Source organism: Helianthus annuus, chromosome 7 (genome assembly GCF_002127325.2).
Source record: "Helianthus annuus cultivar XRQ/B chromosome 7, HanXRQr2.0-SUNRISE, whole genome shotgun sequence".
Classification (NCBI taxonomy): Eukaryota; Viridiplantae; Streptophyta; class Magnoliopsida; order Asterales; family Asteraceae; genus Helianthus; species Helianthus annuus.
This window is the reverse complement of record NC_035439.2, coordinates 68,653,160-68,797,338: the sequence shown is the minus strand read 5'-3', so window position 1 is coordinate 68,797,338 and position 144,179 is coordinate 68,653,160. Positions and strand designations below refer to the sequence as shown.

Sequence of the window (144,179 nt, the reverse complement as noted above, 5' to 3'; positions counted from 1 at the left end):
TGGGTTTTCCTTGAGCATCGAAATACGTTACCCTCTGCCAAACTAAGTTATCTTTATTCAGAAATTTTGAAACATTTTTGTTGGCGACCTTTTGATGATATGATTTCATTGGATTGGATTGCATGCCATTGACTTTAGGTTTCCAAAACTGTCTTGACCAGTTAGAATTAAAACTTTCAAATACGTTACCAAAAGAATTACTTCGATTACGCCAAAAATTTGTTTGTCTATTCTGATATTGATTATGGCGTTTGGCTGCATTCCAATCCTGATCAGAAGGTCTAGACCTATGATAATCGTTGTTCTTCATCGTCTTAGTCCTTGCAGACTTCATGGACTCCGAACAGTGATATCGATTAGACGTGACCTTCTGATTTCGCCCTGATGTTTTCTTGTTCGGTGTCCTTGGGAGTTTACCACAATTTCTGGCAATGTGACCGGCAATGCCACAGTTAAAACATGTCTGACGTTTCACATTTTGAATATTTTTGACATTTTGACTCTGTTTGGTTGATTTCGTGTGATTCAACGTTTTAGTTTTCTGAACATGTTTGACTTGTGGTTTTTCTTTTAACAGATTTTCTTCTGATGATTTCTCTTTTTGACCAACATCCTTTTCATTTTCACTTAATCTTGATTCCGAATTTGAACATGTATGAGTTTCATCCAAATGCGTTTTATCAACACATTTATCATCTGAAGCTGATTCAGGTTCACTTCCCGAACAAGAAGAAGTCTCGACAATATGCTCTTCCTCAATGCATTTATCATGTGAAACGATTCAGGTTTCTTTTCTGATCCTGAAAAATTTTCATCAATATGCATTTCCTCAGAGCATTTATCTTGTGACACAGATTCAGATTCATTGTTTAACATAGTTTCCAATGGGGTCCCACTAGATTCAACATTAGGGACGCCCACTGAGACAGATTCAGAAGAAGAATCAGGATACACTTGATTTTCTTGAGAAGGCGTTTCAGTGGTTTCACTGAATGCATCCTGAGGGACCTCACCTGTAACATTTTCACAAGCTGAAACATTTGGTATGTCAGTATCACAAGCATTTGAAGAAAAACAGTCATCACCACACTTATTGTTCAAATCATCCACACAAACATTATCAGTTTTGCCCAAAACAACAGGCTCACAAGACGAAACAAAAGCAGAAAACGACGCAAACAAAGAATCAGTAAAAGCAATGTCAGACTCAGTAGGTTCAGAATAATGTTCAAAATAAGGTTCAGACACATTTGAAATAACGACTGGTTCACTCCCATGAACATCACCACATTTTACTTCAGAGCTATCATCTGCACATGACAAGGAAACGTTAGGATCAATTGTGCCTTTAGGAACAAAATTCAATGGTGAGGACTTTTGTGGCTCAACGTGTTTGTTATGAACAGACGATTTGTAGTTATTTGAACCATATGTCATTTTACTTTCGTTCAGCATCTCCTCCTCTGTCATTGGTAAATAAGTGTAATTATCATTGTACGGAGGAGGAGTCTGATTATAGCCCAAACCTGACCCTTTCTTTTTGGAATATGCCAATTGTTGATCGCACAGATTTTTGACTAATTTACTGGAGGAATCGAATTTCTTAATGTTCAATTGATTTATTTGGTATTTATCCCTAACATTCTCCAGTTCTTTAGTCACCTCACACAATTTTTCTTTGACTATCATGAGTTGGGCTTCGGCTACACTGACATCGTCCTTGAGTTGAACGATGTCCTTACGCTGAGCTTCGATTTTCTCTTTGAAAAGTTTTTCGTTTTTCGTTAAAGTAAAATTTTTACGTTTAATTTCATTATAGTCTTCGATTAGCTCAGCGTTGTGAATTCGATAAGACTCAACTCGTTCTCTACATTCAGGAGTGCAGAAAACAGAAATTACCTCTTCTTTTGTGAGACCTTTGACAGGTGCTGACAGGATTTGAGTCATGAATGCAAAATCATCAGCTGCACTCTCTTCCTCTGGCTTAGAGCTATGTTCGCTTGAGGTCATGAAAGCAATGTTGGATGTAGCAGTTTGATTCTCTGGAGCTGATATGTTCAAACGCTCAATTTCTGAAGACCAATCAAAGTGAATGTTGGGCTGTACCACCAGTGCTTGTGCTAATCCTTGCGGCTGTGGACTTCCAGAAGTTTCAGCATCTGCTATACTGGTAGTGGTCACAAGAGCCCTTTCTCGATTAGGAGTTGCAGGTTGACCAGGTGTTGCTGGTTGTGCTAATTCTGCAGAAGCTTGATCTCTGTTTACAAGTGGCTTTGGGCAGTTACGAGCATAGTGTCCTTCCTCATGACAGTTGAAACAACGAAGATTAAAGGGCACTTTAGCAGCTCCATTCCATGCATTTCCCCACCTGTTTTTACCTGTTTTTCTCACAAACTATTGCCATCTGCCAAGTGATATCCATTTCTTCAACATCATCTGGATGAATCTGAGACAGATCATTAGGACTCCACTTTGGTGGATCAAGCTTTCCTGCAATGAAAGCATTCAAACAGTTGATCACTGAAGCTGCTATTTCCAGTTTTTCTTTTGATTGACTGGCGAAGAAGGCTATCATTTCGTTGTTTGCAGCGAAGGCAGAAGTAGGAGCGACAGTAGAGACATTTCCAGCATTTTGAATTGAAGGAGAAGTAACAGTAGACGCTGAAGAAACAACTTGATTTGAGGATCCAGGTGAGTGCACCTTTGCTGAAATTTGAGAAGTGGATGAATTATTGCGAAACATCTGAAAACCTCCTTGAGACAGTAAGGCTGTGTTGTTGTTGTTGGAAGAGGCGGGAGCAATGGAGAAACCGGCAGCTAGCATACTGTTCTTGTAATTCGTTTCTCTTTGCTTATCATCCAGTTCGCATGCCTTGATGTGAGAGATCATCTCAGACAGAGTACATCTAGCTAAGTCTTTTGTCTTCTTGATCATTGCAACATGATGATCCCAACTCTTAGGCAGTGCATTGAGAAGTTGTCGATTAGAGGATGCATTAGTTGTATGAATCTCTTCCATTTGCATTTGAGTGACTAGCTTCACGAATCTCTGAATCTGATTATCTATTGTTTCACCATAAATATGGTTGAAATTGTTGAAGTTTTGTTGCAGCAAGTTTCTTCGGCTCTCTTTCATGTCTTCGTTTCCTTCATACACTTCAATCAGAGAATCCCACAATTCTTTGGCAGATTTGCAGGAGCGAAAGCCAATAGCAATATCAGGACCTAAACCCATAGTTAAGTAGGAAAGAGCACGATCATCTTCTTCAACAATGAGCAAATCATCTTCAGTGTATTTATCTCGAGGCTTTTTAATTTTGACATCTGGTTCTGTAGGACTTTCCATCATAATCTCCCTAGGTCCTCTCAAGATACTGCGCCATAGCTTGTAATCTTTAACCTTCAGATGCTGTTCAAAGCGCCACTTCCACTCGGGAAAGTCATTAGCATCAGTTAATCTCGGAATACGTGTTGTAGTTCCAAGCTTTGAGTCCAGTTCTTGTTGTTGAGTTAGGGCAGACAGTTCACTGTTGTTCGATGACATGGTTAATTAATCAGTTAATTAATTAATTGATTTTATTAAGTCCAAAGTCAACAGTCCAAATGTCCGTAACACAATGTCGTTGCGAGTCGAAACAAACGGGTTGCGAGTCAATTTCCTGAGGTTGCGAGTCGAAACTGATAAGGTTGCGAGTCAAAACTTCAGTGATTACGAGTTGTAACTGGAATGGTTGCGAGTCGTAACAAAAACAGAATGAGCCGAAACCAAGGTTGCGAGTCGTAATGTCTTTGATTGCGAGTGGAGACCAATCTTCTGGTTGCGAGTCGTAACTGAGGCAGGATGAACCGAAACCAGCAATGGTTGCGAGTCGTAACTGGAACGTGATGAGCCGCAACTGAGTGATTGCGAGTCGTAACCTGCAAAACAATAAGTGATAAGAACTGTTTACTCGCAATCCCGACTTTTCAGCAATTTCCAAAATTCAAAGATATTGTAATCTTTGAATCTGTTGACCACCGATATCCCGAAAATTCAGCAAACACCAAAGACTGAAATCAACAAACCAAAATCAGTGTTTTTTCGATGATTCTGTCAAGAACAGTTGATGAATATTTCTGCAAAACACTCAACAAAAACGGATCAGTAGCATATGAAAATTCCTGAATCCGAATGATATCAAAAACTGAGCCCTTGAATGGCTTCAATGGCTCTGATACCAATTGTAAAACCCGTGAGGATCTCTCAATGATATCAATCTTAACTTGTGAAAGCGCGGAAATCAAACACAAGTTGATTGAAGAATAATATAAAGATCAAACTAAAAACAATAAACAATAAACAAACTGAAAACTTGCATTCAAAGTTTACCAATGACTGATACAAGTATTCAAGAGGAACTCGGTTCCTTTGCTTGTGTCGCCTCCAACTTGTAACCATAATCAACAACCTTTAATCTAGTGATTAAGGTTGTTTATATACTAAACATATAGGGCCGAAATCCTTAGGCCCATGCGACATCTCTAACTAGCCCAAACCACATTAGTTAACCCAAAACATAAAGAACTAGATAATTACAAGACCAACCCCTAAACATTAATAACCTACATGAATAAACCTTCGGGTTCCAACAGATAGCTTTGTCTCGCCATCCATTTTATGCTTCTCATGCTCTGTTTTGCAGAAAATATAACATCAAGTACCCCCATGATTTACAACCCATTGATTTTGACAGTTAGAAAACCGTTCTTCAACTTGTGAGTAATCATGTTTGTTCCGCCGTGAGGGTTTCGGCATAGTCCATCACCACTTATACAAAGGAAACTAACATCAAACATCACAATCATCAACCAAACAAACAAACAACCAACAAACAAACAACAATCATCAAACACAATTCAAATTTATACAAAACAACAAATAAACTCCCTGTCTGACCAAACCAGGGATCTTCAACCTCTTCCCGTGCAACACTCTCACAATCTTTATCAGCACTTAGCACCTGCACATTCAAACTTTATCAAATACACAACCAATTTGACATAAAAATTTCAATCAATAAAGATAGATGCCGATTCATGCTTCGCGATAAAGGAAGCTCCGGCAATTTCAACCACTTAATCAAACATGGTGTCTACCCAGGCCTCAGCAGCCTTAGGTGTAACCTTGATTCTAGCAACCTGAATTTTAAAATTTTCAGCTTTGATTAGTGGAAAATTTGCATCATAGGCAACCAAAACTGAATCCTCAGACGTTTTCACCCCAGAAGTTGAACTTATTGTTTTAGTTTTTGGTTTCCAAATTTGTTTTTGTTTCTCAGTTTTCATACCAACATTCTCATCTTTCATTAAATCAATACTTTTCTTAACAGACCACACTTGACCTTCCGGAGTACCTCTTTTGTAAAAATTTGTTTCTTTCTGAACCTTTTGAGTTTGAACAACATTTTTAGGTTTCCAAATCTTTTGAGGTTTTGTTACACCAACCGATGTTTTCTGACTCTGTGTTGTTCTCAATCTGGGTGTGTGAAAATTCCAGGTCTGTCGATTCGGGTTTGATTTCCAATTTTGATTTGAAGCAAACTTGTTTGTGTCAAACCTCCAAGTTTGTTTCGAATCAAATCTGGTTAACCTTGGTTTCCCACTTTCAGATTTTTGGTCTTTAACATCAACAGACTTTGGATTTGGACACTTTCGCGCAACATGTCCAATTTGATCACATTTAAAACAAACTTTCTTAGACACATCTTTTGGCTGTTGTTGTTTCGTTTTCATGGCCTCAAACGCAGCATTAGATTGTTTTCCAATTTTGAATTTTTCTTCTTCGGTGAAACTTTTTCCTTGAACAAAACTTGTTGTTGTCTGGAAATTTTGCTTGTTACTTCTATTCCGATTTTGTTCCTTCTTATAACCCAAACCAGCTTTCATGTTTTTCTTTTTAGAACCCGAATTGTTATAAGAACCTCTGTAACCTTTACCAGCAAACTTCGACATTTCAGATTTCTGAATTTCAACCATCTTGAAAACTTTGTCAATTCTCTCTGAAATCACATTCTGAATCGGGAAAACAACGTCTAAGAATAATTTGTCTGATCCAATCATGGTATAAACCAATCCCTTTGAATCATCATTCAAATTTTTCTCGGATGTTGTGTTTTTCAGATATTCATCATGAAAATTTCCTTCATTTTCAACTTGTGATTCAGTTTTACCTGCATCAACTGACTCTTCTTTGAAAACACTTTCAACAACTTTATTAACCACCCCTGAATCATTTAGATCATCAGATTTGGTATAAATCACATCGATGTTGTCGGGTAACTGATCAACCATGTTGATTACTTTTTCCACTTTTTCGCCATCATAGAATGTATAATTATTCTCCAACGGTGGTGGAACTTGATGGTATTCAGACCCTATTCCCTTTTTGTTTTCAGACTCTTTCTCATCAGGTGTGATGTTGAAAATACGTTCCAGAATATATGAAGATGAATGATAACTTTGCAGTTTATTGACCAACTTTTCTTTGTCTGCCAATTCTTGTTTAAGCTTAGCAACATCATCAATATATTGGTTTACCACTCGTTGTTTATCTTCATATCTAGCTTCAAGAAATTTAGTGTTTCTTTGACAAGCACACAATCTATCATCTAGACTTTTGACTTTACTCTTTAAAGTTTCATACGCTTCTTTTACAGTTTCATATGACAGTTTCATTACATCATATTCTTTTTGCAACTCTTGAATTTTGATGTCTTTTGGAACACATTCGTTGCAAACAGTTGAACATTTTTCTTTTAAAGCCTTGTTTTCTATTTCAAAATCATCACATTTTTGTTTCAATTTTTCATTTTCTTGTTTCAAAAACTTTTCAATTTCACTTATCTCATGACATTTTTCGTTGAAAATTTTATTTATTTTAGTAAATTCAATGTCTCTGTTATTGAGTTTTTCATCTTTCTCAATACAAGCACTGCACGTTTCCATGCATTTCTTGCATTGCTGTTCAGCTTCATTATCAATTTTATCAGAAGTATCAGTTTGAATTATTACCTCAATGACTGGCACTTTAGCTTCCTCAATCTTCTGAATCTGATCTTCCTCAGCCACTTGCGTTTTCTCTTCAACAACTTCCCCAGCTTTCTCTTCAACCTTCTTTACTTCATTCACCATCTTCTCACTTTCAGTCACAATCTCTTCGACTGTCTTCTTCTTTTTCTCCTCCAGACTAGCAAAGATTACTTTCCGAATGCCTTCTTCAACCTGTTGTTTGTATCTTGGATTCTCCCTAATGCCTTTGCACCAAATATCCACAGTAGGAATAGCAGCAACTAGTGCATCAAGGTCAACTGTCTTTGGATCAACAGTTGGATTTCCTTGAGGATCAACATAGCATCCTTTATCTTTGCTCCACCTACCTGCCCATGTTGCTTCTCTGTAAGCATTATACACATCATCCAATCTCATACGAGCATGTCTTTCTTCTCGAGTCAGTGTTACTTCAGCAGTCATTGCCTTAACTTCTACTTCAGCAACCTCTTCGTCATGTTGACTCCAATCATAGCCCTCATCATCGTAGATGATTAAACCAGGTGATTTTGCCTCTATCAACCCCACTTTCCAATCAAGAGTTTGAACCATAGATTTATAATCATCATCTATACTATCCACATTTTGATCACAATATGACAAAGCAGCTCTCTTTTCTTTGGATGATACTCCATCAATTTGCTTTCTGATTGGCTGATCCGTGTTCTTGTGATATATTGCCTTTTTGTAATAATCTTCACGAAACGGATTTACACTTTCATCAGCTCTGTTGTTTGGACATTCTCTTTTGAAGTGACCTTTTTCCTTACATTTGAAGCAAGTTACTTTGTTCTTGTCAAAACCCATCTTCGTTTCAGGTCCTTCCAAACATTTTCTGCCAGTGATCTCCATGAATCGTTGTGCTCTTCGAATGACACTTGCCATGCACCAACGAATATCCATGAGTTCCATTTCTTCTGGATCCACCTGATCGTAATCCTCTTTTGTCATGTTAGGATTTCCGATCTTTCCTGCAATTAACCCTTCGTAAGATACCAGAATGGAAGCTAAGAAACTCATATGCTGTTGAGCAAATTCATTGTTTAGCAATGGAGAGTTCTTCCAATCAGAGTTGGAATTTGCAGTTGACGATCCAGATGCAGATGATGCATGATATCCTGGATCATAACTTGAAGAGGTATTCTTTGATGTGTTACTGGTCTTTTCTGCCGTAAAGCCCGTTTTGATTCTTGGAGACTCATTGATTCTTGAAGACTCATTATTTTGTAACAACCCTCTTCGATAATACAAACCAACATTTTGTTGATAATTGGAACTTGACATCTTGTTTTGTTTTTGAATCAACAAATCATGCCCCTCAATCTTTTCTATCAATTGATCTAATGTCAGTCTCTCAAAATTAACATCATTTTTCAGCACAATCACATATGTTTTCCAATCATCTTCAGGAGGCAAAGCTTCAACCAGTTTATCTACCATCTCTTCTCTATCTTTATTAATTTCGAATCTCTCCAGCTCAATCTTTAAATGACAAAAAACGTTCAATCATTTGACGAACTGTTTCATTCTCCATGCAGCTAAACATGTCAAACTCTTTTTTCAACAACGAAATTTTGTTCTTCTTGATATCTTTCCCTCCTTCAGCTTTCACTTTTAATGCTTCCCAAATTGACTTAGAAGTTTCACCATACTGAAGTAGTGAAAAAATATCCTCTCTGATGGATTGTTGAAGTAAAGTCTTCATTCTCAATTCTGCTGAATGTTCCTTTTTATTATCTGCTGTGAAATCTTTTAGTGTGATCAATTCACGTCTATCATTTCTTGGTTTATTATATCCCAAAGTTAAACAAATCCAGCTATCATACGCATAAGCTTGCACCCAGTTTTCAAATCTTTCATACCACCAGTGATAATCTTCGATATTCATGAGCTTTGGTGGTCTTTGATGATTTCCGTACACATTGTCGTAACTCAAACTTTCTGATATCACTTTAGTAGCATTCTTTGGAGTAATTGGTACATCTTCTGAAGTAAATGCATTGTAAAACGTTTTGTAAAACTCTTCACCAAAATCCGACATCTTTAATCACCTAAAAGTAATGACCTGGAAGCAAACAAACAAACTTAATCAGTTCAAACAATATCAAGTAATTTGAAATATACTAATACTCGAATGTCGTGAGATAATCTTGACACTTGGACGAAAAACCAGATTGAACGAATGAGCGAAATCAAAATGGCCAAATAAGCGGACCAAAAACTTTGACAAATGAGCGAATCTGGATTGGACCAAATAAGCGAACCAGGACTTGTCACTCGAGCGGACCAGAACTAGTTTTGGAGCGGTTCAGATAAACTGATGTACGAATGAGCGATCCAGGCTATGATCGTTCGAGCGGTCCAAGAATGTACACTCGAGCGGTTCAAGACAGTTTAGGAGCGGTCCAGATGCAAAACTGTACAAATAAGCGGTCCTAAATTGTTCGGATGAGCGGTCCTAAACCTATTTTGGAGCGGTTCAAACAAATCCTTTTCGAGCGGTCCTGAAAGTTCGAAAAAGCGAACCTTAGTTTTTAGCCTGTTTCACCCATTTTTAGTCCGAATTTCACTCTAAAACTTTCTAGGGTTTGTAATTATCCAATAACACACGTCCTGTGAAAAATTCGTCCGATTTTAACCGTGGAAACTTGTCTAAATCGAAAAAGAAGGTGTAGAAGACAGAAAACGGATCAAATTTGAGCTGAACTCTTCTTCCTTAGCTCTGATACCACTTGTTAGATCGTCGTTGACCCTGAATGAGTCGATCAGAAGAGTCGTTTTCCAATTCAAAGGCGGAATCAGTGAATTAGATGCTCAAACTAAATATAATGCTTCACTTTATTGATTCTAACAACGTTTACAACCTGGAAGCAATTCGGCAGCACTTCGTTACAAGTTCCAAGCCGTTACAAATGAAACAACCAGTGCCCTATATATAGAGTTTCTGGATCGTCTATGTGTACCTGCCCTATGAGCGATCCAGACAAGTTAGCTTGGATCGCTTTTATGAACATTGTTCATATAAGCGGTCCAACATGATAATTCATCACATTTCGTTTATCGAACCTCGTGCACTGGTTATTCTAACCTATCTTATCCTATTACATGATACAAGACGAAGTCAATAGACGTAGTGCACCAACATCACCTTTAGAAATGGGTAAATTCAATGAGTTCTTGGGGTATAATAGTAATTCAATAAGTGTAATTTTAATGAAATGGGTTAATATGTAATATATATGGTTTAGGAGGGAGAAATATGTAATTGATTTTTAAGGTTGAGGAAACATGTAATAAATGAGGTTAGGAGGGGGATATATGTAAATGACCCATATAACAATAGTAAAACGCCAAAATGTTTACAAAAAAATAATTGAACAATGGGCCATCTTGTTTAAAACGCCTTGGAAAACTCCATTCAAATAGATAATGGCATACGAATTTGAATAAACTCCATAAACCCCATAAACGCCATAAACGCCAAAATGTTAATACAATGAAACCATTAAACGCCATTAAATATTGAATTTGGTTAACGCCAAAAATCTCAAAAACCAACAATATTGGGAAAAGCGGAACTAGAAAAGAAAAAGGTGAAAGGACAAAAAAGTCCCTCCGCCCTTTTCTAAGCGGCGGGACACGTATTAGGGCAGGAAGCGTTCTCACTGTTCTCACACTTTTGAGCGTTTTCTCCTGATCCCGTATATATATATATATATATATATATATATATATATATATATATATATATATATATATATATATATATATATATATATATATATATATATATATATATATATATATATATATATATATATATATATATATATATATATATATATTCACTGTTCGTTTCATGTGTGTTTACCGATTTGTTGCATTACTTTAGAACTTGTGTGTTTGGATACAGTTTGAGACCTTGGGCTAGGGGTGTTCAGAATTCGTTTCGAATTCGAAAAATTCGAAATTCGATTAGATTATCAGGAATTCGTTTCGGTTATAAGAATTCGAATTCGATTCAATTCGAGTCAAGTAAATCGAATACGAATTTATAATTTCAAATTCAATTCGATTCGATTCGAAATTCGAATAAAAATTATACATTTTATTTATTATTTTATATATAATACATATATAACTTTTATTGGGCTATACTATAAATTATTTTCAAAACTTATTCCAAGTATTAAAATTACCCATTACCAAACCAACTACATGGCCCATAACTAAAACCGAAGTAGCAAATCTATCAGTAGATTTCTAACCCTAAAAATATTAAGAGTAAATTACAAGTTTTGTCCTTTATCTATGTATCAAATTGCAGGCGCTGTCCTTTACCTTTAAAATTGATGACTTTTGTACTTAATGTTTGAAAATGTTGCACGTTATGTCCTTTAGGCCTAACTTAGTTAATTTCTTTTGTTAAGTGTGATCATGTGCCTTGCACATGAGGGTATTTTAGTCATTTCATATTTTAGGGGGTATTGTGTAAATAACTTATATGAAGGGAATATTGTGTAAATATATATAACTTATATAAGTTTATATTATTACATTTATTTATCACCCCTTTTTCCAAACTTCAACCGGCCATCTACACCCAGCTCCGGCTACCCACCCATCCACCCCAACCTGCAAAACCCCACTGAGCTATCATCCACCACCGTTATATCATCCGTTCACAATTTTAAATCACACCAGTACATTAAGAATCAAAACTCCTAAATATTATTCAATTGTTTCTAAATCAAATCTTCATAACATATTTGAAAACCCCACTGAGCTATATCCACCACCGTAATATCATCTAGCACCACTTTATCAACATGGTATTAAATTGTTCCTAAATCAAATCTCCATCACAAATCATCACCAGAAATCCACTTTATAATCACACACAAATCAAATATCCATCAAAAACTTATTACACAATTCTAATTTTCTATCCCCATCTACGATTTCAATTTTTTGTAGGCTACAAATCAATGTTGCAAAAATAAAAATTAATCGCCGGTTACCCTTATAGTTTCAACTTAAGGACGGTTGAGAGTGGTGATTTCAATCAGATTCACGTCGCCGGAGAGTAGATCTGAACCCTGCGACTTTTCAATTTTTTGTCGGCTAAACCCGTTACTTCAATCAGATTCGCCGGAGTGATGGTGAAACCTGCGACTTTTCTTGTTTTGGTAACAGTGGTGACATGGTGGTGATGTTGAGCTTGGTGGCGTGGTGGGTATGTTGAGAGTGTGGTGGTTGTTGATGGTGGCGGTGAAGGTTCAGTGAGAGATGGTGATGGAGGTTTGGTGAGACTGTAGTGATGTTGAGAGTGGTGTAGGGTAATGGCTAATGGTGGTTGGTGGCGGTGGAGAGAAGTAGAAAGAAAGAGAGAGAATGGAAGGGGAGAGAGACCTGGAATCTGTACATATATTGACTTTTTAATTTTATTTTTGTTTTATTTTGTTAAATAAAAGAGTAAAATGACCAAATTACCCTTATGTGATATGATTTAACAAAAGAAATTAACTAAGTTAGGCCTAAAGGACATAACGTGCAACATTTTCAAACATTAAGTACAAAAGTCATCAATTTTAAAGGTAAAGGACAGCGCCTGCAATTTGATACATAGATAAAGGACAAAACTTGTAATTTACTCAAATATTAACTTGTAGTGGTTATTTCTGAATTCTCATTTTGAATGTTAGACTTATGGTACTTTATTTGGAATGTTTTATGGTTGTTTTAAAACTTATGTTTCATTTTAATAGTTATTTACATGTTTTAAAAGAAACTGAATCAAATCGAATTCATTCGAATTCGAATAGAATTCGAATTTTTAATCGAATACGAATCGAATACGAATTGGGCTTTTTATTCGAATACGAATTCGAATCGAATTGGGTAGGTTTTAATCGAATACGAATCGAATTCGAATTCAAGGAAAAATAAAAATCATTCGAGTAATTCGAAAATTCGATATTCGATTCGATGAACACCCCTACCTTGGGCTGGGTTTAGACACAAATATGATAGAGGCATTAGGATCACCCAAGTTTGTTGGCCTTTTTGTTTATTTTTGTGTTATTTGACCCGTTTCACCATTACTCTTAGACACCACTTTGAACCTAAAACCTTTCGTTTGTCACCCATTTTCTGTTCTTGATAGTGTAATTGTTTTGCTTTGAAGTTGAAAAATATATATGAAAAAAAAAGAAAAAGAAAAAAATAGAATAAAAGTTGTGGGTCGAAAAGACCAAATTGTTTGTCTGTTTAGTGTTCATCTGGCTGATAGTTTATTTTTCTTTTAGCCGTTTATTCCCGAATAAAATAACCTACCCTTAACCATTACCTACCCGTTAAAGCCCTCTTGATCTATGTTTGAATTATAACCAATTAGGTGTAGGACTGACGTACAAGCTTATGATAGTCATGATTCGTAGTTCGATATATATATATATATATATATATATATATATATAGCCGAGAGAGGAGTGAAATTGTAAGGGGTGTTCACATTACATAGTTGGTTGCTTGAAGGTAAGAGAAGCTTGACTAGTTAGGCCCAACTTTTAAAAGTATAACATCTTGATTGGCCAGTCTTTTGAAGGTGGTAAGTCTTGTGAAACCGTTGTGTCTGATAACTTTGTAGTCTGCTCTTGACTTTGTTGGAAATTTGCATTCTTGTTAAGCATTTAAGTTGGACATGTTGCCTGGGATTTTGCTTAGGAACAAGCAAAAGGTTAAGTGTGGGGATGTTTGATATTCTTAGAATTATACATATTTTTCGTATCAAATCTCTTACATTTTTAGTTGTTTGTGTAAGGTTTTTTCCGCATTTTCGATACCGATTTGGTTAATACGTGCATTTGTAGGAAACGATGAAAAATCGGTCGAGTTCGCAGCAAAAACGAAAGAAAATGAACGAGGCAGAGAGAGAACGGAAAAAGGCAATGATATAGTGTTGTTTGAAAAGGAAAAAGTGTTGTTGAAGCCCCTTACGAAACGTAAGGGGTATGGATACAGTCCGTAAGGGACCCGAGTGCACTTTCTGATTAAAATAACCTTATAGACCATAAGGGTATAGATACGGTCCGTAAGTGGTGCAGGTTGCGAAAAAATATATAAATAGAACCCATTCGTTTAGGGTTTGATATAACTCACACATTAGATGACTCAAGGCGATTTTAGAAACATCCTGTAACGCCCCAAAATTTGAAGTTACCTTAACTTCAGATGTAAAAAAAAGTTTTTGATTGGTAAGGTACAATGGGCATCTAATATGGTGTGAAAGAATATTTATATTGGTCGGAAAACCTTTAAAGGCTAGTTTGAAACATTAAAATGTCAATGAGGTGAAATGAGAGTTTATGTATAAGACCTCAAAAATCAAACAATAAGGGTTAAGTATGTAATTTACCCTATTTTGCCTATAAAGTTACCTAATAATGAAAGTAAATAAGTTAGTAGCATTAGAAAAGTTGTAAGGAAGTGAAAGTTTGGGCAAAAAGGCAAAGAATACCAAACTAGAAGGACTGTTTATGTAAATTAACAAAGTTAGGTTATAAACCTGCATAATTATGTAGGTTAATATATTATACAATATATTAACCGAAGTTGCACTTGAAATGTTATAAAGTGTGTGTAACATCCCATTTTAGGATTTACATGAGACGGGAAAATGGAAGTTATAGCTTAGGTACTAGATGTCAAAAACCAAACTACAACGATCCTAAAATCTGGGACTTACGTTAACTTAAATATTAAGCATTTAATTGAGTGGAGTAAAGCTCAAGGAACATTTAAAGTAAGATTGGAAGTAACATCGTTAATTTAGTAGAAATGCCCTTTTTGGTTTTAATTGGAAAACTAGATGTGCTTTTAAAATAAAAGTTGAAGTTTGGGTTTAGGGTGTCAAAAACCAAACTACAAGGGCTATCTATATAATTTAAACCATTTGGTTATAAACCCGACTAGATATGAAGGCAAACTCATCATGTAAGTTAATAAAAAGAAGTACACTAGTTAAATTGTAAGAAAAACGAAATTTGGGTCAAAAGTGGAAATTAGCAAACTATAAGGGTAAAAACCATAAATTAGCCAAACTTAATTAATTTCCAGTAAGTCTTTTGTAGGAAGGGATTTATTTGGCATATGGTATGTTTATGGGAACTAAATATGAAGGTAAATGAAAGTTTTGACAAAAATAGACCCAAAACCCAAACTAGAGGGGCTTAAATTGCCAAATTGGAAAATTAAACTTAAAATCTGGTTTATCTAAAGGAGGAGAACGAAAATAGAAGCCCCAAATCAGGTTGAACTCTCCACTTTTGGCTAGGGTTCTTATACACCCACAACTAACACAAGATCAAAGATGAAATCCAAAAAGATTTGATGATTCATGGTGGATTTTAGCTAGAATCTAGAATGAATTAGTATCCTCAAGCAAGGTATGATTATACAACCCCATAAAGATGAATGTGGATGTTATTATGTGTCTAGACATGTAATTTGTTGATGAAGACATAAATTATGCAAGCTTTTGCTTATTGAGTTACTTTTATTTCTATGTTAATGTGTTGAATAAAGATTAATTAGTTACTAATATGAAAGAATCATTGTTCATGAATGCTAATGATGGAATCAAGTAGTCTATATAGATTTGACATGGATCCTTTACTAAGACGCACACCAAGTGTTTGTGGAAATGCCTTAAAGAAAGTGAAAGTTAGAGTTTAAAAGGTTCTATGTTGAAGTTGAATTAGTTGCGGACATGTTTTATAAAATCCGTGAAAAATCATAGAAAATTCATGTGTTTATGAGCCTTATATGCTTAGAAAGCATTCTGAGTTTATTCTATTTCATGTTTGAACATACAGTCTTGGTTTGAATGTTAAACGGGTCAAAATAGATTTTTTTAGCAGCAACTCAGAACTTTCAGCAATGCCGATTGAAAGAAATTATGCTGCTGATAGTTTATAAAAAAAATCGTATATAATCAACCGTAGCTCCGTTTAAGGTGTATGATATATGATTGGAAAGCCATCAGAATGCGTGACGTTTTATATTTGAACAAGTTGAACTAATGTCACACCCCGTCCACATAAAATAATAAATCGTGGCGGAAACGTCGGGGAGTGTTGTAACAGAATCATTGTTTCACAACCATGGATCAAATAGTTTTGTTTATTGAATTATTAAACTCAATGATTTATTACAATTCAGATAAATACAAATATTGTCTTTCCAGTTTTAAAGTCACTAAGGCACGAGTCCATCCTATGTATATCATGTATCAACAATCGTCTCATAGCATCACCTGAAACATATATGAAAATAGGTATGTCAGCATAAAAATGCCTGTGAGTAACATAGGTTTTGTGGATTTAGATTCATGGCTTTAGTTAATATAAGAAAAAGGTTTTATGTTTTACAAAAATAGCCATGAATCCTTGTAAAAGTTTTGTTTCTAAAAATGCATTTGTTTTGATAAAAGGTTTGTAGTATATACAAAATATACTTTGGTTTTGGAAATAGTTAAACGTATAGTATATCAAAATATACTTTTGTTACTAAAATAATAGATTTGATAGTATATCACAAATATACTTTGGTTTTGAAAAATAGCATATCAATTATGCTTCGGTTTTGAGAATACCATATCAACTATGTTTTGGTTTTGAAAATAGCATATCAACTATGCTTTGGTTTTGATAATAGCATATCAACTATGCTTTGGTTTTGATAATAGCATATCAACTATGCTTTGGTTTTGATAATATCATATCAACTATGCTTTGGTAAATAACAAAGTAGCATGATAAAACATATGTTGGATTTTGTACATAGTATATCAAAATATACTTTGGTAGATCACATTTGTGAGCACATCAAACTGTACTTTGGTAGTATATCAAAATATACAAAAGAGACTATGATTTGGTATTCATTCAAACCTTAGTGTATCAAGCTACACTTTGGAGACTATAGAAATACCACAAAGGCAATTTCTATTTGGTTAAAATTTGGTTTCTGACATTCCATACAACAGGAATGGGGTGTCTAGTCCTATAGCGCTATATCGTACTACCAATCGGTTTGGTGAATGTATAAAATAAGTACAACCCAACAATTTGTTTTACAAGTTTTGAAAATCAGTGTTTAAACCATAGATAATCGTTTAATTTGTCAAAAGAATAAGTACTAATCATGTGTAATCATATAGTTTAAAATCATGAAAATAACAAATAGGCACATATGTTTCACCCCAAAACAATTGAAAATAGTAAAATAGGGGACTATGTACTCACTTGAGGTTGCAAGAATCCTTGATTAAGTGTCCTAAAGAAGCTCGGGAAATCAAGGAATCAAGTGGCACTATAAATCAAATGAGTATTTGAACTCGTATGGTATGATTTAATAGAGCTAACATTCTGATTTGGAAGTCTACCTAAGTGCTTTTGACCCGTTTCGACCCATTATGGTAGTATAAGCTACTATAACGCGTCGTTTGCGTAAAACTATGGTCGGATGGTTAACTATGTGCTATGTCAAGTCTTACATGCCCAATTATTCCTAAACATGTTACTAAATCAGATTATATGTCAAAAAGTTGATCACATATGAAAAATACGGATTTATGCTTCAAAAGGGCATTTTGGTCATTTCCTATGGGCATATAAACTAACTAACAAATGACTAACCAATCCTACGTGATCGTAAGGTATAACCTCAGAGGTTATTCCCTATGCAACTATGATCACTAAGCAAGCTTGGTCGGATCCTAATGATCGACCAAACGGGTTGGGTTCGAAAGTCTAAGCGGTTGTTTAGACCGCTTAACTTAGGACCCTAAACAAGCACTAAACTAATAGTGACGAGTTACAAATGTCAAAACATGTTTAACCTACTTAGAAAATTGATTTGGTATCAAAACAAAGTGTTTTGATACCTGAAAGTAGTTCCGGTGCAAAATGCGTGCTAAAACGCATTTTGACCGAAACTTTGACTCGTCACTACACCTAGTTAACGTGGTAATAAGTAGGTATAATTGCTAAGGATTATAACCATCGTGATTACAATCACGTTGCAAAGTTCAACCGAACTTTGCGTTGACCATTGACTGGTCAAACTGAAAGTCAAACACTGTTTGACTTTTTAAGCTAGGAAAGCAATAAAAGAATGAAGGAAGCTTATAAAGGGTCCTTGCTTGAACTTGATCTTATAATTCTCAGGTATGAAGTTATAAAAAACCTACACTTAGAGAATTTAGATCAAGTGTGAGTTGCAACAATGAAATGGCATGCCTATTTATACTTGTTGCAAACTTACAAGATCATGAAACTTGTTTATGTGGTCTCCAAGCAAAAATCCTAGCCATATAAGTGTTAGGAGCAGGTGCAAAGCTTTGGAGAGGTGTTAACTTGGTTAACACACCAAGAAATTTGCATAAACAACCCCTAAACATCAAACAGTTTGCTAAAAATGATTTTGGTCGCTGGGGGGTTTTTAGGCGACCCGCGTAAGGGGAGACACAGGCCTTACGCGGCCGGTATGGTCCCTGCAGATCAGCAATCTTTCAGTATTTACAGCTTTGGTCCCTGCATGTGTTTGAGCCCATTTTTGGCACTTTTAACACCCATTAAGCCATTTTCAAGGCTCTACAAGGTCATTGAAGTTTATAGAACTCAAAATATGCTTGGAAAACTCTCGGATGTCGGCTTGTTTGGTCGTACGGTCGCGTTATTCGTCAAATTACGACGAAACTCAAACGGACGTGAAAACGAACCAAATTAAGCGACGAGCGGTATTTTTGCATGCCGATCACTAAAATAAAAATATTTTAGTGTGTACAAAAATTTTGGATGCCCAGATGTGGTCAGAACGTAAGATATGCGCGAAAATGCAAACTTACGCTGTTTTTGACACTTTTAGTCCCTGTAAGATCATATAAGCATATTTTCGCACACCGAACCACTCAAAGCTTATTTCTAAGCTATGTTTAGGTTATTTATGGTATGTTTAGCTTATGATCAAGTTCCGGACTGTATGTTTCCTTACGAAACGGCAGACTTTTGAAGTTTGACGCAAATAGTCCCTGTGAGCGAATAAACTTGTTTTTGCCATACCAAACCCTTTAAAACTTATTTCTAAGTTATGTAAAGGTTATTTAAGGTATGTTAAGCCTATTTCACTATTCCAGAGTGTTTGTTGTGTTAAGCTGATTACGTTTACGCACCAGTGCGCGTATAACCTTACAGAAAGCGATTTAAAGCTCAAAATTGAACAAGAATTGATATGTGCAAATGATACACATATTTATACAAATCCCAAGTATGAAACACAACATTTCTTTGGTTTTGTATTTGTATGATGGTCGTAGTGACACAGGTGTCACAACTAAATCTGATTATACAGGGGTGAAAATGGGTCGAGAACAGCTGCTACAAAAAAGTGCAGCAGTGAAAAGAATCTGTTTTATAAACTTAACACAAGTGATTGTCTAAATACCCATTGCATAAACACTAAATGTTATTTTGGATGAATCATTACAATTGTTGAGGTATGTTTAAAGTGTTTATATGCATAAAAAATAGATTGTGCAATTGTTCACTTAAATAGGTAAAACGGATTGACTATAAAGTCAATAATCTAGTAGAGAAGTTTTATTATAAATGAATACATGAGATAGTATGTGGAAAATTATCAATCTATTTGAATGTCTTGTACAACCACACGGTGTATTCTAATGATTGAGGGAATGAATTTGTTGCCAAGCTAGGTGCATGAAAGCTTGGAAGACAACATGGCAAACAAGTGGAAATGGTGAGGACTTTCCTACGGGCGAAGGTGAGTGGTTTACATCCACTTTGGTATGAGTTGTTAGTCTCGTTTTCATAAAGGTTTTTGTTGGTGCACTACATCTGTCGACTTCGTCTTATATCGAGTCTTATATTATATTGTATAGATTAGGGCACGATTTACGAGAAAACAGGAGAGTATATGTATTTTAGGTAGAGGTTTCACTCATATGGTCTTATCCTGATAGTTTCGCTTATATGTACATGATAGGTTTCGCTTATATGGACATGTGTCCATTGGAGCAAAACTACCATGCTTATATATAGTCGTTCATTTGAGCGAAACTAGATCGATTGTCTTGTATTCCATGCCGAAGTGCTGCCGGTGTGAAGAACTGCGTGTAATCAAGTGTTAATCAATACACTCAGCAGTTTTAGTGAAGAATCAGCTATTTCTAACTCCGTTTCTTGTAATTCCGCACTTGAAACGTAGTTGAACACCTCTGAACGACTCAATTGGGTCAGAACACGATCCTACAAGTGGTATCAGAGCACAGGAGGAGGAGTTCTGCAGAGATTAGCTAGATTTTATCATCATTTCTTGCTTCTACACCTTCTTTCTTAAATTCAGAAAGTTTTAACGGTCAAAATTGGATCAAAATTTCACAGACTGTGCGTAATTGGACATAAACAAATCCTGGAAAGTTTCGGACCAAAATACAGATTAAAAATGGGTCAAATTACATACGGGCTAGGTTTCGCTTATACGGACTTTGTATAGTTTCGCGTATTTGAACATCTAGTTTCGCTCTTGTGTCACCATTATCTGAGGTTTCGCTCCAAAGAACATAAGTGGTTTCGTTCATCTGAACATTAGTTGTTTCGCTTTTAAGAACATCAAGGGTTCGCTTTTGTGATCATTCTAGTTTCGCTCATAAGGACATTCAGACATCTGGTTTCGCTTATTTGTCACTAATCTTGGAAAACGTGCTAAGTCATCATGGATACTGAGTTCTATAACGCGTTTGCAACATCGTCTGGTCCTGCTGCTATTGCCCAAGCTATGAACTTAGAAAATGAAACGGGAACCACCCAAAAGCCCCCAAAATTGATGAGTATCGAAGAATACTACGGGTGGAAAGACAGGTTCGAGAATTGGGTTCAGGCAAATCATCTCAGGTCTTGGGAATGCATACTGAAGAAATATGTGCTGCCTCGAACAGATTTGCAGGTTCTTAAAGAGTTATCAGAGTTTACGGATCAAGAACGGGTTATGTACAAAGCTGAGAAAAGGATGATCAGTCTGCTTCAGCAAGCTATCATGGAAGACATCTTCATTCTGCTACAGCATGACAAAACTGCAAAATCAATCTGGGATGCTCTTCGTGTTAAATTTGAGGGTAGTGAGAATATGATAAAGAGCAAGAAGGCGCTGTTAAAGAAAGAGTTTGATTTGTTCAGTAGCTTACCGGGAGAGGATACGAAGAAGCTGATCGAACGTTACTGTCACTTAGTGCGATCAATGTCGATGTTGAGTATTACCAAAGATCGTGAACAGTGGGTAGCCAAGCTAGCCGATGCATTACCACAGAAAGAATGGGGAACGTATTTCATGATTCTGAAGAATACCGGTGTTTATGATGGGCTAACGATTTCTCAGTTTATCGAAAAGATCGAGAGTCAAGATCTGGAACAGCAGAAGATTGCTCGTATGAACAGTCCGAGTGGTCAACAGGATGTGAAAATGTACTACAAAGGCAGTATTCCAGTTCCAGAATTTGAGAGAAGTCCGAAAATTCAAACTGCATTCAGTGCTGGGGATTCAACAGAAAAAGCTGATCAGAGTTCAAACAAAAGCAGCAGTGGATTCTCATCATTTCCAAGTGTCAATCCTAAAGAGTCAAATACGAGCTTTCAGTCTCAAAGCACCAAGACAGGGAATGGTTACATGATTCAGTGCAACATCGCTCTAAATCTTCCAGAAGGTCAAAGTTTTTATGAGGAAACTGCAAAAGACCACATGGCTCTACTTGGTTCTGTATTGTTATCTTATGAGGGTCTTGTTGCTGGTCGGATCGGAAATCCTATGCTAACAAAGGAGGATTACGATCAAATAGACGCCGAAGAGATGGAACTGATGGATATCAAATGGTGTCTTGCAAGTGTACTCAGGCGTGCTGAAAAGTTCAAGACAATTACCGGGAGAAATGACTTTCTTGATGCTCATGTATCTACTTTAGGTTTTGATAAATCTAAAGTTACTTGTTTTCGATGTAGGGAGAAATGTCATTTCAAGCGAGAGTGCAAGGGTAGAGAAGCTAGTGGTGCTCAGAATCCGTTCGGAAAAGATGACTACTACCGGAAAGCCATTTATCAGCAGGTTGGTCAATCACAAGACTCACAGACGGCTCATGGTAGGAAGATTGAGGATTCGAAGAGAGCATGTTTGGTAGACTTCAACTGGAGCAACTACATATCATCTGATAGCAAAGCCTATTTAGTTGATCAAGATGATGAACATTTACCTGAAGGCTTCAGCTGGGATATGTTTGTTGATGAAAAGGGAGAGTACAAAGCTTTTATCGCTAAGATTGTCCGAGAACCAGACAGGTTTGCTAAATGGATGAAGTCCATAGGTGTGACAGTGAAAAGTGAGGAAGAACAGTCTGTTGCATCTGATGAAAGCTCAGAAAGTGTTGATGAAGGTTCACAAAGTTCAGACGAGAGTGTTCAGAATGATGTTACTTCAGAAAAGGAAGTTGTATTTGATCAAACTCCATCTGATTCTGAAAAATCTGTACAGTTGGTTCAATCACCAGTTGATAGCAGTAGTGATGATGAGGAAGAGAAACATATCAATATTGCTAAAACTCATCTTTCTCTTGAAAGTTTTCATTTCTATTTGCAGATCGCATGGAAAAACTAAAGGAGAAACGAGCTGCTAAAGAACAACAACAAATGAAAACTGAATATGTTGTTCAGAACGTGAGTGTTGAAAGTGTTGCTGAGAGTGTTGAGAATGAGCAGGTGAAAGAAGAAGAAAAAGTGATAGAAGTGGTGAAGACAATCGACATTGAGAAGATTGTTGAAGTTGTAAAGCCTTGCAAGAAGTGTTTGGAAGCTTGCAAGGAATGTGCAGCAAAAGATGACATAATTGCTAAATATGAGAAGAAGAAGGAGCAGTTACTGTTCAACCTTAACTATGTGAAAGAATCTTATGATGTCTTGAACAAAACAGTAACTGGTCTCCAAAAGACAAATTCAGAAAGAGAACAGGCACTGACGACGATGAATGCTGTGATGATGACAAAGCAAAAAGCTATCAACTTCTATATCGAAGAGAGTGCTAAGTGGAAGCAAGAGTTGGAGACAGAGAAAATCGAGAATGAGAGAATTAGACGATTATTACAAAGTTATTCTAGTTCTGATTATCTCATTGATCGTATTTACCCAACTGTTGCAGGTATGGAAGCTTTTCAAGATGAGAAGCCGAAGAGAAAGAAAGATAGTGGTAAGAAACCGACTGTTAGCTATAACAAGTGTCCGCCTCCAATTTGGGAAGGGTATTCTCCTAGAAAACCAAATGAGGAGCAACTTGCAAAAGCTGTCAATATAAAGCTAAAAACCGACACAACTGATGTTTTACCAGACAACATTGATGTCACATTTACCTTGTCTAACACTGATCATGAGTATGAGTTAATAAAAAAGGTGGTCGATCAGGTGTTGGATACTGATGAGGATGAGTCAAAGTCAGAGTCTGGAGGGTCAAATTCGTCAGTCAACAGTCAAAAGTCGTCGGTTAAACGGTCTTAAAAGCAAATTTGGATGATGAAACATTTGAAGTAGCATACACTTTAAATGATTCTGACAAATTATACTCTGACAAAGAGTTTCCAATAAGAAGTATTCGTTTTGATGATCAAAAAGGTTTTCAAAATAACAGAAATTCATATCTCAGAAATAAAAGATTTAAATCTTATTGGAAAACCTAAAAAATACACTTCAAGAGTTCAACAACGTCTTAACAAGAAAAAGGGTTACAATTCTGGTTCGGGTTCTCAAAAGAAATCAAACCAAAATCGTAGCTACAAAAAGAAAGGAATTGGTTTTATTCCACCAGAAAATCATAAAAATATGAAAAATTCTAAAACAAAAACAGAATTTGTGTCAGGTGGAAGCTCAGAAGAGGAACAGAAGAAGCCGTTCTGGACACAGTCAAACCAGGAGTTTCTTGTTGAAAAGAAGAGGAAGAATGGAACTGAAGTGTGGCAACCAAAAGAAACTCGTACATGTTACAGATGCAGTGAAGTTGGTCACATTGCATGGAACTGTAAAAAAAACACCAAAACAAAACAGGGAGTTTCTCAGAAATTGAAAGAAAAAGCTGTTGATGTTGAACCACCAACCGAAAAACTTAAAGTTTTTGAAAATTCAATTTATGAGGTTGGTGAGTGTTCGAAAAAGAATTTTTATAAAAAGAAAGAGAAAGACAACCAAGTGTGGGTTGTTAAAAAGGTTAGTGAGAAAGTCGGCGATGAATCTGGTTCCACAAAGCCAGAAGAGTCACAGGGTGAGGTAAAAATTTCAGTGAATGATGAGGAATTTCCATCACTGAAGTTTGAAGAAGTTAAATAGAAAGTTGGTAAAATTGAAATCTCGAATCAGTTTTACAAAGAGAAAAATGAATTTGATGTCGAGAAAACATTTAATGGAAGTGTAAAGAAAATATTTGGGAAAATGTTGAATGGGAAAGCTAAGGGGTTTAAAGATTTTTATGCTACTAAAAAGGCGACTTACAACCCTACTATGCAAGAATTGAAAGCCATCAAGTCTGAAAAGACTTGGATGGAAGTTTGTTTCCCATGAAGTCTTAGGACTACGCCGGAGATCCCAAGCTTATAATCGTGGATCAGGAATCGACATCATTCATGTTTTTGATGAGTGTGTATGTAAGTTTGTTGAAAATGTTTGGATGTTTACAGGATGAAGGACTACGCCGGAGCTTCCAGGTTGGTAAGTACGAAGCAGGAATCGGCATCCTGATTGGTAAATGTAGACGTAACATTCCTACAGTTGGTATTTGTTAGCCATACCTACAAGTGGTATTGTTTGTGATCTTACAAGTGGTTTAATTTTACAACTTGTACAGAGGTTACTTTACTGCAAACGGTAAATCAGGGACATTAAGTTGTACATGATTTACTAACATGATAATAACTGACAAAATGATGAACCACATCCCCGTACTTTACAAGTGGTAAACCTTCAAGTGGTTAACATAAACTCATTTTCCGGAAAAATCATTTTGATTAAAACAAACTTAAGTGTTTTGAAATCTAAATGAGAAAATGGTTTGTGATAGGGGGAGTTCTGATTGTTTATGCACTAGTGGATGGCATAAAAAAAAATTGATGCAATTCGATGTTAGTTGTCAAGCTTTTGTACAGTTTGGTTTGTGTTCAAGTGGGTCAAGAGTTTAGTTGTTTTTCAAATTTCTTTAATGTGTTTGCATTTTAGGGGGAGTAGAACATATTTTTAGAAAATCCAAAAACATTAGAAAATTTGAAAAATACAAAAACATGATAAAATTAAAAAAAAAACGAGTTTTGTTGTGTAAAGAGGAAATGATAGTACATCAGTGGACTGTCACAACATGCTAAAGATTTGTAAAGATAAAATGTGATAAACAATCTCACTGTGGATGTGCCAGTAGGTTTTTACACATTTAGTAAATTGTGACGAGATATAAATCTAAATTTCAAACTTGCTTGTTCTATGGGTTAACAACTTCTTGGATATATAGGTAACCCCTGAAATCTTGTTTGAAAGGTTCCTTATTCTGAGATACTAGGTCTTTATGCTCAGTGATATCTGGGGTATTATCCCGGGACTTCTGCTGTATGGAAGTACTGACCTAGTCCCCAGATAATGCTTTCCGCAAATGCTTGAAACATAGCATCGCCCTTAGCAAGCTGATGAAACAATAAAATTGATAGTCGCTGCTGTTGTAATCAAAAGATCCTCTAAAGGGGACACACCAAAAGTCGAAGCCGTCATCTCTCTGCGTATACGGAAGTATCGACCTGAGCTCTCACGGCCCTCGCACCTAACCCCTGACAGATATCATCTGTGGTATACTCACTTGTAAGAGTGAATATTGGGATCTGGATACGGGAGTATATTCAAGTAGTAGGACACACGAATAAGTTTAAGTGCTTAAAACATTAACATCGTATCTCGGATCAGTTGAAGTTTGTGTGAAAATTTAAGAGGACAAATATACTGACAATCTAGGTGAATTGTTTAGAACTTAAAATGTAATAAGCTTAACGGTGTTGGTGACATGTCTTAAAACTGATATGATCCTCTTACACAAACTCAGAAAAATATTGTTTGTAAATATTTCAATTGACGTCAGTCTTTGTGTTTACAAGTGATGTCATTTACTTTCTTATAGAAAATCCAAAAAGATTTTGTGTGTGTTTTAGCATAAATTTTTGAAAAAAGTCAAAAAGATTTTCGACAATTGATGTTGGAAAACTGATTTTCGAAATCCCGAGTGCTAAACATGATGACATTGTTGTGAGGGGGAGTATGTCTTAATTGTCAAAATATGTTTTCTTATTCAACAAGTGGTTAATCATGTGTGTGTGATCTGAGAAAGAGTGTCTGTTGGTGCAGATAGTTAGTTTTGAGAGGGAGTCATAGTTAGTGCATTACGTGATGTTGGTACATATAAATTCTTAAATTGTTAAAATCTTATTTCTGGGTTAAGAATGTGCAGGTTTAGCCAAGTTTCGATCCTGGAAGTTGAAGACTCTGCAGATAGAGCTTGAGCCAGGTTTTGATCTTGGAACATGAAGAGCCAGACAATGATCCTGAAGCTGAGTTTGCTGAAGAACAAAGAAATGCCAGCAAATCGAGAGGGGGAGTCTGATGATAGAGAGAGAAAAGCCCAGAGACTGATCAAGACTGAAGATGTGAAGACACAGTATTGTCGTGACTCGATAGTCGACTCGTCAACATCTGAGGGGGAGTCTGTTGGTGCACTACATCTGTCGACTTCGTCTTGTATCGAGTCTTATATTATATTGTATAGATTAGGGCACGATTTACGAGAAAACAAGAGAGTATATGTATTTTAGGTAGAGGTTTCGCTCATATGGTTTTATCCTGATAGTTTCGCTTATATGTACATGATAGGTTTCGCTTATATGGACATGTGTCCATTGGAGCGAAACTACCATGCTTATATATAGTGGTTCATTTGAGCGAAACCAGATCGATTGTCTTGTATTCCATGCCGAAGTGCTGCCGGTATGAAGAACTGCGTGTAATCGAGTGTTAATCAATACAATCAGCAGTTTTAGTGAAGAATCAGCTATTTCTAACTCTGTTTCTTGTAATTCCGCACCTGAAACGTAGTTGAACACCACTGAATGACTCAATTGGGTCAGAACACGATCCTACAGTTTTGAGCACATATTATATGCTTATATGGTTATATTTTATTTAAAGCCTATGTTGATTTCTGATGTTAAGACCATGTAGGTCATTTATTTGATATTGAAGGTGAGTTATTTTCGTGTAATTACTCATTAGCCATAAGGGTCAAATATTCATGAAAAGTGGAAATGCTAGAATGTTGCACCCGTAACTTAAGACCTCGTTAAGGTGTGGATTATATTAGAATGTATAGTACGCAAGGTCTTATATGTGCTAAATCATTGGGTAAGTATAGTTGTCGCATGTGGGATAATTGTGGAATATAACGGGACGTATAGACACTTGTAATCGTGTATGTATGAAATAGGCATGTATGTAAAAGTTGGGTCATGATAATACGATCATGGGATTTGTATATACGTATATATCATAATGTTGTTAACCATATTGTTATGTAAATGGTAATGAAAGTGCACGTATGTTAAGAATGAATGCATGGGAGTTGAATGTTATAATCCGGATATCGGATTCGGGATTTTAACCAGATGAACCCGCACTTCTAGAGGGGATTTGATGTGATCAATTGGTTTTCGTTGAAGGTCATTATAATTTGAATATGTATTGTATGAAATCACTTACTTGACTGTTAATGTGGATGTTTGGTGACTGCAGATTATATGGATCTTTCATATAAAGCGTGGAATGATTGATGATCGAGTTAGAACATGGATTGTACGGGAGTACGGTCACGTAGGCTTTTAAATATGTGATTTAATAAATATTATAAGCAAGATTAAAGGATGTAATACTTTGAAAATAAATGCTAAAATGGGTTCCAAGCATTAAACAATGTTTATAAAGTAAGAAATTTTACAGTTCGTATTTTTCCGCTACGTGTATTTTAGTTAAAAATGGCTTAGGGTCTAACAAGTTGGTATCAGAGCCCTGGTTTGAGTGAAACCTAGTACAAAGTGGTAAGTACCTGAACTCAAACCCGTGTGTTCTTGTGATTAGCGACCCGTACGATCCAAGACTCGACCAAGACCCGAAGGTACAATGAATATAAGCATGTATGTATGATGAAACTTACTGAGATATATATGTAAGGTGAGCCTTGGACAATGAGGATTTCTCGAGGATGCGGTCCCAGATAGAAATCATGTTAGGATACTTTATTTGTAAGTATTGAAGAAAATCAGATTCAACTGGATCTATGAAGAAGATAACAGTCCTGAAGATCACAACAAGAAGAAGAAGATCGGATAGGACAACTGAAATGAACAACATCTACTTCAAAGAATCACAAGTTGATCAAGAGATGAAGAAGATTATCAGAGAAGGTCATTTCTGATGGATCTGATGATATTTCTGATGAAATATCATCAGTCTCTGACGATTCTGATCATCAGATTTTCTGATGATTTGTTCACCAGAATTTCTGATGAAGTGGTTTATCAGAAATTCTGATGAATACCCCACTTGTCTAAAAATCAGCTCTATCCTGCCACAATAACCGAAGCTACTTAAAATTATTGGATATCATGATTACAAAGGCAACTTGACTGTTGAATTCAATGAATATGTCAAATGGCTACTTTATGCAGGACTTATTGCATGAATAAACAAATGTTTATTCATGTACCCAGCCTTCTATAAATAGAAGGATCACCAAGCAGAAGACAATTGAGTTAAGCTTAGCATTCAATACATACTAAAAAACTCCATTGCCTTCTCACCCACAGAATTCAAGATTCATTTGTATTAGATAATAATCTTACAATCACCTTGTAAACTATTTTGTTTCAAAGTGATATAAACTTGATAATTCTGTAGGTCTTGTTTCTTGAAAGTCTGATTTCCATTTACGCACAACTTTTTCACATCTACTGAAATCACTTGCCATATTACGTGAAAAGAAGTTTTTAAGCCCATACTGGGTCCAACAATTGGTATCAGAGCAGATTGAATAAATTATTTTCAAACGATCAATCGCCCATCTTCTTTTCTCTAAATATGGCTAGCTTTCAATCATGGAATATTGCTTTTAACATTGGTTCTATGTCTAAACCTCAGACTCTGGTCAGAGAGGAATACCCCCAATGGAAAATCAGGATGGTCAATTTCCTCAATGGTCATGACCGACCTCTGTTTCAATCCATTGAAAGGGGTCCACATATACCAATGACTGAAATACCAGCTATTCCAGCAACTGACCAATCACCTGCTATCCCTGCCTCCCGAGCTCCCAAAAGTGCAATACTTTGGAGTGAGGAAGACAAGGAAAAGGTGGCTGGGGATGAAAGGGCAAATTCACTTTTAATAATGGCCATCCCCAATGACATATTTTCACAAGTTGATGCATGTGCATCAGCTAAAGAAATATGGGATCAGTTGGAAAATCTTTGTGAAGGAGGAGAAAAGATGAGAAGAAACAAGAGAACAAACAATGTTTCCTCATATGAGAGGTTCAAAAGTTTACCCAATGAAAAATTAAATGATACATATCAAATATTTACAAAACTTTTGAATGAGCTAAAGAAATTTGGTATAACAAAATCAAATTATGAAAGAAACATAAAATTTCTAGATGCTTTACCTAGAGAATGGAGAAGTCTAACCATGACTTTGTCCTCAACCTTAGAACTTGGAAATATGAGTCTTCATGACTTATACAGCATCTTGGTCCCCAGAGAGGAAGAAATATTTGAAGAAACCATTCAAACAGTCAAAATCTTGAAATTTCTGATATATCATCAGATTTTTCAGCTTTTGCTGAAGCAATAGCACTGCTCACCAAAACATTTGAGCAGAGGTTGAGGGGAGGAGGCCAGAGATACCAGAGAAGTGACAGAGGGAGGATGGATGGAAGATCTAAGGAAGAAGGTAGATCTAAGGATAAGGGGAAGGCTGAAGTTGTATGTTACAGGTGCAAGCAGAGAGGCCATTATGCATTAGAATACAAGACCAAGAAGCTGAAAGATGTTGCTTATTATGAGAAGAAGCTGGAAGAAGCTAAGAAGCAACAGCAAGTCAGTTTAATTGCAGGGACAGATACATGGCTATCTGATGATTCTTCTGATGAAGAAGAAGAAGAAATGGCTAATTTCTGCCTCATGGCACTTTCTGATGACATACAAGAAACTTCAGGACAAAAGGTAAATTTAGACAATCTTGATCTTTGTTAGGACCGGTTTTGACTCTGAAACGACTGTGAAACGAACGTGTGACGTGCGGAATCCGTACACAAACGTGACCTAACACATGAGACGTAATATAATCGTGATTCTATTAGAAATCTGAAATTGTACAGCACCTGAATCACGTGAATAATACTTTCTCTCTCTAGATTCTCTCTCTAGATCTAGAGCTCTCCAAATGACAAATGTAGCAAAAGTCTTTAATTCTAATGCTAAAGCTCCTATTTATAGGCCAAGGATATAAAGAGGTTCTCTTTATTTACAATAATGCCACCTTGCCTTTCTATCTAGATATTACAATATAAAGACTTGTTTTCTTCTGTTTCTCGCAATGGCTCGGATTGATGAAGGCGATAGACATAAATGCACTAACAGACTCCCCCTTGGATATTGCCGCAGTCAATCTCGTAGCGTCTTGTCTTTCTCTCTCTCTTTGAGTCTTCTTGAAGTTTTAACACGTTTTCATCAACGTAGACTCCCTCTTGCTTGAACAGAATCCCTGTGGATCTGTCTTCAACTACGGCTCCCCCTATCTGTAGACTCTTTTCTTCATCAGGCTCCCCCTTTCGTCAAGCTTCCGTGCTTGGGATCGACACCTCGCTTTCCGGATACAAGCTCTTCTAGGATAGTTACATGGCTCCTTGAATCCACGCTTTCTTTCGCGTTGAGCTCGTCTTCGTACTCCCCCTTAGACTCGGCTATTGGGATCGTAGTCTGGTACAACATCTGCAAATCTCAAACGTTTATAAGTACAAACATTTTGAACTTCAATTGTCCAGGAATTGTAACGTTGGCTCTATTTATTGTCACACCCCGACCATGTAAAACAACAAAACATGGCGGAAACGTCGGGGAGTGTTGTAACAGAATCAATGTTTCACAACAATGGATTAAACAATTTCGTTTTATTGAATTAAATGTATTACATTACACTGGAATTTGAAACAAAACATAAACAAATAGTCTTTCATTGTTATTAAGTCACTAAGGCCTCGTCTATTCCTATGTGAGCGTACACAAATATCATCATCAATCATCCTCAACTATGGTACCTGAAACACATGTGAAAATACGTCAGCATAAAAATGTCGGCGAGTACATAGGTTTTATGAGAGTGTTAGATTCATGGCTCGTTTTACATGTTGCAATACTTATTTAAAAACCTTTTTTTGAAAAGTATAGCATTGCGACATAATTAACCAACTCAAATCAAGTTGATTATAATTTATAAAATTTCGTAGCCATGATTCTTAACTCCAAAACATTTGTTTAATTAAACCCGGATTGTAAATCGTTTTTGAAATAAAAATCAAAAGGTATATATATTGATAGAAAAACCTTGTATTATAACTTTGTTTTGATAACATTTGCCCAAGTGATCTAGAAAACGCAATGATATATATAATGTGTTAAAAGCACTTATATATAGGAAGTACTAGCGGCGTATCCACCATGCTTTTAACACATTACACCCGCCCCGTTACCTAATCACTTCCCTTAATCCCAATGGTTCAAATAGTTACAAATGGTTCACATAAATCCAACGATTACACATGGTTCACATAAATCAATCAGCTTCACATGGTTCAAAATGTATGAAACAGTGTGCTAAGTATGCCAAGTTAACATACAAAGCATAAAATGTAATGTAAAACAATGTGCTAGCATGCTCAGTCAACATACATAGCAGAAATGTAATGTAAATTAATGTACTAAGTATGCACTGAATGGACATACATAGCATAAAACATAATGAAATCATGTACTAATAGTGTATTAATGAACATAACAAGTATATGATATGAAAACATGGATAACACGAAAGTAACAAGTAGGCACATGTGTTTCACCCCAAAATGTTTGAAAAATAGTAAAAGAGGGGACTATGTAGTCACTTGAGGGTTCTTAGAAGTCTTGAACAACAACCAAGCAAAGCTAGAGGGATCACAGAATCAACCGGTGCCTAATATAGGTAACTATATAAATAACCGGACCTAAATTGGGAGATTGGATGGTATAAGGTTTCGTAAACCAAATGAGTATTGGAACTCACATGATATGGTTTAACAAAGCCTTCATACTAAAATGAAACCTAACCTAAGTGCTTATGACCCATTATGACCCGTTTAGGTAGCTTATGCTACTTTAACGCGTCGTTCGCGTAAAATTCGTTTGGACCGCCTAACTAGCCCTATGAAAAGTATTATATGCCTTAACATGTCTATTAATGTTGCCTAATCAGTTTAGATGTCAAAAATTATGTTACATATGCTTAAAATGAATTTATGCATAAAAAGGGCATTTTGGTAATTTTCCTAAGGCATATAAACTACCTATCATACAACTACTAAAACGAAGTGACCATAGGGTATAGCCTCGGAAGGTTATTCCCTATACAACTATGGTCACCTAATGTGTATGGTCGGATCCTAATGATCGACCAAACGGGTCGGGTTCAAAAGTATAAGCAATTGTTTACATCGCTTACCTTATGACCCTATATAAGCACAAATCTAAAAGTGATGAGTTAAACATGTTAAAAAAATGTTTAATGAGGTTTTAAAACAAGTTTGATATCAAGACAAAGGGTCTTGATACCAAAAGTAGTTTGGTTACAAAATACGCAAGAATACGCATTTTGGCCGAAACTATGACTCGTCACTAAGCCTAGATAACGTGGTAATCAGTAGGTATAGTCACTAGGGACTTTAACCATCAAGATTACGCTCATGTTATGAAGTTTAAACGAACTTCGTGTTGACCATAAACTGGTCAATGCAGAAAGTCAAACAAGGTTTGACTTTCACGCTAATAACGCGTAAAAGAACGAAAGAATACTTACAAAAGGGCCAAGAACGGAAGTTTGACCCGATTATTCTCAGGTATGAAGTGTAAGCACTTCAACTTAGAGAGCAATCAGATCAAGGTGTGGGTTTTGAAGCAAATGGGGCTGGGTATTTATAGGAAAGCAAGAACCGTTAAGATCGTTCATCGTAAAACGAGCTTCGATCTCATCCGTACACATGTGCCCATGGTTTTGTGAAACCATGGGAGCCCCTAGTTTCATTAAAACCATGTGCAAATGAGGGGAATAGCTAGAACAAGCTGGAATTTAGATTTTTCATTTTGGTCCCTTCCTAAGATAACTATGGCAGAATGTCAATTTTGGTCCCTGAATGTGCAATACATGGTTTTTGATGCATTTTTGACACGTTTAAGCCCCGTTAATCCCATTTCAAGGCTCTAAAATGAAGTTAAAGTATAGGGAACATGAAACATGCTCAAAAATATCTCGGATGTTGGTTCGTTTGGTCGTACGGTTATGTTGTTCGGTTAATTACGACGAAACACGAACGAATGCGAAAAACAATCCAAATTACGCTAGGAATGGAATTTTATCATGCCAATCACTAAAATAAAATATTTTAATGATTACATAAAGTTTTGGATGTTCGGATGTATTCAGAACGTAAGATATGCGCGAAAATGCAAACTTATGCACTTTTTGACGCTTCTAGTCCCTAAATGACCAAAAAGTTTATTTTAGCACACCGAACCCCTCAAAACCTATTTCTAAGCTATGTAAAGGATATTTAGGGTATGTTAAACTTATGGTCGTGTTCCAGAATGTTCATTACAGTACAAATCGGCATACTTTTGCAGTTTGTCGAAATTAGTCCCTGTAAGCGAATAAACTTGATTTCGCCACACCAAACCCTCCAAAACTTATTTCTAAGTTATGTAAAGGTTATTTAAGGTATGTTAAGCCTATTTCACTATTCTGGAGTGTTCGTTGCATTAAACTGGTTATATTTGCACATCTGTGCGCGTATAACCTTCCGAAAGCGATTGAAAGCTTGAAATCGAACAAGAATTGATATGTGCAAACGATACACATATTTTTACAAATCCCAGGTATGAAACACAATATTTCATTTATTTGGTATTTGTTTGATGGCCATGGAGGCACAGGTTTCACAGTCTCCCCTACTTCAGGAAATTTCGTCCCGAAATTTATTTAGAGGAAACTTGTGAAAGGCTTAAAACATGAAGTTGAAAGGATAAAACAACACTGGTTAGGGTCCTGAACTTCTAGTAACTTTAAATAACATCATGCTTGCAATGTAAGAGGGACACTTATATTCAAGTATATGAAGTGCCATTGGTGCGTCCACCGTACCTCTATTACATTGTTCACATTTCGTTATGGTTACCACTATCGGTTCTTACACATAATAAATCTTGCTGTGGTTTCCGGGCACTGAATTTCATAATTATGTATGCATCCATATTTACGTAATTCCTCGCACAGTCCACACAGTTGATCTTATACTGTGTAGGGGAAGAATATCAAACGAATAATCCTGTGGTGATTTAACTAGGCTACAATAGAGTCTCTTTAACTAGATCACCAAGGGATCTTTTAACTAGATCAACGAACAATCTCTTGAACTGGACCACCAAAGGGCCTCTTTAACTATATCAACACATGATATCTTTAACTAGGTTGACGAATCAATCTCTTCAACTAGATCAACGAATGATCTCTTTAACTAGACCACCAGAGGGCCTCTTTAACTATATCAACACATGATATCTTTAACTAGATTGACAAATCAATCTCTTCAACTAGATCAACGAATGATCTCTTCAACTAGACCACCAGAGGGCCTCTTTAACTATATCAACACATGATATCTTTAACTTGATTGACAAATCAATCTCCTCAACTAGATCAACGAATGATCTCTTCAACTAGACCACTAGAGGCCTCTTTAACTATATCAACACATGATATCTTTAACTAGATTGACGAATCAATCTCTTTAACTAAACTACCCAAGAGGAATCTTTAACTACATCAACGGAGGATGTCTTTAACTAGATTGACAAATCAATCTCTTTAACTAGACTACCCAAGAGGAATCTTTAACTACATCAACGGAGGATGTCTTTAACTAGATTGACGAATCAATCTCTTTAACTAAACTACCCAAGAGGAATCTTTAACTACATCAACACATGATGTCTTTAAACTTTGGAATAGTACTTAATAATCAAAGGGTTTTAACTATAACGTTGAAGCCCGTTAAGGATTTAAGGTAGTACCTTTGGATATCCTACTATGAATCCCTTATACGAAGATATGGAAGATTCTACGAGGATTTGGATAACATTAATTTGGATTACACAAAAACATAAAAGGGAACACATAAGCACATAAGCACATAATCACATAATTGTTTAATTTGACCTTTAATTTGTTATCTTTGGACGCGGATACTTAAAGAACACCAGGAATCCAATCCGTGGATTTCATTTGGCACTTTAATCATTTTCAAGAATCTATCTATGAAGATAGGATGATCTTCCAAAAATTCGATTTTGTTTTCAAAGAAACATAATATTCGAATTAAGGTACACAACAATTTTCGGATTTACGGAAATACCCTTAGGTACCCTATTATGGATTTATAGTGGTACTTTTGGGTATTTGTCCAGAGTTGTAACTTGCGCCTTGTACTTCGTTTTCTTGGAAGAAACGAGTACTTAGGATTTTCGTGGAAAATGCAAGAGATAATAAAATGGAAGAATTTTGGGGGTAGTATGTTCTTCAAGGAATACGGCTCCTTGATTGTCGGTATTGTAGGGGATACGTTGTTTATACATGCCATCACATTTGTACATTGCAATGTAAAATAAAAAGATTTATTTATAAACAACAACAACTGTTTCATGGACCTTGACAACAAAAGAAAATAATACATAAGGCTTGATTATTTCTAAACAACATTGTCTTCTAGTTGGTCAGATGCTCATCCCTGCGCTGGATTCACATTAGCAATCTTTGGGCAATTTCTTCGGAAATGGCCCATCTCGCCACAGTTGAAACAAGGACCTGGTGGAAAACGAGCTTAAGCAGGATTTACTTGAGGTTGGTTTGGACCACCTTGGTTTGGGGTAAATCGACAAGCATTTGCCAGGTGACCGAGTCGCCCACATGATGCACACAAACGACACTGTAGGTGAGCTAAGTGGTGTGCATTACATTTGTTGCATATCGGTGCAGTACCGGCATAAGGTTTCCTTGCAGGAGGTTGAGCTGGTCAGTTGTGGGTGTTTTGGTTGGGTTGAGCAGCAATCGCACAATTCTGCGATGCCTTACGCTTCTTAGAAGGTTCGGTTTTGCTTTCCTTGGTTTCCTCCTGAACATTAGCTGCTTGTTTCTTGTCGCCTTTCCGAAAAAGTTTGCCCTTTCTGATCTGAGATTCGGTTAGGGTAGCAGATAATTCAATGGCATGTCTAACTGTGGTAGGATTACTACCAGTAACAATGTCCTAAACTGAGTCAGGGAGACCATCAATGTATTTTTCGATCGCCTTATCCAAAGGCGTAACCATGGTAGGACACAACGGCTCAGCTCCTCATATCGATCAGTGTATGCTCGATGTTCACCGCTGTCTTGCTTAAGATCGTCGAATTCCCTTTCCAAGGCCCTGATCTCGTGACGAGGACAGAATTCCTTCATCATCAGAGCTCGAAGCTCTTCCCATGTTTGAGCCAGTGCCACATCAGCACCCCTACCTCTCATCACACCATTCCACCACGTCAAAGCCCGTTTTTCAAAGACACTAGATGCGAAATCTACCTTTCGCTTGTTTGGGCATTGAACATGTCTGAAGGTGCTCTCTAGACTCTCGAACCATTGTAGAAGTGCAGTCGCTCCTTGAGACCCAGAAAACTTTGATGGCTTAGCTGAGTTGAACGTCTTGAAGTTGCAGGGGGCATTATTGTTGTTGAGAGCTTGGTTACATTGAGCAACGATGTTCGGGATTGCAGCAGGCATCTGCTGCGTAATGATAGCTGCCAGTTCTTCATTAGGTACCTGGTTTTCGCGTCGTGGAGGCATTCTAAAAAGGGGAAGTAAGAGAGAAAACAAATGAAATGGCATTGGGTAAGAATAGGATGTTACAATTGCCGACCAAAATCATGGGTGATGGTCATTTGTTTGAACCACAAAGCAAACAAACGACACACAAAGGCTGAATCAAAGTAAATAGATCCTCATAATGTATCACGAAGACATGCTCGCCTATAAGTGGACACTCACCCCAAGAGTTCCCAGGTAAGAGTGATTGGTCCGATACTGCGGATTTGTACGAACACTCTAGCCTTAGACAGAAAACTCAGGGTACAGGCACCCACCCTTCCAGTTTGCACATGTTCACATTATTTAGACCCAAACTCTGACGAGATTTTGAAAACCTTGAAGGTTCGAAACCTTATAATAAATCATCCTAGAACAGATGATTAGTTTTCAAAGCAGATTCAAATTTATGTTCTTATTGTGGTTGTCACCTAAGGACAAGTGACGGTATTGTTTTAAAATCTAAACACAAGATAACTTGTGTTAGGGTCCTAGGAAGGTTATAGTCTAGGTCAAAGCATTACTAATAACCTAATTCCCCATAACCATTGGCTCTGATACCAACTTTTCTATCACACCCCGACCACGTAAAACAATAAAACATGGCGGAAACGTCGGGGAGTGTTGTAACAGAATCATTGTTTCACAACCATGGATTAAACAATTTCGTTTTATTGAATTAAATGTATTACATTACATTGGAATTTGAAACAAAACATAAACAAATAGTCTTTCATTGTTATTAAGTCACGAAGGCCTCGTCCATGCCTATGTGAGCGTACACAAATATCATCATCAATCATCATCAACTATGGTACCTGAAACACATGTGAAAATACGTCAGCATAAAAATGCCGGCGAGTACATAGGTTTTATGTGAGTGTCAGATTCATGGCTCGTTTTACATGTTGCAATACTTATTTAAAAACCTGGTTTTGAAAAGTATAGCATTACGACATAATTAACCAACTCAAATAAAGTTGATTATAATTTATAAAATTTCATAGCCATGATTCATAACTCCAGAACATTTGTTTAATTAAACCTAGATTGTAAATCGTTTTTGAAATAAAACTCAAAAGGTTTATATACTGATAGAAAAACCTTGTATTATAACTTTGTTTTGATAACATTTGCCCAAGTGATCTAGATAACGCAACGATATATGTAATGTGTTAAAAGCACTTATATATAGGAAGTACCAGCGGCGTGTCCACCATGCTTTTAACACATTACACCCGCCCCGTTACCTAATCACTTCCCTTAATCCCAATGGTTCAAATATTTACAAATGGTTCACATAAATCCAACGATTACAAATGGTTCACATAAATCAATCAGCTTCAAATGGTTCAAAATGTATGAAACAGTGTGCTAAGTATGCCAAGTTAACATACAAAGCATAAAATGTAATGTAAAACAATGTGCTAGCATGCTCAGTCAACATACATAGCAGAAATGTAATGTAAATTAAAGTACTAAGTATGCACTGAATGGACAAACATAGCATAAAACATAATGAAATCATGTACTAATAGTGTACTAATGAACATAGCAAGTATATGATATGAAAACATGGAAAACATGAAAGTAACAAGTAGGCACATGTATTTCACCCCAAAATGTTTGAAAAACATTAAAAGAGGGGACTATATACTCACTTGAGGGTGCTTAGAAGTCTTGAACAACAACCAAGCAAATCTAGAGGGATCACAGAATCAACCGGTGCCTAATATAGGTAACTATATAAATAACCGGACCTAAATCGGGAGATTGGATGGTATGAGGTTTCGTAAACCAAATGAGTATTGGAACTCATATGATATGGTTTAACAAAGCCTTCATACTAAAATGAAACCTAACCTAAGTGCTTACGACCCATTATGACCCGTTTAGGTAGCTTATGCTACTTTAACGCATCGTTCGCGTAAAACGCGTTTGGACCGCCTAACTAGCCCTATGACAAGTATTATATGCCTTAACATGTCTATTAATGTTTCCTAATCAGTTTAGATGTCAAAAATTATGTTACATATGCTTAAAATGAATTTATGCATAAAAAGGGCATTTTGGTAGTTTTCCTAAGGCATATAAACTACCTATCATACAGCTATTTAAATGAAGTGACCATAAGGTATAACCTCGGAAGGTTATTCCCTATACAACTATGGTCACCTAATGTGTTTGGTCGGATCCTAATGATCGACCAAACGGGTCGGGTTCGAAAGTATAAGCAATTGTTTAGATCGCTTACCTTATGACCCTATATAAGCACAAATCTAAAAGGGACGAGTTAAACATGTTAAAAACATGTTTAATGAGGTTTTAAAACAAGTTTGATATCAATACAAAGGGTCTTGATACCCAAAAGTAGTTTGGTTACAAAATACGCAAGAATACGCATTTTGGCCGAAACTACGACTCGTCACTAAGCCTAGATAACGTGCTAATCAATAGGTATAGTGACTAGGGACTTTAACCATCGTGATTATGCCTACGTTATGAAGTTCAAACGAACTTCGTCTTGACCATAAACTGGTCAATGCATAAAGTCAAACAAGGTTTGACTTTCACGCTAAAAACGCGTAAAAGAACGAAAGAATACTTACAAAAGGTCCAAGAACGAAAGTTTGACCCGATTATTCTCAGGTATGAAGTGTAAGCACTTCAACTTAGAGATCAATCAGATCAAGGTGTGGGTTTTGAAGCAAATGGGGTTGGGTATTTACAGGAAAGCAAGAACCGTTAAGATCGTTCATCGTAAAACGAGCTTCGATCTCATCCGTACACATGTGCCCATGGTTTTGTGAAACCATGGGAGCCCCTAGTTTCATTAAAACCATGTGCAAATGAGGGGAACAGCTGGAACAAGCTGGAACTTAGATTTTTCATTTTGGTCCCTTCCTAAGATAACTATGGCAGAATGTCAATTTTGGTCCCTGAATGTGCAAAACATGGTTTTTGATGCATTTTTGACACGTTTAAGCCCCGTTAATCACATTTCAAGGCTCTAAAATGAAGTTAAAGTATAGGGAACATGAAACATGCTCAAAAATATTTTAGATGTCGGTTCGTTTGGTCGTACGGTTGCGTTGTTCGGTTAATTACGACGAAACACGAACGAATGCGAAAAACGATCCAAATTACGCGACGAATAGAATCTTATCATGCCAATCACTAAAATAAAATATTTTAATGATTACATAAAGTTTTGGATGTCCGGATGTTTTCAGAACGTAAGATATGCGCGAAAATGCAAACTTATGCACTTTTTGACGCTTTTAGTCCCTGAATGACAAAAAAGTTTATTTTAGCAACCTGAACCCCTCAAAGCCTATTTCTAAGCTATGTAAAGGATATTTAGGGTATGTTTAACTTATGGTCATGTTCCGGAATGTTCGTTACAGTACAAATCGGCATACTTTCGCAGTTTGTCGAAATTAGTCCCTGTAAGCGAATAAACTTGATTTCGCCACACCAAACCCTCCAAAACTTATTCTAAGTTATGTAAAGGTTATTTAAGGTACGTTAAGCCTATTTCACTATTACGGAGTGTTCGTTTCATTAAACTGGTTATATTTGCGCATCGGTGCGCGTATAACCTTCCAGAAAGCGATTTAAAGCTTGAAATCGAAAAAGAATTGATATGTGCAAGCGATACACATTTTGTCACACCCCGGCCGCGTAAAACAACAAACCGCGATGGAAACGCCGGGGAGGTGAGTGGCGACAGAATTATTGTTTCAACAACCATGGCAAATAAAGTTTTGTATTATTAAAATTTAAAGTTACATTGTCTTGAGTTCAAATAAACTACATAATAACTGTCTTTTAAGTCACTAAGGCCCGAGAGATACATAGGTTTTGTTTATGCAGATTCATGACTTATATTTGAAAGAAGTGTTTAAGTAAAATGATGTCATGAATCTTGTAAAATGTTTTCCTTTGTAAAACCATGTGAAAATCAATGAAAATCAAATGATGATGAAATGATAATGCATGGTTAAATGAATAACCAAGTGAAAATGAATTTGGATAAAATATGTAATTTGTAAAACAATGTCATGTTTATGTATAAAATGTTTCATGTCTTGCCCAAGTGGTTTATATAACGCAACGATGTATAATACGATAAAAGCACTTATATATAGGATGTACCAGCGGCGTATCCACCTTGCTTTTATCATATAACACATAGCCCCGTTACATAAGTCACTTATCAATAACCAACCAAAATGTCTTGTTCCATGTCAAAATGTGTAGGTGTAAACCGTGTACAATGTCATGTGTATCATGTATAACCAATGAAATGCATAGCAAGTAGGAAATCATCTACTTAACTATGTAATGATGTCTAATGTGAAAACAAATGTCATGTATGGTGAATAACTAGAAGTTACTCAACCCCATAGAAAATGTATAAAACATGTTTTTGAATAAACCTAAGTTTAAATCAAATGTTATGCTTTGCAGAAAAACAATGCTTTATGATTACAAACATTTATGCAGTAATGTTAATCGCATACATTCAAGCCTTGAGACTGTGGCGACAAACCTTTAAACAAATTAAAGGTTCATCTAAAGTTATGTAGTCGGATTCTGTCATCCCCAACTTCCAAACAAACCCAGGAAGTCGGAAACGGGAGTTGTCAATTCCTATGGTACAATTACATAAGTCCGAGCGGCGTGATCAATGTTAATGAATGTATTATTGTCCCAATTGAACATACCAAATGTCATAACCAATGTAGCATGTGAAAACCATGTACTAGGAATGCTAAGTAAACATGCCTAGTAGAAATGTTCATGTAAAAACAATGTGCTAGCATGCTCAGTAAACATACATAGCAGAAACGTCATGTAAAACAATGTGTTACATATGCTAAGTAAACATATGCAACAAATGTGTAATAAATCAATGTGCTAGCATGCTTGACATACATAGCAAAACATAATGGAAAGCATGTACTATATATGTACTAGGTGAAAGTAGCATGTTTATGTCATAAAAGCATGAAATGCACGAAAGTAACATGTATGTACATGTGTATCACCCCAAAATATTTGAAAACGGTAAAAGAGGGGAACTATGTACTCACTTGGGATTGCTAATTAGTCTTGAGAATAAGACCAATTTAAGCTCCAAGGGTCACGGAATCAACCGGCACCTAGTATAGGTAACTATGTTAATAAACGGCCCTAAATTGGGAGATAGGATAGAATGAGGTTCTATAAATCAAATGAGTAATTGAACTCATATGGTATGATTTGATAGGCCCTACATTCTGATTGAAAAGTTTACCTAAGTGCTTTTGACCCGTTTCGACCCATTACGGTAATATAAGTCACTATAATGCGTCATTAGCGTAAAACTATGTTCGGATGGTAATCTATGTGCTATGCCAAGTCTTACATGCCCAATTATCCCTAAACATGTTACTAAATCAGATTATAAGTCAAAAAATATGTTCACATAGGCAAAATACGGATTTTAGCTTCAAAAGGGCATTTTGGTCATTTCCTATGGGCATACAAGCTAACAAGCATATGACTAACCAATCCTATGTGATCATAAGGTATAATCTCAGTGGTTATTCCCTTTGAAACTATGATCACTAACTAAGCTTGGTCGGATCCTAAAGATCGACCAAACGGGTCGGGTTCGGAAGTATAAGCGGTTGTTTAGACCGCTTATCTTACGACCCTAAACAAGCACAAACTAATAGTGTCGAGTTAGACATGTCAAAACATGTCTAACCTACTGATTTGGTATCAAAACAAAGTGCTTTGATACCCTAAAGTAGTTCCGTTGCAAAATGCGTGCTAAAACGCATTTTGACCGAAACTTTGACTCGACACTACAACTAGCTAACGTGGTAATCAGCGGTTATAATCACGGAGGATTATAACTATCGTGATTACAATCACGTTTCAAAGTTCAATTGAACTTTGACTTGACCAATTGATGGTCAAAACCAAAAGTCAAACTGTTGGCCAAATGTTTGACTTTCTGCACTACATAAGGAAAAAGCCAATAAAAAGAATGAAAGAAGCTCACTTGGGGTCCTTGCTATCTTTTCTACAAAGAAGACAAAGTCCCAATTCAGCTTAGAGAGCTTCCAAGCAGATGAGAAGGAGAGAAATGATGAATGAGCAAAGAATGAAGTGAATGGATGGGCTATTTATAGTTGTGGTGAGGCTCTAGGATCAATCCAAGTGGTTTGATTAGCCATTAAGCAAAGAAATCTGGCCATCCACTTGTTACAAGCTAATTAAAGCCTTGGTGAACAGACAAACTTGCCCACCACACAAAGAATTAACCATAACAGCCCCTAAAGATCAAACAGATTGCTAAAACTCATTTCTGGTCGTTGGGCATGCTTTACGGTCCGCAAGGGGACCCTTACGGTCCGTAAGGACCTTGCTGCAGATCAGCAAGTTTCCCAAAATGACAGATTTGGCCCCTGAGCTTTTTCAACGCGTATTGGCACTTTTGACACCCGTTAAGCCCATTTTAAGCTTCATAATGAAGTTAAAGTATAGGGAACATGAAACATGCCCAAAAATATGCGGATGTCGGTTCGTTTGGTCGTACGGTTGCGTTGTTCGGCTAATTACGACGGAAATCGTAACGAGCGCGAAAATGATCCAAATTGCGAAATGAATGGAATTTTTGCATGCCGATCACTAAAATAAAAATAGTTTAGTGTGTACAAAAATTTTGGATGTCCAGATGTGGCCAGAACGTAAGATATGCGCGAAAATGCAAACTTACGCCGTTTTTGACACTTTTAGTCCCTGTAAGATCATATAAGCATGTTGTCGCACACCGAACCTATCAAAGCTTATTTCTAAGCCATGTTTAGGTTATATATGGTATGTTTAACTTATGATCAAGTTCCGGACTGTACGTTGTCTTACGAAACGGCAGGCTTTTGCAAATTGACGCAAATAGTCCCTGAGAGCGAATAAACTTGTTTTTGCCATACCAAAGCCTTCAAAACTTATTTCTAAGTTATGTAAAGGTCATTTAAGGTATGTTAAGTTTATGATGATGATCCGGAGTGTTTGTCGCGTGTTACTGATCGTGTTAACGCATCAGTTCGCGTATAACTTTCTAGAAAGCGATATAGAGTTCAAAATCGATCAAAAATCAACATGAGCACAAAACCAAACATAAATGACAAACATTGGGATCAAAACACACTGTTTTATTAATATTGTATTGTTCAGAGTTTGTAAAATGATATCACAAGCACAGATGTCACAGTCTCCCCTATTTCAGGAAATTTCATCCCAAAATTTATTTAGAGGAAACTTGTGAGAATAGATGCGGATATTTCGCTTTCATCTGATCTTCACGTTCCCAAGTAAACTCTGGGCCACGTTTAGATTCCCAGCGAACTTTGACCAACTTAATCCGCTTGCCCTTTAACTGTTTAAATGAACGGTCCACTATCTCCACAGGTTTCTCAACAAAGTGCATCGTGTTATCAACATGAATTTCTTCAACTGGTATGTGGAGGTTCTCATCAGCTAAACACTTTCTGAGATTGGACACCTGGAATGTTGGATGAACATTTCCAAGTTCAGGAGGTAGCTCAAGTCTGTAGGCTACTTTTCCGACTCTTTCAATGATCTTAAATGGTCCAACATAACGAGGTGCAAGTTTTCCTTTCTTCCCAAATCTCATCACACCTTTCCAAGGGGATACCTTGAGTAGGACGTGATCACCAACTTGGAATTCCAAGGGCTTGCGTCGTCGATTCGCGTAATACTTTTGACGGTTTCTAGCTGTCTGTAGGTTATCACGAATCTTCTTGACCTTATCTGTAGTCTCTAGAATGAGTTCGGGTCCTGTAAGCTGAGCTTCACCTATCTCATTCCAGCAGACCGGTGAACAACATTTTCGACCGTATAAAGCTTCGAAAGGAGCCATATTGATGCTAGAGTGATAACTGTTGTTGTAGGAGAATTCGATCAAAGGTAGATGCGAATCCCAACTACCACCAAAGCCAATCACACATGCTCTAAGCATATCCTCCAGTGTCTGGATGGTTCTCTCAGATTGACCATCTGCTGTGGATGGTACGCTGAGCTCAAATGAAGTTGAGTACCCATGGCAGATTGCATGGTTCTCCAAAAACGAGACGAGAATCGAGCATCTCTGTCAGATATAATGTTCAAAGGAACACCATGTCGAGATACAATCTCATCAACATAGATTTTGGCAAGCTTGTCAGCAGATAGATCCTCACGGATCGGCAAGAAATGTGCTGACTTTGTTAGACGATCAACAACAACCCAAATGGCGTCATGACCCTTCTTAGTGCGCGACAGCTTGGTAATGAGATCCATAGAAATGTTTTCCCATTTCCAAACTGGTTGCTCCAATAATCCAGAGGGATGTTGATGTTCTGCCTTAACCTTAAGACAAGTAAGGCATTTGGAAACATATAAGGCAATGTCTTTCTTCATACCCGGCCACCAATACTGGGTTCGAAGATCCTTATACATTTTGTCTGCACCAGGATGAATAGAATAACGAGACTTATGAGCTTCATCCATAAGCAAGGTGCGAAGATTGTCTATGCTTGGGACCCACAAACGTCCCATGTAGTAGAATATCCCAAAATCTCTCAGTTCAAGCTCAGGATTGGTATGACACGGTATCTCTTTACCCATCAAGTCTTGTGTAACACAAGTATGTTGAGCCTGAATTATTCGGGATTGAATGTTAGATCGAACCTGAACACAGTGAAGCTTGACACATTCCTTACGACTCAATGCATCAGCTACGACATTCGCCTTACCAGGGTGGTAGCGAATCTCGCAATCGTAGTCGTTTAGGAGTTCAACCCAACGTCGTTGCCTCATGTTTAGTTCTTTCTGATTGAAGATATGCTGGAGACTCTTGTGGTTAGTAAACACTACACACTTTGTACCGTAAAGGTAATGTCTCCAGATTTTGAGAGCAAAGACTACTGCACCTAACTCAAGATCATGAGTGGTGTAGTTTTTCTCGTGCACTTTCAGCTGTCTTGATGCATAGGCTATAACTTTGTTTCTTTGCATAAGAACGCAGCCAAGGCCTAAGTTGGATGCATCACAGTACACAACAAAATCGTCATTACCCTCGGGCAAAGATAGAATAGGTGCATCACAGAGTTTCTGTTTCAAGGTCTGGAAAGCTTCTTCCTGTTTAAGTCCCCACTCAAAAGGTTTGCTTTTCTGAGTTAAAGCAGTGAGAGGAACTGCAATTTTGGAGAAGTTTTCAATGAAACGGCGGTAATAACCCGCTAGACCAAGAAATGAACGAACCTCGGTAGGAGTAGTAGGAGTATCCCAATCCTTAATCGCATTGATTTTGGCGGGATTTACATGTATACCTTGTTCGTTGACGATGTGCCCCAAAAATTGAACTTCTTTAAGCCAGAATTCGCACTTGGAGAATTTGGCGAAAAGCTGTTCTTTCTTTAGAAGCTCCATTGTAAGACGAAGATGTTGCTCGTGATCAGCACGAGTCTTAGAATAGATCAAAATATCATCAATAAAGACGATGATGAACTTGTCCAAATAAGGCTTACAAACCCTATTCATCAAGTCCATGAAAACAGCAGGAGCATTTGTTAAACCGAAAGGCATAACAGTAAACTCATAATGACCATAACGCGTACGAAAAGCTGTCTTGGGAATATCTTCTTTGAGAACTCGAAGTTGATGATACCCAGAACGCAGATCAATCTTTGAAAAGCAAGTAGCACCCTGTAGCTGATCAAAGAGATCATCAATGCGAGGTATCGATTCTTGATGGTAAGCTTGTTAAGCTCACGGTAATCGATACACATCCTGAATGATCCATCTTTCTTTTTCACGAATAGGACAGGAGCGCCCCAAGGGGAAAAGCTTGGACGGATGAATCCTTTGTCAGAAAGCTCCTGAAGCTGTTTAGACAACTCTTGCATCTCAGACGGTGCAAGACGATAAGGTGACTTAGCAATGGGATTTGCACCGGGTACAAGATCAATACGGAACTCAACTTGGCGTACAGGGGGTAAACCAGGTAATTCTTCAGGAAATACCTCTGGATAATCCCGAACAACAGGGATATCTTGGATAGTCTTACCCTTGCCTTTATCTTCTACAACATGTGCTAAGAAAGCAACATATTTCTTGCGTAGATACTTGCGGGCTTGGGTACAAGACATAAGTTTAAGGCTACTAGCAGGTTTCTCCCCATGAATTTCTAAGATCTCACCAGTCGAAAGCGGTACACGAACCAACTTCTCAAAACATACCACCTCAGCATGGTACTTTGATAACCAATCCATTCCTACTATAACATCGAAGCTCCCGAGTTGCATCGGTGTGAGATCGATAGGGAAAAGATGGTTATTGAGATTCAACTGGCAATTTCGAAGAACTGAGTCGAGTACAACAGGTTCACCACTAGCTACTTCTACTGTCAAGGGCTTTCCTAGTTTTGTTCTAGTCATCGCAAGCAAAGGCTCAAATGCTAAGGACACAAAACTCTTATCGGCACCCGAATCAAATAGAACAGAAGCAGGATGGTTGTTAACAAGAAACGTACCGTTCACCACTTCGTTATCTGCACGCGCCTCATTGGCATTCAGATTGAAAGCTCTACCACGAGTCGGTGCTTGGTTCGCATTTGCCAACCTCGGGCAATTGTTCCTGTAGTGGGTCAGATCCCCACAGTTGAAACATGAACCAGGCGGAAAATGAGGTCGTGCAGGATTCTGGGTAGGGTTCTGTGCAGCTGGGTTCAGATTAGGAACAAAACGGCAGGTGTTTGCAAGATGACCAGACTTGCCACAATTCGTGCAGATACGGCATTGTATCTGTGGCTGGTGGTGGCTATTACATCTATTGCACAGGGGTGCATTACCAGCATACTGCCTCTTGGCAGCAAGTTGTGCAACCTGATTCTGCGCTGCCTGATTAGGAGCAGCCTGGTTTGTCTGAGCGGTAACAACAAAGTTCTTGGAAGCCTTACGCTTCCTCGATTTCTTGGAAGACTCAGCAGCCTTCTTGCCTTTGTTATCCTTGGTGCTATCAGACTGTTTCTGCTTCTTGTCACCCTTTCTATGGAGTTTACCCTTCTTGATTTGGGATTCAGTAAGGGTAGCAGCTAGCTCAATGGCCTGTCGGACGGTAGTAGGGTGACTGCCAGTGACAATATCCTAAACAGGATCTGGCAAACCGTCTATGTACTTCTCAATAGCCTTATCCAAAGGCGTGACCATTGTCGGACAGAGCAAGCTTAACTCCTCATATCTGTCTGTGTAAGCCCGGTGTTCACCACTGACTTGCTTCAGATCTTTGAACTCATCTTCGAGTGCCCTCTGCTCGTGTCGAGGACAGAATTCTCTCATCATGAGAGTCCTGAGTTCCTCCCAAGTCTGACCCAAAGCAACATCAGCACATCGGTCTCTCATTACCCCATTCCACCAGGTGAGAGCCCTCTTTTGAAATACACTCGAAGCAAACTCGAGCTTTCGATTGTTCGGACACTGAACATGGCGAAATGTGCTCTCAAGACTCTCAAACCACTGGAGAAGCCCTGTTGCTCCTTCAGTACCACTAAACTTGAGTGGTTTAGCCGAGTTAAACTATTTAAAGTTGCACGGAGCAGGTGCATTAACATTGTTATTGGTGGCTTGGTTTATTTGAGTAATGAGACCAGGTAGCATAGCAGCCATCTGCTGTGCTATAATAACTGCCAGTTCGGCATCAGGTTGAGGAACGTTACGTCGAGGAGGCATTCTAAATGAGGAAACATGAGAGAAAACGAGTGAGATGATGTGATGAAAATGAGATAACGATAAAATCGACAAAAAGCAAGGAAGGTGGTCATTTGCTTGTTACCACAAAGCAAACAAACAACACACGGTGACAAATCAAAGTAAATGAGTCATAATAATGTATTGCGAAGACATGCTCGCCTATAAGTGAACACTCACCCCAAGAGTTCCCAGGTAAGAGTGACTGGTCCGATACTGCGGATTTGTACGAACACTCTAGCCTTAGACAGAAAACTCAGGGTACAGGCATTCACTCTTCCAGTTTGCAGGTGTTCACATTATTTAGACCCAAAACTTTGACTGGATTTTGAAAATTTGGAAGGCACAAGGCCAAAAAGAAATCATCTAAGGATAGATGATTGATTTTCAAAGTGGTTTTGTTATTGTGTTCTCGTTGTGGTTATCACCTAAGGATAGGTGACTGGTATTGTTTTAAGATCTAAACACAAGTAAACTTGTGTTAGGGTCCAAGAAAGTTATACTCTAGGTCAAAGCATTTCTAATAACCTAATTCCCTATAACCATTGGCTCTGATACCAACTCTTCTGTCACACTCCGGCCGCGTAAAACAACAAACCACGGCGGAAACGCCGGGGAGGTGAGTGGCGACAGAATTATTGTTTCAACAACCATGGCAAATAAAGTTTTGTATTATTAAAATTTAAAGTTACATTGTCTTGAGTTCAAATAAACTACATAATAACTGTCTTTTAAGTCACTAAGGCCCGAGTCCGCCTAAGTGTAGCACAAACACCCTTATGCATTAGCACATGAAACACATATAAAAATAGGTGCGTCAGCATAAAAATGCCTGTGAGATACATAGGTTTTGTTTATGCAGATTCATGACTTGTATTTGAAAGAAATGTTTAAGTAAAATGATGTCATGAATCTTGTAAAATGTTTTCCTTTGTAAAACCATGTGAAAATCAATGAAAATCAAATGATGATGAAATGATAATGCATGGTTAAATGAATAACCAAGTGAAAATGAATTTGGATAAAATATGTAATTTGTAAAACAATGTCATGTTATGTATAAAATGTTTCATGTCTTGCCCAAGTGGTTTATATAACGCAACGATGTATAATACGATAAAAGCACTTATATATAGGATGTACCAGCGGCGTATCCACCATGCTTTTATCATATAACACATAGCCCCGTTACATAAGTCACTTATCAATAACCAACCAAAATGTCTTGTTCCATGTCAAAATGTGTAGGTGTAAACCGTGTACAATGTCATTTGTATCATGTATAACCAATGAAATGCATAGCAAGTAGGAAATCATCTACTTAACTATGTAATGATGTCTAATGTGAAAACAAATGTCATGTATGGTGAATAACTAGAAGTTACTCAACCCCATAGAAAATGTACAAAACATGTTTTTGAATAAACCTAAGTTTAAATCAAATGTTATGCTTTGCAGAAAAACAATGCTTTATGATTACAAACATTTATGCAGTAATGTTAATCGCATACATTCAAGCCTTGAGACTGTGGCGACAAACCCTTAAACAAATTAAAGGTTCATCTAAAGTTATGTAGTCGGATTCTGTCATCCCCAACTTCCAAACAAACCCAGGAAGTCGGAAACGGGAGTTGTCAATTCATATGGTACCATTACATAAGTCCGAGCGGCGTGATCAATGTTAATGAATGTATTATTGTCCCGATTGAACATACCAAATGTCATAACCAATGTAGCATGTGAAAACCATGTACTAGGAATGCTAAGTAAACATGCCTAGTAGAAATGTTCATGTAAAAACAATGTGCTAGCATGCTCAGTAAACATACATAGCAGAAACGTCATGTAAAACAATGTGTTACATATGCTAAGTAACCATATGCAACAAATGTGTAATAAATCAATGTGCTAGCATGCTTGACATACATAGCAAAACATAATGGAAAGCATGTACTATATATGTACTAGGTGAAAGTAGCATGTTTATGTCATAAAAGCATGAAATGCACGAAAGTAACATGTATGTACATGTGTATCACCCCAAAATATTTGAAAACGGTAAAAGAGGGGAACTATGTACTCACTTGGGATTGCTAATTAGTCTTGAGAATAAGACCAATTTAAGCTCCAAGGGTCACGGAATCAACCGGCACCTAGTATAGGTAACTATGTTAATAAACGGCCCTAAATTGGGAGATAGGATAGAATGAGGTTCTATAAATCAAATGAGTAACTGAACTCATATGGTATGATTTGATAGGCCCTACATTCTGATTGAAAAGTTTACCTAAGTGCTTTTGACCCGTTTCGACCCATTACGGTAATATAAGTCACTATAATGCGTCATTAGCGTAAAACTATGTTCGGATGGTAATCTATGTGCTATGCCCAGTCTTACATGCCCAATTATCCCTAAACATGTTACTAAATCAGATTATAAGTCAAAAAATATGTTCACATAGGCAAAATACGGATTTTAGCTTCAAAAGGGCATTTTGGTCATTTCCTATGGGCATACAAGCTAACAAGCATATGACTAACCAATCCTATGTGATCATAAGGTATAATCTCAGTGGTTATTCCCTATGAAACTATGATCACTAACTAAGCTTGGTCGGATCCTAAAGATCGACCAAACGGGTCGGGTTCGGAAGTATAAGCGGTTGTTTAGACCGCTTACCTTACGACCCTAAACAAGCACAAACTAATAGTGTCGAGTTAGACATGTCAAAACATGTCTAACCTACTGATTTGGTATCAAAACAAAGTGCTTTGATACCCTAAAGTAGTTCCGTTGCAAAATGCGTGCTAAAACGCATTTTGACCGAAACTTTTACTCGACACTACAACTAGCTAACGTGGTAATCAGCGGTTATAATCACGAAGGATTATAATTATCGTGATTACAATCACGTTTCAAAGTTCAATTGAACTTTGACTTGACCAATTGATGGTCAAAACCGAAAGTCAAACTGTTGGCCAAATGTTTGACTTTCTGCACTACATAAGGAAAAAGCCAATAAAAAGAATGAAAGAAGCTCACTTAGGGTCCTTGATATCTTTTCTACAAAGAAGACAAAGTCCCAATTCAGCTTAGAGAGCTTCCAAGCAGATGAGAAGGAGAGAAATGATGAATGAGCAAAGAATGAAGTGAATGGATGGGCTATTTATAGTTGTGGTGAGGCTCTAGGATCAATCCAAGTGGTTTGATTAGCCATTAAGCAAAGAAATCTGGCCATCCACTTGTTACAAGCTAATTAGAGCCTTGGTGAACAGACAAACTTGCCCACCACACAAAGAATTAACCATAACAGCCCCTAAAGATCAAACAGATTGCTAAAACTCATTTCTGGTCACTAGGCATGCTTTACGGTCCGCAAGGGGACCCTTACGGTCCGTAAGGACCTTGCTGCTGATCAGCAAGTTTCCCAAAATGACAGATTTGGCCCCTGAGCTTGTTTCAACGCGTATTGGCACTTTTGACACCCGTTAAGCCCATTTTAAGCTTCATAATGAAGTTAAAGTATAGGGAACATGAAACATGCCCAAAAATATGTCGGATGTCGGTTCGTTTGGCCGTACGGTTGCGTTGTTCGGCTAATTACGACGGAAATCGTAACGAGCGCGAAAATGATCCAAATTGCGAAATGAATGGAATTTTTGCATGCCGATCACTAAAATAAAAATATTTTAGTGTGTACAAAAATTTTGGATGTCCAGATGTGGCCAGAACGTAAGATATGCGCGAAAATGCAAACTTACGCCGTTTTTGACACTTTTAGTCCCTGTAAGATCATATAAGCATGTTTTCGCACACCGAACCTATCAAAGCTTATTTCTAAGCCATGTTTAGGTTATATATGGTATGTTTAACTTATGATCAAGTTCCGGACTGTACGTTGTCTTACGAAACGGCAGGCTTTTGCAAATTGACGCAAATAATCCCTGAGTGCGAATAAACTTGTTTTTGCCATACCAAAGCCTTTAAAACTTATTTCTAAGTTATGTAAAGGTCATTGAAGGTATGTTAAGTTTATGATGATGATCCGGAGTGTTTGTCGCGTGTTACTGATCGTGTTAACGCATCAGTTCGCGTATAACTTTCTAGAAAGCGATATAGAGTTCAAAATCGATCAAAAATCAACATGAGCACAAAACCAAACATAAATGACAAACATTGGGATCAAAACACACTGTTTTATTAATATTGTATTGTTCAGAGTTTGTAAAATGATATCACAAGCACAGATGTCACACATATTTTTACAAATCCCAGGTATGAAACACAATATTTCATTTATTTGGTATTTGTTTGATGGCCATGGAGGCACAGGTGTCATAGTTTAAACTTTTAAGATCTTGGCTTTAAGATATAATAATATGAATATATCCAAAAATATATTGACTCTCTCCCCATATCAACAAACTTCATAGATTTTGCAGTTTCAGCAAACCGGATCAGAAACTGGCTCTTTTACAGATTTTAACAATATAAGAATCCAAATCCGTCATAGTTAATCATCCAAGTCCAACTTAATGACCTTGGAGATATCACAAACTGTTTTTGATTTTTGAATTTAAAAACTTCAAGTTTCAAATTAATGAACTTGTTTTATTTTTCAGAAACACGATCAGCATACCTAGATTTTGATACTCAGCATTCAGACATCGGTTGTTGAAAATAAAGTGAAATCAAAATCTTTTTGTATTTTTCTGAAATATAAAGCAGTAAAGAAATATTTACAAACATATTTACAGACAATTTTTTTTATTTGAGTTTGCGTCAGAGGATCATATCAGTTTATGACAAATCACTAGTACCGTTGAGCTTTAAACACTTTAAGTTCTAAACGATTCACTTAGATTGTCATTATACTGATCAACTTAAATTTTCACACAAACTTCAATTGATTCGAGATACACAATTAGTGTTTTAAGAACTTAAACTTATTCACATGTCCCATCTCAGAATATACTCCCGTATCCAGACTCATATATTCAGTCTTACAGGTGAATGTACACTAATGATATCTGTAAACGGGTAATGCGAGGCCATGAGAGCTCAGGTTAGAACTTCCGTTCAGACAGAGAGATGATGGCTCGACTTTAGGTGTGTCCCGTTTGGGGATCTTTTCTTCAACAGCACATGATTAGCATTTTTCAATGTTTCATCATTTTTTATGCTGAGGGTGAGCTTTATGATTAAAGCATGTATAAAGCATTATACGAGGACTAGGCTATTGCTTCCGCAAAATCAGAAGTCCAGGTATAATACCCCAGATATCATTACGCACAAAGACCTAGTATGTCAGAAATAGAAAGCCCTTCAAACAAGCTTTCAGGGGTTACCTATATATCCGAGAGATGTTCCCCACGAGATAAGTAAATATTTGATATTTAGGTTTATATCTCGAAAACAATCTACTAAGCGTGTAAAAGCCTATTGGCATATCATCATTGAGACCGTTTATCACATTAAAACATTCCATTTCTTTAGCGTACTGTGATTGTCTACTGATGTACTATCATTTCCTCTTTTTACACAAAAACTCTTTTTCATTTTCTCATGTTTTTGGCTTTTTTCAATTTTCAAATGTTTTTGTATTTTCTGAAATTTCTTACTCCCCCTAAAATGCAAAACCATTTAAAGAAAATTTGACAAACCGACACTGATGGCTTTGTCTCGCCATCCATTTTCTGCTTTTCGTGCACTGATTTGTAAAACATTATAATGTACCCCCATGATTTACAACACATTGATTTTTTACAGTTTGAAAACCGTTTTTCAATCTTGTGAAACTAACCATGTTTGTTCCGCCGTGAGGGTTTCGGCATATTCAATTAACATATTTTTGAAATTTTTGATTTTTTGACAAATTTAAAAACAAACATATTTTTTATTTTTCAAATTTTTGACAAAATAAAAACATATTTTTGGTTTTTAAATTTTTCAATTTTTAGGGTTTTTGAAATATTATTTATTTATGTACAGAAATCAAACAAACTTCCTGTTTAACCAAACCATGGTTCAGCAGCCTCCTCTTCTTGTGTCAGGCTGCTCCGACACTCTTCTTGTTGACATTCAGATTTCTTCGGAAGCACCTGCACAGTTATAATTACTCAATTACTTGAACAAATTAGCCCAGGTCTGTTGGACCTTAGGCATTTCAACACAATATGCATCATTTAACTTCCGAAAATCTTTGTCATTCTATACAAAGACTTTGTCAATTTTAACTTCAACTTTTTCATCATTTACCGAAGCGATTTGTTTCTTAGCTGACCATGTTTGACCTTTTGGAGTCCCTCTTTTGTAAAAATGTGACTCTTTTTGAACATTTTGATTTTGAACAACAGTTGGTTTCCAAAACTCGTTTGGTTTTGTTGCATCGACAGTTGTTTTCCAACTTTGTGTAGTTCTCAATCTGGGTATGTGAAAATTCCAGGTCTGTGTAGAATCAAACCTGTTCAGGTTTGATTTCCATGTTTGATTCGAAGCAAACTTGTTTGTGTTGTACCTCCAAGTTTGTTTTGAATCAAATCTGGTTGACCTTTGTTTCACATTCTCAGATTTCTGTTTCTCAACTTTATCAGACTTCTTTTTTGTTTCAACATCAACAGGTTTCAGATTTGGACACTTGCATGCAAGATGTACTGTTTTGTTTCCAATTTTTCTTCCAATTTTGTTTCTTTTTATAACCCAACCCAGCCTTCATGTTTTTCTTTTTGTAACCAGGTTTGTTATAAAAAGTTTTGTGACCTTTTCCAGCAAACTTTGGAATCTCAGACTTTTCAATCTCAACCATCTTGAAAACTTTGTCATTCTTTTCTGAAATCACATTCTGAATCGGGAATACAATATCTAAGAATAATTTGTCCGATCCAATCATGGTATAAACCAATTCTCAACCTTCTTTTCCTCAGCAACTTTCTTCAAATCATCAACCAAATTCTCAACATTCTTCTTCATTCTCTCTTCATCCTTCTTTCTCAGACTTGATGTCATAGCATGTCTAATGATTTTATTCAACCTTTTCTCATATGTTTTATCTTTTGCAACATTCGAATAGTATTCGCCAGACAGAGGAATTACTAGAAGAACATCATCATGAACTATATCTCTTCTGGGAACAACAGGTTCACCATCTCTATTGACATAACATTCTCGGTTCTTGTCCCATCTTTTGTTTCTAACAACATTTTGTTAGGATCGGAGGCTGTTATGATTGTGTTTGTTTGTATAAATTGAACTAATCAAAAGATATGAATGAAGATTTAAGTGCAGCGGAAATGAAAACAAACTTTGTAAACATAATCAAAGAGAGAAATAGAATTGATAAACACATGCTTCAAATTGAGTCGAATTATTATAATACAAATCAAAAGATTACAAGCATGCTTACAATACTAAACTCCCCCTCAGCCTGATACTCCAAGGTTGGTTGCACAAGATGAAAGGATTGAATTGAGGAGAAGAACTCACCCAAAACGATCAAATGTATCAGTACACAGTACTGCTCCATTTATAGGCAAACCAAACCACTGAGACATCTCAGCTGACGTCACCATGAAAGTGACATCTAACAAACTAACAAACTCTATCTACTGATCTAAACAACTACTGCTTTGCTAACTACTGATGTTACATTACAATACACAAGATAAGTAAAACTGATGTTGCATCCTTCCACTGCAGTGAGCCCAGCAGTACTTGTCATGATTAGCAGTGCTTGAAACAAGGCAGTAGATTGAGCAGCAGAGTTTTAGTTCTTTAACAGTCTTTGACTTGATCAGCAGTTGTAGGTCAGCAGTTGTTGGTAAAGGCAGTACTTTAGAGTATGTCAGATGTTGGAGCCACAGTCAAGGGGAAAGTTTATAGTAAACAGCTGCTTATTGTGAATTCATTGTTGTGATCCGGTTTTGGCTTTCATTATCTGTTCCTCTGGTAGGGTTCAATCCCAACAATCTCCCACTAGAACAGATAATGCCAAAACCCTTCATTATTCAGGATTTTTATTTCTCATCAAAAGTTCCCTAGCTTGTCTTTTAAATTCTTCTTCAAAGGCCTTGGAACTTGAGTCATCCTCATCCCTGCACAGTGAAAGCTCAAGGAGATCCTGCAAATCTTCAACACTAAGGCCTAGTGCTTCTTTCCTTGATATATACTTCACTTCGCCATTGGATCTGACCAAGGTCAATACGTGGGTCTTTTGATCAGACATCCACTTTAGTACTTTTAATCCTAATGGGTTTCTTGGGAGAGATTTATTTCCAGATGAGTTTGGAGATGTTGGCCTTGTTAAAAGTTGTAAGCTATCAGACATTTGTTTGAGAGCCTTCTCAATGACATCATTTGCTGCAGCTACGTCTTCTGCAGTTTCCTTTTCAATTTGCTCTTATCTCTTTTGTTGATCTGGCTCAATGTCTGATACTTCTGAAGTGTTTGCAGGCTTAGTTAATACCTTTTTGAAAAGGTTTTGAAGTTTTTCTGAGCTCTCTTCTTTTAGACCCATTTTCTTGATGGTTTCTGTGAAGTACTCAACTTACTTTTTCTTTACTTCTTCACTAGACAACTGTTTTCCTTCTTCTTGGTTTGTCACAAGAATAGGATTGTCAGCTGATGTGAGCAGTGTTTTGAGATTTTCAATCTGTTGTTCAAACTTTTTATAGTCAGGCCTTTTTGAAGTGTCTGAGACAGTTATCCTTTTTTTCTTAAGCCTTTCATAAGCTTCATCAGTATGCTGCTTTGACCATTTTGCTATGGCAGCAGCAGTGTTCACCTTTGCATCCACCAGCTCCTGTTTCTTTCTCTTGTACTCAGATGTTAGGTCAGCTATGAGCTTTTTGTATTTGCTCCAATTTGGAGCAGTCTTCTTCTTTCTAGGATCGTTTTTGATTCTATCAATCCTATCTGCCTCATGCTTTAAAGCAACTATTGGCCATTCTTCAAACTGTTTTTCTTCAGCAGGATATAATTTTTCTTTCATAATATAAGCAAGATATTCTTTTCTTAATTTATTTCGTTGATCAGCTTTTTCTTTGCTTAGTCTTCCATCTGCTTAACTTTTGTGAGCAGAAATTCCAGTTTTTCAGAGATGGCTTCATCACTTTGACCTTCACATTCAATCTTGGCTCTTATCTTAGCCTGCCTTGCTTTGAGCTCAAGATATTCATCTATATCTTCTGGGACTATGAAGCCTATGAGTGAAAGGAATCTTCTGTTTGAAGGATCATCTTCAGTGTAAAATTGTCTCATCTCATTTTTCACAGCTTCCAGTTCCATCGGATATTTTGCAGCATTTGGATCATATTTATCCTCATTTTCCTGAGTAATGTTTCTCTTTCTAGTATAAAGCTTTGTGGATGAAAGGGATTTTGGTTGTGATGTAGGAATGGTGAGAGCAGTGGTGGATGGTTGACTAACAGTGGTTGAAACAACTGGTGTTCCAACCGATGTTGTCATTACAACTACTGATATCTCAGCAGATGTCTTCTGCTTTTGAGCAGGGGTTGTAATGGCAGTGGTTTGAGTGGTGATGAGTGATTCACTAACAGCAGTTGAAACAACTGGTGTTTCAACCACTGTTTTTATTACAGCAGATGTTGTAACATCTGCTGTCTTCTGCTTTTTGGCAGGAGGTGATGGTGGGGTGGCTGTTTTTGATGGTGAATTTGGTTTTGGTGCTGTAATCACAGATGATGATGATGGTGTAGCAGTGGTTATGGTGGTGTGTGGTGATGTAGTGTGTGTTGATACTGCAGCTTTAGTTTGGCTATTCTTTTCTGGCTCAATGTAAATGCCATCATAAATTCCTTTCTTCTTCCACTTGATCTTCTCCCCCTTTTTGGCATTATCTGAGAAGGGTTCATTCATGAAGAGGACAGTGGGAGGAATTTTTCCAGAGGCCCTTTGGATATGAGCTTTGATAGCTTTGATGTCTGCCTGAGTATCTTTGAACCTTGATTCCACCATGTTTGTCAGCTTTTGTACATGTATAACATGCTGCTGATCAGCCATCTGTTTTTGTCTTTCCAGCGGTGGTTGGAACATGTTCCATAGCTCATTTGCAGCAGGTGCAGGTTGTGCAGGCGCTTGAGTTGGAGCAGTAGAGGATTGTGCTTTTTGAGCCTTTAACAGCTGTTGCACCATATCCTTTATTTCAGCAACTGAAGTTTCAAGGTTTTCAACCCTGCCCGTCAATTCCTGATATTTTCAATCATCACCCAAGTTAATGGGATCATCTGAATCCCCACCAGCAGTGGTTGTACCAATGTGTGACTTAGGAACTGAATCCCAAAAATCATTCATTGAAGCCCCTTGTTCTTGGTACTGGGGACTTCTTTCTTTAGCACTTGATAGCCTTTTGAGGGTACCAGTGGGCAGAACAATCTCACTGGTGGTTCTCATAGGTGCTATTGAAGAAATTGCCTTCAAGGGAGTCTTATGAATGAAACCACTGTCCAAATGTAAACCAGTGGGTTCAACATTTGTAGTGGCTGCTCCACTTGAACTACTGACAGGAATTACTTGTAACTCCTGCAGTGTAACCTCCTCAGTTGTTGCTGGGATAGCAGAGATATCAGCATCCGACCCAGTCACTTGTGGGAGTATACTCTCAGTGATAGGTGATTGAGAGGAACTGGTTTGTGTCTGAGTAACATCAACTACATACAACAAGGGTATTATGGATGGTAGTAATGTGGGGGGGTGAAGGTAAGGGAGTTGAAAGAGACATGTCCTTGGGATCAGGACTGTGGAAGATGGATCCGAGTGGGTCCAGAGCTTCATATTGTGGGGTCCCTGTGCTTACAACCTGATCCTTTTGTGAGAATGCAGGAGGAGTTTGAGGCAAGGGTGGAGATCTTTCATCCAACTGCTGTGAGGAAGTCGCAGCAGTGGTTATTGGTGACATTTGTGTTGTCACTAGCAGTTGCTCTGGGATCTCATCTTCCAGATGTGCCTTTGTTTTGGTTTTGGGGGGCTTTCTGGATGTTTTCTTTTTGGTCTTTTTAGTGGTGGCAGGTGTGGGTTTTAAAACAGTGGGTGTGCTGCTTTGATCACCTGGAGCAGTGGGCTCAGCAGCCGATACCTGAGGAGGAGTTTCATCTGCTAAATTCTGCTCAGGTACCTCTGCTTTTGTTTTTATAGGTGCCAACATTCTAGAGAATGTTTCAGGCATTAAACCATTTATTTTAAAATGAGCACCTTGTTTGGGCAATTCTGCATCTTCTTTTTCAAATTTTTGTTCAAAGTAATAGCTTAGAAACCTTGGAAAGAGTAGAAATGCTTTGCTATCAACATTTTTTACCAAATCATCAAAAATTTACTGGGAATAATTATAATTTTCATTATTTAAAATTGCATATCCCATGCATTGATTTTTTGATGGTATTTCGTTAAAAGCAGTTGTTTTATTAGAAACACCCATCAACAAAGTGTGAAATAAAAACCTTGGTGCAGAAGGGAAGAAACCTTTTTGTAAGGTATCCCTTTTTGGTTGCTCTGCATAACCCCTTGATGTGTGTAAAATGCAACATATAAATTACATCAAATAAGGCATAAAACTAATCCTTTTTAAGTACTAATGTTGGAAAAAGAGTGTTTTTGTCTTCCTTTTGTATTTTCAGGATTAAATGAGCTCAAATTAACAAAAGAAGCAAAAAGGCAGCTAAATCTAACATAAATACAAGAAAAGGAACATAAGTGGATTGCCCGACCCCTCGACAGCATCCTCCCAAGCAAAACAGAGAAGGCAGAAGACTGAACACGCCCCGTGCTCAGCCAGCACGGGGCCGTGCCCAAGAAGCAGCAGATAAGACAAACCTATAGAAGCTTCTATTGCCCACCACGGGGCCGTGCCCAGTGAACACGGGGGCGTGGCGAAAGTACTGCAGGCGCATTAATTGTAATTGCGAATTACAATTAATGAGGAAAGAGATTGTCAGACGGGCACGGGGCCGTGTCTAGCGGACACAGGGCCGTGCCCAGGCTTCTGTTCAGCCTATAAATAGGAGTGCTTGGTTTCATTGCAACTCATCCCTTGGCACACCACCTCTCTCACACTTCATCCACTACCCACCACCATCACAACACCATCATCCACCACCATCATCCATTGTCCATCATAGAGTGTGTGAGTCGTATCGGGATCCAAGATTGATCGTAAGAGTTCTTGATAATCAAGGCCATGTTTGCCTAAGTCTCTTACATCACTTGGTGAAGACAAGTGTTTAGTATAATACTTTTTATTTTTAATCTTTTGCACTTTTTTTTGGTTTTGTATTAATGACTTTAATAACTAGTTACTTATGTTGAAGGATATTCTTCCTTATCGTTTGTCCGTGGTGTCTTGGCATTATTTTACTGTCTATATAAAATAAAAGATTTTCACCATTCATATCTTCACGGTCCATATGGAGGTATGTTGGCTACCTGGTCGGGGGTTAAGGTAATGGTTTGGTAAGGGTCTTGCCCTTGTTCAGCGTTTAGAGGTCCTGCAAGGGACCTGGGTCAAATTTAGTAGGATCTCCTTTAATACCCAAAGGTATTGGATGGCGGGGATCCAAACTCTTTGACCCCCTCATAAGTTAACTACTATTAATACTATAACCCGGCTATTTAGGACCGTATCCCTGCTGACTCAGACTACTTAGTCGAGGGTAACGTCACCTCCAAAAGAGGGGCCTACCATAATTTGCATTAATAACTTAATTCATTATCTTTCAATAATCCGACCCTTTAGGATTGTATCCTTGCTGACTCAAACTACTGGGTTGAGGGTAACGTCACCTTCAAAAGAGGGGCCTACTACAATAACTAAGATAATCTCTTAAACAAGTGCAAAAGTGCGAAACTAATCAAAGGTTATACTAATACACGAGTCGGATCCAAGTGATTCATCTTGTCTATCTGTTTTTATTTTTATTTTTCAGCATTTAGTAAGTTTTATTTTCTTAGTTTAAAAATCTTTTCTAACATTTTGATTTGGTTAGACGTTGAGGATAAACCGGTACTAAAAGCTCTTGTGTCCTTGGACGACCTCGGTATCTTACCAACACTATACTACGTCCACGATGGGTGCACTTGCCCATATGTGTGTTTAGTGTTAGTAAATATCGTGTTTTATAAATTTAAAACTTGGCTAAAAGTGTAAAAAGGGCTTAAAATATACATCTAAAACATATACACACTTGCACGCATCAAGTTTTTGGCGCCGTTGCCGGGGACACAAGGATTTTAAGAAAGTTAGGAATCAACGGCCTAATCATTTTTTTATTTTTCTTTTTAATTTTTTAGGATTTTCTTAGTTTTTCAGCTTCTGCAGAGCTCAGCACGGGCCGTGCCTGGTCGGACACGGGTCATGCTTAGCATTGTTACTGGCAGTTTTTAGTTTTCCAAGTTACAGAAGGCTGACCACGGGGCCGTGTCGGTGCAACACGGGGTCGTGTCCAACTCTCCAGTAACTGGGATCTGGAAAGCAATCACTGTAACTCCGACCGGGGGCCGTGTTCACTGAGCACGGGGCCGTGGTGAACCTTCTGACCAGCATTCTTTTCTGTTTTTATTGCAGGACTTGGAACCAGACGCACCCCTACGTAGTGTATGAGCTCCAGTTCTAATAAGGACATAAAAGAACCTCTAGAAGAACCCGAACGCTTTCTCAGAAAAAGACTAAAAGCCAAAAACCAAGAGAAGGTTTCGAGAAATCCACTTCCAATGGCGGACCAACGTACCCTCATGGATTATCTACGACCCACCATAGGTAATCTCGGCGCCGCTATCAATGCACCGAATGTTGAAGCCAATAACTTCGAACTCCGCAACCTTTCATGGGCTTGCGGACGAGGATCCCCATCTACATATTACTAATTTCTTAGAAATATGTGATACTTTTCGGATCAATGGAGCATCAAATGACGCCATCCGCCTCCGAATGTTTCCCTTTTCACTAAAAGACCGAGCAAAAGCTTGGCTTAACGCCCTCCCAGCTGGATCGGTAAACACCTGGGATGAACTAGCCCAAAAATTTCTATATAAGTATTTCCCTCCCGCTAAAACGGCTAAATTAATGACTGAAATTAATACATATTCACAAGAGGACGGGGAATCCTTATATGAAACTTGGGAAAGGTTCAAGGAGCTATTGCGAAAGTGTCTACATCACGGCCTCGCGATATGGCAACAAGTATCCACTTTCTATAATGGGTTGTTGCCACACACAAGGCAGACACTTGACTCTAGCTCCGGGGGACTTTTAGGTAATCGGCGCCCGCATGAAATATATAATTAAATTGAGGAAATTGCTCAAACCAATTTTCAGTGGCACACTCCCCGAGGCAATAAATCTATTGCCCCGGGCGCCCATAAGGTTGATGAAAGCACTTCTTTACAAGCCCAAATCGAGGCCCTTTCTTCGAAAATAAAAAAATTGGAAATGACAAAAACAGTCTCGGTTATGGCTTGTGAAGGGTGTGGTGGGCCACATGAAAATTGGAGTTGTATGAAAGAAACAGGCGATCAACAAGAGTCGGTAAGCTACATTGATAATAGACCTAGGCCGTCGGGTCCTCCAACGGGCACCTACAACCAAGGATGGCGAAATCACCCTAACCTTGGTTGGAGAGAACCCGGCAATAGTAGTAACCAACAAAACCAACGAACAAACTTTCAACAACCAAGAAATGAGTCACAAAATTTCCCTCAACAACAAGGTGGACGAGAAAGGCTTGAAGATACTATATCTCGCCTCATCTCCGACACTGAAAAGAAAAACTCGGAAATATTTCTACAATTAGAATCAAATTTTAGAAATCAACAAGCTAGTATTCAAAACATAGAAAAACAAATAAGTCAACTAGCCCAAAATTTTTCTGAGAGACCACAAGGCGCATTACCAAGCAATACCGAAACAAACCCAAAAGCGCAAGTTCATCTCATCACATTACGAAACCGCACCGTGGGGCCTACGGAAGTGCCACCACCTACAGAGGAGACTATACCGCCACCTCTACAAGAGAAGGGTTCCCCTCCATCACCAGAGCCTACCAAGGCTCCTCGAGTTTCGTACCCCGGTAGGTTAATCCGTCAAAAGACCAATGAGCAATTCGCAAAATTCGAAAGTCTACTAAAACAATTGCATGTCAGCATTCCTTTTATTGATGTCCTAACCCAAATGCCCAAATACTCTAAGTTTATGAGGGACTTCCTCACTCATAAAAGGAAAATTGAAACTTTGCAATTAGTTAACTTAGGCTAAGAATGCTCTGCCCTCGTACTCAACCAACTCCCCCAAAAGAAAATCGATCCCGGAAGCTTCACGATTCCTTGCTCGATCGGGGACTCCCCCGTTCGTAATGCACTAGCCGACCTTGGGGCTAGCATTAACCTCATGCCCTCATCAATGTTCAAAAGACTCGGCCTAGGAACAACGAGTCCTATAAAAATGAGCATACAACTTGCTGATCGATCCGTCAAATTCCCGCAAGGTGTCATTGAAAATCTCCTAGTCAAGGTAAACAAATTTGTCTACCCGGCCGACTTTGTCATACTCGATATGGAAGAAGACACCGAAGTCCCCCTCATACTAGGGTGACCATTTCTCGCCACCGCACAGGCAGTGGTAGACATGAATGACGGAACGCTCACCTTAAGGTACGGGGATGATGAAGTAAAGTTCGGGGTTGGGAAGAGAATAGAGGACGACGACCCGGTCAACTACATGAAGGTTATTGATTCGAGTTTGGATGCTGCTCTCCGACGGTGCAACATGGGATGCAAAACATCCCACTCAGAAAATATATAACCTCACCTTGGGTCTAGCCAAGGACCCTTATAAACGTGGCGCACCACGGAGGCATTCCGCGGAACTATCTTTAGTTTAGTTTAATCTTTTAGTTTTAATTTGCAGGAATAAAACACACTCATGGTGGTAAAGGATGATAAGGGAAACGAGAAACATGGCCCCATGCACAAGAACAAGGCCACCCGACAACAATTTCTCCATTACAGGAGGTTCAACACGGGCCGTGCCCAGCCAACACGGCTCCGTGCTGAACACCCCGCTGAAAAATGCCCAGTTCAGGTAACTGGACACGGGCCGTGTTCACCGGACACGCCCCCGTGTCCAGGCTTCTGTTTCTTTTCTTTAATTATTGTTACTGGCACCTGAACACGGGGTCGTGCCCGGTCCCCACGGGGCCGTGTCCAGACTGCCAGTAACATAAATTTTTGCTTTTAACACCGTGTCACACATTTAATCAACCTAAAAATTTATTTTTGGGACACATTGAGGACAATGTGTAATTTAAGTGTGGGGGGGATGCTAAAACCTTGAATTTTGCAAGTCCTAATAACAAGCCTTACACAAAACTCTATTGGAACCGCTAATCACCCCAAATTTTTTTTTTCAAAAAAAAAAATTTCATTTTTTTTACTTGTCTAAAGTTTAAATTGGGAATTCTAAGACCAATAAGGTTATATTTTTACAAATTTACAACCGATAGCGTCGTGATAAAAAGAACGAACATAAGAAAATTATGAAAACGGCATGACAAGCTTAGTTAAAATTCGATCATATATACTTGATCACATAGAAAAACCCATTCCCACAAAAGTGAGTTTTGAGCCTTTATTGAGCATACAAATATACATCTTTACGCTAAATGCTCATTTTTCGTTTCTTGTGTGAATTGCTGCTTGGTTCTTACGACTCTAGAACTTGCCACGACAATTCATTCCCGGTCCTTACCAACTTAAACCCAAGTAAGTAAATGATGGAGGCATTAGGACTAACCCTTTTTCTTTCAAAACCATTATTTTTATTTTTCTTTTCACCTACCCAAAAACTCCCCCTAGTTAACCCCTTTGAGCCTAAACCTTTTCATTTCTTAACCCAAAACCCTTTTTACCCACAAAAAACCCTTTTTATTTTTACCCTTTATTTTAGTAACAAGCTCGGTTTTCGTGTGACTAAAAAAAAATAAAAATAAAAATAAAAATAAAAAAATAAAATTTTACAATGAAGTTAGAAATAAACAAACAAAGCTCCTAAAAAGCTTGTTTGAAGAAATACTTCATTAAGAATAAAAAGTCACTAAAACAAAATGTTTTACGAAAACCGACGCTTTTTACGATTTTCGCCCTTTTCTACTAACCACTAACCCAACTACCCACCTTTAGCCCAAGCCTTTACCCAAAAAAGTCCTCTTGATATTTACAAAGGTAAAAAGTTAAAAAGGAGGAGGATTGATTGCTTGGCAAGCCTATGGTAGGGATAAGTTCCATGCCGCTCTCGAGTGATTCACTAAAAAGGACACCTTCGGCCGAGTGTGAGTGATTTCTCCCGTGAGGTATGTGAACTTGTATATAAATGGAATTTTAAAAAGGCATGTTATGCCCAAATAAGTAATTTCTCTTATGAAACGTTCTAAATGAATCATAACGAATAGGATTGTAAATAAATAAAAATAAAACCAACAAAAATCTTGGATTCCCGACACTCTATGATAAGCCAAAACCTTCTCTTCTACCCATTCCATTTGGGAGTGTAAGCCACATATTAAAGAGTTTTGCTTGAGGACAAGCAAAAATTCATGTGTGGGGATATTTGATGTGTGTAAAATGCAACATATAAATTACATCAAATAAGGCATAAAACTAACCCTTTTTAAGTACTAATGTTGGAAAAAGAGTGTTTTTGTCTTCCTTTTGTATTTTCAGGATTAAATGGGCTCAAATTAACAAAAGAAGCAAAAAGGCAGCTAAATCTAACATAAATACAAAAAAAGGAACATAAGTGGATTGCCCGACCCCTCGACAGCATCCTCCCAAGCAAAACAGAGAAGGCAGAAGACTGAACACGCCCCGTGCTCAGCCAGCACGGGGCCGTGCCCAAGAAGCAGCAGATAAGACAAACCTATAGAAGCTTCTATTGCCCACCACGGGGTCGTGCCCAGTGAACACGGGGGCGTGGCGAAAGTACTGCAGGCGCATTAATTGTAATTGCGAATTACAATTAATGAGGAGAGAGATTGTCAGACGGGCACGGGGCCGTGTCCAGCGGACATGGGGCCGTGCCCAGGCTTCTATTCAGCCTATAAATAGGAGTGCTTGGTTTCATTGCAACTCATCCCTTGGCACACCACCTCTCTCACACTTCATCCACCACCCACCACCATCACAACACCATCATCCATTGTCCATCATAGAGTGTGTGAGTCGTCTCGGGATCCACGATTGATCGTAAGAGTTCTTGACAATCAAGGCCGTGTTTGCCTAAGTCTCTTACATCACTTGGTGAAGACAAGTGTTTAGTATAATACTTTTTATTTTTAATCTTTTGCACTTTTTATTTGGTTTTGTATTAATGACTTTAATAACTAGTTACTTATGTTGAAGGTGATTCTTCCTTATCGTTTGTCCGTGGTGTCTTGGCATTATTTTACTGTCTATTTAAAATAAAAGATTTTCACCATTCATATCTCCACGGTCTATATGGAGGTATGTTGGCTACCTGGTGGGGGTTAAGGGAATGGTTTGGTAAGGGTCTTGCCCTTGTTCAGCGTTTAGAGGTTCTGCAAGGGACCTGGGTCAAATTTAGTAGGATCTCCTTCAATACCCAAAGGTATTGGATGGCGGGGATCCAAACTCTTTGACCCCCTCATAAGTTAACTACTATTAATACTATAACCCGGCTATTTAGGACTGTATCCCTGCTGACTCAGACTACTTAGCCGAGGGTAACGTCACCGCCAAAAGCGGGGCCTACCACAATTTGCATTAATAACTTAATTCATTATCTTTCAATAATCCGACCCTTTAGGATTGTATCCTTGCTGACTCAAACTACTGGGTTGAGGGTAACGTCGCCTTCAAAAGAGGGGCCTACTACAATAACTAAGATAATCTCTTAAACAAGTGCAAAAGTGCGAAAATAATCAAAGGTTATACTAATACACGAGTCGGATCCAAGTGATTCATCTTGTCTATCTGTTTTTATTTTTATTTTTCAGCATTTAGTTAGTTTTATTTTCTTAGTTTAAAAATCTTTTCTAACATTTTGATTTGGTTAGACGTTGAGGATAAACCGGTACTAAAAGCTCTTGTGTCCTTGGACGACCTCGGTATCTTACCAACACTATACTACGTCCACGATGGGTGCACTTGCCCATATGTGTGTTTAATGTTAGAAAATATCGTGTTTTATAAATTTAAAACTTGGCTAAAAGTGTAAAAAGGGCTTAAAATGTACATCTAAAACGTATACACACTTGCACGCATCACCCCTATTCATGAAATCCTTTTTCAACTCGGTTTTTGAGAAAGAAGTTTTACCTTTTTGATCATCGAGTTTAAAGACTTCTGAAATGGATTTTGGAGAAATTTGAATCTTTTTACCCTGTATTGAGGAGTTGATGGCTGTGACAGTGTCTCCTTGCTTTTCAAGGGTAGCATTGTTCCAGAACTCTCTCTGGGTTTGTAGATAAATGGGAGTGTCTGCTGTTAACAAAGTTTTGTACTTTGATGCAGATAAAGTGTTGATGATGGAGTCGAAGGTGTTGGTTGTTGTGGGTTTTGTGAGTATACCCAAATAGTTGTGAGGGGATTTGTAGCGAATCTCTGTGGTTTCAGCGGCCATTTGAGTGGCGTCTGTGGGAGCAGAGGAAGAAGATGATTTTGATTTCGATTTTGATTTCGTCATTTTTGATGAAGAAGATCGAAGAATGATTTGGGAGTTATGAATGGGAAACTGCTTTGTGAAGAGAATGTTTGGAATTCAATTCGACAGTGAAACCCTGTTTGGGGTTTTGATCAGGGTTTTATTTAGGAAAAAGTAAATACTGACGTGGCAGCGGTTATAATGATCTGATGACTAAAAACTGACCACGTGCCAACCCCTGATGGAAGAGTAAATAATGGAGGACAGTTGTTTTGGGAACCACTGATGGATCAACCATCAGTAGTTACAACGGTAATAAATGGATCAGTGGGTGATTTTAACTATCAGTGGATAGCACATCAGTGGATAGAACAATGATGTTATACAGCAGTGCTTATCAAGAAATTGAAGGAGCAGGGGATTGAAGGAGCAGGGGTTGACTTTCAGCAGTGGACAGACTTTAGAAAGCAGATGTTTGAAACACAACAGTAGATGAGGAAAAACAGTGGTAGAAAACAAAATGAAAACCACTAGTATAACAACTGTTAGTGCAGCAGTGTTTTAACTTTTGACAAATAATTTTAGCATTTGCTTGTTCAGATTTGGGGATTGATTTTGTCTTGTGTAAGCTCAATATCATGTCCAACATCTGTTATTCTGCAGGAATGCTATACTTAGCTACATTTTAGATGTAGATTATCAAGTTTAATTTGTCAGCAGTTTTTCTAGGAAATTACATTCTAGGTTTACCACATGTACATTATTCCTGACAGTGGTTTAGCATCCCAGATGATGAAATCTTCTTTACTAAGGCTACACATTTTGTGTCTAATTATTTGAACTAGAACATGTGTATCTTAGTAGTTTGAAATCAATTTGCAATCAATTTTTGACAAACTTGAACATAATGTGACCATAACATGTGCGCCACCTCCTTTTGATCAATTTTAAGAAAAGTAATTTCACACAAAAATAAGGAAATTACATCCTGACCGGAGAGAAAACTTTTACTATCAAAAATGAGTAAAAGTACAAAATATATATTATTTAAAAAAAATGAATAATATATCCGGTTTTATTTGAGAAAAACACCTTTCTAAAAATAAAGGTTATTTTGAAAACAACATCAAAAGGATCTGGTAACTTCCAAAAAGGCTTATGATCACATCATTATGACCACTGATTAGGATCATTTTCTTGTTAATTGATTGCAAATTCTTCTTTTAAAGTCACTCACTGGAGATACCATTGTTACCTGAACTTTTCCGGAATTAATGAATGCACAAAGTTGCATAATGACCATTGTTTTCCCAACTATTGACTCGTAGGTGTTTTATGTTTATACTCTTTTCTTTTGACTTCAAAAGTTTTGAGATAAACACACTTTTGAGTTTTGTTCATTTTCTTCTTCCCTTTTTGTCACACCCCCAAAATCCACCCGCGGAGTATCACCGCTTGGGAGCGTGACTGACCAGGATCAAGCCACCAATCATATAGAACAACGTAAATTGTAAAAGTAAATGTAATTTAACCAAACCAATCCATATGAAAGGTGTTCAAAACATAAGTAATAATTCAACGTTTAGCGGAAGCTTATGAGTAAAAGCCCAACATAAGTAAAGTATGAAATGTCAAATGTTTAATCAAAGCATTCACGATCCTTGTCCACAACGACCGCGCCTCCCAGTGCAAGCTCCATGTATACCTAACGACCTGCAAGGCATGTAACAGAGAGTCAACAACTAGTTGAGCAAGTTCACAGTAAGTAAGTTCGTAATAGTAAGTTTGTTTCGTAACGTGTGGCTTTACTAGGCCGATAGTATGTTCTATTGTTGGGGGCTTCCCATGGTTGCATATACACTAGACTATTTGTAACCATAAGTGTTCTTCTTAACCTGAGAACAGTAGTACGTACAAGGTTTACGTAGGTTTTACGTAAGTGTCCTTCTCAACCCGAGGACAGTGGTACGCGGGGGTTTACGTAGGTTTTACGTAAGTGCCTGTCACAACCCGAGGCAGTAGTGAGTATAAGTTTACGTAGGTTTTACGTAAGTGTCCTTCGCAACCTGAGAACAGTGATGAGTACAAGTATACGTAGGTTTTACGTATGTATCCTTCGCATCCGAGGACGATGGTAGATAGTCTAGTAACAGTGTAAGTACAATCCCATTCTTTCAATCCCATTCCCAACCCCGGGAATCCCATGCCTTGGTAAGAGTGTGGACTCACCTTGGTTTGCTCGGTTTGTTATTGCTTCTAGTGTTAATTAATGGTTAGGTCCGTTACACACGACCTAAGGTACATTGCACATAAACTCAATGTAAGTGTTTACGTTCAATTAGGGTTTACAATTTCTTGATGTCCAAACAACTGTGTTCCGTGTGATAATCGTGTACAGAATGACATGACATAGATTGTTCATACATACAGTATCATCCAGTAACATACAGTAACATACAGTGGCATACAGTAACACTTATGAACCAAACAACAATCTCGGACCCCTTTAGTGTTTGAAAACTCAGACCATGTGTTTTGTTTACAAAACTCGGATCATACAAGTATTATTAAAAACTCAGACTAGGCAACCAAACAAAGTTCAGACCATTCATGCTTATAAAACTCGGACCCAAACACTCCTTATATATCATCCAACAAGTTCGGACCATTTAATAAATTCGGACCATGTAATAAGTTTGGACTTTATATATCATTAAATCAAAACTCAGACCAAACACTCTTTATAAAAAAAACTCGGACTATATATGCTTTACAGAAATTCGGACCATTTAATCAATACTTAAAATTCGGCCATACATTACATCACAAAAGCTCGGACTAGGCAAACAACCCAAAAATTCGGACCATGCACCCTTATAAAGTTCGGACTCCAAGATTCATCATAAAACTCGGATCCTGTTTACCCTTAGCAAAACTCGGACCATGGCAAAAACTCAGATCATATTCATTCCATAAACTCGGACCTTGTGCATTAATGAAACTCGGACTCAAGGAGTCCTTGTAAAAATTCGGACTTTAGTTCCTTTACAAAAATTCGGACTATACCTCACTTATCAAAATTCGGATCAACGATCAATCATGCGAATATTCAAATTCAATGGAACAGTTACGTTTTACAATCAAGAACCCTAATCCCAGACATTGCCAATGCTGTAATCTAATCAACAATCAAACAATTCTAACATATCAGGCATCCTATTGTCAGGCATTTGATTACACAACTATCCACAAACCATTGCAAAAACAATCAGGATTTTCAATAAACATAGAGTCATTGTTTGTAGATTTAGGGTTTTGCATGAATCACATAATCAAGGATTAACAACAAATAATCATTAAACGTTTACCTTAGATTGATTCTAGATGAAGAGAGAGATCAAGAGTGATGATTGAGAGCTTGTGCCACCAAGAATGATGAAGAAGATGATTGTAGGAGATGATTGGAGAGAAAGATTGAGAGTACGTATGATGATTTGTGAGAGAGGTTAGGGTTAAGAGTTATTAAGATTTCACTAACTACTCTACTCACCCCTAAGTATCATCTTTTACATAAAACACACACATCACAATATAATTTACAATCAAGACACAAAGTTCTCATGTAAGTCAAATAATGCATAAAGTAATGTATAGTTCCATGCAATGCTAAAGATTGTGAGACTAACTTAATTGTGTTAAGTTAAAGCATTAACCTGAAGTTACGAGTTGTCACATTATCCCCAACTTGAAAGAAATTTCGTCCCGAAATTTAGCATGCGGTTACTGAGGAAGCTAGTTAAGTTGTATCGTTTACTGATTTTCCTGGTGTGTCACATCATCCCCCCGTTGATTTGGAATTTCGTCCCGAAATTCTGTAGTAGCTTCGGCCTCAGTAGTAGTTGCATTGTTCTGAAATAACTGGGGATATTTGAGTTCCATTTGGTCTTCTCGTTCCCAGGTATACTCTGGGCCACGACGGGAGTTCCAACGAACTTGTACAAGGGGTATTCTAGTGTTCTTAAGGACCTTAACATCCCGGTCCGTGATTTCAACAGGTTCCTCGATGAAATGCAACTGTTCGTCGATAGTGAGTTCCTTTAGAGGAACTATGAGGGTCTCATCTGACAGACACTTCTTCAGATTCGACACGTGAAAAACGTTATGAACTGCACCGAGTTCTGCTGGTAGGTTTAGTCTGTAGGCTACTCTGCCTATTCTTTCAGTGATTTTGAACGGTCCAACGTACCGCGGATTGAGCTTGCCTCGTTTACCAAAACGAACCACACCCTTCCAGGGTGAGACTTTGAGTAGCACTCGATCCCCAACTTGGAACTCGAGCGGTTTCCTGCGCTTATCAGCGTAACTTTTCTGATGGTCACGAGCCGCCGCCATGCGCTGTTGTATCTGTGCAATCCGTTCAGTAGCATCGACTACCATTTTTGGACTATGATCTGACTATCACCCACCTCTGCCCAACAAAGAGGTGATCGGTATTTACGTCCGTATAATGCCTCGAATGGAGCGACTTGTATGCTGGTGTGGTAACTGTTATTGTATGAAAACTCCACTAAAGGGAGATGCTTTTCCCAGCTGTTGCCGAAATCAATAACACATGCCCGAAGCATGTCTTCTAGAGTCTGGATAGTGCGCTCAGACTGCCCATCTGTCTGAGGGTGGTAAGCTGTGCTCATGTCTAGCCGTGAGCCGAAAGCTTTGTGCATTGCTTGCCATAGTTCAGAAGTGAATCGTGCATCACGATCCGAGATAATAGAGATTGGCACTCCGTGCCTCAAAACAACTTCTTTCAAGTATACGTCTGCTAATGTAGAGAACTTGTCAGTTTCCTTGATAGCCAAGAAGTGAGTAGACTTTATGAGTCGATCCACGATCACCCAAATAGTATCGTTCCCATGCTGGGATCTGGGCAGGCCAGTAACAAAATCCATGGAGATTTCCTCCCATTTCCACTGTGGTATCTTTGGTTGCTGGAGTAGGCCTGATGGTTTCTGGTATTCCGTCTTGACCCTCGCACAGGTCAAACACTTGCCGATGTAACTTGCTATGTGGGCCTTCATGCTGGGCCACCAGTACGTAGTTCTAAGATCGTGGTACATTTTATCTGAACCTGGATGTACCGAGTAGCGGGACTTATGAGCTTCATCCATTACAAGTTCTCGTAAACCTCAATAATGTGGAACCCAAATGCGTCCTGTTACATAGTAGGCGCCGTCTTCCCTTTGTTCTAATCGTTGTCTTGAGCCGCGTAGGGCTTCAGCCCTGACGTTTTCTGGTTTCAATGCTTCTATCTGAGCACCTCGTATCTGTGCAGGAAGACTAGACTGAATATTAAGTTGTAATGCTCGCACGCGTCTAGGCGTAGTGTCTTTCCGACTGAGAGCGTCAGCCACAACATTGGCTTTGCCTGGATGGTATTTGATAGCGCATTCATAATCGTTCAGTAGTTCAACCCATCGACGTTGCCGCATGTTCAATTCCTTCTGCTTGAAAATATGCTCGAGACTCCTGTGATCAGTGTAGATAGTGCACTTGGTACCGTACAGGTAGTGTCGCCATATCTTAAGCGCGAAAACAACAGCTCCGAGTTCTAAATCGTGTGTAGTGTAGTTCCGTTCGTGAACTTTAAGTTGCCGCGAAGCGTAGGCAATGACTTTATCTCTTTGCATCAAAACACAACCAAGACCCTGAATCGACGCGTCGCAATAGACCACAAAATCATCCGTGCCCTCTGGCAATGAGAGAATAGTTGCGCTGCAGAGCCTATCCTTTAGGTACTGAAAAGCCGTTTCTTGTGTATTACCCCAACGATAGGTAACACCTTTCTGTGTCAGCAATGTAAGCGGCTGTGCGATCTTTGAGAAGTCTTTGATGAACCGTCTGTAATAACCCGCCAAACCCAAGAATTGGCGTATTTCCGTTGGTGTACGCGGTGCAGGCCAGTTCCTGATCGAATCTACCTTGGATGGATCAACATGAATCCCATCCTTGTTTACCACATGGCCTAGAAAGTGGACTTCACGAAGCCAGAAGTCGAATTTCGAAAACTTGGTGTACAGTTGTTCCTTTCGAAGAAGTTCTAAGATAAGTCGTAAGTGCTGCTCGTGTTCCTCCTGACTCTTGGAGTAGATCAGGATGTCTGTTGATGCATTTATTGTCTATCGCCTTCGTCAATTCGAGTCGTAGTGAAAAGCCGGAAGAAATCAAGCACATAATGTCACAATTAGTTAGAAATAACAAGGTGGCGTTTTGGTAATTAATGAGAAGTCTCATTAATTCCAAGGCCTATAAATAGGATTGTGATGTCATAACTTTAAAAACTCTTGGAAGACTTTAGATCTCATTTTGTACATTTGGTGATTCAAGTTTAGAGAGAGAAAGTCTAGAGAGAGAAAGTCGTTGTAAACGTGAATCTTGTACCGTACAAGTCATATTTTTCAATAGATTCTCGTTACTAGTACGTTATTGTGTGTTCGGTCACGCACGTTCACGGATTCCGCACGTGAAACGTTCGTTACGCAATCGAACGGTGTCAAAACCGGTCCTACAAGTGGTATCAGAGCTAGGAGCTCGATTGCACGATCAAACACATTGATTCGTACCGGATTACATCGATTTCAGATCTAAATTTCATAGATTTCTTCATCTTTTCCATTCTTATCACGTTTTTTTCTGAAAATCGTCAAATTGAAAGGGTTTTTACGGTCCAAAGTGTCTGAATTTTTGATATGATGTGCGAAAACACTTGATTTACAATCCTACCAAGTTTCAGATCCTAAATCCTAGCCGATTAGAAGAAATTCGAGTTTTTAGGTCCGAAGTTCGTTTGAATCAGCTAGGTTCCGTTTGAAATTGACACCTATCGTTTGAAATGAGGGTTCCCGTTTGACTGGTCGTTTGAACAAGGCTTACGTTTGAATTATCGTTTGAAAACATAGCTTTCCGTTTGAAAATTGGTTCCCGTTTGTCCTGACCGTTTGAGAGTGTGTCCGTTTGAAATTGGTTAAGTCAGTTCATGTGATACAAAGTATTGGCAGCCTAAAATTGATAAGATTCAACTCAGTGATCACGTGATTTGTCAGTCATTTAAAAGGCGAACTATATCATGTCATTTGTTTGTTTCAAATTGTTCATTAAAAGGTGTTGTTGAATCAGTTTGCATGTGACTTGCTGTGTAATAGTCACGTGAATTGTTTGACCGAACCACTAACCCAATTGGTCCAATCAAAGTTCATCATTTTTGATGTTCAGATTATATCGGTTGATTTTGGGATTATTTCGTTGAAATCAGATGTGTTTCGGTTGATTTTCGACGAGTTTTGAACAAATTTCAATCTGATTTGCTGTGTTTTGTGTCAAATTCTGTTCATTGACGGTTTGTTTCGGTTGAATTTCGAATCATTCAGGTTGTTTTTGACAAATTTCGAACGACAAGGTCAGTTGAAATCCAATTTCGGTTTGTTTCGGTTTGTTTTGACACATCAATAAGCTAGTGTCATAAAACTTGAACTTGCTGTTTTTACAAACAAAAGAACTTGCAGATTGTGCAGTAGCTGAGTAAACGATCTGGTTGAGGTTGTGATAATGATCGGCTGTTTCGGTCAAGTTTCGGATCATTTTTGATTGAGTTTCGGTGCTGAATTGGTTAGTGCAGCTGAATGGTTTGGGTGTTTTGAACAAGTACAGTGATTAAAATCAAATTCGGACACGTTTAGTTCATTTCGGAAACAGAAACTGTACTGAACTTGCTGTTTTCGGATCAAAGTTTGTTCACTTTGAACGCGTTTCAGTGTCTTTTGGAGTGTCGATTAAGAATTTCAGTTTGTATTGGTCGATTTCAGTTAAAATTCAGTGTGTCGGACTGATTTCGGTTAGCAGGTGTTTAATTCTGAACTGGAATAGAGTAGAGTGTTATTTGTTGTTTTGGTTAACAAAGAAGGAACTGTTATTAGCGACGGATAAAAGTGTCAAGAATATTAGTGATAGTTGTGTCAAGGTTCACTGGGATAAAAAGAGACGTGCTGTGTGTGCGACTGTATAAAGATAAAAACAAATTTTGACCCAAGTCGTTTGAAAATCATCATCAGTTCGCACACTCGCTCGAGCGAATTTCCACTCGATCCACTGTCGCCTGATCTTTGCTATTCAATCGAATAGTCATCTGTCTGTGTGAAATTTCATATCGTTTGAAAAACTCGCCATTAAGAATCTTTTGATACCAAAACATGGATTATGAAATTTATCTTACACTGAACAAGTTTGAAAATTTTACAGGTATCAAGGGAGAATCAATTGAAGAATTGATCAAAAGGTATGTCGAGTTGTATTGGGAGATGGAGAGATTGAAGATAACCAAGACCAATGAGGGATGGGTGTGACAACCCTCTCAAAACCAGGTATCCGTACGACTTAATTAATTATTAATTGATGCCTAATTACTGTGCTTTACTGAGTTTGCTGATAAACTGCTACTTGATTGTTGGTACTTGTACATATCTGCATCATACTTTGATATTCCTGTCACTACACTACTTATTTATTGAACCTTAGTGACAAACATGATGCACAAAAGCACAGTAGCACTAAACGGATACACAGTGAACATGCTGATATAGCCAGCATCAGGCAAACACTGCCTCTAAAGGCCTGAATGAGCCAAAATATTTTTACTACACCCAGAGTGTGTGTAGGAATACAAGGGTTGTATGATTACGTCTCTAGGGATAAGATACAGAGATTTGGATGTGCCTAAAACATACTCTTAGCACGAAACACAGCACTTTTATCAACACACTAGCTTCTAGCTAATTAATAAAGTGCCAAAATATGAGGAATTATTCCTGACACTTTGCAGAATAAATTGTGTCGCTAAAAATATTATTTATGACGCTTAACGGATATCTTAAGCACTTTAACGGATTACTATCCGACCGAACAACCGGACAATACCCGGAACATAAAAATATTGCCAAAATTAATATTGGTACTTTTCTGAGCAAGTTAGGGTCCCTGATTACCCTAACACCCGCTTTTAATGCACTAAAACAACTAACGAGGTTAGTACCTTAAAGTAACGCACTTAACCAAACTGAACCGTAACTGAACGATTGAAAACGAACCGAGCACCATTACATCCTAAAGATTTCGGCCAACCAAGGAAGGACAAGAGTACGAGTTTTATTATTTTATATTGGATTGCACGAGGATCGAGACGACTTTTTCTATAAATTCACTCATCTCTCACACACTCAAGAACACACACTTCACCTTCACATCTCTCCCTCTCCCTCTCCCTCCTCTCGGCCGAGATCACCACCACCCCCACATCCATTGTCGGTTCAAGTCTTGCAAGTTCCAAGTATACTCAAGTGTTGGTGGTTACGTACAACGGAGCTCGGAACAAACGGAACGCGGAGGACCTCTACCGTTTGCTATTATCCACGCAGTTTTCGCCATAGATCTTCCCTAGCCCCGAGCTAGAGGTATAACGTTTAAAACTCATTATTAATCGTGTCTAAAGTGGTTAAAAGGATTTTTGATGGTTGAATGTCGATAACCCGCTAAATGAAACTTTAAAGTCTTCAAAAACGTGTATTTCGTTGGATAAAAGCACATAACGCGTGTAAAAGTCGTAGTACTTGAAGATGTTGATTAATATGGCCCGATCTACGATGTGGTGGCTCTCATCATCGTTTAACCCGACTTTGTCCGGATCGCGTATCTTGACATACACTTGTTTCTTGTGTACAAGGGTTAAAAGGTGAAACTCCACCACACGGGAAACATGAACTTGTGTAAAAATGTTTTGACATGAAAAATAGTATCTAAAACAAGCCGATCTACGGATGTACAAGTGGTATATTCGTAGGACCGGGTGTCGAGAAAATCACGTTTTTATAAAAATGGGTAAGATATGAATAAGTATGATTTTCTATAAACTACAAGTGTAGAAACACTTGTACATAAAAGATCCGACAAAATATTGAGTTTTCACAAAAGTTGTCGGGAAGTTGTGAAGAGTGATTGTTTCTAAAAACGGGGTTTTTACAAGACTAAGTTATTATATGAATAGATCCACTAATATAAAGTGATCTACAAAACGACTCTTGGAAAAATTACAAGTTCATGTGGTAATGCGACCTCGCAAAATAATCTACAATTTGAAGTGTTAAAACTTGTTTAGCATGTTGGAAAATTGTTTCGGTTGATTTAATAAATTGTTGAGATGTTTTTGTAAAAGAAAATGATACGCTTGAAAGCGTGGCCACCTCCAGTTACAGGGGAAACTCTGGCGAAATTTTCTAAAAATCTAACACTTAGAATATTTACAAGTGTTGGAATTATTTTTGAAGTATTTACAAAATATATTTCGCCATGACTTTATTAAATATTCGGAGGTGGGATTTTCACAAAAATAAACGTGATAAATATTTATTCAATAAATATATTTTTCACAACACTGTTTATGATTATTTTGTGAAAATGTATAAATATTATTTTTAGAGTAAAAATAATATTTACAAACTTTGTCGAACTCAAAATAATACAAACGCTTATACGACAAGCATAAAAGTTACAACGGTAATTTCTATTACCACCTAATCATTAAAACGTAACTTACGCTTTACGCAGAAATATTCATCGACACGTATGTTGTCAACGTATTATTTTGGAAAAGAATTATGTAAAGAAAATATATTATTTTTGAGAAAAATAATTATATTTTGGAATAAGAAATAAAATATATTAAGTGGGACTTAATGAGATAATATGAATACACATGTATTTAAATCCCCCATCCTTGGGAAGGAAAGTAAAATACCAAATATACACACGAAGCGGTTGTCTAACCGTTTCCCAAAAATATCAACTATGAAGCTAAAGCACGGCCATCCGTCTAATAGAATTAGCACATGTAGGTCGTTGCGCAGCACACGGATATTCGGATTACTGATTTAGTGACGCCTTCACTGTGAGTTCATGTCCCCCTTTTCTCTTAACTGTTTTCAGTTTTATAAACTGCGGGGGTGAAATACATGTTACAATGATTATGGATATGTTATACATGGTATGGTTAGCGTAAGGAGGGTTACTTAGATCATGTGAATGGGTAGGCGGAAACTTGAGGTCATTAATCCTCAGGGTAGGACCGAGGGGCAGGAGCGGTAGATCTATTTGGGTGTAGCGAGCCCAGTCCCAGGTCCAGCAGAACGGACCTTGGGATGACTTTGTTCCCGACGCATAAATTTGCTAGGTTTGAGCCTTCCTACTTGCATTTACACATATCAATGGCCTTGCAAACCATTGGTGATCTCTTTTTCCTTATTTGCTACATACCAGGGTTTTTGATAAAGATAAAGGTTTATTTACTCATTTTCGCATGAACTCGCTCAACATTATTGTTGATTTTTCAACTTACATGTATTTCAGGGAATTAAGGATCTGGCACGGTTTAGCAGGATTTCCCGCTGCATTTAGATTCAGAGTCATCCGGGGTTCAAGGCTCATGGCTCTTTCCTGGACAAGCCATGGCCCCTGAACCGTGTTTATTTTGTTTGCATTATGGTAGTAGTTGTACTGTTTAAGACAAGTAATGGTTGTTAGGTGTTTACCCATCTAGAAAATGTTTGACAATTTTATTTTCTATGGATGACTTTGCATGATTTTAAATTCATATAGCTTGTTATGGTTAAGCTATGGTATTAAGAAGTCACACCAAATTAACCACGCTTCCGCAAAGCCAGGGTGTGACAGCTTGGTATCAGAGCTCTGATCATAGCGAACTAGGGTTCATTTTGAGTCTAGACTATGATCACTAGGGCTCTCACGAAAATGTTTTTCTGCATACCACTTAAGTCCAGATCCAAAACTTTTTATAAACAAATGTTGAGCATATTTTATTATTTTAGGCTCAGTCTGGGAGGCTGAGGCTCGGTCTGGGAGGTCGAGGCTCGATCCAATCGATCGAGGTAGTTGTCTAGTGGGACTAGGGAGTCAGTCTGGGAGACTGGGAAATGTTTGCTAGTGGGACTAGGGAGTCAGTCTGGGAGGCTGGGAAATGTTTGCTAGTGGGACTAGGGAGTCAGTCTGGGAGGCTGGGAAAGGTTGGCTAGTGGGACTAGGAAGGACAGTCTGGGAGGCTGGGAGGCTAGTGGGACTAGGAGGAATATGTGATTATTATGTGGTAACTTGTGTGATTACCTGATTTGCTGATATTTGTACATACTTGTGATTGTATTACAGACTCATGGATACCTCAGATACAGGAGATTCGGACACTACTGGACCCCGACCCATGGAGTCAGACGAGAGTATGTCATCAGAGCACGAGGTGCACACCTCGGATTATACCAGTACAGACGACGACGACTTTCAGCCATTCGCGCTACCTGACGGCGTCGATGAGCCCATCGTTGGTGGTCCTGCTGCGGATCTTCCTCTCGCTGTGATTCCCGCCCCGATTCCTCTTGCATCCTACCCAGCTTATGAGCTTATGCTTGATGCCGAGGCTGGTGACGATATTGATCTTTTCGGTGATGAGCTATACGAGGACGAGGATCCTGACCCAGCTCTTTTGCCCGCTGGCGGTCTTTTGATGATCGCCGATGCTCCTGCCGGAGACTCGCCTGTTCATTCTCCAGCTCCAGACTCCTTTGAGTCTGTGGCATCTGCTCCATCACATGTGGCGAGCACGCAGCTTTTCGTTCATGACTCGGATCCTGACCAGGCGTCATCTGCCGCCCCTATGCCGAGCTTTGTTTTTGAGCATGACGATATCGAGGATTCTGACCCTGTATTTCCTCCTGGATTCGATCCAGACCGTGATATTGAGTTCGTTCATATGGACCAGCCTGTAGAGGACCCCGTTGACCCTGCCGACCCTTTTGATCCTATCGATCCGGACTTTGACTTCGATATGGCGTTTGACGATCCCGAGCCTGCAGTAGCTCCAGAGCAGGCCGCTGCTTTCGATCCCGCACATGAGCATGGTTTGGCACATGCTGATGTTCCTGTTGATCCTATTTTGGCGGGTCAGCCACTTGGCGATGTTCCTGTTGATGATATTCCTTTGTTAGATGCTGACCATGTTGTTGATCCTCTTGTTGACCCTCTGATCGCTGACATTCCAGTTGACCCTCATGTCGATCATATTGATCCTGTTGTTGCTCACGTTGATCCTGCTGTTGCTCACGTTGATCCTGTTTTAGCTCCTGTTGATCCCTTACCTATTGAGCCCGAGCATGCTCTGTTTGCAGAGCACATGGATCCCCCTGACGAGGAGGCTCAGCACGGTTGGATACCGGCTGACGAGGATGTTCCGCCGCTTCCTCCTCACCGCATGGATGCTCACCATCCTGAGTTCTCGTTTCAGATTCCTTCTGTCATACCTCCAGCGGGGCCTGGAGAGGGCTCTTCCGCCCATCCATTTGGCCATGTACCGATGCCATTACCTGTCATGCCCCAGATAGCATCCATCCCATCTTCTGTTGCACCTATCGATCTTACCAGCACGCCATTACTTTGGTCCTCTTCCTCACCCATGCCACCCACAGATCCATACCACCCATTTCATTTGGGCCATACTATTGAGGATCTTTTGATGTCATTTGTACACCAGCATGATTCCCATTCTCAGCGTTTGCAGGAGCTCGAGAGAGCTCAGATGCCTCCTTATCCATATCTTGGTCCGTCATCCTCATCTGCTCAGCCATTTCGGTCTTTTCCTCCTGACATTGTTGCTCGACTTTCGATCCTAGAGCAGCAGATTGCATCCGTGATCCGCACCCAGCAGGCCTTGGAGGAGGATTGGCTTCTCTTTCGCCGCCTACATTATCCTCCACCACCACCACCCTTCTAGAGATCATCGACGTTACCAGGGTAGACACCGGTGAGACAGCCGCGATTGTTATGCACAGCTTTTGAAGACCATTTGACCACACAGATTTTTGTTGATACATGTGATGTATTGTTTGTATGTAACGCTGATATGATGTATTTTGTACAGGGGTGATGTAACCCCTATGTGATTGATGGATGTACTAACACACTTACTATGCTTATGGTCTTGATATATATGCAATCGCCGCATTCTCATCATATCTGATTTACTTGATTGATTATTTTTATATTTGGACATGGGATGTTGGACATGGGATGTTGTGTGTGATATATTGATAACATGAGATGTTATATGCTATTACTATTACTATATACGTATGATTTCTATGGCCTAATCGACGTACGCAACTTTAGAAAATGGCACCAAGACGTCAACCGCAGCCGATGCCCACGACTCAAGAAGAACTGCAAGGAATCATTGCTGCCGCGATTGCTCAATATGCTGCATCGCAGGGAGGACCCAGCTGGAGTAGCTCCAATGGCAATGGCAACCAGAATCCCACTCATGGTAACCCTAAGTCTTTACGACGTACCATGATCTAATCGGATTCCTGTAACGATTGCTAATACAGTTCCTATGTTGAAACGAATGTGCAGGGTGCACCTTCAAGCAGTTTCTGGACTGTAAGCCCACAAACTTCGACGGCACGGGCGGTGCTGTTGCCTTCGTTCGTTGGGCAGAGAAGACTGATTCCACCATCCGTATGAGCAAATGTGCGATCGACCAGCAGGTCACTTACATTTCAGGGCTGTTTCTAGATGGAGCCCTATCTTGGTGGAACCTTCAAGTGCAAACTCTAGGCGAAGCTGCCGCCTACACCCTGTCTTGGGCCGAATTGAAAGAGCTTATGCGGAAGAAGTACTGCTCTCGCGCGGAGATTCAAAAGCTTGAAACTGAGTTTTGGCACTTAAAGATGGAAGGGTCGAAGATAGCGGAATATGTTCAGAGATTCCACGATCTGTCTCACGTGGTACCTTATATGGTAACACCCGAGTTTAAGAGGGTTGAGCGCTTCATCTGGGGATTGGCTCCTCAGATAATCAGTATGGTGACTTCTTCCAAACCCGCAACCATCACAGAAGCCATCGATCTGAGTGTGGCTTTAACTGAAGAAGCGATTCGGTTAAACAAGTTCGATGAGATTGAACCCAAGGGAAAGGAGACTCATGTGGAGTCATCTAGTGGCAATAAGCGGAAGTTTTCAAGTTTCAAGCAAAGCACCGGGACGGTGGTCAAGAAGGGAGAAGCGAATGCACCAGCTCAAGATTCAGTTGGTGGTGGAAAGAAGAGCAGGGGATACATGGGTGCACAGCCCAAGTGCAACTCATGTCAAAAACATCACTCCGGTCGTTGTGGGTTGAAAGTTTGTGAAGCATGTGGAAAGGTTGGCCACCTGAAGGAGACTTGTTGGGCAAATGCTGGCCGGGGAGGTCAGGGAGGAAATGGGAATAGGAATACCCGTGGTGGTAATGGGAACCGCCCACAAGGAAATCAAGGAGGAAATGGAAACCGTGCTAACCAAGCAGGCACCGTGAACCGAAACCAGGGAAACCACCAGGCTGGGAACAATGGTGGAAACGGGCAGAGGCCCGGGTGTTTTAATTGTGGAGATCAAGGGCACTTCAAGAGGAACTGTCCGGAATTGACCCAAGCTCGTGGAAGAGTTTTCAACATGGAGGCCAGGGAAGCGCGCCAGGATCCCAATGTTGTTACTGGTACGTTCCCTGTAAACCAACGCTATGCGTCTGTTTTGTTTGATACTGGTGCCGATTATAGCTTCGTATCGCTAGAATTTAAGAACACGCTTGGTTTAGCCGCTAGTAAGTTAGATATTCCTTATTCAATCGAGTTAGCTAATGGGAAGTTAGTAGAAGCCAATGAAGTGATTAGAGGTTGCGTAATCGAGTTAGGAGAGCGTGAGTTTGCTCTCGATCTACTACCAGTCCAGTTGGGAAGCTTCGACGTGGTAGTAGGGATGGATTGGTTAGCAAGTAACAAGGCGGAGATTGTTTGTCACGAGAAGATTATCCGTATTTCGACCGACGATGGTGAGACCATTGTTGTTCATGGAGAGAAGCGTGAGGCGCCGTTGCGGATTATCAGCTGTCTGAAAGCAAGAAAGTGTCTGAAGAAAGGATGTGTTGCTTTCCTAGCACACATCGTGGATAAAAAGGCTGCTGAGCCGAAGATCGAAGACATCCCTGTCGTAAGGGAGTATCCGGAAGTCTTTCCAGAAGACTTGCCTGGCTTGCCGCCTCAGAGGCAAGTGGAATTTCGCATCGACTTAGTTCCAGGCGCCGCGCCTGTGGCTAAGGCACCTTATAGACTTGCCCCGTCTGAGATGCAAGAACTATCAACACAACTTCAAGAGTTGTTAGATAAGGGTTTTATTCGACCAAGCTTCTCGCCTTGGGGAGCTCCAGTTTTGTTTGTCAAGAAGAAGGATGGTAGTTTCCGTATGTGCATTGACTACAGAGAATTGAACAAGCTGACGATCAAGAATAGGTATCCTTTGCCAAGGATTGATGATCTGTTTGACCAACTTCAAGGTTCAAGTTTCTACTCCAAGATCGATCTTCGATCTGGATATCATCAACTTCGGATACAGGAGGAAAGTATCCCGAAGACAGCCTTCAGAACTCGTTATGGGCACTACGAGTTCCTTGTCATGCCGTTTGGTTTAACAAACGCACCTGCAGTGTTCATGGATTTGATGAACCGAGTTTGTAAGCCGTACCTGGATAAGTTCGTGATTGTGTTCATCGACGACATCTTGATCTACTCAAAGACGAAGGCAGAACACGAGCAACACCTCAGAGCTATCTTAGAGCTACTGAAGAAGGAGCAGTTGTATGCCAAATTTTCTAAGTGTGAGTTTTGGCTGAGAGACGTGCAATTCCTTGGGCACGTGGTAAATGAAAGTGGAATTCATGTGGATCCAACCAAGATCGAGGCGATCAAGAACTGGGAAGCGCCAAAAACGCCAACCGAGATCCGGCAATTCTTGGGTTTGGCTGGTTATTATCGAAGATTTATTGAGGATTTTTCAAAGATCGCTCAGCCATTGACGCTCCTCACGCAAAAGGATAAAAAGTTTGATTGGGGAATCAAACAGGATGAAGCATTTCAGTTGTTGAAGGATAAGCTTTGCAACGCGCCAATCTTAGCTCTACCGGAAGGTACCGACGATTTTGTGGTATACTGCGACGCTTCGCGTCAAGGATTGGGTTGTGTGTTGATGCAACGTCAAAAGGTTATCGCCTACGCATCACGCCAACTGAAGGTACATGAAAAGAACTATACCACGCACGATTTGGAGCTAGGCGCAGTGGTTTTTGCTTTGAAGATTTGGAGACACTACCTTTACGGTACGAAGTGTACGATCTTTACAGATCACAAAAGCCTCCAACATATATTCAACCAGAAGGAGTTGAATATGAGGCAAAGGCGATGGGTTGAGTTGCTGAACGATTACGACTGCGAGATCAAGTATCATCCGGGGAAGGCGAATGTGGTCGCCGATGCCCTAAGTCGCAAGGAGAGAATCAAGCCCATAAGGGTTAGGGCTATGGAAATGATTATCCAAACCGATCTTTCTTCACGCATTCGAGCAGCGCAAAAAGAAGCTCTCAGGGAGGGAAACCTTGAGAAAGAATATCTCCGTGGGATGGAGAAGATATTGGTTCCAAACAGGGAAGGAACGTTATGTTTTGAGAAAAGGATTTGGGTTCCTTTGTTTGGTGATTTAAGAGAAGTTATTTTTGATGAAGCTCACAAATCACGGTACTCTATCCACCCGGGAGCGGATAAGATGTACCAAGATCTTAAGGATTATTATTGGTGGCCTAGGATGAAAGGCGATGTTGCTATTTATGTGAGCCAATGTTTGACTTGCGCTAAGGTTAAGGCAGAATATCAGAAGCCTTCGGGACTTCTGCAGCAACCGAAAATTCCCCAGTGGAAGTGGGAAGATATATCCATGGATTTTGTTACAAAGTTGCCAAGAACGCCTAAGGGCCATGACACTATCTGGGTGATAGTGGATCGCTTGACGAAATCAGCACACTTCTTGCCGATCCGCGAAAAGGATCATACAAGCAAATTGGCTGAAATTTACATGAGAGAAATTGTCACTCGCCATGGAGTACCTCTCTCGATTATATCCGATAGAGATGGAAGGTTCGTATCGAGGATATGGCAATCCTTCCAGGAAGCTTTTGGCTCGAAGCTGAATATGAGCACCGCTTTTCACCCGCAGACCGACGGCCAAAGTGAGCGGACGATTCAGACATTGGAAGACATGCTGAGAGCATGTGTGATGGATTTAGGCGGTAGCTGGGATAAGCATTTACCCCTGGTTGAGTTTTCATACAACAACAGCTACCACACCAGTATTGGTGCCGCGCCATTCGAAGCTTTATATGGACGCAAGTGCAGGTCGCCGCTCTGTTGGTCTGACGCAGGTGATAGACAACTGGTAGGTCCCGATGTAGTTCAGGAAACTACAGATAAGATCGCGCAAATCCGAGATCGCATTAGCGCGGCTCGTGATCGCCAGAAGACCTATGCAGATCTGAAAAGGAAACCTCAAGAGTTTGAGGTTGGGGATATGGTTTTGTTGAAGGTATCACCCTGGAAGGGTGTAGCACGCTTTGGGAAGCGTGGGAAGTTGAATCCACGCTACATTGGTCCTTTCAAGGTTTTGAAAAGAATTGGAACAGTAGCATATAAGTTGGATCTACCTGCCGAGCTGAATAACGTTCACGATACATTTCATGTATCCAATCTTAAGAGGAGTCCAACTCAAGTTAACGTTGCCATTCCTACCGACGAGATTCATATTGATGACACGCTCCACTTCGTTGAAGAACCTGTTGAGGTCACGGATTGGAAAGTTAACAAGACCCGCAGGAGCAGTGTCAAGCTCGTCAAAGTTCGCTGGAATGCTAGACATGGTCCTGAATTCACCTGGGAGCGTGAAGACCGAATGAAAGAAAAATACCCCCACCTGTTTCCTAAGAACCCTGCTTCTTCAAGCAGAACCTAAATTTCGGGACGAAATTTATTTAACGGGGGGAGAATGTGACAACCCTCTCAAAACCAGGTATCCGTACGACTTAATTAATTATTAATTGATGCCTAATTACTGTGCTTTACTGAGTTTGCTGATAAACTGCTACTTGATTGTTGGTACTTGTACATATCTGCATCATACTTTGATATTCCTGTCACTACACTACTTATTTATTGAACCTTAGTGACAAACATGATGCACAAAAGCACAGTAGCACTAAACGGATACACAGTGAACATGCTGATATAGCCAGCATCAGGCAAACACTGCCTCTAAAGGCCTGAATGAGCCAAAATATTTTTACTACACCCAGAGTGTGTGTAGGAATACAAGGGTTGTATGATTACGTCTCTAGGGATAAGATACAGAGATTTGGATGTGCCTAAAACATACTCTTAGCACGAAACACAGCACTTTTATCAACACACTAGCTTCTAGCTAATTAATAAAGTGCCAAAATATGAGGAATTATTCCTGACACTTTGCAGAATAAATTGTGTCGCTAAAAATATTATTTATGACGCTTAACGGATATCTTAAGCACTTTAACGGATTACTATCCGACCGAACAACCGGACAATACCCGGAACATAAAAATATTGCCAAAATTAATATTGGTACTTTTCTGAGCAAGTTAGGGTCCCTGATTACCCTAACACCCGCTTTTAATGCACTAAAACAACTAACGAGGTTAGTACCTTAAAGTAACGCACTTAACCAAACTGAACCGTAACTGAACGATTGAAAACGAACCGAGCACCATTACATCCTAAAGATTTCGGCCAACCAAGGAAGGACAAGAGTACGAGTTTTATTATTTTATATTGGATTGCACGAGGATCGAGACGACTTTTTCTATAAATTCACTCATCTCTCACACACTCAAGAACACACACTTCACCTTCACATCTCTCCCTCTCCCTCTCCCTCCTCTCGGCCGAGATCACCACCACCCCCACATCCATTGTCGGTTCAAGTCTTGCAAGTTCCAAGTATACTCAAGTGTTGGTGGTTACGTACAACGGAGCTCGGAACAAACGGAACGCGGAGGACCTCTACCGTTTGCTATTATCCACGCAGTTTTCGCCATAGATCTTCCCTAGCCCCGAGCTAGAGGTATAACGTTTAAAACTCATTATTAATCGTGTCTAAAGTGGTTAAAAGGATTTTTGATGGTTGAATGTCGATAACCCGCTAAATGAAACTTTAAAGTCTTCAAAAACGTGTATTTCGTTGGATAAAAGCACATAACGCGTGTAAAAGTCGTAGTACTTGAAGATGTTGATTAATATGGCCCGATCTACGATGTGGTGGCTCTCATCATCGTTTAACCCGACTTTGTCCGGATCGCGTATCTTGACATACACTTGTTTCTTGTGTACAAGGGTTAAAAGGTGAAACTCCACCACACGGGAAACATGAACTTGTGTAAAAATGTTTTGACATGAAAAATAGTATCTAAAACAAGCCGATCTACGGATGTACAAGTGGTATATTCGTAGGACCGGGTGTCGAGAAAATCACGTTTTTATAAAAATGGGTAAGATATGAATAAGTATGATTTTCTATAAACTACAAGTGTAGAAACACTTGTACATAAAAGATCCGACAAAATATTGAGTTTTCACAAAAGTTGTCGGGAAGTTGTGAAGAGTGATTGTTTCTAAAAACGGGGTTTTTACAAGACTAAGTTATTATATGAATAGATCCACTAATATAAAGTGATCTACAAAACGACTCTTGGAAAAATTACAAGTTCATGTGGTAATGCGACCTCGCAAAATAATCTACAATTTGAAGTGTTAAAACTTGTTTAGCATGTTGGAAAATTGTTTCGGTTGATTTAATAAATTGTTGAGATGTTTTTGTAAAAGAAAATGATACGCTTGAAAGCGTGGCCACCTCCAGTTACAGGGGAAACTCTGGCGAAATTTTCTAAAAATCTAACACTTAGAATATTTACAAGTGTTGGAATTATTTTTGAAGTATTTACAAAATATATTTCGCCATGACTTTATTAAATATTCGGAGGTGGGATTTTCACAAAAATAAACGTGATAAATATTTATTCAATAAATATATTTTTCACAACACTGTTTATGATTATTTTGTGAAAATGTATAAATATTATTTTTAGAGTAAAAATAATATTTACAAACTTTGTCGAACTCAAAATAATACAAACGCTTATACGACAAGCATAAAAGTTACAACGGTAATTTCTATTACCACCTAATCATTAAAACGTAACTTACGCTTTACGCAGAAATATTCATCGACACGTATGTTGTCAACGTATTATTTTGGAAAAGAATTATGTAAAGAAAATATATTATTTTTGAGAAAAATAATTATATTTTGGAATAAGAAATAAAATATATTAAGTGGGACTTAATGAGATAATATGAATACACATGTATTTAAATCCCCCATCCTTGGGAAGGAAAGTAAAATACCAAATATACACACGAAGCGGTTGTCTAACCGTTTCCCAAAAATATCAACTATGAAGCTAAAGCACGGCCATCCGTCTAATAGAATTAGCACATGTAGGTCGTTGCGCAGCACACGGATATTCGGATTACTGATTTAGTGACGCCTTCACTGTGAGTTCATGTCCCCCTTTTCTCTTAACTGTTTTCAGTTTTATAAACTGCGGGGGTGAAATACATGTTACAATGATTATGGATATGTTATACATGGTATGGTTAGCGTAAGGAGGGTTACTTAGATCATGTGAATGGGTAGGCGGAAACTTGAGGTCATTAATCCTCAGGGTAGGACCGAGGGGCAGGAGCGGTAGATCTATTTGGGTGTAGCGAGCCCAGTCCCAGGTCCAGCAGAACGGACCTTGGGATGACTTTGTTCCCGACGCATAAATTTGCTAGGTTTGAGCCTTCCTACTTGCATTTACACATATCAATGGCCTTGCAAACCATTGGTGATCTCTTTTTCCTTATTTGCTACATACCAGGGTTTTTGATAAAGATAAAGGTTTATTTACTCATTTTCGCATGAACTCGCTCAACATTATTGTTGATTTTTCAACTTACATGTATTTCAGGGAATTAAGGATCTGGCACGGTTTAGCAGGATTTCCCGCTGCATTTAGATTCAGAGTCATCCGGGGTTCAAGGCTCATGGCTCTTTCCTGGACAAGCCATGGCCCCTGAACCGTGTTTATTTTGTTTGCATTATGGTAGTAGTTGTACTGTTTAAGACAAGTAATGGTTGTTGGGTGTTTACCCATCTAGAAAATGTTTGACAATTTTATTTTCTATGGATGACTTTGCATGATTTTAAATTCATATAGCTTGTTATGGTTAAGCTATGGTATTAAGAAGTCACACCAAATTAACCACGCTTCCGCAAAGCCAGGGTGTGACAATGGGTTAACAAATTGGGAAAACATATTTGTCAGATTTGAAGAAGATATATTTAAACTTGAATTTGAGTTTCTTTATCGAGAAGATTGAAGAATGAGAACTTGAACTCCGAAAGAATAAAGCAGCAACTGATAAAGTAGAATTCAAATCTGAAGAAAATGTTCGGGAGGAACAGGAGCAGGTTAAAGAAATTTCAGCTATCAAGGTGGAGAAGAAAGCTGAAGCTGAAAAGATGATAGAGAAGTGCTCAAATTGTGAAAATCTGAAATCCGAAAATGCCAAACTCTTGAGGGATTTAGAGAGTTTGACATTAGAAAACGAAAATCTTAAAAATTCAGAAAATGTTTTGAAAAATCAAATAAAAAATTTAGAAAATGAAAAAGTAAAAATTGAAAAAGATTTTCAAAGTCAAATAAAAATTCTTGAAGATGGGAGGGATGTGTTTAGTAAAAATAACATCGAAAAGCAAAAAATGATAAATTCTGAGTAATACACACTAATTGAGTGGCGGAAACACTCAAATAGAGTAGAATCAGATAGAAAGAGTAGAAAATAGATGAAGATACTTTGCAAATACTTTAACTACTTGCTTCTCATTCACTTTCACTTGAAATTTTAGCAGAGTAACATTACATGACAATCCCGACCAATTCTATTCCAATAAGTGACAATGTCACAAACTTTGACAATGTCAAAGTTGAAGATTGTGATGAGAAATCTGATGATGAAAATACAAAAATTGTTTTTAGAATTAAAAGAAAAATTCAAAAATACTGTTTTGCAATCTACTGAAATAGGTGAATGCTCTAAGCAAAAACCATTGAAGAAGAAAGTGGAACAGAAACAAAAAATTAAAACTGAGAAAATTGTACAAAAAGAAAATAAAAGCTCATCAGATCAATCATCCAATTGCAATCAAAAAGTACAAAAATTGAAAACCGAAAACTCAAAAATTGTTGGTAATAAGTGGTGCAGGTTTGACCACAGTGCTCAAATGCCAAATCAAGGATACAAGAAGAGAAATGACTACCACAAGGCAACTCAATGCTATGATCTAAGTGTGTGGTATGAAAATGGTATACGATATGATAGTGATGAACGGTACGATAACAGAGTGTGCTACAAATGTGGTTTTCAAGGACACATTGCTGTTAACTGCCAGAGTAAGAGTTTTGAATCGAGGAGATGCTATAACTGCAACATCATAGGTCACATTGCCAGAGATTGCCCAAGGAGATAAAATGGAAGATCGAGGGCTGTATCTCAGAAAAGGGTGATGAAGTCAGTCAAAGTCAAAGAAAAGCCCAAGGAACTGAAAGTTTCAGAACAGAAACTCAAAGAACCTAAAGTTCAAGAAAAGAAAGTGAAGCTTTCTCAGGGGCAGAAAGACAGACTGCGAAAGAAAAGGAAGAAAGCAAGAGAGTATCTCGAGAAGATTTTGTCCTCGGACACAACAAGTAAAACAGAGAAGAGTTCTGATAAATCGTCTTGCTCTTCAAAGAATGACAAATCAAGCAAAACGAATTCATCAGATGTAAATCTGAGGACAGAATGGAGTGTGAAGAAAGGAAATGTTCCTGGCGATGAATTTGTTTCTTCGGAAACAAAGGAGCCACGTTCTGGCGATGATTCTGATTCGTCAACATCAGAGGAGCCACAAGTTGAGCTCAAAGGTAAAAATTCAGTTCCGCCAATGGATGACACAAACTTTCCACCATTGCGAAATGAAAATTTTAAACAAAAAGTTGGTAAAGTGAAAATTTTGAACTATTCTGAAAAGAAAGAATTCAGTGTCGAAAAGGCTTTTAATAACAAAGTGAAAAATATTTTTGGAAAAATGGTTGAGGGAAAGGTAAAAGGGGTAAAACAATTTTATGAAGCAAAAAGGAATGATCAAACCCCGAGTGAAATTGAAAAGGTCACACCCAAGGCTGATCAGGCTTGGGTGCCTGCATTCGTTGCTTAGAACCTGACTTGCCGGAACTCCTAGGTTGGTAATTGGGGAGTAGGAATCGGCATCTTTCTTGAGAAATTCACTTCGGTGATTTTTCGTCTTTCAAAAGATAAATCAGGGACATTAAGTTGTACTTGATTCATCTTTCCTACAAGTGGTAATTTGAAAAACAAAGTGATGAAACCCCGAATTTATGAAATGTCACACAAAACTAATTTTCCGGAAAAACCATTTTGATTAAAACAAACTTAAGTGTTTTGAAATTATAATGGGAAAATAGTTTGTTATCGGGGGGAATTCTGATTGTTTAAGCCAAGTGGATGGAGAATTGAAGTGATTCTGTTAGTGCACTACGTCTATTGACTTCGTCTTGTATCATGTATTAGATTAGGATAGGATAGAATATTGTGTGCACGAGGTTCGAGAAACGAAATGTGGTGGATTAGCATTGAGGTCCGCTTATATGGACACTGTCCATATAAGCGAACCACACACATCAAACAGGTCCGCTTTTAGGGTCCGCTTTTAGGGCAGTCCACATAAGCGAACCTGATACACTATAAATAGGTGCATGTTTGTTTCATTTGGCACGGACCTGATTGTGTAACGAAGTGCTGCCGATTTGCTTCCAGGTTGTAAACATTGTCAGAATTAATAAAGAGAAGCATTATATTTAGTTTGAGCGTCTGATTCATCGATTCCACCTTTGAATTAGATAAACGACTCTTCTGATCGACTCATTCAGGGTCAACGACGATCCAACAAGTGGTATCAGAGCTCAGGAGGAAGAGTTCAGCTCAAATTTGATCCGTTTTCTGTCTTCTACACCTTCTTTTTCGAATTAGACAAGTTTCCACGGTTAAAATCGGACGAATTTTTCACAGGACATGTATTAGTGGACAATAACAAATCCTTGAAAGTTTCGAGTTAAAATTCGGATTAAAAATGGTCAAAATTGGTTAAAAACTGTGGTCCGCTTTTACGGTTAATCGGAGATCCGCTCGAATTAACATGTTTGGTCCGCTTTTGTGACTCTGGTCCGCTCCAAAAACAAGCTAGGTCCGCTTTTAGTGACAGTTGAGGTCCGCTCTTAGTGACATTTGAGATCCGCTTTTAGTGATAAGTTGAGGTCCGCTTTTACGACAAATTCTGGTCTGCTTTTACGAACATTAACTGGTCCGCTCGAATGACATTTTTTGGTCCGCTCGAATGACACTTTATGGTTCGCTCGAATGACATTTTCTGATCCACTCTTGGTCCGCTCGAACAACATCATCTAGTTCGCTTATTTGGTCCAATCGAGATTTGCTTATTCGGTCAGAGTTATTGGTCCGCTTATTTGACCAATCTGGTTTTGCTCATTCGTTCAATCTGATTTTCGCCCAAGTGTCAAGATTATTTCACGACAATCGAGTGTTAGCACATTTCAAATTACTTGATATTGTTTGAACTGATTAAGTTTGTTTGTTTTGCTTCCAGGTTATTGATTTTCAGGTGATCAAAAATGTCGAACAACGGTGAAGAATTCTACAATACATTCTACAACGCGTTCACTTCCGAATCGTCAGATAGAAGATCTGAGTTGAAAGAATATTCAAAAGAGATTTCGGATAATTTGAAGTTCGATAACATGTACGAAAGCCAACAGAAGCCACCAAAGTTTATGAAAGTCGAAGATTATAATTGGTGGAAAAACAGGTTTGAAGGGTGGGTGAAAGCTTTCGCTCCTGAGAGCTGGTTAAAGTTAGTAACTGAATATCAAGCACTAGAGAAAGCAGGAGGAGAGTTAACCGAGGAGAAAGATTTTTCAGAGAAAGATGTAAAGAATGTTGTTGCTGAATACAGAATGATAACGTTGATCAAACAGTCAGTGAGAGAGGATATTATTCCATTGCTTGAACAAGAAAAAACGTCAAAGAAATTGTGGGAAGCATTGGAGAGAAAGTGTGTTGGGAGTAACGAGATTGTCAAAAACAAGAAGAAATTGTTGCGTAAAGAGTTTGAAGTGTTCAATTACATGAAAAATGAATCTGTTTGTAAGATGTTAGAGAGATTTGGACATCTGAAAATGGAGTTGGTTAGATATAACATTGACTATTCTGAAGAATTGATGGTGGATAAATTGTTTGATGCATTGCCCAATGATCAAGATTGGCAATATTTTGCTCTTATGCTGAAGAATACAATTAAGCCAGATGATCTAAAGGTTGACTTGCTGATTGAAAGGCTTGAAAGCCATGAATTGGAGTTAAAGAGATCTAAAGTCAACAGTCCAACATATCAGCAGAATGTGGAGATTTATTACAGAGGAAATGCACCAAATGCTGGTTCTCCAAAAACAGCATTTTCTGCAGAAAGTTCGAACTCAGTCAACAATGAAAGTCTTCACAGTGGTTCTTCTTCAAACACTTCAGACCAATCTGCTTCAAAGAATGTATTTCAGTGTAATATCGCAATCGATTTGAAGAATGGGCAGAACTTCAGTGAAGAATCAGCAAAACAACATATGGTTTTCTTAGCATCTATACTGGAATCGTATGAAGGCCTCGTCGCAGGGAAGATTGGAAATACCAATTTGACAAAAGAAGACTATGATCAAATAGACCTCGAGGAGATGGAACTGATGGATATCAGATGGTGCATGGCCAGTGCAGTTCGTCGAGCACAGCGGTTCATGGAGATTACGGGGAGGAAGTCAATTGGAGGGCCATCTACCAAACTGGGTTTTGATAAATCCAAAGTGACATGTTTCAAATGCAAACAAAAAGGTCACTTCAAGCGCGAGTGCAGAAATTCGTATGTTGCTGATGATTCTGAAAACCCGTTCAACGAAGATTATTACAAGAAAGCGATTTACCATCAAAATAAGTCTGAACCACCAAGGTTGAAACAGCAGGAAGAAAAATCAAGGGCTCTTGCAGTCATTTATGATGATGAAGGTTATGACTGGAGCAAAGAAGTTCTTCCAGAACAAGATGCTGTTGGTTATGCATTCGTTGCAAAAGATGATCATGATACCTGGTGGAGAAGAGACAGTGCAAGATGGGAGATTGGCAAACTGTATGAACCATTTCAAGAAGCACAGAGAGCCAAGAGATGGAATGAAGAGTTGGAGTGTTACTTGGATCCACAGGGTAATCCAGTGGTAGATCCGTCAAAAGTTGATTTTGATGTTGTAACCAATGTGTTTCCAAGTGAGCGTATTTTCAACACAAAAAGGCTTTCTGATAAAAGCTATCTGCCAGAGTTGATGAACAAGTTGAGAGAAGTCTTTGAAGCAAGTCTACCGAAGGTGGTAGAGATGAAGAAGAGAAAAGAAGAAGAGTTGAAGAAGATGATTGAAGAGGTAAAGATTGTTGCAAAGCTTGCTGGTGAAGAGAATCAAAAAGCTGAGGAAGAACAGAAGCCAAAAGAGATGGAAGAAAAAGTTGAGAAGATACAGGAGACAAAGGCAGCTGAGCACGCCGAGGTGTCAATCACTGAGGTAATAAAATCTTCTGAACTATTAAATGTTGAATTGGTTGTTGAAAAAGAAAACAAGTGCATGAATTGCATTGAAAAGTGCAAAGCTTGTACAGGAAAAGAAGAAATAATAAAAACAAAAGATAATGAAATGAACGAACTTGAAAATGCTTTGAAACTGAAATGTAAAGAAAGGATTGACACAGAGCAAAGTTTAAAATTAAAAGTTGAGAAATTAATACAGAAATGTCATGATTTTGAAAAAGAAAATAAGGGTTTGAAAGAAAAATGTGACACAAAATGTGTTGATTGCATTGAGAAAGAATCTAAGTTTCTAGAGTTACAAAAACAGTATGATTCTTTAAAATGGTCAAGTCAGAGAGTACAAGAAGCTTATGATACTTTGAAGAGCCAAGTCAAAAGTTTTGATCAAAGATTGTCTGAAACTTTAACAACCAAAGAAATGTATGAAAGACAGTTTAAAGAAAAGCAAATTGAATTAAACAAGCGTGTTGATGAAATTGCTAATCTTAAACAAGTCTTGGCTGAAAAAGAAAAGATTGTTACAAAACTTCAAAGTTATCATAACTCTTCGTACATTCTTGAACGCATTTTCAATATCACACCAGATGACAAAGATACTAATGATTGTAAAAAGGGTATTGGTTCAGAATTTCATCAGGTACCACCACCATTGAGAGACAATTATACTTTTTATGATGAGGAAAAGGTGGCAAAGGGTTTAAATATAGCTGACCAATTACCTGAAAGTATCGATGTGACTTACACCAAAACTGATGATGCTAATGATTCAGAGGTGGTGAGTAAGGTGGTTGATAGTGTTTTGAAAGATGAGTCTACAAAAGGTAAGTCTGAATCACAGGATGAAGATGAAGGAAATCTTTATGATGGATATCTAAAAGACACAAAATCTGAGAAGAATTTGAATGATGATTCAAAAGGATTGGTTTATACCATGATTGGATCGGACAAACTATTCTTAGATGTTGTTTTCCCGATTCAGAATGTGATTTCAGAGAAAATTGACAAAGTTTTCAAGATGGTTGAAATTGAGAAGTCTGAAATGTTGAAGTTTGTTGGTAAAGGTTTCAAAGGGTCTTATAACAAACCTGGTTCTAAGAAGAAAAACATGAAGTCTGGTTTGGGGTATAAGAAGAAACATAATCGAAACAGAACTGAAAGGTCTAATTTTCAGACAAAAATGACTTTTGTTCAAGGAAAAAGCTTCATCGAAGAAGAAAAACTCAAAATTGGAAAACAATCTAATGCAAAGTTTGAGGCCATGAAAAAGAAACAACAGCCAAAATGTGTCAAAGAAGTTTGTTTTAAATGCGATCAAATTGGACATGTTGCACGAAAGTGTCAAAATCCAAAGTCTGTTGATGTTGAAAAACAGAAATCTGGGAATGAGAAACCAAGGTCAACCAGATTTGATTCGAGACAAACTTGGAAGTTTAGCACAAACAAGTTTGCTTCAAATCAAAATTGGAAATCAAACCCGAACAGGTTTGATTCTAGACAGACCTGGAACTCTCACACACCCAGGTTGAGAACGACACAGAGTCAGAGAACATCGGTTAGTGTGACAAAACCTCAAGAGATTTGGAAACCTAAAAATGTTGTTCAAACTCAAAAGGTTCAGAAAGAAACAAATTTTTACAAAGAGGTACTCTGGGAGGTCAAGTGTGGTCGGTTAAGAAACCTGTTGATTTGATAAAAGATGAGAAACAGAAACAAATTTGGAAACCAAAAACTGAAACAATAAGTTCAACTTCTGAGATGAAAACGTCTGAGGATTCAGTTTTGGTTGCCTATGATGCAAATTTTCCACCGCTCAAGGCTGAAAACTTTAAAATTCAGGTTGCTAGAATCAAGGTTACACCTAAGGCTGCTGAGGCCTGGGTGGACACCATGTTTGATTAAGCGGTTGGAATTGCCGGAGCTTCCTTTATCGCGAAGCATGAATCGGCATCTATCTTAATTGATTGAAATTTTTATGTCAAATTGTTTGAGTATTTGATAAAGTTTGAATGTGCAGGTGTTAAATGATGAAGATTGTGAGAGTGTTGCACAGGAAGAGGTTGAAGATCCCTGGTTTTGGTCAGACAGGGAGTTTGTTTGTTGTTTTGTATAAATTTTATTTGTGTTTGATGATTGCTGTTTGTTTGTTGGTTGTTTGTTTGTTTGGTTGATGATTGTGATGTTTCATGTTAGTTTACTTTGAATAAGTGGTGATGGACTATGCCGAAACCCTCACGGCGGAACAAACATGATTACTCACAGATTGAAGCACGGGTTTCTAACTGTCAAAATCAATGGGTTGTAAATCATGGGGGTACGTTATATTTTCTGCAAAACAGAGCATGAGATGCAGAAAATGGATGGCGAGACAAAGCTATCAGTATCGGTTTGTCAAATTTCTTTAATGATTTTGCATTTTAGGGGGAGAAGTTTTGTCAGAAAATACAAAAACATTAGAAAATTTGAAAAATACAAAAACATGATAAAATTTAAAAATTTGAGTTTTGCGTAAACAGAGGAAATGATAGTACATCAGTAGACAGTTACAGTATGCTAAAGAATTGTAAAGAATTGATAGCGTTAAACAGTCTCACTGATGATATGTCGATAGGTTTTTATACACTTAGTAAACTTTTTCGGGATATAAACCTAAATTCAAACTTGCTTATTTCGTGGGGAACACTACTTGGATATATAGGTAACCCCTGAAATCTCGTTTGAAAGGTCCCATATTCTGAGATACTAGGTCTTTATACTCAGTGATATCTGTGGTATTATTCCGGGACTTCTGCTGTATGGAAGTACTGACCTAGTCCCCGAATAATACTTTTTGCAAAAATGCTTGAAACACAGCATCGCCCTCAACAAGCTGATGAAACAATAAAATTGATAGTCGCTGCTGTTGTAATGCTAAAAGATCCTCTAAAGGGGACACACCAAAAGTTGAGCCGTCATCTCTCTGCTGAACGGAAGTTCTGACCTGAGCTCTCACGGTTTCACATCTAACCCCTTACAGATATCATCTGTGGTATACTCACCTGTAAGACTGAATATCTGGGATTTGGATACGGGAGTATATTCAAGAGGTGGGACACATGAATGAGTTTAAGTCTTAAAACATCTAATTCGTATCCTGAATCAGTTGAAATTTGTATGAAAATTTTAGGGGATCAGTATATCGACAATCTAAGTGAATTGTTTAAATCTTAATGTGTAACTAAGCTGAACGGTACTTGTGACTTGTCAAAAACTGATATGATCCTCTGTCGCATATTCAAAAATATATTTGTACATATTTCTTTACAGCTTTATATTTTCAGAAAATACAAAAAGATTTTGATTTCTGCTTTATTTTCGATAAACCGATGTCTGAGTTGCTGAGTTTCAAAATCTAAGTAAGCTGATTGTGTTTCTGAAAATAAAACAAGTTCATTAATTTGAAACTTGAAATTTCTAGAAAACTTCAAAAAAAACAAATTTGTGATATCTTCAAGGTCATTAACTTGAACTTGAATGATAATTTGTGGGGGAGTTGGATTCTTTATATTGTCAAAATCTGTAAAGATTGTTGATAGGGGAAGTGATATAGAGAATTGAATAGTGCCATATTACGGTTTCTGGTTGATGATTTTAAAATGTTAAATACTTATCATTTGTATGAGCAATTGCAGGAAAAATCCAGACTACGATCCCGAGAGCAGAGACTAAGGGGGAGTCTGAAGACGAGCTCAAAGAAAACGAAAGTGTGCAAAGAGCCAGATATCATTTCTGAAAGAGCTTGTAGCTGAAAAGCAAGGTGTCGATCTCTAAAAGCACGGAAGCTTGACGAGAGGGGGAGCCTACTGATGATGAAGTTGTAAAGATGATCAAAGAGAAAGATTGAAGGATACTTATATTGTTACAATCTGAACAAGTTGGCAAAGATGATAAAGATTGAAGAGGTGGCATAACAGAGAATGTTCACTGAAGACTTCGTCAATATCCGAGGGGGAGTCTGTTAGTGCACTACGTCTATTGACTTCGTCTTGTATCATGTATTAGATTAGGATATGATAGAATATTGTGTGCACGAGGTTCGAGAAACGAAATGTGGTGGATTAGCATTGAGGTCCGCTTATATGGACACTGTCCATATAAGCGAACCACACACATCAAACAGGTCCGCTTTTAGGGTCCGCTTTTAGGGCAGTCCACATAAGCGAACCTGATACACTATAAATAGGTGCATGTTTGTTTCATTTGGCACGGACCTGATTGTGTAACGAAGTGCTGCCGATTTGCTTCCAGGTTGTAAACATTGTCAGAATTAATAAAGAGAAGCATTATATTTAGTTTGAGCGTCTGATTCATCGATTCCGCCTTTGAATTAGATAAACGACTCTTTTGATCGACACATTCAGGGTCAACGACGATCCAACAGATTCTCATCAAGTTGTCAAGTTTGTACACTTTGTTTCAAATTTTCCCAGAAAATCAAAATTGAAACATATTTTGATTTTAAGGGGAGAAAAATTTTAAAAAATTTGAAAATTTGAAAATGTCAAAAACATTGAAAAATTAAAAATGAGTTTTTGTTGCATAAAAGAGGAAATGATAGTACATCAGTGGTCTATCACAGCACGCTAAAGATATGTAATGTTTAAAAGTGATAAACAATCTTACTACGGATGTGTCGGTAGATTTTTGCACACTTAGTAAATTGAAATGAGATATAAACCTAAATTCAAACTTGCTTAATTCGTGGGTAACTATTCTTGGATATATGGGTAACCCCCGAAATCTTGTTTGAAAGGTCCCTCTTTCTGAGATACTAGGTCTTTATACTCAGTGATATCTGGGGTATTATTCCGGGACTTCTGCTGTATGGAAATACTGACCTAGTCCCCGAATAATACTTTCTGCAAAATGCTTTGAAATATAAGCGCAACCCTCAGCAAGTTGATAAAACAATAAAATTGATAATCACTGCTGTTGTAACAAAAGAACCTCTAAAGGGGACCCACCGAAAGTCGAAGCCGTCATCTCTCTGCGTATACGGAAGTATCGACCTGAGCTCTCACGGCCCTCGCAATTTACCCCTTAACAGATATCATCTGTGGTATACTCACCTGTAAGACTGAACATTCGGATCTGGATACGGGAGTATATTCAAGTGGAGTGATACACATTTAAGTTCAAGTTTCTAAAACATTAATATCGTATCTCGAATCAATTGAAATTTGTGTGAAAATTTAAAGTGGACCAATATACTGACAATCTAGGTAAATTGTTTAAAAATTGAGATGTTTAAAAGCTTAACGGTGTTGGTGATATGTCTCAAAAACTGATATGATCCCCTTGCACAAACTCACAAAAATATGTTTGTACATATTTCACTTCTGCATTTAATTTCTGTCTTTGCATTTATGTTTCTTATTTTGAAAAATCCAAAAAGATTTTTGATAACTGATGTTGGAGAGCTGATATTCAAAATCTCAAAGGCTAAACATGATGAACAAACAGGTTGGTTAATTGGTTTGAAATGTTTAAGATGATTCGTTAATTTGAATCAGAATTTGGAATGTTTCGATTTTTTGATCATTTTTAAAGGAAAATGATTCTCAAATGGTTAGTTGATTCATTAAGTTGAATCACAACTTTATTGGTTTGTAATAGAGAGGTTGAGATGTGCAGGTTTCTAAATCTGTTGATACGGAAAGCCAGGCGTCGATCCCAAAAGCACGGAAGCTTGACGAAAGGGGGAGCCTGAAGAGTCTGAAGAAAAAGAGCAACGGAAGCTGAAGACAGATCCACCGGGATTCTGTTCAAGCAAGAAGACTCAAGAGAAAGAGAAAGACAAGTTGCTACGAGTTTCACTACGGATTGACTACGGCAATATCCAAGGGGGAGTTTGTTGATGCATTTATTGTCTATCGCCTTCGTCAATTCGAGTCGTAGTGAAAAGCCAGAAGAAATCAAGCACATAATGTCACAATTAGTTAGAAATAACAAGGTGGCGTTTTGGTAATTAATGAGAAGTCTCATTAATTCCAAGGCCTATAAATAGGATTGTGATGTCATAACTTTAAAAACTCTTGGAAGACTTTAGATCTCATTTTGTACATTTGGTGATTCAAGTTTAGAGAGAGAAAGTCTAGAGAGAGAAAGTCGTTGTAAACGTGAATCTTGTACCGTACAAGTCATATCTTTCAATAGATTCTCGTTACTAGTACGTTATTGTGTGTTCGGTCACGCACGTTCACGGATTCCGCACGTGAAACGTTCGTTACGCAATCGAACGGCGTCAAAACCGGTCCTACAATGTCGTCGATGAAAACAATCACGAACTTATCTAAATAAGGCTTACACACCCTGTTCATGAGATCCATGAAAACTGCAGGTGCGTTCGTTAGCCCGAACGGCATGACTAGAAACTCGTAGTGGCCGTAGCGAGTTCTGAATGCTGTCTTAGAGACGTCCTCATCCAGGAATCTCAGCTGATGGTAACCTGACCTCAGATCTATCTTTGAGTAGTAGCTCGACCCTTGCAACTGGTCGAACAAGTCATCAATACGTGGAAGAGGATAGCGGTTCTTCACTGTCACCTTGTTTAGTTCACGGTAATCAATGCACATCCTGAAAGTACCGTCCTTCTTCTTCACAAATAGTACTGGAGCTCCCCAAGGCGAAGAGCTTGGACGAATAAAGCCCTTATCCAAGAGCTCTTGCAATTGCTTAGACAGTTCTTCCAGTTCGGTTGGAGCTAACCGATACGGTGCGCGAGCTATAGGTGCTGCTCCAGGAGCTAGTTCAATCTGGAATTCGACCTGGCGATGAGGCGGTAGACCAGGTAAGTCTTCAGGAAACACTTGAGGGAAATCACGTACAACAGGGATATCCTCTAATCTCTTCTCTTTCGTTGACGCATCTGTAACCAAGTGCTAGAATGGCAGTGTGACCCTTTCGTAAACATTTCTGAGCCTTCAAAAAGGAGATGATGCCAACCACGGCACCACTCTTGTCGCCTTGAACCTCGAGAGGTTCTTTACCTGAACGGGGAATACGAACGATCTTTTCCTTGCATAAGATCTTTGCTTGCTGTTGGGATAACCAATCCATACCAATAACGATGTCGAAACTACCCAGAATTATAGGAATGAGATCGATAGAGAAAGTCTGACCAGCGAGGATAAGATTACAACCCTGAACTATGTGCGTGGCCTCTAGACTCTTACCATTAGCTAATTCTACAACATACTTGGTGTTTAAGGGAGTTGGTGCATGTTTTAACATTTGACTAACTTTCAAGGACATATAACTGGTATCCGCACCCGAATCAAACAATGCAGTAACATAAAAGTCGTCAAGAAGAAACTTACCCATAACTACGTTGGGATCATTCCTGGCATCACCCTGCCCCAGCACAAATGCCCGTCCTCTAGCTTCGTTTCCGTTGTTGTTCCCACCGTTGTTGTTTCCGTTACCTTGGTTATTGTTGTTGTTGTTGTTGTTGTTGTTGTTGTTGTTGTTCTGGTTTCGGTGTAACTGGGGGCAGTGTCTTTTGAAGTGACCTTCCGCGCCACAATGAAAGCATCCCTTGTTGCCCTGTTGCGGATTCTGCTGTGCTTGCTATTGCTGCTGATTCTGAGTTACAGGCCGTGGGCTGCTACAATCCTTGGCCTCATGACCCATCTTGAGACACCTCTGACAACGACCCTTGTTGCACTGGCCGTTGTGGTGTCTGTTACAGTTGTTGCACCTGGGGTGATTTCCGTGATAAACTCTCTGCCCGCGACTACCCGAAGACTGCTGACTGGGACTCTGGTAGTGGTCAGTCTTTTGCTGCTGAACCTGAGACTGAACTGTAGCTGAACCCTTGCTGGAATCCCCCTCCCATTTTCTCTTGTTGTCACTGGGAGTAGCAGGAGTAGCAGAAGTGGTAACGGTAGCAGTAGCTCTGATGCACTTAGGTAGCCTGTTTTGTTCCACTACCTGATCCGTGAGGCGATGAGCAAGACGCTGAATATCCTGGATATTATTGAGGTTAGCCGATGTCACATGGCTCTGAATTTCTGGTGCTAACCCCTTGAGGTACAATTCAATGCGCTTGACTGGAGGGTCCACCATAGTTGGACACAAGATGGCCAACTCGTTTGACCGTTTCGTATAGGCTTCAATTTCCGACCCTGTCATTTTCAGATGATAAAGCTCCACTTCCAACTTGTGGATGTCATCACGTGTGCAGTACTCTCGTTGATGAGTTCCTTAAAATCATTCCAAGGGGTGGCGTTAGCAGCTGCCAACCCTAAAATCCGAACTTGCGGGTTCCACCAAGTTAGCGCAATTCCTTCTAAAGTAGCAGTGGCGTATTTCACCCTGCGAGCCTCAAGGCATTCACACATCTCAAATACCGACTCGAGCTTTTCGAACCAATGGAGGAGTCCAACCGCTCCTTCAGTGCCACTAAACGTGCTAGGACGACAATCCATGAAGTTCTTGAAAGTGCAAACAGGTTGCTGAGCGTGTTGACCTAATGTGTAAGACTAGGACAAGGTTAAACACAAGAGTTGGTTTAGGGATGTAGGATCTAAAGATCCTAGTGTGAGTCATAACTGCAGGGTATACTACCTGCTTGTGCAGCTGCAAGTGCCGCAGCAACTTGTTCGTTGATGAGAGCCGTCAACTGGGCTTGAGTCAAGTTAATACGTCCGGCCATGATCTTCATAGCAAATGTAACATAAGTGAGAGAGGTTCGCGAATAGTGCGATGACAGAAGAGAGTAAGCACACAAGCGTTCTCAAGCAATAACGAATAGTAGGCAATGTAATCTAAGCCTACCACGAGCAAAGTTCTATGTAATTCTAGAATGTAGGCAATAAACATAAACCATATTACCTAGGACGTTGAGTCTTGCACGTGGAGCGAGGCGTCGTTGTGGATCGTTGAGCACTGTACTGGTTATAGTCTGGTTTTAATAAAAACGTTTTCCCCATATTAAAACCAAGTTCTCTATAACCAATGGCTCTGATACCAATCTGTCACACCCCCAAAATCCACCCGCGGAGTATCACCGCTTGGGAGCGTGACTGACCAGGATCAAGCCACCAATCATATAGAACAACGTAAATAGTAAAAGTAAATGTAATTTAACCAAACCAATCCATATGAAAGGTGTTCAAAACATAAGTAATAATTCAACGTTTAGCGGAAGCTTATGAGTAAAAGCCCAACATAAGTAAAGTATGAAATGTCAAATGTTTAATCAAAGCATTCACGATCCTTGTCCACAATGACCGCGCCTCCCAGTGCAAGCTCCATGTATACCTAACGACCTGCAAGGCATGTAACAGAGAGTCAACAACTAGTTGAGCGAGTTCACAGTAAGTAAGTTTGTAATAGTAAGTTTGTTTCGTAACGTGTGGCTCTACTAGGCCGATAGTATGTTCTATTGGTGGGAGCTTCCCATGGTTGCATATACACTAGACTATTTGTAACCATAAGTGTTCTTCTTAACCCGAGAACAGTAGTACGTACAAGGTTTACGTAGGTTTTACGTAAGTGTCCTTCTCAACCCGAGGACAGTGGTACGCGGGGGTTTACGTAGGTTTTACGTAAGTGCCTGTCACAACCCGAGGCAGTAGTGAGTATAAGTTTACGTAGGTTTTACGTAATTGTCCTTCGCAACCTGAGGACAGTGATGAGTACAAGTATACGTAGGTTTTACGTATGTATCCTTCGCATCCGAGGACGATGGTAGATAGTCTAGTAACAGTGTAAGTACAATCCCATTCTTTCAATCCCATTCCCAACCCCGGGAATCCCATGCCGTGGTAAGAGTGTGAACTCATCTTGGTTTGCTCGGTTTGTTATTGCTTCTAGTGTTAATTAATGGTTAGGTCCGTTACACACGACCTAAGGTACATTGCACATAAACTCAATGTAAGTGTTTACGTTCAATTAGGGTTTACAATTTCTTGATGTCCAAACAACTGTGTTCCGTGTGATAATCGTGTACAGAATGACATGGCATAGATTGTTCATGCATACAGTATCATCCAGTAACATACAGTAACATACAGTGGCATACAGTGGCATACAGTAACACTTATGAACCAAACAACAATCTCGGACCCCTTTAATGTTTGAAAACTCAGACCATGTGTTTTGTTTACAAAACTCGGATCATACAAGTATTAATAAAAACTCAAACTAGGCAACCAAACAAAGTTCAGACCATTCATGCTTATAAAACTCGGACCCAAACACTCCTTATATATCATCCAACAAGTTCGGACCATTCAATAAATTCGGACCATGTAATAAGTTCGGACTTTATATATCATTAAATCAAAACTCAGACCAAACACTCTTTATAAAAAAAACTCGGACTATATATGCTTTACAGAAATTCGGACCATTTAATCAATACTTAACAGTCGGCCATGTATTACATCACAAAAGCTCGGACTAGGCAAACAACCCTAAAATTCGGACCATGCACCCTTATAAAGTTCGAACTCCAAGATTCATCATAAAACTCGGACCCTGTTTACCCTTAGCAAAACTCGGACCATGGCAAAAACTCAGATCATATTCATTCCATAAACTCGGACCTTGTGCATTAATGAAACTCGGACTCAAGGAGTCCTTGTAAAAATTCGGACTTTAGTTCCTTTACAAAAATTCGGACTATACCTCACTTATCAAAATTCGGATCAACGATCAATCATGCGAATATTCAAATTCAATGGAACAGTTACGTTTTACAATCAAGAACCCTAATCCCAGACATTGCCAGTGCTGTAATCTAATCAACAATCAAAATATTCTAACATATCAGGCATCCTATTGTCAGGCATTTAATTACACAACTATCCACAAACCATTGCAAAAACAATCAGGATTTTCAATAAACACAGAGTCATTGTTTGTAGAATTAGGGTTTTGCATGAATCACATAATCAAGGATTAATAACAAATAATCATTAAACGTTTACCTTAGATTGATTCTAGATGAAGAGAGAGATCAAGAGTGATGATTGAGAGCTTGTGCCACCAAGAATGATGAAGAAGATGATTGTAGGAGATGATTGGCGAGAAAGATTGAGAGTACGTATGATGATTTGTGAGAGAGGTTAGGGTTAAGAGTTATTAAGATTTCACTAACTACTCTACTCACCCCTAAGTATCATCTTTTACATAAAACACACACATCACAATATAATTTACAATCAAGGCACAAAGTTCTCATGTAAGTCAAATAACGCATAAAGTAATGTATAGTTCCATGCAATGCTAAAGATTGTGAGACTAACTTAATTGTGTTAAGTTAAAGCATTAACCTGAAGTTACGAGTTGTCACACTTTTTACCCTTCTCATTCATAAGTACAGAAAATACTTACTGGGAGATTTTATTGAGGAAATACTTAATCCAGAATCATTTTTCAGTAATGTTTTGAGAGATCTTGCCGCATGTGAACATGTTTTATTACCAAATCTCACATTACTTATGATTTGGACTGTTTTGACCCATGTTTTTCTTAATGTGTATTGATAGGATTGATTTGGTCCTTTTGAGGATTCTCAGCCTGCTTTTTAACACATACGATTTCATGACTAAAGTTTTATTTTCCTCTTTCTATGTTAGCAAAACACTAATGTTTATATGAACATAGGTTTCGTTAATCTGAGGTTCATACTTTAGTATAAAATATGATGAAGTCATCACAAATTTCATATCAACAGTTGAGATCAATTTTGAATGAAGATAGTCATACCATAGTTACCAGACATGTTTTCAGATCTGAAAACTATGGGTGATTTGTGCATGACATCACTTGTTGTTTGAAATTTGTGAATCTTATGACATCTTGGTTGTTTTACAAAGCTTTAGAGTAGTCACTTTGAACATGATTTCTCATTGCTCTGTTTTTCAACTAAATACGACCAATCTTAGTATCAATGAATTGTGAGCTGAACTGTTATGTCAAATTGATTGTTAAATCAAATTTGACTGTCCTTGCTCTGATACCAATTGTTAGGATCGGAGGCTGTTATGATTGTGTTTGTTTGTATAAATTGAACTAAACAAAAGATATGAATGAAGATTTAAGTGCAGTGGAAATGAAAACAAAATTTGTAAACACAATCAAAGAGAGAAATAGAGTTGATAAACACATGCTTCAAATTGAGTCGAATGATTATAATACAAATCAAAAGATTACAAGCATGCTTACAATACTAAACTCCCCCTCAGCCTGATACCCCAAGGTTGGTTGCACAAGATGAAAGGATTGAATTGAGGAGAAGAACTCACCCAAAACGATCAAATGTAACAGTACACAATACTGCTCCATTTATAGGCAAACCAAACCACTGAGACATCTCAGCTGACGTCACCATGAAAGTGACATCTAACAAACTAACAAACTCTATCAACTGATCTAAGCAACTACTGCTTTGCTAACTACTGATGTTACATTACAATACACAAGATAAGTAAAACTGCTGTTGCATCCTTCCACTGCAATGAGCCCAGCAGTACTTGTCATGATCAGCAGTGCTTGAAACAAGGCAGTAGATTGAGTAGCAGAGTTTTAGTTCTTTAACAGTCTTTGACTTGATCAGCAGTTGTAGGTCAGCAGTTGTTGGTAAAGGCAGTACTTTGGAGTATGTCAGATGTTGGAGCCACAGTCAAGGGGAAAGTTTATAGTAAACAGCTGCTTATTGTGAATCCATTGTTGTGATCCGGTTTTGGCTTTCATTATCTGTTCCTCTGGTAGGGTTCAATCCCAACACATTTTCATATTCTTCCTGCATTTTCTCCATTCTACACCCAACAATGAATCTTTCTCTTTCGGTTTTCTCTCTTAGAATCTCTTCTCGAGTTTTCTCCTTTATTTCAGCAACAAAAACATGATGATCATGTTTTTTGTGAAGAGTTTCTATATCATCCTTTGTTCTAATTTTGAATCGATAATCAATACGATCTTCTTCTGGAAGAATTTCACTCCAGTCATATCCTTCATCATCATTGAAAACTGCACAAGCTCTTGACTTTTCTTTTGTATTATTTTCAATCAATTTTGGCTCTTCTTTGCTTCAGTGGTAGATCGCCTTTCGATAATAATCATCTCTGAATGGATGTTCATTTCCATCAACTGCAGAATTGTTGCATTCTCTCCTGAAATGACCTTTTTGCTTACATTTGAAGCAGGTCACTTTGGACTTATCAAATCCAAGCTTTGTTGATGGTCCACCGATGGTCTATCTATCAGTAATCTCCATGTATCTCTGAGCTCTGTGGATGCAACTTGCTAGACACCAGCGAATATCAATGAGTTCCATCTCTTCCGGATCAATCTGGTCATAGTCTTCTTTGGTTAATTCAGAGTTTCCAATTTTGCCAGCTACTAGACCCTCATACGATTCCAGAACAGATGCAAGGAAGCTCATTTGCTGTTTGGCAGAATTGATGCTCATAGCCGGAGAATTCTTCAATTTGAGAGCAATGTTGCACAGTATCTCCTCTGATTCTTCAGGATTAGCTTTTGAAGAAGATAAATGATATCCTGGATTGTAGCTTGATGAGCTGTTTTGTGGTTCCTTTGTCTTCTCACCACTAAATGATGTCTTTGGTGATTCACCAACTTTCACCGAAGATATGTTACCTTTGTAATAAAGACCAACATTCTGTTGATGTGAAGAACTGCTCATCTTGCTTTGTTTCTACAATTCAAGCTCATGATAGAGTTTCAATCTTTTCAATTAACGTATCGAGAGAAATTGTATCATATAAAACATCATTTTTCAAGATAAACACAAACGTTTGCCACTGATCAGCTCGTGGTAACGCTTCTATGATTTTGTCAATTATTTCCTCTCTCATTTTCACAATTTCAAACCTTTCAAGTTCAATTTTTAGATGACAAAAATGTTCAATCATTTGTCGAACTGATTCACCTTTTAAGCTATCAAACAAATCAAATTCTTTCTTTAATAAAGCAATTTTATTTTTCTTGATTTGTTTACCCCCTCAGCTTTAACCCTTAATGCTTCCCAAACCGATTTTGACCCATCATGATTTAACAAATAAAATATATCATCTTTGATAGATTGTTGAATCAAAGCGATCATCTTCTGTTCATATGAGAATTTCCTTTTATCGTCCTCGGAAATATCATTGAGAGGGATCTCTTCTTTCTTGTCATTGACCGGTCGACTGTATCCAAATTCTAAGCAGAACCAACTCTCGTGAGCGTATGCTTTGGCCCAGTTCAGGAATCTTTCTTTCCACCAAGTGTAATCCTCTATCTTCTAAAGCTTAGGTGGTTTCAAATAAGTTCCATAGAAATTTTCATGTTTTATGTTATCATTGATCGTTTTTGTTAGTGATTTCGGTGTGACAGTTGATGTTTCAGACGATTCGGATGTAAACGCGTTGTAGAACGTGTTGTAGAACTCTTCAGCCATGACATTTCTTGTTTATCAATTCAAATATCAGGACCTTTTAATCACCTGAATAAAAACAAACAAACAAACACTTATCAGTTTAAACACTATCAAACAACTGAATCTTGTTCAAGACTTTCAAAATCTTGCTAATGTCCGACAATCAACAATCCAAATTTAATACTATTGGGCCGAAAACAATTATTGGGCAGACAACACCTTTTGACTTTGATTGGGCCGAAGATAAGTTGTGGGCTGTTGAAAATTGGGTCGACAATCCTAATTGTTTCACATGCAAATTGATATCAATCGACTTTCAAAATCTGAAAATTTCACATGTACTAGCAAATCACATGCAATCAATACTCAATGCCGACAAAAGTAATCTAATACTCAATTCTATTGGGTCGTTTAATATGGACTTTGACTTTAATGAATTGATTGGGCCGAGAACAAATCAAATTGATTTAGTTGATTTCAATTGGACCTCCCTTTAAACAATTATGATATGGGCTGACAACACTTTAATCTCTATTGGACCACAACTATTAATATCACATGGATCTCATTATCACGTGAACTGATTTCATAATGAAACCTCATTGAGCCGCATGATTTTAAAGATTACATCTACTTTATCACATGGGCTTTTTAATGGCCGACAAAAGCTGTTGTATTATTAAATGTGATTGGGCCGATAGTTTGAAAGCAAGTTATCTACTTTAACATGTGATCTGCTAATCTTTGAATTACTAAACCCACTGAACTGACAAAGTTAATTACACTCAACTCTTGATTGGACTGATTACTTTGACAAATATTTTGGGCCAATTCAATTAGTGGGTCTGACAATTCACGTGGACATCTCTCAAATGAAATGAACAAGTCTCAAACGAAATGGAGTACATACAAACGAAATGGAAATCATTTCGTGCGAAATAACATGTTTTCAAACGAAATGGGCATTTTCAAACGAAATGGTGATCGTTCAAACGAAATGGGCGACTTTCAAACGAAATGGAAGTCATTTCATACGAAATGATGGAACTTTTGGGACTTTCAAGCGAAATGAATGATACTTTCAAGCAAAATAGCTCATTTCCTGCGAAATGAAGCAACCAGGTTGCATTTCGTGCGAAATGGGTCTGATGTCACGCGATTTTGGACCGAAAAACTCAGATTTCTCCCAAACGGCTTAGAATTAAGCTCTGAAACTTTGTAGGGTTATAGATCAGGTGTTTTCGCACAACATATCAAAAAATCATGTAATTTGGACCGTAAAAACCTATTCAATTTGAATATTTTCTAGATAAAAACGTAAAAGAAATGTAGAAGATGAAGAAATAGATGAAATCTGATGCAATTTGGATCTGAATCTGTGCGTTTGATCTGTGCAATCATGCTCCTGCTCTGATACCACTTGTTAGGACTGGTTTTGACTCCGAAACGATTGCGAAACGAACGTGTGACGTACGGAATCCGTACATGAACGTCACCTAACACACGAGACATAATATACTCGTGATTGTATTAGAAATCTGAAATTGTACAGCACCTGAATCACGTGAACAATACTTTCTCTCTCTAGATTCTCTCTCTAGATCTAGAGCTCTCTAAATGACAAATGTAACAAAATTCTTTAATTCTAACATTAAAGCTCCTATTTATAGGCCAAGGATATAAGGAGGTTCTCTTTATTTACAATAATGCCACCTTGCCTTTCTAACTAAATATTATAATATAAAGACTTGTTTTTTTCTATTTCTCGCTACGGCTCGGATTGACAAAGGCGATAGACATAAATGCACTAACAATCTTGAACACAAACTAAACAAGCTCATGTCAGATTTTCTAAATCTGCAAGATAAGCAGAAATCAGATAGTAAAAAATCTGATGAGTTGCAAAGGACCATGAATAAAATCATTCTTGAAAACCAATTACTAATAGAAGAAAATTTAGATCACAGAGCTAAAATTGACTTCTATGAAAATGAAAGAAAAGATCTTTAAAAGAAAATCAATGATAAAAAAATTAATGTAAGAGGTTTTCAACAAGCCAAAGAATTCATAAACTTCATTGAGTCCACACCAAAGAACAAAGGAGAGGGTTTAGGATATGTAGAAACAAGAGAAAGTAAACCCACTGTCTTTGTAAAAGTAACCCATCAGATTTCTGATAAATTTTCATCAGAATCTGATTCTGAATCTTGTAAATCAACCTGTTCTGAATACTCTTTTGAAAAACCCAACTTTAAACCAAAAAGAAGTGAATGCAAACAAGAATCTTTAAAGACTTCAGAAGCAGTTCACTCATCTTTTCAAAATCATCCACTCATTCCATCACAAGAAAGAATATCAGAAAATTCTGATAAATCTTTTATGTGTGTTGACATACTGAAGCTTGTTTAACACCATCTCTAAAAGAAAAATGAAAAATCTGTTTATGGCTCAGCATATAACAGATATTCTGATGAAAGGCCATCAAGAGAAAATAATCTGATTAAAATCTCATCAGAAAGAGTACCCAAGCAATCCTGGGTACCAAAAACCCTCTAATCTTTCCATTTCAGGACCATCATGTGCAGCAGATCTGGTACTGCGACTCAGGAAGCTCCAAGCACATGACTGGGGACAGGAGCTTACTCAGCAACTTTGTTTCAAAGCTGGGTAAAATGGTAAATTTTGGAAATGGAGTGAAAGAGAGGATCATGGGATATGGATGCATAAGGTATGGATGTTTGACCATAGAGAAAGTAACCTATGTTGAAGGCTTAAAGTATAATCTGCTAAGTTGTGGTCAATTCTGTGACAAAGGTTTTCAGGTAACCTTTTTACCAGAAAAATGCTTGCTAATAGGTATGGATGATAATAAAATTTATTTAAGTGGAAAAAGAATAAGACAATCAATATACTATTTTGATTTCAAAGAAGAAAATGAACATCCAAAATTGTGTTTATTTTCAAAAATCACAAGGTAGTAGTTGGTTGTGGCATAAGAGGTTAGCCCACTTAAATTTCAAAAACCTAAGCAAATTAGCAAGCAAGGGCCTGGTAAAAGGATTACCTTTTATATCCTCAAAGAAGGATAAAATTTGTGAAGCTTGTGAGATGGGAAAATCCAAAAGAAGCTCACACAAATCAATTTCTGAGTTCTCTATCACACAAAATTTGGAACTTTTACATATGGATTTGTGTGGACCCATAAGTACAGAAAGTTTTTCTGGAAAGAAATACATACTAGTAATAGTTGATGATTTTTCCAGATACACATGGGTTGAATTTTTAAGAAAGAAAAATGAAACTCCTGATCTGATCATTAATTTTATCAAGAAAATTGAAAATCTATTAAAACTAACAGTCAGAAGGATTAGATCAGACAATGGGACAGAGTTTAAGAATTCAAAAATTGAGAGCTTTCTTGTAAGTAAAGGAATCTCTCATGATTTTTCTGCTCCCAGAACACCTCAACAAGATGGGGTAGTTGAAAGAAAAAAATAGAACCTTAGTAGAAGCTGCCAGAACAATGCTTGCTTATGCTAAAATGCCCACTCATTTTTGGGCAGAAGCAATAGAAAATGCCTGTTTCACCCAAACAGAACCCTAATCAACAAAAGGCTAAACAAAACACCATACAACATTATCAATGGAAGAATTCCAAGTGTAACATTTTTACATACATTTGGTTGTAGATGTTTTGTTTTCAATGATTTTGAAAGCCTTGAAAAATTTGATAGAAAAGCAGAAAAAGGTATTTTTCTTGGTTATTCTTTGTCCTCAAAAGCTTATAGAATTTTTATTCTAAACATAAGGACAATCAGAGAAAATCTGTATGTTTCTTTTGATGACTCTTCAGAAACAGAGGTTTTTGATGAATACATGAAAGAAAGAAATTTTTCTGACAAACAAGAAAACTATGAACATCTCTTTGAAATGATAACAAAAGATTTCTTAGAACATGATAAATCTCTCACATACAAATCAATAGGTATATCATGTACTAACCCTGCAGAACAAATGGGTAGTGCATCAAAAATCTTGAATCAAAATTCTGATACACTACACATAACTGAGGCAACCGTTCAGGGGGAAACTTCAAATCCATTAGAACCAACAACTTTTCACAATGACTTAAGATGGATTAAAGGACATGTTCATTCTGACATCACTAGGAATCCAGCAGATGGTGTGAGAACAAGATCTGCAACAGCACATGAGTGTGCATTTGCTGGGTTCTTAAGCAAAATAGAACCCAAGTCTGTCAAGGAAGCTCTAAATGACTCAGACTGGATTCCTGGAAGAGCTGGATTTGTTTAAAAAGAGCAAGGTATGGGATCTGGTGCCTAAGCCAAATGACAAATTAGTCATAGGCTTAAAATGGGTATTCAGAAATAAATCTGATGAAAATGGCATAATCACCAGGAATAAAGCAAGGTTAGTGGTCAAAGGTTATTGTCAACAAGAAGGTATAGACTATGATGAAACTTTTGCACCAGTAGCTAGATTAGAAGCTGTGAGAATTTTTCTTGCATTTGCTACATCCAAAGATTTCAAGGTTTATCAAATGGATGTAAAATCTGCTTTCCTGAATGGAAAAATTAAGGAAGAAGTTTATGTGCATCAACCAGAAGGCTTTGTTGATCCAAAATTTCAAAATCATGTCTATAGATTAAACAAAGCCTTGAATAGTTTGAAGCAAGCTCCAAGAGCCTGGTATGAAACACTATCAAACTTCTTCCTCAAAACACACAAAGGTCATACTTTGTTGGTCCAGATATATGTTGATGACATTATATTTGGATCAACAAATGAAAAATTCTGTAAAAAGTTTCAAAAGTTAATGACCATCCACTTTGAAATGAGTATGATGGGTGAGTTAACCTTTTTCTTGGGTTTACAAGTAAAACAAAGAATTGATGGAATATTTTTGAGTCAATCAAAATATGTGAAAACAATTCTACAAAAATACTCACTTGAAAATTGCTCTGTTTCAAAAACTCCCATGGCAACAGGGAACAAATTAGATTCTGATAAAGATGGAATAAGTGTAGATATTAAAACCTATAGGGGATGATAGGATCATTGCTATATTTAACTGCAAGCAGACTAGATATTATGTTTGCAACATGCTTTCTGGCCAGATATCAATGTGATCCTAAAGAATCCTACCTAAAAGTTGTAAAAAAGGGTTTTCAAATATCTAAAAGGCACATCAGAACTTGGTCTCTGGTATCCTAAGGATACAAACCTTGAACTAATTGCATATACAGATGCAGATTATGCAGGGTGCAAGATTGACAGAAAAAGAACATCTGGTGCATGTCAAATCTTCGGAGAACAATTGGTATGTGGGCAAGCAAGAAACAAAACTGTGTTGCCACATCAACAACAGAATCAGAATATGTAGCAGCAGCAAGTTGTTGTTCACAAGTGCTGTGGATGCAAACTCAACTGAGAGATTATGGAGTAAATCTGACAAAAATACCAATACTATGTGATTCAAAGAGTGCAGTTGCAATAACAGAAAATCCAGTTCATCACTCAAGAACCAAACACATAGATGTCATATATCACTTCATAAAAGATTATGTGGGGAAAGGTAACATAGAAATGTATTTTGTTCCAACTGAAAACCAAATTGCTGATATCTTTACAAAGCCTCTTGATGAAAAGAGGCACAACTTTTTAGTCAGCAAACTTGGCATGGTTAATATAAAAGATGAAGATTTTTCAGAAAACAAAAAGACACAAATTGAAAACCAAATTGATGAACATCAAAATTCTGATAAGCAAAGAGCAATTAAACAGGTTTCTGGCAAAGAAATCCATCAATCTGATGGAACATCAGAAGATCTGATAAATCATCAATAAATGTGATGATTTATCAGAAAATCTGAAGAAGTATCAGAAAATCTGATGAAATCATCAGAAATTCTGGTACAACATCAGAAACTTTGTTTAAACATCAGAATGATCACTGATCATCAAAAATTTCCATCTTCATGCGTATCCCACATATGGATAAATTCATAACTGTGTATAGTCTGTTTTTGTATTTTTTTCTGTCTTTTATTTAAATAAAAAAACAAAAGAAGGGGGAAAGTAACATGCATTAAGATAAAAATACAATACAGCAGAGAAAATCAACTGTCACAAGAAAATTTTTGCAGAAAATTGAATTATTCTTACACTACCAATGCATGCAACGTCATTTTTTCATAAGAAGTTTAAGAGACACGTAGGCACTAAAATGATTAGGAGCTATGAAAGTAGCCGCCTATCTATTCAATGCTTACTCACACATGGGGCTTAGTAGACTGTCATATTCTCACTGCAGCAGATATATCGTCTTAAATGAAGCGTTTGAAATAAAAAGGAAAATCTTTGGCTGTTAATAACATTTATGGTATAACTATCGCTTTCATCTATAAATATTAACAACCTGAAAAAGACTTTCTTCATATCTAACAAATCTTCTCTTCAAAAGCTCTTCATCAGAAATTTCTTATTTTAGAATGGGTCGCCCAAAAATGATGAGAGTAACACAGTTCCCTCTCCCTCTACACAAACATCATAATCTTAGACATAGGTCTAACTTGGAAGGACCTGCATGGGAGGACTGCAGGTATGTGTATAATGTTGGTGCATCCGTCTGTCGTCTTCGTCTTGTATCGAGTCTTGTATAGGATATGCTAGATTAGGGCACGAGAATTGAGAATAGTGGGTTAAGAATTGATTCCGCTTGAAATGACAAATTGTCATTCCAAGCGAAATCAGCTAATATCCTTATTCTGCTCGAGAGTTAAATGCTCATTTCGCTCGTATTTGTAATGTTGAATCCGCTTGAAATGCCCGTGCATGTTCAAGCGGAACCCCATACCTATATAAAGGCTACTGGAGCGAAATCATTTAGGAATTGGTTCCGGTTTGCAACGAAGTGCTGCCGAAGTGTTCTCCGAATTGTAAACGTCATTCAATCAATAGAAACAACAGTTTAAAGTGATATACTAGCTGAATTGAGCTTAGTTTCTTAGTTTCCGCCTTTGAAACTGGGTTTAACTCTTCTGATCGACTCGTTTGGGTCACAAAACGATCCTACAAGTGGTATCAGAGCTCAGGAAGAAGAGTTCTATACAATTCAGCTGCGATTTCTGTTTCTACACCATTCTTTTTCGAAATCAAAACTTTTTACGGTTAAAATCGGCTCAAATTCACACAGTGCACTCGTAATTACATATTATCAAAACCTTAAAAGTTTCAAGTTAAAATTCGATCTAAAACTTTTGATTTTAGCTATTCCGCTTGAAATTACTCGATTGAATGATGACGTCAGCAGCACTTTGGATCTGATTTCGCTTGAAATCACAGTGTATTTTTTATCCCGCTTGAAAGTTTTCAGTTGATTCCGCTCCAACTGAGATTCCGCTTGAAATATTGAGTAATTCCGCTCCAAGATACTTTGTGATTCCGCTCCAAATTTCGTTAGGATTCCACTTGAAACACTCAGTTTGATTCCGCTTCAAAATCAGGGTTTCGCTTGAAAAGGAACTTTGTTATTTCGCTTGAAAGTTGTATATATTCAAGAGAAATCAGAACCTTGTTTAAAGCTGCTATTTCGCTTGAACTGACTAATTTGAAAATTTCTTGAAAACCAAAACATGGACAACGAGGAATTTTATAACGCGTTCGCTACCCCGGTTACCCCAATGAGTATTGCCCAAAACACGATGTTGGAAAACGAAATGGGAACCATGCAAAAACCACCCAAGCTTATGAACATTGAGGAATATAAGGGTTGGGAAGGACGGTTTGAAATTGGGTACAAGCAAATTATCTAGATGCTTGGGAATGTGTTGAAACGAAGTATGTGAGATCGATGAATGACGATGAAGAAGTGATTGCTATCAAAGATATGAGTGCAGATGATAAAAGAAAATATAAAAATGAGAAAATGATGCTAAGTCTGCTACAACAAGCTGTGAAAGAAGACATCATGTCTTATTGCAACACAACGGAAGTTCTTATTCGATTTGGAAGGCTTTAAGATCAAAGTTTGTTGGTAGTCAGGAGATGGTCAAAAACAAAAAATCGCTTTTAAAGAAAGATTTTGACTTGTTTCGTGGGTTGAAAAATGAGAGCACAAAGCAGATTATCGAAAGATATTGCAATCTTTTAGCCAACATGAGAAGGTTAAGCATTGAAAAGGATAATGAGGAGTTAGTCAAAAAACTTGCTGATGCATTGCCATACGAGACTTGGGGCACATATCTCATGATGCTCAGAAACAAGAAAGGATTTAACACGCTAACTTTGAGTAAGTTCATTGAAAAGTTGGAAGCTCAAGAAATGGAACAAAGAAAGATCTCCAGAATGAAAGACTTTGATGGTGAACAAGACATCAGTTTGTACTACAAAGCAGGGTTGAATGATAAAACAACCAACTTGTCAACAAAAGTTGAAACTGCATTCAACGCAAAGAATTCATCTGGAAGTTCATCAAAAGGATCAAACAGTAACACAAGTTTCTCATCATTTCCATCATTTGATTCGAATGTTTTAACAACAAGAAATGGCAAAAAGCTTCAATGCAATATTGTGTTGAATATTGAAAATGATCAGGAATATTCTGAAGAGTTAGCAAAAAGTCATATGTCTTTGTTAGGAACTGTTCTTGAATCTTATGGTAGTTTTGTTGCAGGTCGAATCGGCAATCCTATGCTGACAAAGGAAGATTACGGCCAGATCGATGCTGAAGAAATGGAGCTGATGGACATAAAATGGTGTTCGGAAAGCGTGTTGAGGGGAGCTGAGAAATTCAAGCAGATCACAGGAAGAGATGATCTTCGTGAGGCTAATGTTTCTACTTTAGGTTTTGACAAATCTAAAGTCACTTGTTTTCGTTGCAGGGAAAAAGGACACTTCAAAAGAGAGTGCAAGAATTGCGAAGCAAGTGGAGCTCAAAATCCGTTCAACAACAACAATGATTACTACCGAAAGGCCATTTACCATCAAGTTGTGCAACAACCAACTCAACAACCACAACATCAGGCACAAACTACTCATGGAAGAAATGTGATTGATGGTTCTTCAAAGAGAGCTTGTGTGGCTAATCAAGATTTTTCAAAGAGAGCTGATGGTAACGCTTTGATAATAGATCAAGATGATGAAAGGTTACCTGAAGGATTTAGCTGGGAGAATTTCACTTGGGATGATTATATTCCTGACCAAACTCCAGTTCACACAGCTTTTGTTGCCAGAGTTGAAGAAGATAGTGATGATGACAGAGAATATCATGCAAGAAGGATGGCAGAACATCTGAAAATGATGGCTGAAAGCGATAGCGAAGATGAGAAAGCCAAGAAGAAAAAGAAAAAGGTAAAGACACCGGTGAGTAGTGATGATGAAACTCCAGTGGTTAAAAGAAAAGTGAAAGAAGTTCCAAAGTTCAAAGTAGATGAAAAAGTTGATGCTAGTGAAATGAAAGTAAACTGTGAAACTTGTGTGATCTTGAAAAAGAAAAATAGTGAATTTCTTAACAACATGAACAGATTGAAGGAGTCGTATGATGTGTTGAACAAAGCTATGAACATATACAATGATTCTAATGAAGAGCAAGCAACAACAATGAAGACACTTCAGGGAGCATTCATGATCAAGCAAAACGTTGTGAACAATTATATCGAGAAGTGTGCTGCTCTTGAACAAAAGTTGGAATTACAAAGAATTGAAACTGAGAGAGTAAACCGTTTGTTGAAAAGTTACTCATGTACTTCTTATGTCATTGATAGGATCTATCCGACTGTTGAAGGCATGAAGGCATTTGAAGAGGATGAAGTGACAGAAGATCAAAATGAAGAAAAGACTTTAGTGAAGAAAGCTGAAAAGAAAATAGACACAAAGAAAAAGACTGACAAGAAGAATTCTAGTAAGAAACAAGGTGTCAGTTACAACAAGTGTCCACCCCCGCTGGAAAATGGATATTTGCCCAGAAATCCAAATTCTGAAAGAGTCCAAAAGGCTACAAATTTACAGTGGGAGTCGGAGTCGTCAGTCAATTTGCCAGAAAGTATTGATGTCACGTTTACATCGTCTGACACTGATCAACAATCTCAATTGATGAAGAAAGTGGTGGATCATGTGTTAGATAACGATGAAACTGAGGAGTCAAAGTCGAAGTCTATGTCTGAGTCCAAGTCTGAGTCCAGCACTCCGGGTCAAAATGAAAAACAGGGCAAAAGAGTTTATAGTAATGAATATATGTTATCAAAATCTAATTTGGATGATGAAATATTTAAAGTGGCTTATACTTTAAATGATTCAGACAAATTATATTCTGATGAGGAATTTCCAATAAGAGGTGTCAATACTAATATGATAAAAAAGGTTTTCAAACTTTTGAGATTAACATTTCTGAAATAAAAGATTTAAATCTTACTAGTAAACCTAAGAAATACACCTCAAGAGTTAAGTAAAGAGAAAACAAGAAAAAATGTTATGGTTCTGGTTCTGGTTTTCAAAAGAAACCTAACCATGGCAATTTCAAAAAGAAAGGTTTAGGTTTTACTCCAACAGAAAAACAGAAAAATGAAAAATATGTTCGAGATTTTAAATCAAAAATGAATTTTATTTCAGGAACTAGCTCGGAAGAAGAGATGAAAAGTCCATTCTGGAAGCAGTCAAACAGAGAGTTCCTTGCAAAGAAGCAAGAAGAAATGAAGAATGCTCATCAGAGAAAGAAAACCCGAACCTGTTTCAAATGTGGTAGAATTGGACATCTTGCGGTAAACTGTTCGCAAGCAATTCAAACCAAACCGGGAGTTTCTAAACTCAAAGAGAAAGTGGTTGAGTTTGAACCGCCAATTGACCGAACCAAATTATTCAAAAACTCAAAATTTGAAATTGGTGAATGTTCAAACAAGTTTTACAAGAAGAGAGCTAAATCTGACAACCAGAAATGGGTGGTGAAGAAGTTTGGGAATAGCTCTAGCGATGATTCTGATAGGTCAAAATCAGAGGAGCTATTTTCTGGCGATGAATCTGATTCCACAAAATCAGAGGAGCCACAGGTTGCAGAAAATGGTGAAAAATCAGTTTCGAATGTGGATGATGAGAATTTTCCACCACTTCGGGCTGAAAATTTTAAAAAGAAAATTGGTAAAGTGGAAATATCAAACCAATTTTATGATGATAAAAAGGTTTTTGATGTTGAAAAGGCTTTTAACCCCAAGGTAAAACATATCTTTGGTAAGATGATTGATCGAAAAGTCAAAGGGGTTAAAGAGTTCTATGAGAAGAAGAGGGGAGGTAAGAAACCGAGTGTTGGTGACTCGGTAACACCCAAGGCTGGTCACGCTTGGGTGGATATTTTCTTTGAATGAAAAACCTGACTTGCCGGAGATCCCAGGTTGGTAATTGTGGATCATGAATCGGCATCATTCTTTGTATTTGGTTATGTTTGTCGTACAAGTGGTACAGTGGTTGGTTCTTAATCAAGGTCATTAAGTTGAACTTGATGTAATCCTCATACAAGTGGTTGAATACAATATGATGAACCACATCCCCATACCTACAAGTGGTAAAATCAACAAAACTTATTTTCCGGAAAAACCATTTTGATTAAAACAAACTTAAGTGTTTTGAAATCTTAATGGGAAAATAGTTTGTTGTGAGGGGGAGTTCTGATTGTTTATGTCAAGAGGATGGCGAATTGATGCGATTTGATATCGGTTGTCAAGTTTCTGTATAGTTTCTACTAAGTGGGTTAAGAGCTTAGTTTGTTTTTCAAATTTCTTTATGTGTTTGCATTTTAGGGGGAGTAGAAAATTTTTAGAAAATCCAAAAACATTAGAAAATTTGAAAAAGCCAAAAACATGATAAAATCAAAAATGAGTTTTGTTGAGAAAAAGAGGAAATGATAGTACATCAATGGACTATCACAACATGCTAAAGAAATGAAAAGTCAAAATGTAATAAACAATCTCGCTGATGATATGCCAGTAGGTTTTTACACATTTAGTAGATTGTGACGAGATATAAATCTAAAAATTCAAACTTGCTTATTTCGTGGGTAACAATTTCTTGGATATATGGGTAACCCCCGAAATCTTGTTTGAAAGATCCCTCTTTCTGAGATACTAGGTCTTTATGCTTAGTGATATCTGGGGTATTATCCCGGGACTTCTGCTGAATGGAAATTCTGACCTAGTCGCCGGAGAATACTTTATGCTTGCTTGAAAAATAGCGCCGCCCTCAGCATGAATGATGAGACAATAAAATTGCTAATCTATGCTGTTGTAAAAAAGATCCTCTAAAGGGGACACACCAAAAGTCGAGCCGTTATCTCTCTGCTGAAAGGAATTCTGACCTGAGCTCTCACGGTTTCGCATCTAATCCCTTTACAGATATCATCTATGGTATACTCACCTGTAAGACTGAATATTGGGATCTGGACACGGGAGTATATTCAAGTAGTGTGACACGCAATTAAGTTTAAGTCATTAAAACATTAATATCGTATCTCGAAACAGTTGAACTTTGTGTGAAAATTTAAAGTGGACCAATATACTGACAGTCTAGGTGAATTGTTTAGAACTTAAAATGAAATCAAGCTTAATGGTGTTGGTGTTGGTGATCCTACATATAACATGATCATGCGAAGTCCCTTGGGCTTTGCTGTATCTACACATGTCACTATCTATCCAGAACTTCTTCAAGAATTCTGGTAGAATGCTGAAATCATCTTCAATGGCACTTCCATGTGGATAGAGAGTAAGGTTATGGGGGTCAAAATCACCCTAAAGGAGGAAACTCTCAGAGATGTCCTCCAGCTGGGTAATGATCAAGAAAACACCTTCCTGGATAAGGCAGATGTACAACAGACCTTGACAGAAATGGGCTATCATATATACAATGTGTCAAGGCAGGTTAGCAAATCTAGTTTTATACCACCTTTCCAGTATTTGGTGACACAACTCAGTGTCTGCTTCTCTAAGAAGATTGGGCACTTTAACGAGGTGTCTCATAGGATGATGGAGGTGATTCATGCAGTTGTACAGGAAAAACCTTACAACTTTTCTAAGTTTCTCATGAGAGACCTAGAAGCAAACATTCATGACCGTCAACCTTTTCTGATCTACCCTCGATTCGTAACCAAGGTGATTACCAGTCAGCTGGACTTCGGAGGGGTAAGAAGCTGGTATCCAAGGGCCGAGCTGGCACTTCAAGAGAACATTAGCGATCCTACCCTGGTCCTATCAACGAATCACACGGGTCGAATAACCAGTCTCTGGTTGTATGTGAAGTGCATGTTCAACGTGCTGGAGGAGGAGTAGCTGTTTTTTTGCTTGTTTTATTTGTGTTTTTTTTTGTGTGTTCTATGATATTTTCTTATCTTTATATATTTAGTTTGCTTTACTTTTTCTTTTAACTTAAAAAAACAACAAAAACATGACAATAGATTTAGGGGGAACTAAAACAACATGTCTGATAAAAACAAGGAAAATCTGGTGAAACTCAAATGAAATCTGATAGATTTAGTGAAACTCAGAAAATCTGATAATTTTTCTGAAAACCCAATAAATTATCAGAATCTGTTCATACATTAGAAAATTCTCAAAATAACTAGAAAATCTGATAAAATATCAGAATATCAAAATTTTTTGACAATCAGGAAGTCTGACAAATCAACAGAAAGAAACATTCAAAGAAACTTATATCCAACTAAATTTTTGAAATAAGTTTCTTTTAAAATATTTTTTTCTGAGGATTGGAACAAGCTGTATAACAAAAAAAAAACTTCCTGAAAATCAGAATAATGATGTGGAGTTCAGAATAGCAATGTAAGTAAAAATCTCAAAACTCTACTTATTCCCTCTCATCTAAAAAAAATTGCTGATTCAATCTCTATAAATGAATCAAATGCATTTCTGATGAAATATGAAGAAAATCCAACTCTCAAAGTTTTATTCAAAGATTTTCTGAGATATATCATCAAAAGGAAAACTTGGGAAGATACACAATCTCAGAAAAGGTGTCTATTGGACCTTTTTGAAACAAAAGGGTCCCACATGGAGAAAAGGGGCAAGTTGGACATTAGTGTTTATCAGCTAAATCCTTGGAATCTCTGATTTTCATTAAAAGATTTATATTAAATTAGAGATAAACCAAAGGTTTCTAAAAAATAGTTGTTTCCTAAATGGATTAAAACATCATTAAGGTGTCATTAAACACCTTAAATTCAAACAACCCACGACAAACACTCAAAGATCTCTGTCTCAATACACTATAAATACCTCATTCAAAAACGGAGACTTCCATCTTCAACCTTCAAACTCAAAACCCTAAAAACCCTTTTCCGAAACAAAAACCTCAATTCTCAATGGCTGCTATCAACATCAATATACCACCAGTTGAACACTCTGTTCCTTTCATCACCGAAGCTGAATTTCTTCCATTAAAGAGCAACAATGAAGCGATGAACGATAACATTGAAGAATATGATATAAAGTGTCAAATTCTAATTGAGTTTTTGATCAGATGCCCGATAGCTCAAGCTCTCACAAAGACCAGAGAGGTACCAGAAAAACTCATACAACAAGTTGTAAAAACTCTCAAAGTCTCAAATCAAATCGAGCTAACAGCACATGTGTGGGGAGATATCTTCATTACAATCTCACCAGAGAAAATAAGGGAATGTTTAGAACTACCCTTAAGCCAAAGCTATGAAGAAGCACCAGAAAAGGAAGTAGGAATGGCAATGGGCCGGGCTTGGGCCGGGTATTGGTAATCCCAGGCCCGTACCCGGTTGTAATTCTTTGGCTCATACCCGGCCCGTTACCCGTCGGGTATTTTTCGGGTAATTACCCGTCGGGTATCGGGCATACCCGCGGGTATCGGGTATACCCGTTAATTTCTTAAAAATACATGTTAGGACAAATATGCAATTTTTACTTTGATATTTATATAATTTACTATTTTAATGACTATAATAAATGAAAATATGACTAATAACTTACATATCATAATCAGACCACATATACTAAAGTAAATTAAAACGATTACTTAATTAAATAACTATATCAGGACCACCTATTTGCATAAAACATCCACATAATAAAGGGTGATAGCTTCCATATCCAATATACATACTTAAAAATAAGTTATATGTTAACTAAACACTTGCCAAATAAATAGCCACATATGACTATAAAGAAGGTAATAAGTACATTTACTAAGTTTATATATATGGAAATCTATAATTCGGGTATTATTCGGGTAAATGGGCCGGATATCGGGCGGGTATCACTAAATCCCATACCCGTACCCATACCCGAATTTTTTATATTTTTAAGCCCGTACCCGGCCCATACCCATTGGGCTTCGGGTATACCCGGCCCGTATGTTTCGGGTTTCGGGTATACCCGTCGGGCTTGGGCTTTTTTGCCATCCCTAAAAGGAAGATATGCTTTCACTACTTGATGCAGTAATGGGTTACAAGACAAAGATTTCGAAAATCAATGAATTCAAGAGGAATAAGCTATCTGCCTTCTGGCAAGTGTTAATAGAAATTCTAAACAAGTGTTTATCATCAAAAATTGGAGGTACGGATCAGATAAATATGAATATTCTGACAATCATGTTCAGTCTCATTAACGGGTTGAATATTGATTTTGGAACAGAAATATTTATTCTGATCAGAAGATCAATTCTGACTAATACTGGAATGAAAGATTCACATCTACCCTTTCCTAGATTTCTGTCAATCATAATTTCTGATGCATTTTCTGAAAGGAATCTAGAAATTCCAGCATCAGAAAATATGTGGAGTACAGAAATCATGAGACCTTGGACTGCTGTAGGGTTTTGGAAGTCAGATTATGATGTGCCTGTTCTGTCAGAAAGAATAGAGCAGAACATCTAAGGATGTTAAGCAAGAAGCTAGAGAACAAAGAAGTTTTTGAGGATGTGACTCCCATGGAGCAGCAGGGTGAATCAGATCCTCATACAGCTGATGAAGATGTGAACATGAGTCCTGTGGCAGAAGTACATCATGCTGAAATCTCACATATGGGAGAAACAGGTGCACAACACTCTAAACTTAATATTATTCATAATTCTGAGAGTGATTCTGATGATTCAATTCAAGGAAATTATGAACTTTCAAAAATGAGCACTGTTTCTGTAAGACAAAGTGAGATTGGTACCAAAAACCTATTTTCTGAATCAGATTCTGAGGATGAAAATATCGTAACAACAAGTAGAGATCAGTCTACTGATCAAAGACTGATCAAGGTAACCTGGATGAGAAAGTTAAAAGTTTCTCAACAACTCATGGAGAACCTGAAAAGGTTCAAGGATATGAGGAAAACCAGAACTTTAATATTTTTCAGTATTCTGGTGAGGGAATAGAGAATATGGAATATTTCCATCCTCTTAACCTCAGAACAGCAGAGAATATGTTTTCTGCTGGTGCTAGAGGTGGAACATCTGTTGTTTCTCCTATTTACCAAGGACAACAATCTATGTCAACTGAACAACTAAACAAGGAACTTGAAGACACAACTGCTGGTAGTACTGAGAAAACAGCCACAGAAGAAAAACTTGATCTGATACTGGAAGAGATCAGAAATCAAATGTCAGATATCAAAGTTTTGTCAGAAACTGTCAAAGCTGTGCAGAAGCAAACAGAAGACAACACTGCAGCCCTCAACAAACTGCAAGAGTCATCAGAAAACATAGAGAGTTCATCAGAATTCAAGAAAGCTCTCAAAGAACTCCAAGACATCAAGAAACAGATGGCTGAGGTTGCAACTGCAGGAGAAAGCTCAAGTTCAGGAAGAATTCTTGAAGAAATGCAGTTTCTCAGAGACAACAACAGCGGCATGGCTGAGGCTTTTGAGAAACTGATGGTGGAATTGACTGCATAGAAAAATCAAGAAAACCTGGAGTTTCAGAGAATGAAGAAACAAGAAGAAACAAATACTCATACTCTTGCTAATGTTCATCTGTTAGTAAAGAGATTGAAGTATAATGTTGCCAGACTGGCAAAAGTTTATCCTCATGAACTGAAAGCCCCAATTCCACAAGAAAAACAAGCAGGAGTACCAGAAACTTCTCAACAAGAATTCAAACAACCAAAAATCACTCAACAAGATCAAACCAAATAATCAGAAACTCCAACACCACAAAAATAAAAGATCCCCATGGGTCCTCCTCCAAGCAAGCCAAAGTTACTCATGGGTCCTCCACCAAACATTCCAAAGCCAGATACTTCAAGGGTCCAACAGAAAGAACCTGTTCCAGTTCAATCATCTTCCACAGCTTTCACAGGAGAAACAGAATTCAAAATAAAGATGGATACAAAGGAGAAGAGAAGAATGGAACATGAAGTAACCTTTTCAAAAAGGCCAAGAAAAGTGATTAGAGAAGATTCAGATGGAAACTTCAAAGAAATAGAAGTGCTGAAAGGTGATTTACACACAATCATGTACCCTGAAGAACACCTGAAGCATTACTACTGGAAAGGTAAAGAAGACAACCCAGAAAGGCCACTCTCTCCAATAAGCAAAAATATTGTTCAAGTCAGGAATAATGGGAGCTGGGAAATACTGCAGAAACCAATTACTAATCCGATAGTATCTATTGAAAGAATCAACACTTTAACCACTGGAGGAGGTATCTTAGGTAATGAAGGACAGAACAGGTACACCTTGATCAGAAAAGATAACAGTGAACAAAAGGTTACTGATAGAAATCTGGCTGATGATATTCACCCAATGGGCATAGTCAAAATGAAGAATATCATTGACAAAGAGAAAAGTTGTTCAGTTGTGATCAGAAGAGCCCTTGACATCATCAAAAATGCAGGAGCAAAGTTATATAAAAGGGCTGCACTAGCAGACTTTGATCTATGTATCAATTTTGAGTATAGCAACAAGGTGCTAATACCTCCTCCTAACAACACAATTCCAGCTGAAATTCCTTCTAAACTAGTGAGAACTAGAGCAATCTTTGACAAACCAGAAATGTGTGTAGTCTTCAAAGATGCTCATGATGAGAAAGCTCTGTTCAGAATCAGTGAAATATGTAGGTATTCAAATCAAACTCTGAAATATATAAAGAACTGCATGAATGAGAAACAAGAGCAGCTCAAGAAGAAGGGAAAGAACAATGAACAGCTCAGAAAAACAATTGAAGATTGCATTGAAAAGTGGATGGAATCCAGAGGATGGTACAAAGAACTTTACAAGGAAACTCAAAAGGCAACTGATCACAAGAAAAGGCTGAAACTAGGAGACAAATACAAAAGTGGAGTGAAGATCAATTAATGAATTGATGAGATTAAATTTCTGTTTTTGAACAATCTTTTATTTTTGTCTGTTTTTAACAATGGTTGGTTTGATTATGTTTTATGTTTCTGAACTTAGTTGTTTGAAATTTTCTTTTCAAGGATTAGTTGAAAGTTGTTTATGTTGATAGAGATAGTTCATTTTCTTACAATACTTAGGGGGAAACTGTTAGGATACTTTATTTGTAAGTATTGAAGAAAATCATATTCAACTGGATCTATGAAGAAGATAACAGTCCTGAAGATCACAACAAGAAGAAGAAGATTGGATAGGACAACTTAAATGAACAACATCTACTTCAAAGAATCACAAGTTGATCAAGAACTGAAGAAAATTATCAGAGAAGGTCATTACTGATGGATCTGATGATATTTCTGATGAAATATCATAAGTTTCTGACGATTTTGATCATCAGATTTTCTGATGATTTGCTCACCAGAATTTCTGATGAAGTGGTTTATTGGAAATTCTGATGAATACCCCACTTGTCTAAAAATCAGCTCTATCCTGCCACAATAACCGAAGCTACTTGGCATTATTGGATATCATGATTACAAAGGAAACTTGACTGTTGGATTCAATGAATATGTCAAATGGCTACTTTATGCAGGACTTATTGCATGAATAAACAAATGTTTATTCATGTACCCAGCCTTCTATAAATAGAAGGCTCACCAAGCAGAAGAAAATTGAGTTAAGCTTAGCATTCAATACATACTACAAAACTCCATTGCCCTATCACCCACATAATTCAAGATTCATTTGTGTTAGATAATAATCTTACAATCACCTTGTAAACTATTTTGTTTCAAAGTGATATAAACTTGATAATTCTGTAGGTCTTGTTTCTTGAAAGTCTGATTTCCATTGCACAACTTTTTCACATCTACTGAAATCACCTGCCATATTACGTGAAAAGAATTTTTTAAGCCCATACTGGGTCTAACAAATCAAAGCATGAGATAAGACGGACGGAACGCAGTTACACAATTAATAGATGTGGTACCAGTGTTGGGAAAACCTCCCTAGGGTGGGTAGATTTTAGATGGAAGACAACGATGTTGGATAGAGAAAGGAATTAAAAAAAAGATACACGAAACTGAAACCCACTCCCCGGACATAAGGTGATGATTACATGAAGGCACGTGGTTAGTATGTGGATTGTGCGCCTGGCCAGTGCACAAGAAGCATATGATACACGTGAGACCATGAGAATCATCACAAGTATGCTTGTTAAAGTGGGAAGTAAGATGGTCGTGAAAAAAAACGGGATGGAATAAACCTTCTACAAAGGTGTGAACGAGTAGGGGTTCACTAAGAATGTTTAAAATTCAACACGTGGAAATACATTCAAGTAGAAAACCATATAATTATTATAAAATAATTGTGATAGAGTATGGAAAAGTAATTTGGGTATGGTTTGTGGATTAGATATCAAGTGATCGAGAGTATTCTATATTGAATGGAAAGGTTTAAGCTTATTGGTAAGTATGGATCAAACAAGTATGAATGAAAAGTTTGAGTCCATAGGTAAGTATGGATCAAACGAGTATGAAAGAAAAGTTTGAGTCCATAGGTAAGTATGGATCAAATGAGTATGAATGAAAAGTTTGATTCCATAGGTAAGTATGGATCAAACGAGTATGAATGAAAAGTTTGAGTCCATAGGTAAGTATGGATCAAATAAGTATGAAAGAAAAGTTTGAGTCCATAGGTAAGTATGAAACAAGTATGAAAGAAAAGTTTGAGTCCATAGGTATGTAAGGATCAAACGAGTATGAATGAAAAGTTTGATTACATAGGTAAGTATAGATCAAATAAGTATGAAAGAAAAGTTTGAGTCCATAGGTAAGTATGGATCAAATGAGTATGAATGAAAAGTTTTACTCCATAAGTATGTACGGACTGAACGAGAATAAAGGAGGGAAGGTGTTTCCCCCTTTAATTAAGGTAAGTATGAATGTTGTATGTACGAAGTGTTAATAAAATAGTTATGATACGCAAATTGTGTGACTAACATAATGTTTATATATGCACTATGAATGAGAATGGGTAAAGATAGGTTGTAGCTAATTGGAGAAAATGATTGAATACAAAGCTAGTTAGGAGGGTATTGATAGTTTGACTTTCTGAAATAGGTCAAACAAATTGAATTATTAAATGTAATGCAAATATTAATAAGATTTTATGAAATGATTATGACATGATATAGGTATCAAAGGTTGGAAATTTTGATGTGGCAAGTAACTTACCTTGAAAGAAAACTATATTAAATGTAATTACATGTTTATGAATGCTAATAATTTACTCGTGAGAGTCAGGATGACTAACATGCTAAGACCTAGACAAATGACTCAATTATAAAATGAAAGAAAACTATTGCAAGAAATGGGAAAATGGCATAGTTGTAAGTATGTCCAATTTGAAATGGAGTACAAACACATACTTCGGTATATAAGTAGTAAAAAACGGCAGTTTGACCTTGAAAAGTCAAACAATATAATTTGACAAAATGATGAATGGATTGTAAGGAATTTACGTAAGAAATTAAACATGTGACTTGGTTTAGTCCTAAACATAAATTTCTAAAGAATTGTATGATTTTAGACAGGATATGTGAAAGAAATTTTGATTGGATCATTGGAAGTCGACCGTTATGGAATGTAAGCGTATGTCTGACCGTTGATTTTGTGAATGGGAATGATTGAATCCTTGATAGAATGAATGATATGATAACCATGACTTGGAACTAGTCACGTGGATGATTGTACAGATCCAGGTATAACATGAACTCGAAGTAAAGCGTGCCGATTTGGCGTACAGATTGTCAGTTAACGCCGTGAAAGCAAGTTTAGTAAATTTTTTTTAGTTATGATTATTATTGAAGAAGTTAGTAGGTTGATTAATATCCTACTTACGAATCAAAGGTGTCTGAAATATGACATAATATAACAATTTTTACTTTTAAAGTCATTTTGAGGATAATTTTTAGCTTAAAATTGTTGGTGTTGAAAGTAATCTTAATCTCTGGATAGAAATTTCGAGATCTGAATTAGTAGATGCTTGAGAAATCGGGGAATTATGTGCATATGTAGCTATTGCAAGTAAAGAATGAAATAAAGTAACAAGTGTTTGGTATGAATGAAATTACTTGGAAACTCGCCCTGAGAGGATGTATTTAGGAGATGAAAGGGTTAGCAGCTATAAATGGATATTTAACTTTCGAGCTAATTTGAATGTAAGGGAGTAAGTAAGTGACTTCGCTATGATAATGATACCACCAAATGGACAATTGTGATGTGCAGATGTTCATAGTCTAAAGGTTGTGTATTAAGGAAGTAATTAGAAAGAATGTCAATAATGGAATACTAAAGTAGGCTCATGGTGAGCATTAAAGTGACTTCCAAAATGGTGAGAGAATCAAGTGTCGGTTATAAGGTGGAAGGTGATAATGATCGATTCATCATGTTTGAAATTTCTGGAAAACATCTCATTAATGTATGAACATAGGAACAAACATATGGTTATGTTCTGTCACGACTTAGCCTTTGTATATGTTGTTGAATGGGATGGTGTCGTGCAATGAAAAATTCAAGAAAACGGTGAACAAGTAAACAAAGATAATGTCGCTAGTAATTTAGGATTATGCAAGAACTTGAGAATTGATAGTCTGGAATGATTGGACAAAGACTACTAATGTCCACAGGCTCGTGGTGTGCAATGTGGACCTATGGTAGGCAGTGTCGCATGACATATTCAGGTATGCGCTCCTATATCGATTGTATGAATAAATAATCGAGGTTAAGAATAGACTTGGTATGTGAAAAATGAAGGAGGTTCGGGGAATGAAACCTTCTTTAAGGGGGTAGACTTATAACGCCCCAAAATTTGAAGTTACCTTAACTTAAGATGTTAAAAATAGTTTTTGATTGGTAAGGTCCAATGGGCATCTAATATGGTGTGAAAGAATATTTATATTGGTCGGAAAACCTTTAAAGGCTAGTTTGAAACATTAAAATGTCAATGAGGTGAAATGAGAGTATATGTATAAGATGTCAAAAATCAAACAATAAGGGCTAAGTATGTAATTTATCCTATTTTGCCTATAAAGTTACCTAATAATGAAGTAAATAAGTTAGTAGCATTGCCAATACTAGAACAGTTGTAAGGAAGTGAAAGTTTGGGCAATAAGGCAAAGAATACCAAACTAGAAGGACTGTTTATGTAAATTAGCAAAGTTAGGTTATAAACCTGTATAATTATCTAGGTTATTATATTATACAATATATTAACCGAAGTTGCTTGAAATGTTATAAAGTGTGTGTAACATCCCATTTTAGGATTTACATGAGACGAAAAAATGGAAGTTATAGCTTAGGTACGTGTCACACCCCGACCACGTAAAACAACAAAACGTGGCGGAATCGTTGGGGAGTGTTGTAACAGAATCATTGTTTCATAACACATGAAAACTTGAAATGTTGTTTTATTGATAAAAAGAGTTACAATGTCTTAACAAACAAAGAAGTATAACAAAATTAACTAGTCTTGCATCTTTTATTGTCACTAAGGCCCAAGTCCGCCTATGTGTATCTTGATCAATCCTATGCATCATCTCCTGAAACACATGTGAAAATAGGTACGTCAGCATAAAAATGTCAGCGAGTACATAGGTTTTATTGATTTAGGATTCATGACTTATAAGTTTAGAAAAAGTTGTTTAATAAAAGTCAGTCATGATCCTTGTAAAAATGTTTTGTTTTATAAATCATTTGAAAAGCGATGATAGATATGTATATGTAAAAGAATAATGTAAGGTTAAATGAATAACCAAGTAAAAATGAGTTTTGTATAAGATAAGTTGTTTGTAAAACAATGTCTTGTGAAAAATATGTTATTTGTACAAATGTATAAGTCTAAATTGAATGATTTAAATAACGCTACGACATGTAATATAATACAAGCACTTATATATAGGAAGTTCCAGCGGCGTATCCACCATGCTTGTATCACATTACACACGCCTCGTTACTTAAATCACTTACCCGAACAAACCACCAAACTAAAATGTTTATGTTTAAACCAATTGCCAAATGTTATTGAATAATATGTCAAAATGTTTATGTCAAAATGTAAATCATGTAATGTATAACCAATGTCAAAAACGTTTATGTGTCAAATGTAAATCATGTAATGTATAACCAATGTCAAAAATGTTTATGTGTCAAATGTAAATCATGTAATGTTTAACCAAAATGATATGTATGGCAAGTGAAATGCATCAACTAAACCACCATAGGTAAAATGCACAAAACAAAGTATTGAAGTAAAACTTGGTTTAAATCAAAGTTATGTTTTGTGGAAATGCATGCTATACTGATACAAACATTTATGCGGTATTGTGAAAATGCATACATTCAAGCCTTGCGACTGTGGCGATAAACCCCTAACGAATTAAAGGTTCATCTGAGTAAATGTATATCGAATTCGGTCATTCCTTCGATCCAAACAAACCTAGGATCTCAGGAATGGGAGTTGTCAATTCCTATGGTACCACTACCTACTAACGAACGGCGTGATCAATGTTAATGAATGTGTATTGTCCCACTTAAACAAACCAAATGTCATACCCAAAATGTAAGCATGTGATGAGATGAAAATGTACTAAGTATGCAACAAATGGACATACATAGCATGTGATGTAAAATGTACTAAGTATGATGAACATACCTAGCATGAAAAGGTAATGTAAAACTGTAACATTTGTGCTTGTAATCATTGTGAACAGTTCAATTATCAATAAAATAATGTTATTTGATCCCAATGTTTGTTTGGTTGTGTTTTACATTTTTCGTGTTTTGACTTTTGTTCAAATTCAAACTCTACATCGCTTTCTAGAGAATTATACGCAAACTGGTGCGTAAACGTACTCAGTTTAATGCGACAAATACTCCGGAACATCAACATATACTCAACGTACCTTAAATAACCTTTACATAACTTAGAAATAAGTTTTGAAGGCTTTGGTATAGCAAAAACAAGTTAATTCGCTTACAGGGACTAAACTTGACAAACTGCGAAAGTATGCCAATTGGAACTGTAACGAACATTCCGGAACATGTCCATAAGTTAAACATACCATAAATATCCTTTACATAGCTTAGAAATAGGCTCTGAGAGGTTTGGTATGCTAAAACAAACTTTTGGATCATTCAGGGACTAAAAGTGTCAAAAAGTGCATAAGTTTGCACCTTCGCGCATAACTTACGTTCTGAATACATCCGGACATCCAAAAATTTATGTAAGCATCCTAATATTATGCCTTAGTGTTTGGCATGAGAAAAATCCATTCGTTGCGTCATTTGGATCGTTTTCTGCGCTTATGCGCATTCCGTCGTAATTAACCGAACATCGCGATCGTACGGCCAAACGAGCCAACATCCGGAACATTTTTGAGCATGTTTCATGTCCACAATGTTTAGGCATCATTTTAGGGCCTTAAAGTTGGCTTTACGGGCCTTAGAAGTGTCGGAAATGGCTTAAATACGCAACAGGGACCAAAACTGTCATTTTTCAAAGTATATGCAGATCAGACGGGCTCAGGCGGCCCGCCTGAGTTTTTGCATATCCTGACGCGGGCCGGGTGGGACTATCAGACAGATTCAATGTATGCATTTAATGCAGTTGGCCTTTCGTTCGATCAAGGGGCGATGCCCTTTCACCCAATCAAGAGCCAAGGGGCATTCTCTGACTTACCACAACATTTCGACAAGTGTACGCACGAGATCGCGACACGATATTCGATAAACGATCCTAACGGTTCCACTTTTCCTATAAATACCCCCCCCCTTTTGGGTAAAAAACCCACAAGAATCAGATCTAAAGCTCTAAGTTGGAACCATTGTTTCATACCTGAGCTATTTGATCTAGATTAGCACTCGGGGACCCTCCGTAAGTCTTCTTTCGCTCTTTTATTCGCTTTTCGAGTACGAAAGTCAACGTTTTGTTGACTTTCTGCATTGACCAGCTTATGGTCGATGCGAAGTTCATGGAACTTCATAACGTGAGCGTGATCACGATGGTTATGGTCCGTAGTGACCATACCTACTGATTACCCCGTTATCTAGGCTCAGTGACGAGTCGTAGTTTCGGCCAAAATGCGCATTCTTGCGTATTTTGTAACCAAACTACTCGTGAGCATCAAAGCCGTTTGTTTTGATGCCAAACCTGTTTTCTAAACTTAGTTAAGCATGTTCTAACATGCTTAGCTCGTCACGTTTAGTATAGTGCTTATATAGGGTCGTAAGGTAAGCGATCTAAACCATCGCTTATACTTTCGAACCCGACCCATTTGGTCGATCTTTAGGATCCGACCAAACATATTAGGCGACCATAGCTATAACCTTCCGAGGTTATACCTTGTGGTCGCAATGTTAGGCGTTCCATACGCGTTTTACGCGAATGACGCGTTAGGGTGGCATAAGCTACCTCAACGGGTCGTGATGGACCGTAAGCACTTAGGTTAAGTTTCATTTTAGTATGTAGGCTTTGTTAAACCATATTACACGAGTCTCCATACTCGTTTGGTTTTCGAACCCGCGTACTGTCCGATCCTTCCGATTTGGTCCGGTATATTAACATAAGCTACCTATTAGGTGCCGTTGGTATTCCGTGATCTTTAGCATTATCTGGTTATTATACAAGGAACTCAAAGCAATCTCAGGTGAGTACATTGAACCCCTCTTTTATTGTTTTCCAAACTGTTTGGGGTGAAACACATGTGCCTATCTGTTACTTTCATGCTTTCCATGTTTTCACATCGTATATCTGCTATGCTCATTAGTACATTATAGTACATGATTTCATTACATTTCATGCTATGTATGCCCATTGTGTGCGTACTTAGGACATTGATTTACATTACATTTCCGTTGCATATGTTTACTCAGCATATGGACACATTGATTTACATGAACATTTCTGTTGCATATGCTTACTCAGCATATGGACACATTGATTTACATGAACATTTCTGTTGCATATGTTTACTCAGCATATGGACACATTGATTTACATGAACATTTCTGCTGCATATGTTTACTTAGCATATGGGCACATTGATTTACATGAACATTTCTACTTCGTATGTTTACTTAGCATACTTAGTACAATTGTTTACATTACATGCCTTCATTTTGTTATGACATTTGGTTTGTTTAACATGGGACAATACATTCATTAACATTAGGTACGCCGTTCGTTAGTAGGTAGTGGTACCATAGGAATTGACAACTCCCATTCCTGAAGTCCTGGGTTTGATAGGACTGGAAGGAATGACCGAATTCGATATACATAACTTAGATAAACCTTTAATTTGTTTAAGGGTTTATCGCCGCAGTCTCAAGGCTTGGATGTATGCATAGTTTACAACACCACATAAATGTTAATATCAATAGAGCATGCATTTTTCCACAGAACATAACGTTGATTTAAACCACGTGTTACTCCAACGACTTGTTTTGTGCAAGTTTACATATGGTTTAAGTTGATACATTTCGCTTACCATACATGATACATTTTGGGATACACATTACATGATTTACATTTGAACATAAACATTTGACATGGTTTACACAATAACACTTGACATTTGGTTTATACATGAACAATTTACATGGTGGATTGGTTTGGGTAAATGGTTGGAGTAACGTGCCGTATGTAATATGATACAAACATGGTGGATACGCCGCTGGTACTTCCTATATATAAATGTTTGTATAATATTACATATCTTAGCGTTATCTAAATCATTTCAGTTTAGACATATAACATTTTATACGACACTTTTCATAAAACATTGTCTTACAAAACAACTTATTATATTCAACTCATTTTAATTGGTTACTCGTTTAACCTTGCACTTATCTATACATATCATTTGATGTTATCGTTTTTCAAATGGTTTACAAAGCAAGACAAATTACAAGGTTCATGACTGACTGTTATTAAACATTCTTTAAACTCAAGTCATGAATCCCATTTTCACAAAACCTATGTATCTCACAGGCATTTTTATGCTGACGTACCTACTTTCACATGTGTTTTCAGGAGCTGTTCCATAGGACGATGAACACGACACTAGGGCGGACCTGTGCCTTAGAGACTAAAAACTGAAGATAGAACTAGAATAACTGTGTTTTGAATTCTGTACTTCCTTTTAAGACAATGTAACACCCTTGTTTAATAAATAAAATGTAACTTTAATTTCCATGGTTGTATAACAATTAATTCTGTCAACAACACTCCCCGGCGTTTCCGCCGCGGTTGCATGTTATACGCGGCCGGGGTGTGACAAAAGAGTTGGTATCAGAGCCATTGGTTATAGGGAATTAGGTTATTAGTAATGCTTTGACCTAGACTATAACTTTCTAGGACCCTAACACAAGTTATCTTGTGTTTAGAGTTTAAAACATGCACATCACCTATCCTTAGGTGATAACCACAACGGGAACTTCGGTTCCGAATCCGCTTTGAAAATTAATCATCTGTTCTAGGATGATTGATTACTAGGTTTTGAACCCTCTGTTATAAGGTTTTGAACCCTCTGTTATAAGGTTTTGAACCCTCTGTTATATGGTTTTGAACCTCTTTGGATTTCAAAAATCCCGTCAAAGTTTTGGGTTAATAGTGTGAACACGTGCGAACTGGAAGAGTGAATGCCTGTACCCTGGGTTTTCTGTCTAAGGCTAGAGTGTTCGTACAAATCCACATAATCGGACCAGTCACTCTTACCTGGGAACTCTTGGGGTGAGTGTTCACTTATAGGCGAGCATGTCTTCGCGATACACTAATTCTGACCCATTTACTTTGACTAGACATTTCATATCGCTTGTTTGCATTGCGATGCATAACCACCATCTTTGCTTTTATTGATTCTGTTTCATCTCATTCTCTACACCCAATCATCTCACTCGTTTCCTTTCATGTTTTCCTCTTCCAGAATGCCTCCTCGACGTGAACACCAAATAGCGACTGCTGAACTAGCAGAAATTATTGCGCAGCAGATGGCTGCTCAATTCCCAAATCTCTTTACTCAATGGAACCAGGCCAACAACAACAACAATGGTACATGCAAATACAAAGATTTTAACTCGGCTAAGCCACTCAAGTTTAGTGGTTCTGAGGGAGCAACTGGGCTTCTTCAGTGGTTCGAGAGCATCGAGAACACTTTCCGTCATGTTCAGTGTCCCGACAATCGCAAGGTCGAGTTTTCTTCGAGTGTGTTTCAGAAGAGGGCTCTTACATGGTGGAATGGGTAATGAGAGACCGTGGTGCAGAAGTTGCTCTAGCACAGACGTGGGCTGAACTGAGAGCCCTTATGATGAGGGAGTTTTGTCCTCGTCATGAGCAACGAGCATTCGAGAAAGAGTTTGATGATTTGAAACAGGATAGTGGTGAGCACAGGGCTTATACTGACAGGTTTGAGGAGTTGAGTCTGCTTTGCCCGACTATGGTTGCCCCACTCGACAAGGCTATCGAAAGGTACATCGACGGCCTGCCTGACTCAGTACAAGACATCCTTACTGGTAGCAACCCTACCACACTCCGTCAGGCGATCGAGTTATCAGCGACGTTGACTGAGTCGCAGATTCGAAAGAATAAGCTACACAGGAAGGGTGACAAGGGCAAGAAGCAGTCGGCTGACAAGGAGGATAGTAAGAAAGGCCAGAACAAGAATGGAAAGGATTCTGGTTCATCAAAGAGGTCAAGGAAGCGTAAGGCTTCCCAAAACTATGCTGTCACTGCCCAAGCTAACCAGGCAGCTCCCAACCAGCCTCCAACCAAGAAACCCTATTCAGGAAGTGCACCTTTGTGCAATCGACGCAACAGTCACCACCAGCCACAATATCAGTGTCGTTTCTATACTAACTGTGGGAAGTCGGGTCATCTTGCCGATGTTTGTCGGTTTGCTCAGAATCACGCAGTCCAGAACCCTGCTCAACAGGTTGCTCAGCAACAGGGTCAGGCTGCACGACCAAACTACCCACCAGGTGCATGTTATAATTGTGGGGATCTGACCCACTACAGAAATCGGTGTCCAAGACTAGTCAACCAGAACCAGAATGCAAACCAGAATCCGGCACCGGCTCGAGGTCGAGTCTTTAACATGAATGCACAAGAAGCACAAGCAGACAACGAGGTGGTGAACGGTACGTTCTTTATTAATAATCAGCCAGCATCTGTTCTTTTTGATTCGGGTGCCGACAAGAGCTTTGTGTCATTGTCTTTTGAGACAATGCTTCGCGTGTCTAGAACGAAACTAGGTAAACCTTTGACAGTAGAGGTTGCCAGTGGTGAACCCATCGTTCTAGATTCTGTTCTGCGCAACTGCCAGTTGAATCTTAACGACCATATTTTTCCTATTGACCTCACGCCAATGCAACTTGGAAGCTTCGACGTTATAGTGGGAATGGATTGGTTATCCAAGCATCGCGCAGAGATAGTTTGTTCTGAAAAGATTGTTCGTGTACCGCTGTCTACAGGCGAGATCCTACAGGTTCGTGGTGAGAAGCCTGCCGGTGGTCTCAAACTTATGTCTTGTTTTAAAGCACGGAAGTATCTGCGAAAGCACTATGTGGCTTTCCTAGCACATGTTACAGCAGATAAAGGCAAGGGTAAGACTATTTCAGATATTCCTGTCGTTCGGGATTATTCCGAAGTATTCCCTGAAGACTTACCTGGTCTACCTCCAGCACGCCAAGTCGAGTTTCGTATTGATCTCGTACCTGGTGCAAATCCCATTGCCAGAGCTCCATACCGTCTTGCACCGTCTGAGATGCAAGAATTATCTAAACAGCTTCAGGAGCTCTCCGACAAAGGTTTTATCCGTCCTAGCTTTTCACCTTGGGGTGCTCCCGTTCTTTTTGTAAAGAAGAAGGATGGATCTTTTAGGATGTGTATCGATTATCGTGAGCTTAACAAGCTCACCATCAAAAATCGATATCCCCTACCTCGCATTGATGATCTCTTTGATCAATTGCAAGGCGCTTCTTACTTTTCAAAGATTGATCTGCGATCTGGATATCATCAGCTTCGTGTACATGAAGAAGATATTCCAAAGACAGCGTTCCGTACTCGTTATGGACATTATGAGTTCACAGTCATGCCATTCGGTTTGACTAATGCTCCTGCTGTTTTCATGGACTTGATAAATAGGGTCTGCAAACCTTACTTGGATAAGTTCATCATTGTTTTCATTGACGACATTTTGATATATTCTAAGACGCGAGCTGATCATGAGCAACATCTCCGTCTTACTTTTGAACTCCTAAAGAAAGAACAACTTTTCGCCAAATTCTCCAAGTGTGAATTCTGGCTTAAAGAGGTTCAATTCTTAGGACATATTGTCAACGAACAAGGTATTCATGTAGATCCCTCCAAGATCAGTGCGATTAAGGATTGGGATACACCTACTACCCCTACTGAAGTTCGTTCTTTTCTTGGTCTAGCGGGTTATTACCGCCGCTTCATAGAAAATTTCTCGAAGATTGCAGTTCCTCTAACTGCTCTAACTCAGAAGAACAAGCCATTTGATTGGGGAGTCAAACAAGAGGAAGCGTTTCAGACTTTGAAACAAAAGCTTTGCGACGCGCCTGTCCTAACATTGCCTGAGGGCAACGATGATTTCGTCGTTTATTGCGACGCATCTAAATTAGGACTTGGCTGCGTCCTGATGCAAAGAAACAAAGTCATAGCATACGCATCAAGGCAGTTGAAGATACATGAGAAGAACTACACCACTCATGATCTTGAGTTGGGTGCAGTTGTCTTCGCTCTCAAAATCTGGAGACACTACTTGTATGGTACAAAATGTGTGGTTTTCACAGACCACAAAAGTCTTCAGCATATCTTCAATCAAAAAGAGCTCAACATGAGACAACGACGTTGGGTTGAACTCCTAAACGACTACGACTGCGAGATTCGCTACCATCCTGGTAAGGCGAATGTCGTAGCCGATGCATTGAGTCGCAAGGAACGTACTAAGCTTCATTGTGTTCGTGTCCAATCTGTTATTCAAACCGATATCCAAGCCCGTATTTCTCAGGCTCAACAAGCTTGTGTTTCACAAGGTTTAATGGATAAGGAATTTCCTTATCACATAACTCCTGCTCTAGAGCTGAAGGACAATGGATCATATTACTTCATGGACCGTTTGTGGGTCCCAAGCCAAGATAATCTTCGTACCTTGCTTATGGATGAAGCCCATAAGTCTCGTTATTCTATTCATCCTGGCTCAGATAAGATGTATAAGGATCTTCGTATTCAGTATTGGTGGCCTGGTATGAAGAAAGACATTGCCTTATACGTATCAAAATGCCTTACTTGTCTTAAGGTTAAGGCTGAACATCAGCGTCCTGCTGGCTTATTGGAACAACCAGAGATCCCAGTTTGGAAATGGGAAAACATTACTATGGATCTCATTACCAAACTCCCGCGCACAAAGAAAGGTCACGATGCCATCTGGGTAGTCGTTGATCGTCTTACAAAGTCAGCGCATTTCTTGCCAATCCGTGAGGATTTTTCGGCTGACAAACTTGCTCAAATCTACGTGGATGAAATTGTAGCACGACATGGTGTTCCTTTGAACATCATTTCTGACAGAGATGCTCGTTTCACTTCTCATTTTTGGAGAACCATGCAGTCTGCTATGGGATCTTAACTTAATCTGAGCACAGCTTATCATCCGCAAATGGATGGTCAATCTGAAAGAACAATCCAGACACTGGAGGATATGCTTAGAGCTTGTGTGATCGACTTTGGTGGTAGTTGGGATTCACATCTTCCGTTGATTGAATTCTCCTACAACAACAGTTATCACTCCAGCATCAACATGGCTCCTTTCGAGGCTCTCTATGGTCGAAAATGTCGTTCACCAGTCTGCTGGAATGAGATCGGTGAGGCTCAGCTTACTGGACCTGCCATCATTCTAGAGACAACAGAAAAGGTAAAGAAAGTACGTGATAACCTTCAGACAGCTAGAAGCCGTCAGAAGAATTACGCGGACCTAAAACGCAAACCCTTGGATTTTCAAGTCGGTGATCGTGTATTACTTAAGGTCTCACCTTGGAAAGGTGTGATCAGATTTGGAAAGAAAGGAAAACTTGCACCTAGATACGTTGGACCATTTAAGATCGTCGAAAAAATCGGCAAGGTAGCCTACAGACTTGAGTTACCTCCTGAACTTGGAAATGTTCATCCAACGTGTCCAATCTCAAGAGGTGTTTAGCTGATGAGAACCTCCATATACCGCTTGACGAAATTCATGTTGATAAAACACTGAAGTTTGTTGAGAAACCGGTAGAAATCATGGAACGTGAAGTCAAGTGGCTTAAACGCAAGCGCATTCCTTTGGTCAAGGTTCGTTGGGAATCTAAGCGTGGCCCCGAGTTTACTTGGGAACGAGAAGATCAAATGAAGGCGAAATATCCGCATCTTTTTCCATTAGTTTTCTCTAAATAAATTTCGGGACGAAATTTCCACAAGTAGGGGAGACTGTAACATTTGTGCTTGTAATCATTGTGAACAGTTCATTTATCAATAAAATAATGTTATTTGATCCCAATGTTTGTTTGGTTGTGTTTTACATTTTTC

General features: G+C 38.0%; 1 non-coding gene across 1 annotated transcript; it reads right to left on the bottom strand.

Moving 5' to 3' along the window:
- Positions 1-63,324: 63,324 nt before the first annotated feature.
- On the bottom strand, positions 63,325-63,431 carry LOC118480786. Its single transcript, XR_004863763.1, has one exon. It is a non-coding gene; the product is annotated as a small nucleolar RNA R71 (small nucleolar RNA).
- Positions 63,432-144,179: the final 80,748 nt, after the last annotated feature.